The 122,909-nt window shown below is 51.4% G+C and overlaps 3 protein-coding genes across 6 annotated transcripts in view; 2 read left to right on the forward strand and 1 right to left on the reverse strand.

Moving 5' to 3' along the window:
* The window catches only part of SMIM44 (small integral membrane protein 44), a 12,378-nt gene extending 7,537 nt beyond the window's left edge, over positions 1-4,841 (forward strand). The window contains exons 2-3 of the mRNA XM_066276556.1: positions 4,192-4,402; positions 4,610-4,841. Of these exons, the coding sequence (XP_066132653.1) occupies positions 4,201-4,402; positions 4,610-4,839 (432 nt within the window). The 5' untranslated portion in view covers positions 4,192-4,200 and the 3' untranslated portion in view covers positions 4,840-4,841. The remainder of the gene's footprint in view (positions 1-4,191; positions 4,403-4,609) is intronic.
* A 1,425-nt stretch (positions 4,842-6,266) lies between these two features.
* SMIM24 (small integral membrane protein 24) lies at positions 6,267-8,849 on the forward strand. Its single transcript, XM_066276544.1, has 4 exons — positions 6,267-6,483; positions 6,757-6,868; positions 7,121-7,183; positions 7,816-8,849. Exons 1-4 carry the CDS (start codon positions 6,267-6,269, stop codon positions 7,940-7,942), a joined length of 519 nt encoding a protein of 172 aa, XP_066132641.1. The 3' UTR covers positions 7,943-8,849.
* A 3,346-nt stretch (positions 8,850-12,195) lies between these two features.
* On the reverse strand, positions 12,196-87,982 carry NFIC (nuclear factor I C). Of its 4 annotated transcripts, none has more exons than XM_066276727.1 (11): positions 87,595-87,982; positions 71,085-71,616; positions 42,284-42,355; positions 37,639-37,713; positions 36,349-36,472; positions 35,629-35,753; positions 29,328-29,453; positions 25,674-25,858; positions 24,904-25,051; positions 22,709-22,794; positions 12,196-18,370 (listed from the first exon to the last, which is right to left on the reverse strand). In XM_066276727.1, exons 1-11 carry the CDS (start codon positions 87,595-87,597, stop codon positions 18,353-18,355), a joined length of 1,494 nt encoding a protein of 497 aa, XP_066132824.1. In that variant the 5' UTR covers positions 87,598-87,982; the 3' UTR covers positions 12,196-18,352. The 4 variants fall into 4 exon arrangements, with proteins under 4 accessions (XP_066132824.1, XP_066132821.1, XP_066132826.1 ...); XM_066276724.1 differs by lacking the exon at positions 87,595-87,982 and adding an exon at positions 81,331-81,489; XM_066276729.1 differs by lacking the exons at positions 24,904-25,051; positions 87,595-87,982 and adding an exon at positions 81,331-81,489.
* Positions 87,983-122,909: the final 34,927 nt, after the last annotated feature.

Below are 122,909 nucleotides of genomic sequence, written 5' to 3' on the forward strand. Positions count from 1 at the left end.
GTTGGGACACATGCGGGAGTCTGTCTTTGCCCCTCAATAAAAAATAAAAATAAAAGGAAAGAAAAGAACTCAGGAAAGGACTTTACTTACCTACTTATTGTAAAGGACACAGATGAAGAGACAGGGCTAGGTCTAGAAGGGCCCCAAGAACAGGTCCCGTGGAACTGGGACATGCCATCTTCTTGGCACATGGAAGCTCCATGAGCCCCTTCATTTTGGGGTTTTATAGAGGGTCCATCACTTTGGCAACTTTTTAAAAAAATATTTTATTTATTGATTTTTTAGAGAGAGGGGAGAGAGAGAGAAAGGGGGGAGGAGCAGGAAGCATCAACTCCCATATGTGCCTTGACCAGGCAAGCCCAGGGTTTCGAACCGGCAACCTCAGTGTTTCAGGTTCACGCTTTATCCCACTGTGCCACCACAGGTCAGGCCACTTTGGCAACTTGATGAAATCACTGCTGGTGGGTGCAGTCAGGGTCGGGGATGGAGCTAAAAGTTCCTTATAGACCCTAGCTGATTTGCTCAGTGGATAGAGTATTGGCCCAGAGTATGGATGTCCTGGATTTGATCCCTGGCCAGGGCATACAGGAGAAGCAACCTTCTGCTTCTCTCCTCCCTCTTTTCCCTTCTCTCCCTCTTCCCCTCCCGCAACAGGGGCTGGATGGGTCAAGCATCTGTCTGGCACAGAGGATAACTCAGTTGGTCTGAGCATGTCAGCCTCAGGTGCTAAAAATAGCTCAGTGGGTTTGAGCATTGGCCCTAGACGGGACTTGTCAAATGGGTCCTGGTCAGGGCGCATGGGGTAATCTGTCTTTCTAGCTCCCCTCCTCCCACTTAAAAGTTCCCTTTCACATGTGGTTGGTTTTCCCAGCCCCAGCGCATACTCATTAGCCTTGCTCAGGCATAGTGGGAGGGGCGAATTAAGCACAAAGGGGTGGCCCTGGTCGATTGGCTCAGCAGTAGAGTGTCGGCCTGGTGTGTGGAAGTCCCGGGTTCAATTCCTGGCCAAGGCACACAGGAAAAGTGCCCATCTGCTTCTCCACCCTTCCCCCGTCTCCTTTCTGTTTCTCCCCCTCCCATAGCCAAGGCTCCATTGGAGCAAAGTTGGCCTGGGCACTAACTGAGGATGGCTCCATGGCCTCTGCCTCAGGGGCTAGAATGGCTCAGGTTGCAACAGAGCAACGCCCCAGATGGGCAGAGCATCGCCCCCTGGTGGGCATGCCGGGCGGATCCCGGTTGGGTACATGCGGGAGTCTGTCTGCCTCCCCCTGCTTCTCACTTCGGAAAAAATACAAAAAAAAAAAAAAAAAAAAAAAAGCACAAAGGGGCCTGTCCAGGTGGTGGCATAGTGGATAGGCCTTATTTGATAGGGTGTTGGACTGGGACATGGAAGACTCAGGTTTGACACCCTGAGGTCACCGGCTGAGTGTGGGCTTATCAGCTTGAGCACAGGGTCGCTGGCTTGAGCCCAAGGTCGCTGGCTTCAGCAAGGGGTCACTCGCTCTGCTGTAGCCCCCTGTCAAGGCACATATGAGAAATCAATCCATGAACAACTAAGGTGCCGCAATGAAGAATTGATGCTTCTCGTCTCTCTCCCTTCTTGTCTGTCCCTAGCTGACTATCTCTGTAAAAAAAAAAAGGAAGCACAAAGGGGTCTTCTCACTCTCATCCCTTTGAAAATGATAGTTTCAGGAGCTCAGTTCCAGGAAACCTTGACAAAAATTAAATATACATTTATTATCTCAGTGTCACGGGTATCCCCTCTTCTTGGGAACTCCTCAGGGATCCTGCATTTGCCCAGCTTCCCTCTGCCCTCCAGGATCCTCAGTTCACCTTACCGCTCCCTCATTGCTTAGGGCTGGGCCCAGGACATCTTCCCTCTGCAGGCCACACTCTCTAGGCGACCTGGTGCATAGTTTGTAGGGAATCTAACCTCATCTGTGCTGAGTCCTGTCTCTAGTTGGGGATCCCCTGAGCTCTATGCACTTTTATATTGGTGAGGCACTCCCAAACCCAGTATGTCCTTACATTTCCTTGTATTACCTCTGAAGTTTCTCCTTTTACAGGAAATGAAAGCTCCATCATTTTAGGTGCTCAGCCTAAAAACATTCTGGTGTGACCAGTTTAAAACCTATTTCCCGATCTGCCCACTTCTTTTCCTCTCTTCTACCTTCACCCAGGTCCAGCCCCATCATGGCCAACCTGGATGATGAGCTCAGTTCTCTCAGCCCTGATCCCCCTACAGTCCGCCCTCTCCTCAGCATCCACCAGAGGACGCCATTGAGCACCTGAGTCAGGTTCCTTTTCTGTCCACAGTCCTTGCAGGCCTCCCACCTCTCTCTGGGGAAAAACCCAAGTCCCCGTTGAGGCCCACAATGCCTTGCACAACATGCCCCATTCCCTCCCTACCTTCACCTCTTCTCTCTCTCCTTGTTCATTCTGCTCCAGCCACAGGGGCCTCTTCACTGTTTCTCCAACATGCCATGCACAGTCTGGCCTCAGGACTTTTGCACAGACTGTTCTCTGCCTGGAACCTCTTCCTCCTGGAACTCCCATGGCTAGTTCCCTTCCTCCTTTATAGGCCTCTGCTCAAATGTTATAGTATAGCTTCGGCTACCTTCTTTATTTTCTTCTTCTTCTTCTTCTTCTTTTTTTTTTTTTTTTTAGTATTACTCAGTAATGAGCTCTTTATTTTTAATTTTTTTAATTTTATTTATTTTAATTTTTTATTTTTTTTGTATTTTTCTGAAGCTGGAAACGGGGAGAGACAGTCAGACAGACTCCCGCATGCGCCCGACCGGGATCCACCCGGCACGCCCACCAGGGGCGACGCTCTGCCCACCAGGGGGGGTCGCTCTGCTGTGACCAGAGCCACTCTAGCGCCTGGGGCAGAGGCCAAGGAGCCATCCCCAGTGCCCGGACTATCTTTGCTCCAATGGAGCCTTGGCTGCGGGAGGGGAAGAGAGAGACAGAGAGGAAGGAGGGGGAGGGGTGGAGAAGCAGATGGGCGCTTCTCCTATGTGCCCTGGCCGGGAATCGAACCCAGGTCCCTCGCACGGCAGGCCGATGCTCTACTGCTGAGCCAACCGGCCAGGGCAATTTTTTTTAAAAATTTTATTTATTCATTTTTATTTATTTATTTATTTATTTATTTATTTATTCATTTTAGAAAGGAGAGAGAGAGGGAGAGAGAGGAGAGAGACAGAGAGAGAAGAGGGGGAGGAGCAGGAAGCATCAACTCCCATATGTACCTTGACCAGGCAAGCCCAGGGTTTCGAACCGGCGACCTCAGCATTTCCAGGTCCATGCTTTATCCACTGCACCACCACAGGTCAGGCTATTTATTCATTTTTAGAGAGGAGAGAGAGAGGGAGAGAGACAGAGAGAGAGAAGAGGGAGGAGCCGGAAGCATCAACTCCTATATGTGCCTTGACCAGGCAAGCCCAGGGTTTCGAACCGGCAACCTCAGCATTTCCAGGTCGACGCTTTATCCACTGTGCCACCACAGGTCTCTTCCTTTTTTCTTTTAAGTGAGAGGAGAGGGCATAGAGAGACAGACTCCTGCATGCACCCTGACCAGGATCCACCTGGCAACCCCTGTCTGGGATGATGCCCTGCCCATCTGGGGCCATGATCACAACTGAGCTATTTTTAGCACCTGAGGTAGAGGCTCCACAAAGCCATCCTCTGCCCGGGGCTGATGTGCTCAAACCAATTGAGCCATGGTTGCGGGAGGGGAAGACAGAGAAACGGGAGGGGTGGAGAAGCAGATGGGCACCTCTCCTGTGTGCCCTGGCTGGGAATCGAACCCAGGACCTCCACACACCAGGCCAACAGTCTACCGCTGAGCTAACCGGCCAGGGCTCATTTTCTAACACAATACATCATTTACTCTAAGGTTATGTTTTTCTCAGTCCATTTCTCCACTTTGAATGTCAGCTGCATGAGGGCAGGGGTTGTCCCAGGAGATGGAACAGCCCATGCAAAGGCCCTGAGGTGGAGATGTCAGGGTAGCAGCAGTCGTGGCTGAAGCCAAGCAAGGGCGGGGGTGGGGGGGAGGCAGTGGGCGGAAGTGATTTGCAATGTGATTCATCTAGGCAGATGGTGGCTGTAGCAAAGCCCCAATCTTCTTACCCAAAGCCCCTTAATAGTTCCGCTGCACGGGTCACCTCTGGGCCTCTTCTGCTCCAGGTGGCCACCATGCCGGGACTGGTAGATGAGGAGAGGGCTGAGAGCTGGAGCCAGACTCCGCAACTGTTTGAAGAGTACCGACCACCACCTCTGGACGCCATCCTCTTGCCCAGGTACGTGTTGTACCTGCTGCTGGCTGTGTTCCTGGTGGTGGCCGTGGCCTATGCCATTGTTGGGCATCTCATCAAGGACCTCGCCCACGACTTGGCTGGTGAGCTCAAACCCACCATGAGCCTGGCTTAGGCTAGTGCTGGGTCACTGGGGGGAGGGGGTCCAAAGACCTCTCCCAGTGAGGGAGTGTAGGAGGGTAGGAGGGTGGGTAGGGGACTTAGGGATGCTTAGGGCCTCCATGGGTTCCATGCAGGGAGTGGAGGGTGGGAAGGGCCTGGGGAGGCTACTTACCAGCTTCCTGCCACAGACTGGGCCTTTGGCCCAAAGCCAGACCAGGAGGACACCCCCCGGCCGCTGCGCCCAAGCCTGGAGGGTGAGGATCTGGAGGAGCTAGACCTGCAGCTTGCCCTGGCCTGGCGAGGTGATGAGGACACTGGTGGGAGTGGCGAAGGGGCAGCCCCCACCCAGGTCCCCCACCGCCCCTCCATCGCCTTCAAGGAACCACCCATCCGAAGTTCCTTCTGGAGGCTGGACTGAGCCCGGCGCTGCCCTCGGACCCAAGGCCTGGATGCCAACCCCTTTCGTGTTGTACAGACTGAACTTGTGCTCACCAAAGCCCTTTCTCCACTGCTCTGCCCTATGTTGGCAAAGAACATGCTCTTTCTTGGCTGCCAGGTTCTGGTGGTTGGACACTGAGTATTTTTCTACACTCCTGCTCCCTCAAACTTCCAGAATCTAACCCCGCCCAGCCTCTGCCAAGTGGTCGGCAATCTGTAAACCAAGAACGCCAAGACTTTAAAAAAAATAATAATAATAGTAGCCAGCCCTTAGCTAGTACTTAGTATGTGCTGTTGTGCTAAACAAGCCCTTTTTGTGTATTATCTCATTTAATCTTTTGAGTGGGACTCAGTGCCCCCATTTAACAAATGGGGAAATGGAGGCATACAGCCCAGAAATGACTTGGTTGGGGTTTGGCCCCCACTGGCTCTGCTGGGCACCCCCATCTCCTAATCTTCTCCACCCCCACCACCCACTCCCCACCTCATTCCCAGCTCTGCTGCTCTGCCACTGGACCGGTCTCTGGGTGTCCTGGCCCCCCAATTAGCCTGAGAACCCCTAGAGGACAGTGCCTGTAGCTTCCTTCCCTTCCGAGCTTCATGGGACAGGGCATACAGTAGGAGCTTCATAGATGCCTGCTGGCTGGTGAAGTGGACCTGTCCTAGGGCTGGGTTTCCTCAGTAATGTCACGTGAGTGGTCCATCTGTGAAGTGGTTATAGTCAGACTTCACGAGAGGAAGAGACTCTGGGTATAGAGTGGCAGTCCATAAATGCATGTGCAAGAGACCCTGTGGCAATCTCACTGGCCTGGAGAAGTGCCAGTCCCCCACACCCCTAGCCTTTCTGCCTAGGCTGTGGCTGTCCCGTGGCAGCTGGGGTGAGGTCCTCCTTCACCCAGGCAGGGCCCCTTATCTAATCAACCCGGGGACCAAGAGAACCTGGGGCCTGAGTCATCAGCTGCCCAGTGTGCTCCGTTTTTTGACCACATAGGAGCAGCTGGTTTGGTGGTGGCTGGTGGGCACATTGCCCATCCCTTCCAGTTTAGGTGCTCAGTCTATCAGTGACTGTGGGTCCCAGGGGTTAGGGAGCCAGGATGATGCAGCATAAACAGGTGGTGTAGTCAAATCCCAGCTCTGGCTATTTCTACACAAACTCAGAACTCCTGGTTTCACTGAGCTTCTGTAAAATGGAGGCAGCAAATGTTGCGGGGTGTTTAGAGAAGGAAACAACATGACACATAAAAGTGCAGGAAAGAAGATCAGGGCCATCTTGGCCTCTCCTCTGTGGTCGGGAGCCTGGGGGACCTCAGGGCTGGCGGTCCGGGGAGGGCACAGGGCGCAGGTACCAGACGTCCCGGGTTAATTGTTACACCAGGTCCAGAGTCTGCCCTCCTGGGGGAGGTGGCGATGCCAACCAGGTGGGGTGAAGGGAGGGCCTGTCCCTGCCCCAGGCCCTCCTTATCAAGGGCTTATCAAGGGCTGGGCAGGGCCTCGCCCCGCCAAAGAGGACTGTGCTCGCCTGAACTGCGCACTCCAGCTGCTGGCTCCCCCGCGGCCATGGAGACCCTGGAGACCCTTCTCGTGCTCAGTGCTCTGCTTCTCTCGCCTGCTGAAGCTCAGCAGGGTAGGGGTCCCACTTCTGGGGTGGGGAGGGGTTGCGGGGATGAGCTCACCATATCCCCTGAGGAGAGGGGTCCAAGCAGAAGACGAAAGGGACCAGGCCCCTCCCTAGGCTGGGTCCCTCGTCCCCTTCCCTAAAACCCTTCTCTGACACCCAGCCCCTGTCCAAGACTCCATTCCATCTGTCAAGAAACCCTGGGTCCCTTCTCCCTCTCACTTTGGTGGGGGCCCTAACATCCTCCATCTCTGAGTCCCATCTCCCCCCACCTTCCAACAGCCACAGAACGTCGCCTGAAGCCGTGGCTGAGGGGCCTGGCTGCCGTTGTGGGATTCCTGTTCATAGTCTTCCTCCTCTTGCTGGCCAACCGCATCTGGTGTTCTAAAGGGAGGTGGGAGACCATCACCCCCACCCCCACAGTGCTGGGCACCCCCTCCCACTTTCTGACTTACTCTGGTCCCATTCCCCTTCTCCCATTTCCCTGCTGTTAGATCCCCATCCCACAGACCAGGATAGCCATGCATCCCACCCCTCCTTGCTTCCTGGAGTTCACAATCCCCAACCCTGGGAAGACTTGAATGAGGCTATCCCCACTTCCTGTCTTTAACCCACCCTCACACCCCCATCTCCATCTCTCCTACAGGGCTGAGGACGAGGAATCTATGTTCAGAATGGAGACCAACCTATACCAGGACATGGACCTGAGGTACTGCCTGTGTGAGTGTGTATAGGTGTGTGTAGATGTGTGTGTGTGTGGAGGAAGGTCAGGATGTCTGTGTGAGTCCCAACCTGGGGAAAATGGGTGTGCACAAATGACCTCTTTATGTTCTTGAATACCTCAAGCACTTTCCTGCCCCAGGGCCTTTGCACTTATTGTGGGCTCTGGTTGGAACCCTGTTCCCCATATCTTTCTGGCTGGCTCCTTCTCCTTCAGTACCTGCTTAGATCTTTTCTCCTCACAGAAGCCCATTCTGACCACCAGACTTCCTGATACTGTGTCCCACAGCCATGAGGTCAGGACTTAGGGGGCAAAGGCTTGGGGACAGGAGTACAGGAGTCTGGCTGAAAGATTCTCAGCTGAGCCCAAGATGTGCCATCCATCCATCTATCCATCCATCCATCCTCTATTCATTCACCTGTTCCTCCATGGGACAACTGGGATTTAGTTTCTGCCTTTGTAAACTGGGAACGAGAAAGTTGCCTCATTAGGGTTGTTTTGAGGATTCAATGAAGACAGTTTCTGTAAAATACTCATCACAAGGCTTGGCACAGGTAAATGTCCACTAAATGGGAGGACTCTGTTTCTTACTGTGGTCTGGGGCCTTTGTGTCTCTATAGTAAAGAAGGCAAGAGGGAGAAGAAGGAGAAAAAGGCCAAGAAGGAAGGAGAGAGCAACCTGGGACTGGAACTGGAGGAGAAAGAGGAGCTCAGAGACCAGGAGAAAACCAAAATCACAGCCATGTGAAGATTGTTTGCTCACTTACTCCAGGCAGACCCCCAGAGATACCCCTTCCACACCCTATAACCAATGACCTGGACCTGAAACCACCAAAATAGCTCCACCTGAAGTGGGACTACAGTGCCCAAAAAAGGGGCTTGGGACCCGCCTCACCCCCTTCAGGAGGGCTCTTTGCACCTTCCATGGGCTCTGTGCACCTCCTTCTGGATTTGTCCTGCCTGGTGATTCTTTTTGCACTTGGTTATGAAGAACCCTCAATTCTCCTGAATCTCATGGCTCCTGCTGCCTCTACCCACTGATTTCTTTTCCATCTGTCTGATGTCTTTTGGTCAGAACCTCCTCCTTTAAGTCCAATACGGGCCAGGAGCTGCTTCTTAGGGACCTGTATTAAAGAATTGATCAGAGCCCTTCAGAAAGGTTCCTGTTGTTTCATGGGACTAGTTCCCCCCTGGGAGAGGAAGCTTTTGGTTTTACAGGCAGTGCCCGGCAGGTATGGAAGATCATGCTGTGCAGACGCCCTGGGCTGAGTAAATGCTGCCCTGAGCCCTGTACTTTGAGCCCCCAGGGCTGTTTCCTGGGAGATTCTTGCTCCCTCCTCCCCCATGTTTTGGGTAACTGTAACTAGGTTTTTGAGAACTGGACCTTGCATTTTCTTGGGGTGACACTAGTATTTTCTCCTCTGGGTTTCCAGCCTTCCCCTTCTCACTTTCTCTGGGCTATGGGCATTAACTATTTCTTCATAGTTAAATATTCTTCAGTGAGGACTTTGACAATGCATGGCATTTGGAGCTCCACTCTGAGGCCTATTCCTGGGGTGGTAAAATCCAGCCCAGACGGCTTCTAAGAACATTTCCAGTATCACCCACCAAGTAGGAAGGAAAACCATAAATAAATGAATGAAATAAACTCCCTACTAGACGCCTGACATCGTCTTCCTTTCTAAGTCTCTGTCACTACCTAATGAGCCCCATTTTCCAGTTGAAATTCTGAGGCTTAGAAAGAGGGAAGACACTGGGGCACGTCTCCATGGCTGTTGTTGGCAGAGCCAGGACAGAAGCTCAGGCTGCCCAAAATGTGGGCGCATTTGCAGGCTGTGGCTAAGGTCAAATTTGGAGGAGGGTGGTGGTGGGGATTGGATGGGGGGCTATTCTTTCCTCACTGTGGCTCCTACCTGGAAGAACTGTGTTCCTCTGCAGTGCTGTGTGGCCCCAGGGGAGGTGGCTTGACCTCTCTGAGCCTCAAGTCAGCTCTTCTGCAACATGACGACAAGAATTCTGACCATCAGACCCTAAGGCTTGTTGGAGATACTGGGGCTTATAGGCCACTGCAAGGCCTAGCACATAGTAGGTTCCCAGGAAATGAATTTCCTGAGCTCCCCCCTTCTATGGCTCTGGCTGTGGGGAGTGAACGGGTCAGGGTGAACTCCAGGGTGCCACTGGGATGGTTGGGACCCTGGACCTCTCCCCAGGGAGCCCAGAACCAAGGGGAGGGAGCCCCATCTCTTACTCCCTGCAGCACCAGCCACACCCTGCACTTTCTCCTTTGGCCAGGGCTGCACTCCAGAACCTGCTGGACAGGGGTAAGAACAGACAGACCAGGATGGACAGATTCTAGACGACCCCCAGCAACTCTCCCTTAGGGTAGCTCTGATCCCACAGCAGGTTTAGGCCCAACTCTGTAAGGCCTTGGAGGACAGGTAGGGGGAGGGAGAGGGGGAGAGCTCCAACCCTGGCAGCCAGGCAACTGACCCTGTGCTGCTTCTGCCCTCAGTGGCCCAGAGGAAGCCATGGCTGATGGGGCTGGGGGACGCACTAGCCTTTTCTTCCCCATCTTTGTCCTCATCGTGGTCTATGTGATTTGGTGCAGCCACTTTCAGGACAGGTGGGCACGATCCGCTGAGCCCCACCTCTTTCACCCTCTCCCCTCTGAGCCCCAGCCCTTTCAGTTTCCTCAGAGGAGGCAGAACAGGGCCCCGGGGGTAATTAGTTCTTTGATTCAGAATCTATGCGAGCCTCACATTACCTTGCTGACTTCCCTCCTGACTACCTACCTGCCAAACAAGGTGGCTTCCGCATGGTGAACCCTGTCCCTGATGTGCTTCTGTGAGGATCTGTGATGACTTTATAACCTCCCCTCTTACCCCCATTCACTTATGCATCAACCTGTTCACATCCTTATCCATCTATTTATCATCCACTCATCCAATCCTCCCTCCTTCCAGCCATCCATTATCCCTCCCTCCTTCCTTCTTCCCTTTCATATGATACATTCCTCTGTCTGTCCATCCATCTGACCATCCATCCATCATCCATCCACTCACCATTCACCTGTCTTCCTACCACCTGTCCACACATCCATCTGTTCATCCATCTACTCACCCACTCATCTACTCATTTACCTATGCATCCATCAATTGGTCCATCCCTTCATGTCTTTGCCCATCCACTCGCACACAGTTTTGAAATCCAGGAAGCCAGAGGGACCAGATTTAGGTTCACGTAGCAGCTGGGGTGTGGGGATGCACATCATCATCACCCCACTCTTCTTGTCTTGTACTCCTGGTGGAGGCTCCATGGAGAAAGAGTTGGAGTCCCAGCTTCCTTATTATGTAGTCCCAGGTAAGTAACTTAATCTCTCTGTGCCTAAGTGTCCTGCCCCATAAAAGGGGAGGGAAATGACGAGATCCTTCCCAAGTCTTCATGAGAATTAAATGAAACAATGTCTACAAAACTGAGCACAGAACCCAGAACCCAAAACCCAAAAGGCAGCTAATAAAGGTTAGCTTGTCATTATATCAGAATAGTGATGATGGGGCAGGGCGAATGAGGCTTCCCCTTCAGACTAGGGGAATTCTGAAGGTCAGAGGCTGTTTTCTGATTGCAGCTCTGGGAGTGCAGGAATTTTCTGCCTCCTCTCTGCGCACAGTTTAGCAGGGGTAGTCAACCTCTTTATACCTACAGCCCACTTTTGTATCTCTGTTAGTAGTAAAATTTTCTAACCGCCCACCGGTTCCACACTAATGGTGATTTATAAAGTAGGGAAGTAACTTTATAAAATTTATAAAGCAGAGTTACAGCAAGTTAAAGCATATAATAATAATTACTTACCAAGTACTTTATGTCGGATTTTCACTAAGTTTGGCAGAATAAATCTTTATAAAACAACTTACTATAGTTAAATCTTTTTATTTATACTTTGGTTGCTCCACTACCGCCCACCATGAAAGCTGGAACGCCCACTAGTGGGCGGTAGGGACCATGTTGACTACCACTGGTTTAGAGGTTCCCAGTGGGTGGGGTGCTGGGGAAGGAGGGGAGAAGGGAGGAATTGTCTGGACTCCTCCCCTTCCATAGGAGGCAGGACTTCCCATGAGTGGTCATTTTTTGTGTTGTCACAAGTTTGCCTCCCTTCTATGGAACTTAGTGAGGACCTAGACATGGTAAACAGCCTGCAGAGCAAGGACAGCCCCCTGACGCCAATAACTGCTTCATTGTTGGGGTCAATGGCTGAAAAACAGTGAGGCTATCCTTGAGATTCAAGGCCAGATTGAGTCCCTAGCCTAGTTCAACCCTTCTGAGGCCCCCAACCCAAATGAGCTCCCTCAGGCTGAGCCCCCTACCCCAGTTGAGGTCTTCACCCAAGCTGACTCCCCACCCTTAGCTCAGCTCGCCCCAGATAAGCCCCCCAAAAGAAGCTCCTGCTACTGCCCCCATTTTCAGATGCGGGGAGGGACCAGATAGTGGGGATGGGGTGGGAGGTGTTTGGGAGCTGCCTGTTGACTCCTCCGCCTAGAACTTGGTTTCTGGTCAGGTCCTCGATCAGTCCACAAGGTGGCACCAGAACCTTGCTTCTGAGAGCAGGAGCACCTTTGCATCCCATCACAGAAGACAACCGGAGCCATCAGGGGCACAGCTGGCAAGGCCTGGACCCAGAGCTCACCCAAACCCACTGTCTAAAACAGGTCTCTCCCCCCTTTCAGGTTGGATCTTCCTCTGTGGGAGGCTGTCCTGGGCACTATGGGATGTTGATCAGAAGCCTGGCCTCCACTCATTCAATGCCAGTAACTTCCCCCAGTTAAAACCAGACATGTTCCCAGATACTGTGAAATGTCCCTTGGGGACATTTGATCTAAAGGAAACCTGCTGGCTCACCCACAGTGTTGGGGTCCCTGTTTCCTGTGGCCATGCACCCCTCCAGCCTCTTCCCTTCACTTTGGCACAGGACAGGTCACAACACAGAAAGCACCCAAGGCAGCCAGAAAGAGTCGAAGCATAGCTTGTTTAATTTTTATACATTTTTCTTTTTTGCCTTTTATTAAATCTTTTATGGAACCCCCCCCTTTTTCTTTTCTTTTTTTCTTTTTTCTTTTTTTTTCATAGGGAAACAAAATAATAACAGCCAGAGTAATTTTCTGTAAATGGTACTTAGGCGCATCTGCAAAAACCAAAATGACTGCATAATATACAAGGTTATGATCAGAGTATGATGTGAGGGAGCAGGGTAGGTGAGTCAGGAAAGGGAGAAGACTGGGCTCAGGTCTGCCCAGATGTCCCCTTGTCCCCCATCTGGTCCCCACACTGGGGAGGAGGAGGAGCAGACCCAGCCAGAGCCACTCCTGACTTAGGTTCATGAGCACAGGGTGTGTGTGTGTGTTGTTACCTGGTGTGGCGGCAAGCGGAAAGCGAGAAACGGAGTAAACTATCCTGTAATATCAGTAAAATACAAAACGAGGGGAAAATAACCTCAAAAAATATCTTGGAGGAAAAAGAAAATGAACAACACCACCAAAAGTGTTGGAAGGAAGGGAGGGAGGGAGGGAGGAAGTAAGTTCAGAGGAAAATGGGTCTTTCTCCCTTCTCCCTGTAGCCCCCCCCCCCCACTGTGTTCTGTCCCTCACTCAGAGACTCTGCTTATCCTTCCCCCATGGAGGGTTCTAGGGGGTGAGAGGGCAGGAAGCTTGGGGCAGGGGCCAGGACCCCTTGACTTGAAGAAGCTTTGGTTTCAGGGAGCCTGGCTGGGACCCAAGATAGGAGGATCAACAGATAAAAGTGTTGATGCATCCTGGGAGCGGGCTTTGGGGTTCCTAATTGGAGGAAGCGCCTGTCCCCTTTCCAGTGGCTCTCCTTCTATCCAGGAGTTGTGAATGAAGGGCTGTGGAAAGGGTGGTAGCTTGGGGGTGTGTGACTTCCTTCCCCTCCTGAAGCCCTTATTCCTGTAATATCCTGCCTCCTCTTTCCTGAGGCCTGCCCCCACCTCCGGGAGCTGGGGAGAACCCCAAAGCCACACCAGCAGACATGTGAGGCACTGCTTGGAAAAAGTCTGTTTTGGTATCACTGGCAACAAGTCCTGCTGGTATGGCTTTGGGTCTGTCTCCCTGCCTTGCTGGGCGTGGGGGTGGGCCTCTGGAGCCAGTTTGATCCCACACTCTCTGAAATGCTTAGGATGGGTGGATGGGGGGAGGCTGTGTCAGCTTGGAAGTGGGACTCTTAAGGAAGTGTCCAAAGGTGTAGAAATGGGGCAAGATGGGAGAAGGTGGTAGAGGCTGGATCTCTGGAACCTCTCTCCCAACACTGTCCAAAAAGTAAAAATCAGGGTCTCAGAGAGAGAATCCAGGCCAAAATAAAAAGTAGCCACTGTATAATAAGAAAAAAAATTCATATATATATATATCCCTATACTGAAGGTCAAAGTACCATTGAAGAAGCTGGAGTGGGGAAGGGGTCCTGTGTGCTGCCTCTTCTAGGGGGGGCTGGACGGTTGCTTATTGCCCCAGGGTCCTCCTGCCTAAATGGCTTTTGTCCAGTCAAATCTGCCTGTCCCTTGAACACTGCTGTCTGCGGGGACAGAAGGTTCTGGAGCAGGGAGAGGTATCTGTGGGGCTGAGGCTGAAATTGTCTGCTGCCTGGGGCAGCTGCAGTAGCCCCTCTGAGTCTCCTTTGGGGTCCCTTTCAGGTCTGATTGTCTAGCTCAGGGTGGGGCTCAGAACTCAGCCAGAACCTGAGTTCCAGACCTGGGCTCCGTGACCCTGCTCACTGTTCCCAGTCAGATAGGGCCGGGATGACTCACACCTCCCTGTCCACCCTGGCTGGTATCTGGTGCCCTTACCCAAGAGGGGGATGGGGGAATCTGCATATGTTTGGAAGGTGTTCCTATTCTTTCTCACAGCATGAGCTGACCCGAATGGTCAGGCTGGGGGGCTTCGCATGGATGGGGGTGGATGATGAGTGGTGGGTGACATGGGCTTGGGGGTATGGGGTTTGAGATGTCAGTTTCATACATGTAAAAGAAAATACACAAAAAAAGAACCCAACAAAGTCTCCCATTGCTACCTCAGGGCATAAACCCAAACTGCATAGGTGTGTCAGGGGTCTGGTTCCTGGTGTTTCTGCCTTATTCTGCCTAAAGTGAAGGGCCTGGGGGTTTTCTCCAATGAGGATCCTGCAGCTTTTCCAAAAAATGGGAACAAACAACCCCAGGATAACAACAGGCTTGGAAGGACTGCTGACAGTACAGAACAACATGCTGAAGGGCGAGATCGCACAACAAGGGGCAAGGGAGGGTGACGCTGTGGGGTGCAGTCCACCAAGGGACAAAATGGTCCCAGCAAAGCTCTTGCGGGAGGAAGGACGGGTGGAGAGAATAAAAACCAGAAATCAGACACATGAAAACTAACACATGGCCTTGGTCTCACTGCCCAAGTGATAGTTAAGGGCACTGTCTTGATCAGCTGAGGCCAAGGTCTGGGCTCTCCCTCTGATCCTTGGGGCTTGCTGAAGTATCTTTTAGGAAGAAAACATGGATGAGCATATATGATAGCTAATGAAAGCCGGGACCTTTCTGCTAAGTCCCACTCTGCTCTGGAGACAATTCTCAAGAACAAGGGGGCAGCCAAATAAATGGAGACCATCGTCCAACTGGTGTGTCCCCACAGGAGATGCTTGTGGGGGGGTCCAGTTAAGGTCCTGAGGGGGTGGGCTGAGGTTGGAGAGCCCAGCCCTTTAGGCCTCCCCGCCAGGACACCCTGCTAAGTGTCTGCCACTGTGTCATCTTTGATTGAGTTAAAAGTAGAGGAAACTGAAACTTATAAAAAAGGAAAAGGAAAAACAAAACGAGGAAACATGTAAAAGACACCAGCCACCCAGACAGAGGCTTATAAGGGGGTGTCCCTCTGACTGTCCCTGACCCCACTGGCCTCCCTAACTGGGCCTCGGATGGCTGGGCTAGACCTACAGGTACAGACAGACAGATATTGCATATATCAAGTTTGGTTTTTGTTTTTTTGTTTGTTTCATACCAGATACCCTCCACAGTCACAGCTGGAAGACTTAGAACTGGGTGTTGGGGCACAAGGAGAGGGCAGGAGGGAACTGACACCCAAGGCCAATCTCCAGGGATGGGGGACAAGTGGGTGCTTTGGCAAGAAGGACGGGGACACGGGAAGACAGGGGGCCTCTTTGGGGATGGGTGAGCAATTTGACCCTGAGCCAGAGGGATGCCAGCCTGCATGAGCAGTAGGATGGGGAGTGTGGTTGTCAGCAGGGTGGCCACCCCATGGGGATATTGCCTGGGGTCATGCGTGTGCATGCTTGGCATTTGGAGGACTAGCCAGTGGCCCAAGGGCCAGGGCACACTCCTGAGGTCTGTCTGCTGCTGTGGGTGGGGGCTTCAGAAATGACCCCTTGGAGCCCAGGGGTGGGGCCGGGGTTGGTGGAGCACCAGGGAGCACCCCAATGCAGCAGGAGCCATGGAGACAGAGCCCAGGGCATGTGGGGAGTGAGTGGTGGGGCAGATCATGGGGCAATTGCTCTGTGGATTGCTTTTTCAGTGTGTAATTTATAAAGTTCTTATTTTTTTACAAATAGAAATACATCCCTTTTCCATTTTTACTTTTTATTTCATGTCATTGTTTTGTCTTTTTAACTACACGAGCAGGGCATGCAGCTACCTTTGCGCTGATATTGTTTAAAGGTAATACTTATTTTCGGAAGGCAAGGCACATCATGTGGTAGAAAATTTCGTGCAAATTAGGAAACATGGGACTTTTTTAAAGGTATTTTTTTGTATCTTTTTTTTTTAAGAGGAGGGGGAGCAGTGGGGCTGGGGCGGGAGACAGAGCCAGGTATAGTTTGCCATGCAATGTCAGCTGTCGCGAGCTGACAGCAGGAGCCAGGTCACAGGAGTCCTCGACTAAGCACCATGCAAAGTTAGGTCGCTGGGGGCTGCCAGGCGCCCCCTCCCCTACCACGCCAACCTGCACCCTAAGGTTACCAGCTGAGAAGCTTCTGGATACCCTAGCTGCATGACCCACCCTTCCTGCCCTCCCGAAGACCGGCCCATGCTTTGGTCCCCAGTGGCCACCTGGAAGGGCCCTGGGGATCCATGGATGGGCCAAGGGTTTTGAACCCCTCTGGATAATGGGAGGGGGCGTCGGTGGAGTAGGGTCTTGGGTCTTTCTCTTTATGATCAAGTGGGTTCACCAAGCCCCTCGGGATGGTTTGGGAGGAAAGTCCGGTTTCTGGAGATTGGGGGAAGCTGGCCAGGCCAGGGGGTACCAAGAGAAGGAGCAGGGGGCCAGGCTGGGAGATGAGGTGGAGGCCTTGCCCAGGGCAACAGCTTTGGCCTAGGCCCAGGGTGGGGGTTCTGGTGGGGTAGATATTCCTCAGCGCCAGGCATGGAGGCTGGAGGCGGCCAGTGGGGGCTTAGGTGAATGGGCTGGGAAGAGTCCCTGTGTTTGGGCCTGGTGACCCTAGAACACCTAACACTCCCTCCCAGGCCCCCCACCCAAGGTGGCCATCCTAGGGTGAGGGCAGGATGGGGCTGGGGAGCCGGGGTGGGGGGCACCCAGTGTCCCCAGCTTAGTGTTTTTGGAGCGGCTCAACGGAAAATGCTTAGCAGATGGGAGGTCCCCTATGCAGCCACAGGGGCCCAGAGGCACTGGCACCCCCCTCCACCAGAACCCCCACCCCATCCAAGATCACATGGATTGCAGTCCTTCCGAAGGCCCAGCTACAATGCACCTCCCCGGCTGCGCCCATTTTGGGGGGAGATAAAAGTGCAAACCGTAGTCCCCCTTTGGGCTGAGAGGCACCAGGGAGGGGGTGTCGTTCCAGGATGTAAGGCACTGGCAGAGGAGGCGTGTGGGGGGGCACACTGGTTTCCCCAGATCCCACCCCCACGCCCCAGCATGGCAGGATGCTTGGGGGACACCCAGCTCTGCCCCTCGGGCCCACTGTGGGAGTCCCCATCTCTCTGAGGGGAGCATAGCAATGAGGGGTCAGGGGCTGGAGGTGGCTGGGTTGTGGGGGAGGGGTGGGGATGCCCACGGCCACTCTCACGTCTCAGCTGGACAAAGAGGGGTGGGTGGTGGGAATCAGGCACTTAATCCACTCGCTCTCACCTCCTGCCTCCTCTGGGTAAGTGGATGGAAACTCCAGATGACCCCCTTTCTTGAGGAGTTCTGGGTCTTTCCATTCTGCCCCCCAGCCCCTTCCTTAGAAAGTGCATTTCTTACAGTGTGTGCAACGTGGATCCCTCCCCTGGGGGTATGCAGCCGCAGGCGTTTGGGTGCCGGTGGGGGGTGGCCTTCTATGCCGCTGGGTGGGGCTGGGGGGCAATTGCATAGAGACTTTTCCTCCCAAACAGACAGGCGTGGGGCTGAAAGACCAAGTCCGGAGCCAGCCCAGCATGTGCACGCTTTGGGGCAGGTAGAGAACCCATGAAGGATCGCAGGACACTCCTGAGAAAGAATCTGCCACGTGTCTTTGTCCCCTGGTGATGCCTGGGGTCTCCCACAACCCTCTTCTGCCCTTGTCACTTCCCTGCCCACCCCAGCCTCATGGCACCTGCCTTCCTGCTTGGAAACACCAATAGCAGTGCGGGAAGCCTGGTTGACATCTTGGTGGTGGTGACGATGGGGGTGTGGAGGAGAGGTCGCCTTGCTGGGTGTCCTGCCCCATGGGGCCTGGGCACAGGCATGAGGCTGCGCTCACCTGGTCCTGGCGGAGGCAGAGGCGGGCGTCTGCCCTTCCAGAGCAGCAGGGAGAGATGAGTAACTTAGAGAGACCCCTGTGGCACTGTCATGTCCTTGTGCCCTCTGCCAAGGGGTGGCAGGTCCAGCCGAGGGTGATAGGTCTAAACGTGGCGTCCCGAGAGTCTGAAGCGTTGTCATCTTTACCTTTTGTCTTCTTGCTTGGGTGGGTTTATTTTTATGATTTTTTTTCCCGTTTGTCTTTTTTTTTGGCCTTTTTCTCTTTTTTTTTTCTCCTGTGTATATGTGTCTATATGTTTTGTCTTTTCGGCTGGGCTGGGAGTCGGCGAGATGTTCTTGCTTGCTCTAACTTTCCACCGAAAACGTGGGCGGGGGGCCAGCTGTGCAGCAACCCCGGGATGAAGGAGCAGGGCATGGGAAGAACTCTTCTATCCCAGATACCAGGACTAGCCGGCCCCAGAGAGAGAGAGAGAGAGAAAGAAACGGGTCAGGCTCTGCCACTCGTCACACCCACCAACCTGGGACCTCTGTCTCCCCCCAGCTCAGAGCTGTCATCACTCGCTACGTGACCACGGGTAAAGGACCCTTGTGAGCAGGGCTGCTAGACAAAACACAGTAACTGAGTATAAGTATACACTGTGTAGCTTTTGGAATATACTTACATACCAAAAAAAATTTTTTTAATCCTTCATTTATCTGAAACTTAAATCTACCTGAGCATCCTGTAAGTTTTGTTCACTCAGCTGGCAACAGGAACTCAATCCTGTTTACTGCCATCCTATTCAGGCACTGTGACCAGGGTTGCTTCCTATTTTTTTTTAAACAAACATTCTTCCATTTAATGATCCCCCCCAAACCCTTGTGAAGGAGGAGCAACCCTGTTTCGCAGTGGAGAAAACTGAGGATCACAGAAGTCAAGTAATTTGCCCAAGGCCATCAGCGTGGACAATGGAAAACTGGAATTTGCCCTCAGGCCTGAGAAGCTCCAGTGCTTGATTTGTGCTCTGCCAAGAACTGACCCCTTAGTCTGGCCCTCCAGGAAGTTAAGACTCCCATTTTGCAAAGTGGGAGACGGAGGCTCCCGAAGGGGAGGCCAGGCTTGCACTGGACAGCTCTGGTATCCGTCTCCACAGGGAAGCGGCTGTACAGAGCACCCCCCTGGAAACGCAACCTGCCAGTGTAAGGTGGGCCAGGGACCACTACCCCCTCCCTGAGGGCAGGGCAGTGTGGTCTCCCACCCCTTCTGTAAATCAACTGCAATCCCTCCAGCCAGGCCTTCAACCAAACTGTCCTGCAGTGGCTGGGCCATCCCATCAAACTGGCGCTGTGGTTCCCAGCCCCCCACCTCCAACCAAGTTCAAGTTCATCTTGGCCATTACCTCATGTCTGGTTTCCCCTGGCAACCAGACAGACTCTGGGTGTGGCCCTCTCCAGTGGTGGCTGGCCTCCCTTTGGCCCTTCCTCCCTCCTTCCTTCCTCCCCTTCTAGGCCAGCTGCCCTTCTCTGGCCCCAGTAATGGGGGCGGCACCCTCAATTCAACATCCTCCCCCTCAGCTGAGAGGGAGACTGAGGCAGTGTAGTGCCAGGGGTGAGGTCTGGGCTCTGGCAAGCCCCTGGGTCAGCAGGAGCCACCAATGTGGTTTTGAGATGTGGTGGCTTAACCCCTCTGACCCTTTGTTTACTCATCTGCTGAAGGGGTCTCATGGGTTCCTGAACAGAAAGGTCTGGTGTAAAATGCTTGGCCTGGGGATATTCCATCACACAGTGGAGGGGGTGTGGTGTCAGAGGCCTTGGAACCTCCTCAGGGGGCCAAAGTGATAAAAGGCTAAGGACTTGGGGATTGATGGTGAAGGATGGGGAATGGGAGGTATAGAGAAGGTGGGTAATTGGCCAGGCGGAGATCAATGGACATTGTTCAGGAGGAGGCACCGATGGAGGGAGGGGATATTGATCAAAAGGAGGGGGCACTCTTGGGGGAGGAAATATTGATCAGGGGGAGGGGACCAATAGAGGGAGGGTATATTGATCAGAGGAAGGGGACCAATGGAGGGAGTATTAATCAAGGGGAGGGGGCCCTGATGGGGGAGGAAATATTGATTAGGGGGACAGGGCACTGCTTGGGGGAGGAGATATTGATCAGGGGGAGGGATACTGTGAAGAGAGGAAATATTGATCAAGGGGAGGGGGCATTGCTGGGGGAGGGAAGGAGGTGGAAGTAGAAGACAGAAGGGAGGTTCGTGGGGAGGGAGAGAGGCCACAGCAGGCTGGGGTGGTGGGGCAGAGGAAAGCAAACCCGCCAGGAATAATGAAGGCGGAGGCAGAAATGCTGACTGGGCCAGAAACCAGAGGCCTCTAAGCTCTGAGGCCATTGTGCGGGGGCTCTGAGAGGAGGGAGTCGGGTCTTACAGCTTCCTCCTCCCCCCTTCCTTCCCTTCTGTGGGGGAAGGGGAGGATATGACCCCACCTGGGGGTTGGGGTACCCTTAGTCCAGTGACCCAGGGTTTAGCCAGCTTGGTGCCGGTGGGGAGCCCTCCAGGACTGCCCTTCCTGTTCACCCAGATTGGGGTCTTGCCTCCCCCACGACCCAGGCTTTCTTGGGAGTCTCTCATCAATCTGTCATCTCACTTCCATGCCTCCCTGTTCCCCACAACACCAGTCCCAGAAAATTCTTTCCAATTTCCAGACCTGACTGTACGTGCCCCTCCCTCACTCTAAACCCTTCCTTGGCTCCCCCCAGCCCCCAGCCAAAGTGCGCAAAGTTTTCCACATTCCGGCTATTTCTGCATCACCTCCCACCTTTGTTAGTGATGAGTCCTGGTCTAGACACCCTTATCCTTCTCTGCCTCGCCAGCCTTTGCTACTGGGATCCAAACCCTCCCCACCCAGGCAGCACCCTGAAGGCCTCCTCCTTGGAGCTTCACCAACCCTGTCCCACCCTCTCTGGCTCCTCATCATCCCCCTGACCAAGAAAGGACAACGAGAAGCATGTAGAAGCAAAGGTGCCTGTCCTTGCCTGCCTCGGTTTCCCTCCCCTTCAGGCTGTCCATTTGCGGTGGCCCTCTCATGTAGAGATTGGTAATGGAGGAGGTGAGGTGGAGGGTGGCTGGGGAAGGGTTAGGCAGACAGGGCCCCTTCCCTGTTGTTTTTATTTGGTTTCTGAAGCAATCAGGACGTTCCCAGCCTCCCGTGGGGAGGGATGTGGGGTGGGGTGGAAGAGAGGAGACGCCTGGCTCCCTGAGCACTGGAGGGGCGGGGCATCCACACTGCTGGAACATAGAGAAGGTGGCTATGGGGGGCCCAACCCAAAGTGCAAGTCCTGGGGTTGCCTCAGCTTTCTGGGTGACCCTTACCAAGTGAGTCCTCTGTCTGGACTCCGGCTAGGGTTCTGCAAAGCTGAAAGCTTAATAGGAGGGTTTGGGTTGCTTTGGCCTTTCGGTGCCCTTTCTGGATGAAACTGGTCCCCTAACACTCCATGCCCTTCAGAGGCTCCCCTGGAGGTGCCCACGGTCAAGAGAGACAGAGGTTCAGAGTGGGCAAAGTAGGGCTGGGTGTGAGGACCTGAGCAGTGGGGAGGGGGACGGTCAGGCCCTTCCCACACATTCTACCCCTTGAGCTGTGACCAGGCCAGCCCTGGACGGTCCCCAGGACGCTAGGCTGCATGGCAGGCAGCTCCTTAGGCCTGGGCATCATGGCTGACTCTGACCTCAGCTGAGAATGGGAGATGTGGCTACCTCTCCCTCTCCTCCCCATCCCTGCCTGTGGACTCTGTTGCAAGGGGCTCTCTCACAGTGGCTGGAGGGTCTATCTCCATGCTCTGTGGCTCTGGTGATTCAGAGCTGTTGGGGAGCCCTGGGTGGGGTGCTCTGTGCATCTGGGCCACAGGGGCCCTGTGGAAGTTGCTGCTGTCCTTGGTCTATTTTACAGTCTGTAATCTTCCCAACATGCACTGGGAATTTGGATTCTGGGGTCTAGCCACCAGCCTCGGACAACATCTGCTAACACACTTCTGGCCTGCACACAGCACAGACTTGAACCCTAACCCGAGGGCTGGGGTCAGGACACATGGGTGGGGGGCTAAGGCCACTTCCCATTCCACCAGATGCCGGGAGCCAGTCCTAGCTCTGGGTCCATCGAGGCTCCGTCCTCCACCACTGTGCAGTCTCGGGCAACTTGCTCCTCCTCGCTGAGCCTCCTGGTGTGCTCAGCTTGTCTTCCTCCCACACCCTGGTGCACACTCAGCTGCTGACTCTGCCCCTGCTGCCAACTTCCCTGCCTCACAGGCTGTAGCCTGAGGTGGGGGTGTGCACGCTTTCCTGGGAGGCCCCAGCACTTAGCACAGGCTACCTCAGTTTTCCCACCTGTCCCTGGCGTCCTGGAGTCCTCCACCCCCGTGGTCCCTCTGGCTGATACATGGAAGAGATGAGGGGGGGGGGGTTGAAAGCCTGGGCTGCTGTGCTGTGTGATCCTGGGCAAATCCCCTCACCTCTGTGGGCCTCAGTCTCCCCATCTGTACAAATGGGCCTGCGGTTGCAATAGCCCTTGAGGGTCTCCCAGAAGCAAGCTGCAAGCAGGGTCTGGCGCTACAGCCATACTTAAGGCCCTGAAAGGGTATGGGAGGTTGGTCCCTCTGCCATGCTTAATGGCCACTATGCCATGGGTATGACAGGGAGGGGGGCTGGGTGTGTGGCATGGGACCCAGCAGGCTGGCCTCTCCCTTTACACCCAGGCTGGCCCCTTTGCCCTGGCCCTCCCTCCCCGCCACCAGCCGGCCTCTTGGCCCCTACCTGTGCCTGATAAATGCCCGCTGGATCCCTTGGTCCTAATCCCACAAAGGAACGGTTTGCAGGGGACGTGCCGGGCGTAGAGTAGGCTGCAGGGAGGAGAGAGACCGAGAGCCCATTAGCGAAAGGGGCCACACGGGAGCACCCAGAGAGGGTGGCTGCTGCCCAGGGTCACAGAGTACCCAGTGCCCTCCCTTGGCCAATCCGGGAACCCAGAAAAGCCCACAGTTGCAGGACCCCAGGGTCACTCGGGAGGGGTGTCTGCTGGGAGTGAAGGCGCAGGATGAAAGATTCATAATTCAGAAAATGCCTATGAATTATTCAGGGTGTTCCACTGCCTGGTCCATCCTGCAACGGCAGACTGCATCCCGCGCGGGGTGCCATCAATTATTGAGGCTATTTTATTTATTAATTTTCCTCCTGCAGAGGCATGGGGAAGACTGGGTATATGCAGCCACATATATGTATGTATTTGTATTTTAATTTCGCCCATCACATTTTGTGGGCAAGTGAATAATTCATGGCTGGGTGCCGCCATGGGTCAGGGGCCTCAGACAGGCTGGGATTGGGGTGGTGGAGGGTCCCTGTGTGATCTTGGTTGGGGTGAAGGTAAATGGTAAGCAGTGAGGCTCAGGGGGCTATGGGAGAAAGCAGGCTAAACTTGTAGTTAAGAATCTGGTGCTGGGAAGACGAGGGAATCCATATTTATTCTGCATCCTTAAGTGTCTATTGTATGCCAGGCACTGGGCATAATTCAATTTAACCCTCAGTGGCCTTAATGAAACCAACATAATTATTTTCCCCATTTCACAGATAAGAAAGCGGGTAGCTGGTATCACATGACCTACTCTGTGCCTGTCACAATAAATGTGCTCCCCGATCTATTTCACTGACTCATTCTCTACTGTCCTACAAGTCTGGTATTGTGACTGTCCCATTTTGCAGCTGAGAAAACTGAGGCTCAGAGAGGGGAGGACATTTGCCCAAGGTCACACAGGGAGTGAGTTGCAGAGGCAGAATTCGAACCCAGCGTCCCGCACTGCATGTGGTGTTCAGACAAAGCCCATCTGTACCTGAGGCTCCCCTGGGTCTTGGCAGGCAGTGAATGCTGGGGTCAGGGGGTGTTGCATGCAAGGAAGGAGGCCCACAGGGTCCAGATCAAACTGCTGGCCCCTCTGGCTTGGGTGGGGAGAGAAATCTCATTTAGGGAGCAATGAAGAGAGAGAGAGAGTGACACTCAAAAAGGAGGTGAGGGGTGGAATGAGACGTTGAGAAGAAGCCTGGGGGCTCTGAGCCTGCCCAGCTGGGACTGTTCAGCCAGAGGGGGAAGGACAGATGTTCTGGGCACTGGGAGGATGGTGGGATCGGTGACCCCAAGCAAGGCAGCCTGGAAAAATGTGGACGGCCCACCCAAGCCAACTCTGGGGTCCAGGGAGAGTCTGGGCTCAGAATCCATTGATGGGCAGACCCCAGAACAGTGAACCTGGAAGTGGCTTCCAAGCCTAACTCTGACCCAGATGGGGGGAGAGCATATAGGGCCAGTGAACTGTAATCTGCAGCCATATCCAGAGACAGAAAAGTTCTAGAAGGTGAAGAGACCAATCTAGGGGTTTCTGCCAGGCTACCACCTGGACCCCTTCAAGAATAGAAAGTTCTAGAAGGCAAGGCTCACTCAGGGCATTCTGGGTGGTCAAGTGGGAACTGTCCCATCTACAGGTATGGCTCAGCCCTGGTCACTGGCAGGCACAGGGCCTGTTGTAGTCGCTTTCCCCCAAGAATTTAAAACTCTGGAGTTCTTACGTAAAATGTCCTGATTTCAACACAACAACAGTCTCATTTTCATAAAGGGCAGCTGGGAGCCAGGTCTGGCCCTCGGGCTACCAGTTAGGGATCTTCTCTTGTAAGCTGCTTGCTGCATAGAGGAGGGCTTAGGGGTCTGGAGTGAGCACATGGGACCCCAGGCCACTTGACCAATTGGGGAAGACTACAAACTTGCCCCTGCTGCCCCCTAAGGCTGTCCTGGCCCCATGTGGGCCTGCCCCTGTGGCCTCCCCTAGGCCTCTATCTGGGACCCACGGAACTTGCCAGTGCCTGCCAGAATGGGCCTGAGACCCCAACGCCAGCAGTCGGGGAGGGGAGTGGAGGGGGCCCCTTGGGGATGCCCGCCCTGCCACAGGCACCGCTTCCCGAGTGCTTACAGGGCGAGGTCGGTGACGTGCTTCCTCCCTCGGAGGTGGGTTTGGTGGCAAGGGGAAGCGCCAGCCTCGGCAGCCCAGGGGGTGGGGGTGCCAGCATCTGAGCAGAAAGGCAGTGACTGGACATTTTGAGCTGACCACTTCCATTTAACTGAGGGGAACAGAGAGACAGGTGGTTAAGGTGGCCGCACCCCCTCTGCCTTGGGCTGCTGTCCACGGTCCTGCTGGGGGATGAGGTTGGCATGGCTGGATGAATTTGGTGGGTACCACAGGCCCAGTGGGCCTCCAGCATCCTGAGACTGCACTCCCTTTGTCTCCTCCTTAAGCCACTTTATACCCACTTGGTTTCCTTCCACAAGATGCAGCCGGGTCCTAAACAACATGGGTCGACCTTATGGGTGGTCCATATGCTTCCTCATTCACTACCACGACTGAGCCATCCACCGCCTTGCCAGCAGTTTCAAAGTCCGGAAAGCTCTGAACACCAAAAGCTTTCGGTGGAAGTTTGGCAAAAGTGGGCCTAAGCTGCAACCACAGGACCATGTTTGATTTCAAAGCATTTCATAAAATACATGCTGTCAATCCTAACATCTGAAAAGCCCAAATTCTGCACCAGCCCCGTTCCAAGTGCTCCAGACGAAAACCGTTGACCTCCGCCTTCATAAACCCATTCCAAATAGAGGATGCATGCCAGAAGGTCCTGAGAAGCCCAGGCCCCAGGAGGCCACCTGGAGCCCCGTGCAGGAGCGGAACTCTGTACCCCTCAAACTCACCGGTCCAGGTTGCTGGCTGGCCGGGTCACAGGCCAGTGAGACGAGATCTTTGAGTGGGTCCTGGGGGTTGAGGTGAGGTGGGTAGCGGATGGCTGTGTGAGGGAAGTAGGTGGAGGCCGTCTGGGGCAGGATGGAGGTGGTGGGGAAGTGCAGGGCGGAGGATGGGTGAGGGCTCCGGGCTATCCCTGCAGAGATAGAAAGGAGTAGTTACTGGAGGGCTCTGGGCAGTCTGTTTTCTCCCTGTGAATGCACTTGCAGGTTGCAACTGTATCTCGGTGCATTTGACAATAATGACAGCAGCAGGACCCAGCAGTGCCTGTTATAGCCAGGCCCTGTTGTCACTCACATGCTCAAACTTATTGACTTTCATGAAAAACCCTCAGGGCTCTGATATCATCCCTGTTTTTGCTTTTTTTTTAAGTGAGAGGAGGGGAAATAGAGAGACAGATTCCCACATGCACCCCAATCAGGATCCACCTGGCAACCCTGTCTAAGGTTGCTACTTGGACCAACCAAGCTATCCTCAGTGCTAGGCTGAGGCCAACCAGCCAGGCTGTTTGTTTCTTTTAATATACATTTTTTATTTAGTGAGAGGAAGGGTGGCAGAGGCAGGCTCCCGCATGTGCCTCAATCGGGACCCACCCGGCCTGCCTACTATGGGACGATGCTCTGTCCATCTGGGGCGTTGCTCTATTGCTCAACAACCAAGCTCTAAGCTCCTGAGGCAGAGGCTATGGAGTCATCCTCAGCACCTGGGGGCAACTTGCTCTAATCAAGCCACGGCTGCAGGAAGGGAGAAGAAGAGAGAGAGAGAGAGAGAGAGAGAGAGAGAGAGGAGAGAGAAAAGAGGGGGGGGAGAGGGGGAGAAGCAGATGGGCGTTTCTCCTGTGTGCCCTGAGCAGCAATCAAATCTGGGACTTCCACATGCCCCTGGCTGATGCTCTACAACTGAGCTAACCAGCCAGGACCAGGTCTGTTTTTTTTTTCTTTTTCCTGAAGAGAGAAGCAGGGAGGTAGAGAGACAGACTCCCACATGTGCCCGACCAGGATCCACCCAGAAAGCCCACCAGGGGGTGATGCTCTGACCATCTGGGGCATTGCTCTGTTGCAACTGGAGCCATTCTAGTGCCTAAGGCAGAGGCCATGGAGCCATCCTCAGCGCCTGGGCCAATTTTTGCTCAAATGAAGCCTTGTCTGTGGGAGAGGAAGAGAGTGATAGAGAGAAAGGAGAGGGGAAAGGGTAAAGAAGCAGATGGGCGCCTCTACTGTGTGCCCTGGCCGGGAATTGAACCTGGGACTTTCACTCACTGGGCCGATGCTCTACCACTGAGCCAAACAGCTAGAGCCAGGGCTTTTTTAAAACAGAGAATGACATGGTTGCTCTCAAAGATTTTGTCACCTGCTCCACACCACATAGCAAGCAGATGGCAGACCCAGGGTTGGAACCTAGGTCTTCTGGCCCCATGGCCCACACCCTAACCTTGGACTTGGCTAGCATTTTCTGTAAAGAGCTGGGTGGTCAATTTTTTTTTTTTAATTATTTATTTATTTATTTTATTTATTCATTTTAGAGAGAAGAGAGGGAGGGGGAGAGAGAGAGGAGAGAGAGACAGGGGGGAGGAGCTGGAAGCATCAGCTCCCATATGTGCCTTGACCAGGCAAGCCCAGGGTTTTGAACCGGCGACCCCAGCATTTCCAGGTCGACGCTTTATCCACTGCGCCACCACAGGTCAGGCTGGTCAATATTTTTAAAAATTGAGATATAATTTACATAGTATACAGGGGTGGGCAAAAGTAGGTTTGAATTCAACCACCTTAGGAGGCAGTGGGGCTAACCCGAGCAGGTGACTAAAATTCAGGTTTGTTTACTGATTTTTAAATACTACAAGAATGTGTAAATTATGAAGGCCAGCAATCTGAGTACTTACGAGGTTGTACTTAGTACACTGTGCCATTGTGACATTCTTTTGAGTTAATAAAGCCACTGTTATAATCATAACCTATTTTTTTCCACATGAACTGTAAGCCTACGTTTGCCCACCTCCGTACATAAAATATACCCCTGTATATAATTTAATGGTTTTTAGCACATTCACAGAGCTGTGCAACCATCACAACAATCTCTCTTGGAAAATTTTCACCATCATCAAAAGAAGCCCCATTCCATCAGCAGCCACCCCCACCCCTGGCAACCACGTCCTGTTTCTGTGCATCTATCCGCCTGTTCTGGACATCTTGCATATGGAATCACACTGTGGACTTTGTGTCTGGTTCTCTCACTCAGCGGCATGGTTTCAAGGTTCATCCATGTTGTAGCGAATATCAGTGCTTCACTCCTTTTTATAACCAAATATTTCATTGTGGTATCTGCTTTTTTTCTTTTTCTAAATAATTGACTTTTAGTATATTTATTCTCTAATTCCAGAACATTCTTACCATCCCCTGTGGGTATGGTAAGAAGCCCTGTGCCCGTTGACTGTCACTCGCCCTTCCTCTCCTCCATCGTCTGGCCAGATAGTACATACTTTTGGCTCTTTGGGCCACACGTTCTCTGTTATAGATACTGAACTCTGCCACAGCCTGAAAGCCACCACTTGACCTAAAAGCTATGGCCATGGGTCAATAAAACTTTCTTTATAAGAAGAGGCTCTGAGGGCCATGGTTTGCCAGCCGCTGATCTAAACTACTGTGCTGTGTTAACTTCTGCCTGTCTCCCCGTATGTATGTCTGCCCTTGTATGGAAACCAAGTCATTATCAACAGAATAATGGGGTAACAGGTGATATTACCACAATTTAAGTCATTCAGTCCTAAGGACAGCCCTGGGAGGGGGAGCCCCAATTAACAGGTAACATTAGTGAGGGCCTAAGTGCAGAGTGCCTGGCTCAACTTACACTCTGTGGTTGCTGGAGTTTTGTCTCCCTCTTAGTGTGGCAATTACTGTCTGTGTGGCCGGGAGTGCCCATTTCACCCGCGTGCCCTATGTATGTCTGGCTATGTGCCAGGTGTATCTACCTCCTTCTGCAACCACCCAACACTGTCATCTGTCTGTAGGTTCGTTGTTTTTTTTTGTTTTTGTTTTTAGTGAGAAAGAGAGACACACACATACACATAAAGAGACAGACAGACAGGGAGAGATGAGAAGCATCAACTTGTAGTTGGATCACTTTAGTTACTCATTGATTGCTTCTCATATGTGCCTTGACTAGGGGGGCTCCAATGGAGCCAATGACCCCTTGCTCAATCCAGCAACCTTTGGGCTCAAATCAGGGCCATGGGATCATGTTGATGATCCCATGCTCAAGCCAGTGACCTCGGGGTTTCGAACCTGAGACCTCAAGTGTCCCAGGTCAATGCTCTATCCACTGAGCCACCACCGGTCAGGCTGTGGCTTGTTTATTTGAATGAGACATAAGGGAAGCAGATTTAGGGGCACACCACAGGCTGTGCCTCCTCATGCAAAAGGGAAAACTGAAGTCCAAAGAAAAAGTCAGGCCCAGGTGCTCTCCACCATGGCACCGCCAGAGTTTCTTGCCTGGCAGAGAGACTATGCAATAGGACTCATGCTCAGACAGCCGGTGGGACTACTTTGGCCTCAAAGGAACAGAAAAGAGTACCCAGGCACACCTCCCCACTTGTGGCCCATGGTGCTCACCACTGTGCACGGCTATGACGGGCCGGTGGTGCTGGGTAAAGCTGGAGAGGCGCGGCGAGTCCTGGGGAGATGGGCTGTTGAAAGGTGACTTGTCCATCTCTGTTTTCTTCACCGGGGACGAGATGCCTGTGTGGGAAAAGGCCAGAGGGTCAAAGGACTACAGGCAGGGTGGGTCCATGCCCAGGATCCCATCCTCCTGACCCGAGCCCCTGCCCCTTTCCCCTGGCAGCCTGTGGGTCTATTTTACAGGTGGAGCAAACTGAGGCTTAGACCTGAGAAGGGAGCTGCCCAGGGTCCACGACCTTGATGCCAACACAGGCTCCTGATGGCCCAACCTGGTCCCCCATCTTTCTCTCTCCAGAGCTAGGTCCTCCCAGGGGATGCCAGAGCCTTGGAGAAGGCAGCAGGGTGTGCATACAGGAGGGTCAGACCCTAGCGAGCTAAAACATAGACAAGCACCTGAGCCACTGTGCTTGCACTACCTCATCCTTACAGGGGAAGGAAGAGAACCCTCTTTGCAGGGTCATTGCAAGAATTAAATGAAATACAACACATGAAGCCATTAGACCAGGGCCTGGTGCACGCCCACCTGCTAGAATTACTTGCTGTCATTCCTCTGAAGATGGGGCCTCACTACCTCCCCTGCCCTGGCCCTCAGGAACCCTGATAGCTCAGCCCCTCCCACCTTCTCAATAAATGAACAAACTAATGGTATAAAACAGACACATGTAGAACCCATGGAGACCCTGGCACAGACCAAACACTGCCTCAGGAAGGAGCTGCTGTCATCATGATACAGAGGATGTACCACAGCAGGGCTAGGCACACATTAGCCCTGAAGGACTGTAAATGCCCCTTGCCTTCTTCCCTGAACACCCACCTCTGCCATCCTTCGAATGTGAGCGCTAAGGATGATGGTGTGCCTGAAAAAATACAAAGTCCTGGGCCTGGCCCCATTCCTGGAATTAGGATCTCAAAGAAGTGGGGCCCAGAAATATGTGTTTAGAAATTATTTTTAAAACTTATTTTAGAGTGAAATACATCTGTTGAGACCATGATGAGGTTTGACTTTCCTGCCACCTAGCACAAGGACCCCTGCTTCAGGAACTTCTCAGCACTGCTGATATCAGGACTGTCCTGGGCACTGTGGGGTGCTTACTCAATGTCAGCAGTCCTCCTCCAACCCCATATGTCTCTAGCCATGGCCATTGTCCCCTGTGGGTAGAGTCACCTCAGTTAGAACCTCTGTTCTCCTCCGAAGCACAACGTCACTGTTTCTGGGAACTCCTTCCCATGGTTCTATGGGTGGGCATCTGTTCATGTTCCCCAGCCCTGTCCCACCCACCATGCTGTTGTACCATTTACCTTGTGGTTTCCTGGGAACCAGGCCCCCGATGGCTACTGCTTTTGCTGTTACAAACCCTGCTGCCTGTGGGACAGCAGGGCCTTGGGAGCCAGGCCAGGGTTTTTCCAGGGGACAGGAGGAGCTGGTTTTATAGAGGGCTGTCGGCAGGAGAGGAGGCTGGCCCTGAAGACTGTGTGTGTGTGTGTGTGTGTGTGTGTGTGTGTGTGTGAATGTGCAGGAGCGGTGGCAGGTTTTCTGCTGGTTCAGGGCTGCAGCAGAACCAGGCGCTCACTTAGGAGGTTTTCCTAGAACAGCCTGTCCTGGATGGAAATAGCCTGTTGTGGACCTGCCTCCTGCCCCCCCGCCCCCCCCAGCTTCCTGAGATGGGGCCTTTGGGAGCAGGGCAGAGCATGGGGGGGGGGCTGGCAGGTGCCGCAAGGCCGCAAAACTAATCCTTCGTGCTCCTGAGCAGGCTCTGGAGGGCCCTGAGCCTGCACCCCTGCACTGGGACATCCCCCATTTGTTCAGCAAACAGGCCTGCAATACCCCATTTGAGCCACTGCTGCCAGTTAACACATGCTATGTGTCCTCTATCTAAGCTCCTGCCTCTCCATTTAGCCTGTAATATCCCCCATCTGAGCAGCCATCTTTCTCTCAACACACACATCTACAAGTCCCCATCTGAGCATCCTTTATACCCTCATCGAAGATATACACATGCCTGTCTGTTCCCACTGAAACACATACTTGTCAATGAATAGGCAGGCCTGTGTGTTGCCCATCTGAGCATCCATCTGTAGAACAAACAAGGCCAAGCCCCACTGGAATGCCAGCTCCACTGTGGGTTATCCAAGTGTGATATAAGAGAAGCAGGTTGAGGGGCAAGCCAAAGGCTGTGGAGGAATCCTACTCTAGCTGACTGCTGGATCTCCAGGGACCCAGAATAGGGTGGTCAATGAGAGTATGTGGTGAACAGAGTGCTTAGTTCTGCTGAGACCAGCCATCATTCAGTGAGTATTTATTACACAGGAAGGCCTCCACCTTGGCACTGTGGACACCAGAGACAACCACAGATGTCCCCAGTCACTGTCTAATATCTCCTGGGAGCAGAGTCACCCTGGCTGAGGACCCTTTACAAGGTCTTGGGCAGAGCACTCTGAACCTGCCCTCACGTCATCCTCACAATGATCCCATTCAGAGCTTAGATGAGTCACCCCCATTTCACAGATGTAGTGACTGAGGCTTGATGGCACAAGTCACTTTCCCAAGACCACAGAGTCAACAAGTGGTAAAGCTGGGATTCAAATCTAACTCGAACTCCACAGGCCACTCTCTGCCACCCAGGGGGTAGAGGAGAGAGCTGGGAAGGGGGAGAGTTTGCTTGTTTCACCATGATAATAACTGCCTATTTGAAGGGCCTATGTCTCCAGAAGGGCCACAGAAGCAGCAAAAACAAAGCACCCTGGGAGCTGAGCAGAGGGTGTGCTCTTTCTGCCCCACTTGGATGGGTAATCATGGAAGGCCTCAGGAAGAGGTGGCCAGGAGGAAAAAGGGCACTCCTGGTCCAGATGTGGACAGAGCAATGGTTTGCAGGGGTCTCAAACTCACGGCCCGCCGAACAATTTTGTGCGGCCCGCAGACTAATCCATGGGCTTACTTAATTTTATCCAAAATATTTTGAACTTTGTGGATTAGTCTGCGGGCCGCACAAAATTGTTCGGCGGACCGCGAGTTTGAGACCCCTGGTTTAGAGGCTGGCTAGTGGGCCTCAAAGATGTGACTGCAGGATGTCTTGCCTGAGTAGGGGTGGCATGATCCCCCTAGACCTCTAACTCTCCCAAGCAACAGGGTATGGCTGCCAGGGGTTGGAGGTTAGCTGAGCACAGCCTTAGGCAGCCAGAACAGAAGAAGGGAGAGAGCGCTTCAATCAGCTTAATCCCCTAAATGAGCAGCTAATTGGGGCTGTCTAAACAGGAAGCTGGAAGAAGCCAGGAGAAGGAGAAAGTGGAGCAGAGGGTGGAGGACATATGGGCTGTGGGCACCTGCAGGGCAGCAGTTGGCATAAGTAGGTGTTTTTACTGAGGTTCCCATAGAAGGGAGTGAGTTTGCCATCACTGGAGGCAACCAATGGGAGCTAGACGGGGACAGACCCCCTGTGACCTTCCCTTCTAGCTCCATAATTCTCTATCACACACCAGAAGCTGGTTTCCTCCTTGTTCCTCCATGGGTGCCACTCCATTCTCAGGGCTGGAAAGTTAGATTAAGCCACTCCTCTAACATTTACCTGCTTTTAAAACGTCTTTTTTTTTAAGCGAGCACAAGAGAGATAGAAAGGGAGAGAGAGACAGACGGACAGACAGACAGGAAGGCAGAGAGATGAGAAGTATTAATTCAATTCTTTGTTCTGGCATCTTAGTTGTTCATTGATTGCTTTCTCATATGTGCCTTGACCACGGGGCTCCAGCAGAGCAAATGACCTCTTGCTCAAGTCAGTGACCTTTGGGCTTCAAACCTGGGTCCTCAACATCCCAAGCTGACACTCTATCCACTGCACCACGGCCTGGTCAGGCTAAAACTTTTTCTTTTTTGAACTTCCTGAATTGAAAGCTAGGTTCTTTATTACTGACCTTGCTTGTTTCCTAATCAATAAATTTAAAGCTATAATTTTCTCTCTCAGGGCTGCTGTGGCTACACTACAGGCTGTCTTTCAGCTCTAAATAGCATATACTTATATGCAGACAGTCTCTTCAATCACAGCACTAATGAGAAGTGCTTTTGAGTTCTCAATCAGTAAATGACAGGGCCGAAGTCTCCCAATATCTGCTCTGCCCTTCTTCCCTAGTAACAGAACCCTTAAATTTGAGATGAGCACATAATTGCCCCAAATAAGACTACAGTTCCCAGTGCACCTTGTAGCAGAGTATGGCCACATGACTAACTAGGGGTTATAGAGAAACAGAAGAGATAAGTGCATCTTCTGAGAATTATTCTTAAAGGTAGAGGACATACCCAGTCTTGACCCTCATTCCTTCCTGCTGGCTGGAATACAGACATGATGGCTGGAGCTCCAGCAGTTGTCTCGGACCATGAGGTAGAAATGAAAATCTCTTTCAGCGGAGTATAAGGCAGGAGCCTAAGTCCCTCACATCACATTTTCCAGGGCTGCTGATAGCTGAACATTTACTTGTAAGAGAAATACACTGTCTTTTCTGTTTTGTGCAAACTTAAAGCCTGTTGAATACAGGGTCTTCATGGAGACAAATCTGACAGAGACAGGGAACCCAGAGATACAGAACCATAGAGATTACTTGGCCCATAAATTAGAGCCTAACAGATACAGAGACAGGTTCTCCCAGAGTTAGGTACCTGCTCTTGGAGCCCACACCATGGAAGAGGGAGGACCCTTAGGACTTTACAAGTCACAACCAGATGTGTAAGAGACTTCAAAGAGATAGGAATTTTATAAAGACATGAGTAACAATAAATTTTCCTATTTCCTGGGCATTTATCTGTGCTTGACAATTGCTCTATGTACATTCTACCATTCTTTCCTTCCAACTTTCTAAAAGAAGAGTTATCTCATCACTTCCATTTTAGGAAATGAGAAAACTGAAGCTCAGATAAGTTGTTACCTGCCTAAGGTTACACAGCCCACAGTGTGTCAAAGGCAGAGCTGGGATTCAAACCCAGTTCTCTTTGATGCCTGAACCTACAGTCTTTATTGTAATGTTGCTTTTCAAGAATTCTGCAGGTATGACACTTTGTGCAGACAGATCTTTATAAGAAAGCAGGCTCTCCAGGGATAGGTAGGAGGAAGAGAGAAGGAGGGGAGGAGAAAACAAATTCTAAGGTTTAATGGGTGCTTATTACGTACCAGGCCTGTTCTAGGGACATCAGATGTATTAATTCACTTAATCCCCAAAACAACCCTAAAGGTTGGGTACTGCAGGTATTAATATCCCAATTTCACAGATGAGGAAACTGAAACTCAGATGGGGTTATCAGAGAGCTGTAAAGACTGGCGGACTTCAGAGTCCATGTTCATAACTCCTGGCTATCCCGTGGGGAGAACCTTTGAAAAGTGGTAAGAGACTGGATAGAGTGAAGCTTCTAAAACCGGGGGTCACAAGCCTGCTGAGAATCTGAGGAATAACAGGGACAACTGCCCCAGTGTAACACAAGCCTGTGGGACACTTTCCTCACCATTTCCTGAGTCACAGATGCTGACTCACTGGAGAGAACCTTTAGGCGAAAGGGATTCTTTAGATCAGAACCGAGGTGGAAACGGGGACCCAAAAGAACTCTTTGGAGAAAGCACTTGGGGAGACCATATGTAAACAAAACCCCCCCAAAAGATTAGCGCTCAATAGAAAAGAAACTCTATGGGACTGCTGACACTATACACTAGGAACCCCATGAAAAAGAATCTGGGTCTGAAGATAGAAGAGCAACAGAACAAAATCCCGCTGCAAGAGGCACTATGAAAAAAGAGACGGGGCTCCTACAGAACTGGAATCAAACGGGAAAAATCCCAAGAAGATGGGAATCTTGTAACTACAGGAACTTCACAGAGGAATCCGGTGGGAAGGGATCCTACATCTCAGGACTCTCGATGAATCTGTGGCAAACCCTGGGAAGAAACACCCTGTTGATTAGAATCGCTATTTAGTCAGTCTATAATCGGAAACCCCACACACTGGCTCCTGACCGGCAGAGGGCAGGAAAGTCGGGCCAGACTCCGCCCTTCCCCGCCTGAGCGGAACCAAAAAGCTCCGGGAACTTGAGTCCGGACTTTTACTTCAGCCCGCGCAGCCGACTGACTACAATTCCCAGGAGGTCTCATGGATCCAGGCCCGCTTCCTGCTCCTTAGTGCGCACGCAATGCCTGCCGGAATACGTAGTCTTTCCGCGACACATCGACCGGTAAACCTACTCTACTCCCACTGTCAGCCCCACCTCCTTCCATGTCCTCCGTCCAGTTTCGACTACTACTCGTGGGAGAGTTAGGCGAGGTGTAGTAATCGCCGCCGGGGCTCGTGTCCACGTCTTCCTCCATTGAACCCGATTTGTGCCGCTTGCTCCTAAGAGGGGAGGGAAGAAGAGGGCAGGCCGGTTACCACGGAGACGCAGGCGGAGGCTTTGCCAACTTTCGGTTTTTAGGAGGCGGGGCGAGAAGGGTGCTCTCGCGAGACGTCATGGAAGCCGCAGTCTTTCAGCCAGTTCTGTTAACACCTGTTTCAACCTGCCTATTGCTTGAACGGGGGACATCTAGGTCCAGAAGCAGGGGTCACACAGCAAACTAGCATAGTGCTGACTAAAGCCCCGAGGTCTGGCTGGTCACTTGGCCTACTGTAATCCTCAAACAGTAAGATTATGATCCCATTTGCCAGATAAGCACAAGGTGACCAGCAGCTCATAGACCCAAAACATGTCAGCAAGAATCGGTGTCTTCATTCTCATGGAGTTTCAAGGGCTGAGCCTATAGGACACAAGCCCAGAGTGGGGTGTCAGAGCTGGGAAAGAGGCACTTGGGGCTGGGTTTTGAAGGATGACTAGGCATTTCCCAAAGTGGACCACGAAAAGAGGCATTCCAGGAAGAAGAATGAATCAGCTGGGGCCGGGTGATGGAGGGCAGGGGGTCGTGAAATGCCCAGAGATGGGGACCCAGGCACGTACCCACTGGAGGAAGTGCTGGGTAGCGTTCTTCTCATGCCAGTACTGGCTGGATTCAGGTCGTATGCCAAGTGCCCCTGCAGCTCCCCCAAGGAGAAGTTGGGTCCTGTTCCAGTCACCACAGGTGCTGCAGAGAGTGACAAGATAATGAGGGAAGGAGCAAAGTCCAGGGTTGCAATTTGCCCTGGAGGGGTGGGGAGACCCCCTTCCCAAATTGGCCCAGTTCTTTATTTCACTGAAACTGGCTTTATTCAATGGATCAAAAGACCAAGGCCAGCCCTGGCCGGTTGGCTCAGCGATAGAGCGTCGGCCTAGCGTGTGGAGGACCCGGGTTCGATTCCCGGCCAGGACACACAGGAGAAGCGCCCATTTGCTTCTCCACCCCTCCGCCGCGCTTTCCTCTCTGTCTCTCTCTTCCCCTCCCGCAGCCAAGGCTCCATTGGAGCAAAGATGGCCCGGGCGCTGGGGATGGCTCTGTGGCCTCTGCCTCAGGCGCTAGAGTGGCTCTGGTTGCAACATGGCGACGCCCAGGATGGGCAGAGCATCGCCCCCTGGTGGGCGTGCCGGGTGGATCCGGGTCGGGCGCATGCGGGAGTCTGTCTGACTGTCTCTCCCTGTTTCCAGCTTCAGAAAAATGAAAACAAACAAACAAACAAACAAACAAAAAAAACCAAGGCCATCAAGAAAGACCAAGGTAGTGCTGTAAAGCAGAGGCATAGCCAGAGCTGGAACCCAAGCTTTCCAGCACTCCCAGAGGCTGATCTGGATGGGAAGATGATGGTCAGGGTTAAGCAGAACTCCCTGGGATGGGATTCAAATGGGTGTGCCTGAGGGAGTGGGGTGAGTCCCCAGTAGGTTCAAAAGGAAGACGGGGGGGGGGGGCAGGAAGCAAAACGGGGAGATTGGGGCCCAATAGGGCCCCCTCCTGGGACAGGGTGGGGTAGGCTCCAGGAAGGAGGGTTACTGGGAATAAGGTTCTTTAGCCTCTCCACTCAGTATTTGGGGTCTATTTCTTGGGGAGGAGCATGCCACCTTCACTTTGGACTCTGGGAAGGGCCTCGATATTGCCCTTCCTAGGAACCTTGGCTTGGTGACGGGGTGTCTGGAGAACATAAGGGGGAAAGAGGGTGATGATGAGTTCCTGCCTCCCCCCTAAGCCCTTCCCCTCACCCTGAGATCCTTTCCCTCTAGGAGTGTCCATCCTGAAGCCAGTTCTACTTTTCAATGCCCCTTCCCCTGTACAAGCCCCTCCCTTCTCCCCGCTTCCCGCCCAGGGTGGGTGGGGACACTCACTCCGGGACACTTGGATGAGCTCAGTGACACTGAACACACCGGAGGTGACGAAGCTCTCCTGGAAGTCGGTTGTATCTGGAACAGAAAGAGAATGGGTGTCCGCGGGTGTTTCCCTCGTTGACACCCCCGCGCTTCCCAGACAACAGGGGCTGGACCCAGCCTGGGGAGTCACCCCCTCCACCCCTGCAGTGGTGGGGCTATCCAGCTAAGCCCTTCCAGTGGGATGGGGGATTGCCTCTGCTCTTACACAGCGGGAATGGACATTCTTTTCTTACTATCTGCAGCCAGTCTCCCCTTCACCTGGTGGGCCCCGGATCCAACCTCACCTTCATGCGGGGCTCCCCAAACTGCAGCAGGCTGCAAGCAGAGGCTGGACGTGGGTTCAAATCCTGACTCAGTTGCCCATTTGGTGGTGATCTTAGGCAAATCCCTTCCCCTCCATGCTCCCTAATCTTGAAAATGGGAACCATTATACCCTGTTGTCTGGGCAGTTGTGAGATAGGATTCAAACTACCTAGGAGGGACAGGCTTTCTCTCTCCCTTCCTCCCTTCCCTCCCTTCCTTCCTTCCCTCCCTTCTTCCTCCTCTCTCTCTTTCTCCTTTTCCTTTCTTTCTTTAGTGAGAGGAGGGGAGATAGTGAGACAGACTCCCACATGCTCCTCAACCAGGATCCACCTGGCAACCCCTATCTTGGGCCCATGCTTGAGTCAGCTGAGCTATCCTTAGTGCCTGGGGTGGATGCTTGAACCAATCAAGCCACTAGCTGCCAGAGGGGAAGGGAAAGAGAAGGGGAGAGGGAGGGGAAGAGAGGAAGATGGTCGCCTTTCATGTGCCCTGACCGGGAATCAAACCCTGGATGGATGCCAGGCCAACACTCTATCCACTGAGCCAACCTGCCAGGGCCAGGCTTGCTTTCTTTGCATCAATCATCACTCCAGGCAATGCTGTTGTTTAGTATTCTTCTTCTTCCAGACTGGGAGCTTCACGAAGGCAGGGATTTCTCTGCCCAGGCTCTGATTTGTCCCCAGTGCCTAGACCATAGCCCAGTAAAAACGCTCAGAATCACAGGCTGAGTGGAGAGTCTATAGGCAGCAGTTAAAATTCTGTGTCCCCAGAACCACTCCCACGCAATGTTAAAGGAAGATGGATTTTCCTCTCCAGGATGGGGTGGTTTGTACACAAATGTTCAGAACAGCATGATTCATGACAGCCCAAACTGGAGACAACCCTGTGTCCACTGATGGATAAATGGATAAACACAATATGGTTCATCCAGACAATGGGATATTTTTCAATCCTAAAAAAGGATGAAGCCACCAACACTCGCTACAACATGGATGGACCTTGAAAACATGATGCTCAGTGAGAGAAGCCAGACACAAAAGACCACACTGTGTGTGATTCCATTTATGTGAAATGTCCGGAACAGGCAAGTCCACAGAGACAAGAGTTAGTCTGTGGTTGCCAGGGGCTGGGGAAGCGGTATGGGGAGTGACTACTAAGGGGGAATGAGGTTTCTTTTGGAGTGATGGAATGTTCTGGAACTAGATAGTGGTGATGGTTACACAACATTGTGAATGTACTTAATGTCACTGAATTTTACATTTTAATATGGTTAGAATGATAAAATTTATCTTAGTATATTTTTATCACAATACAAAATATTTTTTAATATCACAAAGTCCAATGTGAGGTGTGGCAGGCAGGGGTAAAGCAGGCAAGGTTGGGGGAGCTTACTGGGACCTATCTTACACAAAGAGCTCAGAGAAAGTCTCTCTGAGAGGGTTACATTTTATCAAGACCTCAGGGTACCTACCAGTGAATAATAGGTATACAGGAGTTAAAATTTGTGAAGTGCCAAGAACAGCATGTGGCATAGGGTATCCACCTTGTAAGTGTTGGTTACTCTGATTAGGATGATCATAAAGGTGATGTTTCACCATTTCCCTGGGGGCCACAAAGTTCCTGGCAGCAAGAACAGCCTGTGCAAAGGCCCTATGGTTAGAACACACTTGGTAAGTTGGAGGCCAACAGGGCTGGAGCTGGACTTTCCAAATCCTTTCCATTCTTCAAGGTTCTGCTCCCAGCCCTGCCTCAGGGAGAGTGGTCAGAGAGGACAATGGACTGGCAGGCCTGAATCTCTAGGCTTTAGGGTAGGGGTCTCAAACTCGTGGCCCGCGGGCCGCATGCGGCCCACTGAACAATTTTGTGCGGCCCGCAGACTAATCCACGAAGTTCAAAATATTTTGGATAAAATTAAGTAAGCCTAGGGGCCTACTTGTATTTTTCATTTCTCTAGCATCCTAGCTAGATATTAGCTTAGTTAACAGCAGTTGTGATGCGAACTACAGTTTCTGGTCGTTTTGTGACACTGAGTAAACTGCATGTACGATTGTGCTTGTTGTACTGATTTTTTTTTGTTTTCAACTGCAGTGAGAAAAGTGTTGCGTAACAGTTGCCTTTTGTAGACCTAGTGCGGCCCGCCAAACGGCTGTGATCTTACTCTGCGGCCCACATGCTGAGTTGAGTTTGAGACCCCTGCTTTAGGGGGTGTACTGTATGTGCTGGGAATAGTTCTCTTGGCCCCCAGGGGGCAGCACCAGCCGCAGGCAGCTCACCTTGGTGCTCTAACTGTCTAATACCCTGGATAGGCCAGGAACCCCAGTCTTCCGGGTTGTAAGTTTTGTGCCCACCATTTATTGAGCACTTACTATCTTCCAGGCTCATGCTGGGAAGCACAGGGTCACAATATCCCAGAGAATACAGGGCAGTGGACCCCCAGTGTTAAGGACAAATGGCCGAGGCTGCTTCCTGCCAACCAAACTGGCCAGCTGGTGTCAGCACGCCCTTCTGCCCTCCCCCACCGGGGTTTCCTGTTTGTGCAGCACTCGCCCAGCTCCATCTCCAGGGGACTCCCTAGCGGGTGGGGAGGAAGTGATTTCCTCCACTAGACGCTGGAGCTCCTCTGAGGACCAGGCCAACCAAGTACAGCTGCCCCGGTCTGCCTTGAACATCTGGCTTAGAGGGAGGCTCCGGGGATCTCAGGAAGCCAAGGAGGACTCCTCACAGATGGCCAGTAAGGAGCAGCCTGGGGGCCTGTGAACCTCCTGGAGCCAGCCAGCCTCCCTGGGTATGGCTGTGCCGGTCCATCCAACAGAATGCCCTCACACACTGGCTGTTCCTTCCTTTTCATCTCTCCTCCTTATCCCTGATGTACCATTCTCTAGTTTCTATTCTCTCTGCTTCTTGCCTCCTTTTTCTCTCTCTACAAATATTTATTCAGCACCCTCTGTGTACCAGGTTCTATTCTAGGCACTGAGGATACAACAATAATCAAGACAGACAAAAACCTCTGCCCTCGAGGAGGTGATGTTCCAGTAGGGGAGATAAGCAAACATATGCAATCACCAACTTTCTCTGAAGGAGATACAACAGAGGGAGGTGATCAATCCAGAGTGGCTGAGGCTGCTTGAGCTGAGGAGCTCAGGGAAGGTCTCTCTGAGGAGTGGGCATTTGAGCTGAGACCTAGGAGATCTGGAGAGAGAAAGCAGATAGCTATCCAGGCAGAGATCAGAGCACATGCAAAGGCCCTGAATCAGGACCATGCCTGGCATGTTGGAGGAACAAAGAGGAGCCCCATGTAGCTGGAACAGAGGGAGTGAGCAGAGTGAGAGAGTGGGGAAGAGGGGAGAGCAGGGAGGGGAAGGGTGGGCAGGTTGTTCAAGATCTTATGGGACAGACTTCGATACCCCCCCCACACACACACACACATACCCTGGAGGGCTTAGGGCAGAGGAAGGATGGAACCTGACTCAGGTGCTCCCAGGCACCTTTTGGCTACTTTTGGAAGGACAGACTGAGGGTGTCTGGATGGGGAGAGGGCAGGGCAGAAGCAGCTTCCAAATCCTTTCCATTCTTTAGGGCTCTGCTCCTAGTCCTGCTTCAGATAAATTCTCACTTCCCACCTCCCAACATAGAACTGACTTGTCCTACTTATTGTTAAATGTCCCATGGGGCTGCAAGGCCCTTTAGGGCCTCTCTTGTGGGATGAGAATCTTGGAGTCCGAATGCTCCCTGGGTGGCTACTTAACCTGTCTGAGCCTCAGTTTCCTCATCTGAAAAATGAAGCAATGACCCTGGCCAATTGGCTCAGTGGATAGGGCACTGGCCCAGAGTGTGGCCATCCCAGGTTTGATCCCCAGTCAGGGAACACATGAGAAGTGGCTATCTGCTTCTCTTCCCCTCCCTCTCCCCCTTTTTCTTTTCCCCTCCTGCAGCCAATGGCTTGATTGGTTTGACTGTTGACCCCATGGGCTGAGGATAGCTCAATTGGTCCAAGTGTTGGCCTCAGGCGCTGAGGATAGTTCGGTTGATTCGAGCACTGGCCCCAAATGGGGGTTGCTGGATGGATCCTGGTCAGGGTGCATGCAGGAGTCTATTTCCTCTCCTATCACTTAAAAAAAAAAATAAAACAACACAGCAGCTACCCCATAGCATAGCTATGAGGAATGAACCATTCATATATGTGAAGCACACACACAGAGCCACCAGAGCACACAACGGGTAGAGGTGGTCAGAAAATGACTCCCATATAAAAGATGGGGACAGGGCCATGCACTCTACCCCTCGCCTTCCCCAGACTCACCCAGAGTGATGGGCTTGCTATCCTCCTGATCAGAGCCTATCCCAGTCCGGGGACTGCCACTCTGTTCCGCATCTGCAAAGAAAGGCAAGAGTTGGTAACACAGGATGGCCCCTGAACATGCAAGGCCTAGGGGTCTCTGCTTGGCCCTTCCCCTGGCTGCTGCCCCAGAAAGTCATGGATGTCTAGTCAGTCACCTGCAGATACCAGGTGCAGGTCCCTGGGGCTCACGTGTACCCACAGGCTGAAATGTGGCCTCACACACAGGGCGAGAAGCCATGTGCAAGGGCTAGCTCAGTTGTGGGTTAGAGCTCTTCCCCTCTGAGCCTCAGTCCCCTCATCCATGAAACAGGGTAGCTCATTTAATCCTGCCTCAGTCCCAGGAGGTAGAAGCTATCTTCCCATCTTACAGATGGGGAAACTGAGGGCCAGGAAGATGAGTCCTTGAGCCCTTGGGCCCCTTCCCCTAGGCCTCTGCCTTTGAAGTCCTGAGGGCTCAGCCCTTGGCCTTGGGGTGCTAATCAGGGCCCCCAAGGAGGGGGCGGAAGGGTGTTCCTCTGTAACTGCAATGCCCCCACCCACCTGCCTGGCTTGGGGGCTCCCTCCTGCCCCAGCACCCACCTATCCATCTTATCTAAAAATAATCAGGCTCGCCTGACCAGGTGGTGGTGCAGTAGACAGAGCATTGGACTGGGATACTGAGGACCCAGGTTTGAAACCCCAAGGTCACCAGGTTGAGCATGGGCTCATCACCTTGAGTGCAGGGTCGCTGGCTTGAGTGTGTGATCATAGACATGACCCCATGGTTGCTGGCTTGAAGTCCAAGGCCACTGGCTTGAGCCCAAGGTCTCTGTCTGAGCAAGGGGTCACTCTGCTGTAGCCCCCCAGTCAAAGCACATATGAGAAAACAATCCATGAACAACTAAGGAGCCACAATGAAGAATTGATGCTTTTCATCTCTCTCCTTTCCTGGTTGTCTGTCCCTATCTGTCCCTCTCTCAGTCTCACTCTGTCTCTGTCACACACACACACAAAAATAAATAAATATAAAAATAAAAATAGAAATAATCAGGCTCCTTGGAAGACGGTGAGCTCAGCTTTTATTGGTTCCAGTGGCCTGGGTGTTGGGTGATCATGCAAGCTTCCCCTGCAGCCTCCACATCCACCCAGGACCAGGCTGATGGGGCACAGGGCCAGGCCTGACCAGACAGAAGCCAGGACCTACCTGTTTATCAGAAAGGTAGTGGTCACCATCAAATGCCAGAGAGAGAGAGAGAAAGAAAATCTGCCTCTCTCCCCTGCACCTGCCATGCCCCAGAGCTGAGAGTTATTGCTGTGTGACCTCAAATAAGTCATTTAACTGTTATGAGCTGCAGTATTCTCCTTCAAATGGGTATGAGCATCACCCAAGCCTGACTGGATTGCCAGAAGTTGACAAGGAGATAATAAATATGAGTCACTTGGGCTTACATGGTAATGTCCATCACATTGTTAGTATTATCACTAAAGTCCCTAAGATGACCACAGATATGACACCTTATTGTTCCTAGTTTATATGTTCCCTTAAATCTTTAAGCTATTCACAAAGCTGGCATTGTTATTGTACCCATTTTATAGGGAAGGCAAGCAGGGTTAGAATGATGAAAAGGTTCCTACCCCATGCTACTTGTGCTCTGTTATGAGAGTCACAGTTAAACCCTGAATAACACGAAGATTAGGAGCTCTGTTAGAAATCCTTATATAATTTGGCCCAGACGGGCACAGCATTGGCCTCATGGGGGTTGCCAGGTAGATCCCGGTCAGGGGGCATGCGGGAATCTGTCTCTTTATCTCCCCTCCTCTCACTTAAAAAAAATACCCTATATAATTTGACTTCCTCAAAACTTAATAGCCTACTGTTGACCAGAAGATTTACTGATAATGTAAATAGTTGATAACACACAATTTTATATGTTATATGTATTATATACTGTATTCTTACAATAAAGTAAGCTAAAGAAAAAAAAGTTATTCAAAAAAGCATAAGGAAAAGAAAATACATTTACAATATTTATTTTTTAAAAATCTGCGTATAAGTGGATCCACAGAGTTCAAACCCATGTTTTTCAAGGGTCAACTGTATTTCGTTCATTCTCCTGGGCAGGCAGCCAGACATCCAACACTCTGCGCGTGCGTGAGCCATCTGGCTTCTGGGATCAGATGTTTGCATTCCCATCCGTCTGGGATCCTCAAAGGAGGTGTGGTCGTGGGGAGGTCACTTCCCCTCTGGGAACCTCAGTTCCCTTGGTGTTGTCATGGAGATAATAATAATGATTATACTTCCTAAAACAGTCACAAGCCTTTGCTGTTTGCTTGGCACTACATTGGTGGCTTTGCACACATTGTGTGTTGTACACCTACTGGCTGCCAAGATTAAGGGTGCCATAAACAGCACAGGAGCAGGACCCATACAAGGTCCTGTGCCTCAGTTTCCTATCCAGGAGCAGATGGGGGAAGCCACTTCCTGATTTGACTTTGCAGCCTCAGCCGTGGCTGACTGGGCTAGGCATGGCTGGGCAGCAGCCGAGGGAGTGTGCCCGGCTCGGCCCTGAGCCCTTTGGCCACTCCAAGGTTGGGCAGCCAGCAGCCCCTCGGAGTCAGCCAGTCCCTCTTGGATGGCCCTACAGCTGGGCACGGGTGGCCACTCTGTTGGGAAGTGCCCAGCCTGGGCAATCATCCGTTCGGCTCCAGGCCCCAGCCACAGGACCCTCTTCTGGAACCAGTGCCCACATGGACTCAGCAGGCAGCAGTGCCCAGCTGGCACTCAGGAAGGGGGTATGTTTCTTGAGCACTGTCTCTGCGCTTGTGGCTTTGGAACTAGGCAGACAAGGCTGTGGGCCTCAGATGCAATGCCTCATTTCTCTCTTGTGCCTCATTCTCTTGATCTGTGAGATGGGCACAAACACAGCACCTCCCTCAAAGGCTGCTTATCAGGGAAAAGCTGATAATGCATGCAATAAAGTACCTGAAACAAGGGCTGGGCTGTAATAAGTATTTTACCAATTGGAGGAGGGGCCTTATTACTATTTTTACGAGCTCTGCTGTTTGTGCCTCAGTTGCTTGGTATCCATTAAAAGCAATTATTACACTAGTAGGCTATGGCTGGCTCTAGGAACCCTTGTCTCATTGTTCACTCTGTGACTTCAGGCCAGCCAAACCACCTTCCTAAGCCTTAGTTTCCTCATCTGTAAAATTGGGAAGATAATAAATCCCACCTCCCAGGATTTGTTGAGTTGCCAAAGTCAGCCAATATTAAGTGGAAAAGGGTTGCCACCAACTTGACAATCAATATATGGTAAGTTTGGGGACAGGCTATACACAATACTGGGTTTTTTTGTTTGTTTTTTTAAATTTTATTTATTTATTTTTTACAGAGACAGAGAGTGAGTCAGAGAGAGGGATAGACAGGGACAGACAGACAGGAACGGAGAGAGATGAGAAGTATCAATCATTAGTATTCTTTTTTGTTTTTTTGTTTTTTTACTTTTCTGAAGTTAAAAACGGGGAGGCAGTCAGACAGACTCCCGCATGCGCCCGAACGGGATCCACCCGGCACGCCCACTAGGGGGCGATGCTCTGCCCATCTGGGGCGTCGCTCTATTGCAACCAGGGCCATTCTAGCGCCTGAGGCAGAGGCCATGGAGCCATCCTCAGTGCCCGGGCCAACTTTGCTCCAATGGAGCCTTGGCTGCGGGAGGGGAAGAGAGAGACAGAGAGGAAGGAGAGGGGGAGGGGTGGAGAAGCAGATGGGTGCTTCTCCTGTGTGCCCTGGCCGGAAATCGAACCTGGGACTCCCACACACCAGGCCAACGCTCTACCACTGAGCAAACCGGCCAGGGCAATTATTAGTTTTTCATTGCGTGGTGCAACACCTTAGTTGTTCACTGATTGCTTTCTCATATGTGCCTTGACTGCGGGCCTTCAACAGACGAAGTAACCCCTTGCTGGAGCCAGTGACCTTGGGTTCAAGCTGGTGGGCTTTTTGCTCAAACCAGATGAGCCCGTGCTCAAGCTGGTGACCTTGGGGTCTCCAACCTGGGTCTTTCGCATTCCAGTCTGATGCTCTATCTACTGCGCCACTGCCTGGTCAGGCCACAATACTGTTTTTTAATTTAATTTTTGTTTCTATTGTTCATTGCTAGCATTTAGAAATGTGATTGGTTTTTTGTGTGTTAATCTTGTATTTTCCAACCTTTGCTGAACTTATTTCTTAGTTCTAAGAGCTTTTTTCTTTCTGAATTCCTCAGGATTTTCTATGTAGACCATGGTTTTTGCAAATAAAATAGGAAGTTTGCCAGACCTGTGGTAATGCAGTGGATAAAAACATCAATCTGTAATGCTGAAGTCGTTGGTTTGAAACCTAGCCTGGTCAAGGCACATATGAGAAGCAACTACTATGAGTTGATGCTTCCCACTCCTCCCCTTTATTTCTCTCTCTCTCTCATCCCTCTTTCTAAAAATATTAATAAATAAAATCTTTTTTTAAAAAAGAAGAGTTTTATTTCTTTCTTTCCAATCTGTATGCCTTTGATTTCCTTTTCTTGCCTTACTGCACTGGCTAGGATTTTCAGGGCAATGTTAAATAGAAGTGTCCTTGCCTTGCTTCTGATCTTAGGGAACGGATTCAATCTCTCACCAGGAAGTATGACATTAGCTGTGAGATTCTGTATCCCTTTATTGGATTGAAAAGGATCTCTTCCACCCTGGCCAGTTAGCTCAGTCAGTTAGGGCATGGTCTGAAAACACCAAGGCTATGGCTTTGATCCCCGGTCAGGGCACATACAGGAAGCGACCAATGAATGCACAACTAAATGGAACAACAAATGAATGTTTCTCTCTCTCTCTCTCTCTCTTTCTCTCTTTTGTCTCTCCCTTCTTCTCTCTAAAAAATCCATCAAGCCCTGGCCGGTTGGCTCAGCGGTAGAGCATCGGCCTAGCGTGCGGAGGACCCGGGTTTGATTCCTGGCCAGGGCACACAGGAGAAGCGCCCATTTGCTTCTCCACCCCTCCGCCGCGCCTTCCTCTCTGTCTCTCTCTTCCCCTCCCGCAGCCAAGGCTCCATTGGAGCAAAGATGGCCCGGGCACTGGGGATGGCTCTGTGGCCTCTGCCTCAGGCGCTAGAGTGGCTCTGGTCGCAACATGGCGACGCCCAGGATGGGCAGAGCATCGCCCCCTGGTGGGCAGAGCGTCGCCCCTGGTGGGCGTGCCGGGTGGATCCCGGTCGGGCGCATGCGGGAGTCTGTCTGACTGTCTCTCCCTGTTTCCAGCTTCAGAAAAATGAAAAAAAATAAATAAATAAAATAAAAAATCCATCAATAATAATAAAAAAGATCTCTTCCTTTTCCATAGTCCTAGGAAGTACCTTTTCTTTTTTAAATTTTTGCTAAGTTAGAAGCAGCAAGGCAGTCAGACTCCCGCATGTGCCCGACTGGAATAAACCCGGCATGCCCACCAGGGGGCGATGCTCTGCCTATCTGGGGTGTTGCTCCGTTGTGGCCGGAGCCATTCTAGCACCTGAGGTGGAGGCCATGGAGCCGTCCTCAGTGCCTGGGCCAACTTTTTCCAATGGAGCCTTTAGTTGTGGGAGGGGAAGAGAAAAATAGAGAGGAAGGAGAGGGGGAAGGATGGAGAAGCAGATGGGTGCTTCTCCTGTGTGCCCTGACTGGGAATTGAATCCAGGACTTCCACACACCGGGCTGACGCTCTACTGCTGAGCCGTCCGGCCAGGGCCGGGAAATACTTTGTAATTTGAATAAGTATAGTTTTTAAGTAATATGATACTGTACTTATATGCCATCTCATTAAATTTTTTTAATTTAATTTTTAGATTGTGGTTAAATATATAACATAAAATTGACCATTTAACCATTTCTAAGTGCATAGCTCAGTGGCATTAAATACATTCACATTTTTGTGCAACCATGCCCACTGTCCATCTCCAGAACTTTCTCATTTTCCCAAACTAGAACTCTGTCCCCATTAAAGACTAACTGCCACCTCTCCCCCAGCCCCTGGCACCCACCATCTACTTTCTGTTTCTATGAATCTAACTCCTCTAAGGACCACATATGAGTAGAGTCACACAGTATTGTCCTTTTGTGACTGGCTTATGCCACTGAGCATAATGTCCTTCAAAGTCTCTCCATGTTGTAACCTGTGTCAGAATTTCCTTCCTTTTTACTATGCCATCTTATTTTTAATCATCTCTAAAACCTCAAGATATTTCTCATTCACTTGCTGACCACCTGCCTGTCATTTGGCTCCTGAAAACTCCCAGCTTCTAGAGCTGTCTAGTGTGGGAGCCACTAGTCACACATGACTTGGCATTAAAATAAACTGAATTGAAATTAAATTAACTTTCAAGACATTAGCCACACTGGTCACCTTTCAATACTCAATAGCCCTACATGGCTGGTGGCGCCCTAACTGGACAGTGTTGAATGCTGCCATCATCACCGAACATTCCACTGGGCTGAGCTGCTCTGGATGTTCCATGCAAAATCGGGGTAGGGTAGGGTGGGGTGGGGAACAGATAATTCCTCCTCCTCCATGTACTCATACATCCAGCCCTAAAACGGATCTTCCTTTATTCTGAATAGATGTGGCCACAGTAGATGATGTCAAAAGGCCGGCTAATGTCCAATGCCCCAAATGCCCCAGCCTCCAAGTGGGCAGCTTTCAGTTGCTGAGTTCTTACTGTGTTAAGAGCTCCAAGGCACCATCTGATTAAATCCGCCCACTTGATGAGGTTGGTTAACTGTGGCCCAGCTCAGAGAGTCTATTTCCCAAAGCTGATGTCAATTAAAAGTTGCCTGCTTAGCACAGAGGCATCCTGTCCCCAGGATGATGTCTGGGAATATCTGTGCTTGTCACACTGGGGATATTCAGCACCCCTCAGGGTCCAGGATGACCCCCCATGGAGAATGACCTAGCCCAAATTTCAGCAGTGCCATGGGGAGAGACCTGATCTAAATCTATCCATTCTTAGAGGGGACAAAAATTGGTTCTTGGTGGTGAAAGAACCAAACTTGGTTTATTCCCAAGTTCAGATGGTCCCAAACTCATCTGAACTTGGGAATAAACGGACTAAAGAATTTTGCTTTTTTATATATAAAACATACACACACACACACACACTACACAAATAGTTATATAATATACCCATGACATTAAAATTTCATGGGTAAAGGGATTAGGGAATAAATGTCTAAAAAGGCTCTTTAGGGGCAGGCAATAAAGAAAAAAAGGGTCATGTACATTTTTAAAGGGTTGTAAAACAAGGACAGAAACCATATGTGACCTTACAGGTCTAAAACATTCTCTATCTGGCCCTTTACTGTGTGTTCTTGGGCAAGTACTTCTACATCGATGAGCCTCCGTTTCCTCATCCATAAACTGTAGTGGACTTACACTACCATTTACCTCTCTCCTTTGATCACTCTGTGCCTCCTGGGTGCCAAATGCTTAGGGGATACAGCAGTGACTAAGATGGTCAAAAATCTCTGCCCTTGTGGCACTGACATCCTAATGGAGGGAGCAACAGTCAATGAACAAGTAATCATATAAACCGGGAGGATAATTTTAGGCCTTGCCAAGTGCAAGGGAGGTCTCACAACCCTGAGATGCAAACGGCAGCTCCTGGTGTGTGAGGGGTTGAGACTGGCTTCCAAGAAGGTTGACAAGTTCACTCCTTTTCAGATGGCAAATCCAATAGTTAACACTTAGTGAGTTATTCCTTTGACTATGTAAGGCTGCAAGTTTCACCTCCATTGACTCATTAATTTTCAAAACTTCCCCTAGGAGAGACATGTGATTATCATGCCCATTTTCCAGATTGGGAACCTGACACACCCAACTCCCTTGTAGTAGTCCTGACTGAGGCTGACAACCTTGTTGTACCAGAGAGAGTAAGTAAGTTACCCAAGGCCACACAGCAAAGAAAATAAATAAGCCGAGCTGGTTTTATTTGCTTCTCTCTTAAAAACATAAAAATGACACCTATGGAACTTAACCATTGCTTGTTCATGAGCTTTCTCCTGAATTGGTCAACCTTATCCCCCACTCTGAATCCATTTTGCAGACCAGCTTGCTCATTTTGGCCCTTGGTGCTGCTCAGAACATATTCTCAATAGCATGAGGAAAACGTGGATGGACATACTGTAAAAACTAAAGCAGGACCGCAAAAGCCAGTGAACCGAAGTTTATGCTGTCAGCAGTCGAGCTGGGGAATTCCTAAAAGGTGCCCAGAGATGCGAATACATATTACATGAGCATGGGGTTCCATGGTTGAAAGGAATCGCTGTGGAGTTCCCAGGGCAAGTGTGGGACTTTCAGAGTCTGTAAAACGCATAGGGTTTTGAAGAAGAGGCAGCAGGTCCCAAACTCATCTGAACTTGGGGCATCTTCTGGAAACTACAGCCATACCCCAAAACCTGGGTCTGAGTCCCAGCTCTGGCACAGCCTGGCGCTGAATCTTGGACTACTCATGTCTCTCTGCCCTCGGAGCCTTGGTTTTCCCTATCTGTAAAATGGGCATTCTTAATTGTTCCCTATTTATGGGTTTGAGATTTTTAGAACTCAGAGAGGGGAGGGGCTGATCACAGATAAGGGGATAAAAACTGTTTTGGTAGAGCATTTTGCCAAACTCAGAAGTTAAATAAACTTTGTCCATCCTCTGCTCACAGCCTTCCAGAGCTCCCACCTCCCTCAGAGAAAGAGCCCAACCCCTCCCTGTGGCCCATAAGGCCCTGCATGACTTTGCCCCATCCCCACCCAGCCCTCACCTCCTTCCTCACTCACTCTGCTCCAGTCGCATGGGCCTCCTCACTATTTCTCCAACACACCCGGTACGGCCCTGCATGAGGACATTTGCACAGGCTGTTCCCTCTGCACGGAACACTGTTTCCTCAACACCTACATGGCTCAGATTCTCCCCTCATCCCAGGACCCTCCCCAAAGATCTCCTTGGAAAGATACACAAGGTTCTTTAGCACCATGCATGAAGCATAGCTAACCACACTCACGCTAGTATAAGAAAGAGCCTGGCCCTCAACAGCTGCTGCATTTCAAGTGACACCCTCATTTGGCTGGGGACCAGTTCTCTCTACTTCCCAGGTCCGTGGGGTGTTCATGTGCAGCTAGAATGTCACCACCCCCTGTAGCCTTTTGCTCAAACAAACACATGATCATGGTGACAATAGAAATGGAACCTGGATCCTGTTGACAGAGTGTACAAACTGTTCTTTCCTGTCCATGGCCATGAGCCCAAATTTGGTCTGTCTCAGCCCATGACAAAGGTGCTGTCATGGCCTCCAGTGCTGCCTTCCTGTCCTGGAGCACCCACCCCCTTCGCACCTGACAACTCCTTTCACCCTGGTGGCTAAAACTTCCACTGTTTGTAACAGGGAGCTCAATATGCCACCCAGAATTCATGTAACAAATGTTTGTTGACCACCTACTACTTGCCAGGCATTGGGTAAATGGCAGAGAGCCAAGGGAGGAGAGACAGACAGGAAAAGAACAAACAGAAGAAGGCTGAGATAATTTCATATGGTTCTAAGTTCCACAGAGGCAATAAAACTTGGTGAGGGGACAGAGAAAGGCTCTGGGGGTGACTTTCAAAATAGAAGTCAGGCAGAACCTCTCTGAGTAGGTGAAATTAACACTGAGGATTTAGAAATGGAAAGAAGTCAGCCATGGGGAGAGCTGCAGCAGGTGGCACAGTAAGTGCAAAGGTCCTGGGGCAGGAATAAACATGGGATGTTTGAAGAACAGACAGACCATGTGGCTCAAACATGGTGAGCAAAGGGGATCAAAGGGTGAAGAAGCTGGACTACTCAGGGCCATGTGGACTGCAGGGAGAAGCTTGGTTGTTATTCTCAAGCACAATGAGGAGTAATATGACTTGATCTATGTTGTATTTTTAAATGTCTGTTTACAAGGATGTAGAGAAAGTGGAACCCTCATATGCCATCAATGAGAATGTAAAATGGTGCAGCCACTGTGGAAAACAGCTTGGAAGTTGCTCAAAAGTTAAACATAGGATTTCCCTATGATCCAATTATCCCACTCCTATATACATACGCCGAAGAATTGAAAGCAAGGACTCAAACAGATATTTGACACCTGTGTTCATAGCATGCATTATTCACAACAGCCAAAAGGTAGAAACAACTCAGGTATCCATTGATAGATGAGTGGATAAACACAATGTGGTCAATTCAAACTATGGAATATTATTCAGCCTTAAAAAGTACAAAAATTCTGACACCGGCTACAAGGTGGATGAACCTCAGTGACATAAACAAGACAAGGACAAATACTGTGTGATTACACTCATAGGAGGTCCTTAGAGTCAGATCCATAGAGACAGAAAGTAGATGGTAGTTGCCAAGAGTTGGGGGAGGGGATGGGGATCGGGAGGGGAAAGGGGAAGGGGAAGGGAGGAGTATGGGGAGGATATGGGGATTGGGAGGGGATGGGGGAAGGGGAGAGGATGGGGAGGGGAGGAGGAGAATAGGGAGGGGAGGGGGAAGGGGAAGGGAGGAGGATGGGGATGGGGAAGAGATGGGGATGGGGGTGAGGAGGGGATGGGGGAGGGGGAGAGGATGGGGAGGGGAGGAGGAGGATAGGGAGGGGAGGGGGAGGATGGGGAGGGGAGGGGGAAGGGGAAGGGAGGAGGATGGGGATGGGGAGGAGATGGGGATGGGGAGGGGATGGGGAGGGGGAGAGGATGGAGAGGGGAGGAGGATGGGGAGGGGAGGGGGAGGGGAGGGGGGAGGGGGAGAGGATGGAGAGGGGAGGAGGATGGGGAGGGGAGGGGGAGGATGGGGAGGGGAGGGGGAAGGGGAAGGGAGGAGGATGGGGATGGGGAGGAGATGGGGATGGGGAGGGGATGGGGGAGGGGGAGAGGATGGGGAGGGGAGGAGGATGGGGAGCGGAGGAGGAGGATAGGGAGGGGAGGGGGAGGATGGGGAGGGGAGGGGGAAGGGGAAGGGAAGAGGATGGGGATGGGGATGGGGATGGGGATGGGGATGGGGATGGGGATGGGGATGGGGATGGGGAGCTAGTGTTTAATGGGGACAGAGTTTCAGTTTGGGAAGATGAGAAAGTTTTAAGGATGTATGGTGGTGATTCCTGCACAACAATGTGAGTGTGCTGACCTGTACACATACACAAACACACACAGTCTCTGGCTGTTGAATAAATTCTGGATTTTGGGGTGCTAGGAGAGCAGGGAGGAGGTATGGGCATGCATCCCAGTTGGCATAATAGCCTGGCTAAGGGTGATGGCCTGGGGATGGACAGGGGTCATATTTATTTAATCTTTGGGATGTAGAAAGGACAGAACTTGCTGAAACCATAATTACACTTATTTAAAACCTGGCAGGATATGGGAGAACCTAGCATTCCCACTAGGGCCCAGCAGCTTGTCTGCTGGACCAGCATTGGCTGCCATGGTGAGCTCACCTGGTTTATTTTCCAACCTTAGCAGCCTTCCAAATGTAGCTGACTTTGCTGGGCTGCCACGTCTGCCTCCCAACACCAGCCAGCTAGAGAGAGAACCAAAGCCAGGCCCAGGAATTTCCAGCTCCTGGTGTCACCAGCCATTTTTAAACATTAGCCAGCTAAGGTTCAACTTTCTTTGTCCTGGAAGGCCATACTTTACACGCGACCCTGGCCTCATTCCCCCCCCACCCCACGTTCCTCCCAGGCACCTTCCCTGCCCCTCTCCCAAGAGTTGAGGCAAATTCTAGCCACCTTTCCCAGCCTACTTTAACATCTTTTCTGGAACATCCTCCCCCGGCCCCTTGTCTAAATCTTTGTCCTGGCCCCTATCACACTGGACTGAGTCTGGGTCTATAATTATGTGAAAGTCCAAACCCCTCTCCATGGCCCACATGGCCTGCATGACCCGCCCCTGTACCCTCCCTGCCCTTACTTCCTCCCTCTCTCCCTCTCAACTCACTCTGTTCCAACCATAGGAGCCTTCTCACTGTTTCTCCAACACACCAGGCATAGTTCTGCCCCAAGGCCTTTGCATGTGCTATTCCCTCTAACTGGAATAACTTTCTTGAAAATGCCTGCCTAGATCACTCCCTCATTTACTCACGTGTCTGCTCAAACGTGGTTTGTGTCCACAGGACCCAGCTCTGGATATGAGCTTGCCATTGGGGAAGTTCAGTAATTTACTATCTCATATCCCTTCCAAGAAATATGGCAACAGATTCTGTGTACGTCCAGTTATGTTACAAACTGCTTTGTGTCCCTGAGCCTCCACCCCAATCTGATCGTAGTGTCTGTGCAAACCCAAGCATAAGGGGAAACTGAGATTCTTTCAGCTAACATGTTTTGTGTGCCTATTGTATACCAGGCCCTGTCCTAGGCTCCAGGGACACAGCAATGAACAAAACAGACACAAAGTCCTGCCCTATGAAGTTCACAGTCATAGGTTGTCTCCCAAACCCCGGGGAGGGCCAGGGGTTGATCCATGGAATAAAGACTTTGGGCTAGACTGAACTTGGAGTTCCCTGGTAGTGTGGTAGGTAGACCAGAACCAAATGCCCTGGGCTTCAAGGAATTCCCTGGAGACACCTCATCTTGCCCCCACAGGCTAAACAGCATGAGCCCCCAGGGCCAGCAACAATGAGAACTGGCTGCAAGTATCCCCAGTGGTGTATAACCTCAGCAAAAGTCCTCTCCCTCTCTGAGTCTGAATATCTCAGTACAGAGGATCTCAATCTCCCGCCCAGCCCTTCTCCAGGAGCTGTTTGGACAAATCAAAGGGAAAAAGGCCAGATGCTAGACATTCATGGCACCAATCTGCCCCTAGGGAACAGTCTGGGAAATCTGGACAAGAAGTGGTGAACCCAAGAGGCAAAAGGGCATGGCTGGGGTGACCTCCTGGACACCAGCCTCTACCAGGGCCTCCCCCGCCTTGTCCTTCCTGACCTGCTACGTTCCTTGAGTCTGGACCACACTTTCCACCCCCCCCCACCCCCCCCCACCCCCCCCCCACCCCCGCCTCTGGCCGCCTGGGCCAGAGCCAACCTGCTTTGGAATCACTTTCAAAGAAGTTTCTTTTTTCTTCCCACCCAGCCAGCTCTCGCCCCCCCACCCCCCCACCCCAGCCTGCTCCGTGGCCTGGCTACGGTCCCCATGGCCTGACTACAGTCCCCACAGTGTGCTCGTGGACAGTGCTGACCAGTGGGTCAGGGCAACAGCTCTCCACAGCCCCCAGAGTCCCCAAACTCTGGGCTTGGGCTGTGCCAACTGGTGGCTTTGGGCTGGACCTGGGTGTCTGGGAGGCTCCAAGGGGAGCGTGGCTATAGTTCTTTCGGGATGTCCGGCCTGAGAATCCGGTGGGTAGGCCCCTGTAGACCGCAGGGCCCACTTTGAGGCCTGCAGGCACAGACTCGTCCCATCCCACGACGCTTTTGGCGGCCACACCACCTTATGACATCATCGCTCTGGCGGCCATTTTCTCAACTCTCCTTCCCCTGGGTTCCAGATGCTTCTCCTAGCCTTGGCGGCCATTTTGTGCACGCAGGAGGAGCGGGCTGGCAGAGCCTGGAGCGCCAGTCCCACCCCTCCTGGGTGGGGTGAAGGGGGGCTCCCTGCATACTGCTCGACTGTCCTGCCTTCCCTTCCTCCAGCTTCCTCTGCAGTCTTGAAGGGGTTAAACACGTTTGTGCCAACAGGGCGGTGGCCGTGCCAAGCAGCCTGGTGGTGCATGCCCGCTGCCAGCCCGGGCCTCCCGGCGCCCCTGCATAAGTCTCCACACCACCACAGCCCCCTTCACTGCCACTCGGTGCAAACCAAACTCCGGGTGGCACCAAGGATGTGAAAAACAAGGTTAAAAATATCCACACGAGCACCCTCACCCCCCCCCCCAATGTCAAATGTGTCAACACCCCCCGGGAAGGGGGGGCTGACTTAAAATAACTCGCTGTTTACATTTGGAGCAAATTCTTGGCTTCTCCAGCAGCTAAGCCAAGGCCTCCTCCTGCTTCCCTGGCAGCCCCGCCTGGTTCAGCTGCTGCTGAGGGGGAGACGGGGCAAGCCTGGGGGAACTCCAGGAGCCACATGTGCCCATGGGCTGAACACATATGTGCAGGCCCACAGGAGGGGGACAGGCCAGTCCCGGAAGCCATTTGTGGCCACATGGTGGACAAACCAGGCGGAAGCGCCAGAGAACAACCTCTGCCAAGTACGGCACAGGGTGGGGGGGCCTGGAGGGGGGTGAGGCGGCCCCTCCCGGCTTCCCCTTCCTTCTGATGTTTCTGGGGCTTTGTCACTGACCCAGCAGCCCCAGGGCAGCTGGGAGGTTGGAGCCTGGCAGCCTGGTCAAGGGAGGCAGGCAACCAAGAGGAGGCTCCAGGGACAGGGCAGAGTCGGCCCCCTACTCTGTGGCTTTAGGCAAACCTTGCCCCTCTCTGGGCCTGGTTTTGGAGTGGGGTCAGTAGAAGGGATCCTATGCCAGTTTTGATTGTAAAGGTAGGGGGAACAGATTCATTGTGGCCCCTCTCTGTGCCTCAGTTTCCCTTTCTGCAGAAAGTAGATGTTGAACTGCACACACATAAGATTGCTGGATGCTTTATTCTACAAAAGGAGAAATTAAGGGTCAGGTATGGAGGGGCTTACCCCAGGTCTCGGGGGCAGTATATGGACAAGTGGACTGGAGTCCTGAGGCTGTGGTTCTAGCGCCCACATTTTTAACTTGCTACCTCAAATGCAGCAGGAGGTTGGACACTAGAAGGGACCAAACCTGAAGGAAGGGGAGTAGTGGGAGATCCTTTCCACCCCACTACCCCATGGCCTCTTTTCCTGGAGCCTGGCATAGAGTTAGTGCTCCATAAATGCTTGCACATAGCTGGTGCTTCAAGCACCTGGATGCTTGAAGACAAATGAGTGTGATTATTTCAGCAGAGCCTGGTAACAGTAGGCACCGAATATATGCTCACTGAATGAATAATTGGGATATCCTGATATGGCCTGGCATATAACATGAAAAATAAATGCCTGTCAAAGGAATCTGAGGAACGGTGGAAAAATCAGGGGCTATTCAGCGGGAAAGACCAGGTTTAGAGGGATGTAGACGCTAACCAATGGTGACACAAGGGATTTCTGACAACAGCCCAAGGCAAGGTGTGAAGTGTAACCCAAGTATTTCCCATCTCTGTTCCTTGGTCCTTTAAGGATCAGCAGAAATACTCTTTTGAGAAGCTCAACCAACTGCTCCAGGTCCTGGATATTAGAGGGCCGGGCCTATGGTAAGAGGAGCCCAAGGAAGTAACAGGAACCTGGCCTGGGGAACCAGGAGGACTTCCTAGAGGAGAGGACATTTGAGTTGGGGCACTGATGTATAAATAAGAGTTTTCCAGGCACAGAATGGGCTTGTGGGTAAAGAGAATAGTGTATGAAAATAATAATAATAATTACAATTTCCATTTACTGAATGATTACATGCCAGGACCTACACACAATCCCAGAAGCTATATACAGACTTAGAGAAGGGCAGATTAAGCCCTGGGAAAGTTAGGATATTAGTCTGAGTGCACGCAGAGAGCTGCACTGCCTGCTGCCTGGCTAAATGTGTCTGAGTTTAACAGGGGTTGGGCAGTGCACAATGACTGTGCAGCAAAGGTGTGAGGTGGGACAGACTGTCCACTCCAGCTCATCTACTGGGCAGGTGAAGCCAGGCCTGCTTCCCCAGAGCCAGACACGGGCTGCAGTTCCTGGGCTGAGGGGCTTGGCTACAGAAGGGGCCCAGCTAACCCAGGATCCCCCAGGAATCTGCTTTCATCTCCTCCGCCAATGCCAAAGGGAAACTGGGGGTGGCCTCCCCAAATGTCTCCCCAGTACTCCAGGAGTATGGCATCCAGGCAGGATGGCAGGCTGTCCAAATAAACCCTTGCAACTTCTTTCTGGGTGTCTAGTGATTCATAACAACCCCAGCCATATGCCCATTTCAAGGATTTGGAAACTGAGGCACAGTGAACAGCATAAAACCAGGCCATCTGTTTCAGGGGTTTCTTATTCCTGGGGCAAAAGAACCATGTGGTGAGACTGCTCATGGCTTCCCTTCGTCTGTGATTGGCTGTGCGACTCCAGGACAATCTTCAGCTCTCTCTGGGTTTCAGTCTCCTCAGCTGTCACATGGGGCTGAGACGGCAATATATCTGCTTAGACACCTTTCTAAACAGGAATTTAATCTGGTACCACAAGAGTTCTGTAGCTGTGATCCTCATTTTACAGAAACAAAAGAGGGGCTCAGAGAGGGGAAGCCAGTCACCCAGTGGCCCATTTCAGTGAATATTGTGGGTTCCTACTTGCATGCCTCCCATGACAGGGACTCTCTCCTCCAGCCTCCTACTTTATTGCTGCTAATCACTGAATTGGCACTTACTGTTTCTAGATGCTCATTGTACAAACTGAACAGTTACAGACTATCACTCCCATTTCACAGATGGGGAAACAGAGGGGCAGGGTGGAGGCAGGAGCTGGCCCAAGCTCACCTGACAAGGTTGGGAATAATAGTGCCTGTGCAGGTGGAACACCCAGCTTAGGGCTGGGCAGCTGGCAGCTGCCTGGTTGGCCCGCCCAGAGCCCTGCAGGCCGCCTGGGCACCAGAGCCACATCCCAACTTGCCCGCTAACAATGTTCTAATTCCAGGAGTGGTCCTGGGTGTGTCTGGGGTGCCATGCCCTCACCTTGCCCCTTCCTTGCATATTCCCAAGCAGGTGCTGCTACAGCAAGAAGCAAAGGGGCCAATGCCAGCTTCAGAAGGAGTTGTGTGATTTGGATAACTTGCACTCTCCCACTAGAACCAGGCTGACAATTGCCACCAAATTCTCACACCTCTGGAATCTGCCTCTGCCTGGCAGGCCCCATTATTGCTGGCCTGAATCAGTGCAGGGAACTCTGCCTGGTTCTCTCAACTCCCATCCTCACCCCCCAGAGTCTGTCCTTTCTGCTGTGGCCAGAGGGCGCCTGTGAGCCCCTAAGTCAGGTCCAGTCCCTCATGGGCCACAGCCCTCCTCCCTCCATGTTAGAGCCCAAGTTATCCCTGGCCCCATCACTTCTCGGCCCTAAACTAACTCCTTCTTTTCTTCTCGCTCACTCTCCTCCAGCTACACAGGCTTCCTTGCTGTTCCTCCGATATGTCACACTGGGTCCTTCCTGCCTTAGGGCCTTTGCACTGGCTATACCCTTTGCCTGGAGTGAACTTCCCCTAGATCTTCACATAACTGGTTTCTCCTCAACCCTCGAGTCTCAGCTCAAATGTCAAGTGCGCAGACAGACCTCCCCCAAATAACCCATCACTCTATTCCCTTGCCTATCTTTATATTTCTCCACAGCCCTTATTCTGAATTGATGTTAGTTTCTTATTCTTTATTTCTTGCTCTTTATCCAGTTTCCCCAGTAGACTGTGAGCCCCATGAAGGCTGGACCTAGAAATGTGCTTGGCACACAGTAAGTGCATAATAAATGTTTGACAACAAAGTAGATCTGCTGGTTGAGCACTGAGCATGTGTGTGCAATGCTGTCCTAATCCCTAATCACATCTCCTTCAGCAGCTCCATGAGGCAGGCATATGTTACAGATGAGGAAACTGAGGCCCAGAGAGGGATGCCACTTGCCTGAGGTCACATTGTGAGCAGGTGGCAGGGGCAAACCCCCATTATGCCCCACTGCTTTTCTTCACTCACATCCTATGTTGTCCAAATGGGGAAACTGAGGCTTAGGGAGAGAAGGGATTAACTGAGCTTCAGAAGCAGAGTGGGCCAAGCTAGGACTTTGTGCCCCACTCTACTGATACACTGCCATTGGGAAAAAACAGTGTGACAATAAACAACATCAATGATGATAATAGTAACAATGACAGTGATGGCATCGACAAGTGCAGAATTGGCCAAGGTTTACAGGCTTCATTCTGTGGGTTCATGCAGGGCCCTAGTGGGACACTGTGGGTTCATGCAGGGCCCTTTAAGAGCCTCCCCTTCCCCAGCTGGGCTCTGGCCCGCCTCCCTTTATGTAAGCAGGCCAGCTGCCCTTGCATAACCTGATTACATAAGAAAGCAGGGAACAGGCTTGTCCATCCAGCAGCAACCTGTCCTGGGCTGTCTGTGGGGCTGGCCGGGGGGTGCTGGAGATCCAAGGCCACCCAGAGTCACCACTAGGTGCAGGTCCAGCCTGGGAGACACCCTGACACCCAGACACAGCATCCTCTGGGTGGGAGAAAGTGCAAAGAAAGTGAAAGGTTTCTAGTATGCAAGTGCACAGGGGCTATTCCCATTGCTTTGAAGGTGAAACTGAGGTCCCGAGAGGGAAAGTGAGCAACCTAGAGCTGCACAGCCTGGAGTGGAGGCTGGAGGTGTCACAGCTGGGGTGAAATCTGGGCTGTGTATGTAGCTTTAGCCCAAGGCTTAATCTCTCAGTTCTTCCCTCTAAAACAGGGCTGCAAATAGGACTTTTTTCAGTGTTTTCCAGCTGCCGACACAACATCAGAGTGGTTAACCCTTTTGCGGGTCAGCACGAAATTTCCAGCGGACTGGCAGTGGTCTGCGGACCAGCAGTTGAAAGATACTGCAACAGGCTCTTAATGAATGAAGCCTCAAACTTGGTGCTGGGCCCTGCTCTCAAACCTTTTTCATTCTATTAACTGGCTTAATCCTTGCTAGTTGAATTCATTTTACACTTGAGGAAACTGAGGCACGAGAAAGGTGAAGTAATTGCCCTGTCCACAGGGCAGGTGAATGCGTGCTCATGAGACACCCAGGCAGCAGGTGCTGTCTAGCTGCACAGGGGGCACGGGAAGAATGCGGACTGTGTACTAAATCCTGGCCCAGATACTACTCCATCTGCCCCAATCCCTGGGGGTGGGCACAAGGAGCCCTAGTCATAGACAGGGAAACCAAGGCACAGAGTGGAGAAGGGATATGTCCAAGGTCAAACCTAAGCCCTACCTTGTGTGTACTGTCTTCTCCCATAGGTAGGCCTCTCCAGCCTGGGGGTATCTCTCTGGCCACATGGGGTTGGGGGTTATCTGGGTATGGTGCCCTCCCATCCCACCATGCATATCAGTTCTTCTGTCTTTGGAAGGGGTGGAGCTTGGGAGTAGAGGTGGTCCCTCTTCTCCCCCTTCTCTCTGGATGCTGGCCCTTTAAGGCAGCAGGCTGCTAGGGCTTGTCCCGGGGTGACCCTGAGGGGCGGGTGTGGTCAGGAACAAGAGGCCCATTCAGCTGCTGCTGCTGCCTCCGGGCAGCCCACAGGCTGGCCTGGGGTGGGAGGCTGGGAGGAGAGTGACAAAGGCAGAAAGAGACTAGGAGTGATCATAGCAGAGACAGGGACTAGAAGGAAAACAGAGACAGAGAGACTCAGAAACAGAGAGATAGAAAGGGAGACAGATGGCCTAGGCTGCACCTTCGCCTCCCTGGTTTCCCCAGTTTGAGAGTTTGAGCCTCACCCAACCCCTTAGCCAGGCTGCAGCCCCCTAAGGTGTTCCTTGATCCAACTGAGCTCTAGTCTCGAAGGGGGACTTCTATGACATTCTGAGGAGGTCCCTGGTGCACCCCAAAAAGCCCCTTTCTGGAGGAATGTTGTAGAACCTCAGAGATACCAGATCTGGGTTCGAATCCTGACTCTGTCTCTTGGCTGTGCAATCTGGGCTAGTGGCTTTGTCTCTCTGGGCCTCAATTTCCCCATCTGATAAATGCAGTTAATGATAGTCCCTGCATTGGTAGAATTAAGGTAAAATAAAATGATGCTAATAATTCCTGATATTTACTAAGTGTTTAATTAGGTAAGCCTTCAATATACCTGCAGTTCCCTATAAGCACTCCTGGCAGCCCAAATGCACAGGCACACAACCGGTCTCCCACCAGATGTCACCACCACTTATTACAGCTACTTCCTTTGAATGAGGACCTACTAAGCACCCATGGATGGCCTCATGACAGTCTATGGAAACACAGCTAGGATTTCATGTCCCACATCCAATAAACAACAGACAGTTACCAGGAATTAAATAAAGTCTTAACTTATTCCAGGTTCTCACAGCCACATATCCCCACCACCTGCTCCCAACACCTCATCCCACAGGGCAGCCCTATCCATCTGGCTGCCCCCATGAGGGCAGCACTTACCTCAGCCAGTTGATGCAGAGCCTCAGAGAAACTAAGATCTACCTCCTTCCCCCTGTGAAAGCATCTTTTCTGGAATATTCTGTTCAGTCACAAATGTCTGAGGACAGGTTTGTTCGACTCTGACCTGAACTTTCTGCATCCCTGACTCTGAAAAATCTAGAACCTGTCCCTGGATGTTCTAAAAATCAGCTGAAGAAAATTCCAGAGCCTGTCCTCAGGCATGTAAAAACCCAGCATGAGGAAGTCTGCAACTAGCCATCAGTAAAGCAGAGACACCTAAGGGTTTCTTGGGTATTGGTAAAACCAATACTGGATTAGATCACTGATGACAGACTAGGGAGTTTTACAATTTATCCTCACATTCTCGAGAACCCTGTGTGGGAGATGTGAGAGCTGTTCCCAGATACTGTCAAAACTCACCTTGAAGAATGCTAGAAACCAACCAGTATGTTCTAGAACCCAGCTCATGAAAATCTGGAGCTTGTCCACAGGTAAGCAAAAAAACAATGTGTGTGGCCAGTATGCACGGCCATCATCACAGCCGACTGACCCATGCAGGTTCGCATTGGATTCGGACAGTCGGTAATGAAACAATGGAGCCAAAAACTGGTGGGCCATCATCTTTAATCCTAGCTTGCACCCGGCGGGCAAGTAAAAACACACACTGGGCTCCAAAACCCACTCATTCAGTGCTCACAAAGCTACTGACTTACCCGAGTTTCCTAGAATCAAAGGTTTTTACCTCACCAGCTTTATTCACCTCTGTTCCCCATCTCCTTCTCTCTGCACAAACTCTACATAAACTGGCTTCTCCTTCAGCACTCCACCATCTTGGCTGCTTCTCCTGGCCTTCTCCACATGGCCTCTTTCTGCTCTCCTCTCTGCTCTCTCCTCTAATGCTAATCTCAGGAACCGAGAGAGAGCAAGCTCCCGGTCTGCCCCACTTTATAGTGCAGAAATCAAAACCTTTAATCCAATATACAAAATAGGGAAGTCTCTGATACAAAGTCCATCCCACATCAAAAAGGGCTGGAAAGGTTTAGTCCTAAAACCAGGTCCCAGGCTACAAGGATCCTGCCTGCCCACAGCCCGCCCCCAACACACATTAATATCACCTGGGCGACTGGCCTCCACGTGGGTAGCGCCATCTTTAACAAAGTGAGCATAATATATTTTATCTGCCCAACACAATGTAAAAATTCTGGACTTTGCTTCTGGACACCAAGAAACCCAATTTTAGGAAGTTCAAGATCTTGCTCCTGGATGGTCAAGAATACACTTGAGGAGTTCCAGCTTGCAGGATTCGAGGACCATTTCTTGAGTGGCAAAATAACCGAACTTCAGAGCTTTCTAAGGTTTCCCTTAGTACAGTGGTTCTCACTGGAGTGATGCTGCTCACGAAGGAAGCTGGGGGATGCTCCTGACATTGAGCCAAGAACACTGCTTAATACCACACTGTGCCTAAGACATCCCCAGCAGCGACGACCCCACCCACTGTCAGCAGTGCTGAGGGGGAGACTCTGTCCTTCTGTACTCAAAAGCCCCAAAGTGAGACCTAGAACCCACTCCTTGCATTCTCATAACCCAATTTAGGAGATTAGAACTCTGTCTAAGAATACTCTAGAACTCAGATGTTCTAGAGCTGAGCTGCCTAGCAGGCAGTTGCTGGCCACACGTGGAGCTGAATGCCTGAAATGTGTGGTCGGGATGGAGATGTGACTGTGAAGCACATGCTGAGTTCCACAGACTCAAGACAAAAAAGGAATGTACAACATCTCAATAGCTGTTTCATTCTGATACATCATCAAAATGAACATTATTTGATTATGTATCAAAATGACACTATTTTGGATGTCCTGGGTTAAATAGAATAGGTTGCTAAAATTAATTTCCCCTGTAGATTCACACTTTTAAGTATAGATATCAGAAAAATTGTAAGTTATGTGGCTCTCATTGTAATTCAGTTTGGTTTTTTTTTTCTCATTGTATTTCTATTGGACCATGCTGTTCTGAAACTCATCTAAGCAAATCATTTGAAGGGTAAAGACCCCAGCACTGGAAACTCTAGAACTCAGACCTTGGGAATTACAAAACTCTCCCCCTGGAGGGTCTAGAAGCCACCTCAGCTCTGGTATCCTATAGTCTCCCCCACGCCAGCCTTGAAATCGCTTCTGACTTGCAAGTCATTTACTCTGAGTTATGAGGGGCCCCTTTCCCTGCCCTGGTACCCTAGAAGTTGGCCTGAAACAGAAGATGGGTCAGAATGAACCAGAGGAAAGGCCCTTATTGGGTAACCCTGGGCAATGCCCCACCCCTCTCTGGGCCTCAGTTTCCCCATGTGGACAAGACATCCATGTCCCTAAGTGCCCCCTCCCTAATCCTCACCAACTCTGACCATCTGTGACTTCCTGCCCACACCCAGCTGAAGGGAGAGGGGCTGGCCTGGCAGCTGGCTGGGGAGGGGTAGCCCGGAGATGTCCCTAGCTGCCCTCAGCCACCCCTTAGCTCCCTGGGCATAGGGCCAGGGTGCCAACTGTAGCCCTGCCATGCCAGGATGGCCGCCACAGGTGCAATGTGATGCCTTCCGCTTCTGCTGGCTCCTCGGAGGGCTGGGCCCTGCCTGGGTGGTCAAGGCACCCTCGTGGGCTGCCCGGCACCCTTGGACAGGCGTGTGTGCACGTGTATCCCAGGCACATGTGCAGGGGTGTCCACAGTGGGTAGGACCTATTCACCAAGAGCTCCCACGTCTGAGCATAGTCAACACATGTTAAGAGGTTTCTTTCTCTTAGGTGTTATCTGGATTGCCTTTGCTGGCTATGGATATCCCCTGTGCTGACTGTGTAAAAGTAAAAGCCCAGAGATGGGCATTAACTTGTCCAAGGCTGCCCAGTGGGCAAGAAGGCAGAGCTAGGCCTAGAACCACAGTATGATGATGACAGTGGTAGTGATAATAGTAACTATTATTATATTACCATTACTGATATTACATTTATGAATTATTTTGCTACATAATACATATATAAGGCATCACTACTTATTATTTTTATTAATAATAAATAACTTTAAAAATTGTGGCACAATAATGATAACATAAAATTTACCACTTTAACCATTTTTAAGTGCACAGTTCAGTGGCGTTAAGTACACTTATATGCCCTTAATTTCCCAACATTGTGTGCTCTGATTGTTAGCCTGCTGCGTTAGCAGTATCCTCACCTGTTAGACCCTCTTGGCCACTAACCATGAGCCCAGAGGCCTTCCGCCATTACTATAAATACACCGTCAGCTGGTGTCTGGGCCTCACACTCATGCAGCCACCTTCCCCGCATAGACAGATGGCTGGCCCACCTGGCTGCCCAGTCCTGGGAAAATCTAGGCTGCCAGGAGCCCCTCACCCCTCCGCCACCCAGAGACCTGGAGAAGCGACAAGGTGCCCATCTTGAGTCATAGGTGCTTCTGTGAGTTTTCTGTGGGCAGAATGAGGCTCAGGGTCTCAGAGGAGAACTGGGGTCTCCCCACTGCCTCCCGCGGCTGGGGAGAGGATCCGGGAATGGACTGCGCATTTATTCTGGACCTCCTGTGTGCTGTTCTGGAATCACTGACTCCCAGCCCTCAATTCAGTGGACATAGTTCATAGTCACCCCATTTTGCATATGAAAAAACTGAGACTCAGAAGGGGGATGGAGCTCACAGACTGGAGCAAGCATGGACATGAACTGTGTCCATTACATAACTGTGTCCATGTACCCTCCTGTCCACTCTGTTTCCTCAGTAGAGCACCCAGTGCTGGAATGAAGATTAAAAGGGACCAGAAGACAGGGGGATCCTCAGTCAGGGCCCATTTCGCTTCCCTCTGTGGCCTACAGGCCCTACTTTCCTACCTTTGGCTCCGCCCCCACCAACCCTAGACCAGAGGGGGCAAGGCTTTGCCTTAAGTCACACAGCAGGCTAGGAGCAGAGCTGTGGCTGACATTTCCCCTCACCCCAGGCTGAGGGTCTTTCTCCTGCCATCCCAGCTCAAGGTACCCTTTATGGATAACCTTGGCCACCAGATTCAGGCAAAGCAGGCACTTTAATATGGTTTACCCCTCTTCATTCATTTAGTCACTGTACTCAGGGCCTGCTCTTTTTATTATCTGTACAACTGGGAGGGTGTAGATCCCACCTGATAACTTCAAAAGTCTTTAGTTTTTTTCTTTTAGGGGTTTTGAGAACTCAAAATCCCTGGGTTCTAATTTTGCTCTGCCTCTTTTGAATTGTGTGACTTTGGGCAAGTGCCTGACCATCCCTGGACCTCTGTTTCCTTATGGGAAATATGGTAAAAGGTCCGTCCTCCCAGGGCGGTAGAGAGAATTCAACCAGTTAAGATGTGGAATGGGCTCAGAACTGGGCACACACTGGGCATTCCATATGTGTTCACAGTTACTATTAACTTTGTTATTATTGCTTCCTGGTTCCATCCAGAAGGAGCTGGGCAGAAGAACCCCCCAGTTTCTTCTGCCCCCTCCTGGGTGCGCCCTGGGAAGCCCCTCTCCTCTACAAGCTTCCCAAACTGGCCTCTGCCCACAGCGCCATTCAGGGTGGTTGGCACAGCACAAGGCAAGAGCAGGAGGCCGGCCCATGGCAGCATCAGCAAATGGGCACCAGCTGGGCTGGTGGCTGGGGCGAGCTGGCAGCTGCCTGAAGCAAGCAGGCCTGGCAGCCCTTCCCCCGCCCACCCCTGGCACTGTGCCCACCAGCCTCAGGTTTCTCAGGCGGCCAGAGGGGGCAGGGAGGTCTGGCTGGGCTTCAGGGTTGGGCAGGCAGCTTTCATCTCTGGGCCCTGTTCCTTCCAGGTGCCTTCCCAAATGCAAGGCAGGTTGAAGAGCGCCAGGCTCACCCGCTCCTGGCCTCCCATGTAGCCTCTTCACCTCCCTCTCCAACACTCCCTGCAGCCTCTAGGCCATTCCAGCCCCAGGGCCTTTGCACTAGCTGTGCCCCTGCCTGGTACACTCTCACTCAATCCCTCCATGCCTCCTTCATCTCCTTTACGCCTCGTCTCAAAAGTCACCTCCTCCAAGAGTTCCTTCCTGTCTAGAGTACACCCCATTGGCCCCCTCCATTCCCTGCTTTGTTTCCCCGACAACACATTCTTATTAATTTAACTGTGACTTGTTTTCTCTTTTGTTTTTTTTTTTTTTTTTTTTTTTTTATGGGGGTTTTTTCTTCATTTTTAAACTGTGACTTGTTATTCTTCATCTTTTGCTCACGATAGCCCCCTATCTAAAGTACACTCATTTATTAGGCAGTCCCCAACATACCAAGAGTAAGCTCACATCACCTCCTCCTCCTCAGTCTCCCAGCTGTCCCCTAGGCTGGCCCTGGAGTACACACTGCATCCAGTCCCTGGAACCAGGCTCCTATGGCCATGGTGGCACCAGATGGATGCCCTGAGTAGCCAAATTCAGCTCCATGAGATGCCCTAGGCTCTGACAGCCCCAGTACATAAGGGAACTTCTCATGGCTAGTTCCCACCTCTACATCTCCCCAAATAAACCCAAGGGTGGAGGCCTGGGATTCCCCTTTGGGGTGTGGCCCCATCAGTCTACCTGACACCCCCTGGGAGAGATGGGAAGGCTGCGGGAGGGGGAGAGCCAGGCTTTGTCCAAAGACAGGGAAGGGCCAAGGGTGAGAGGGCAGGTATATGTGCTGCCTCTGATTCTCTCTGTGTCTCTCCATGTCTCTGGGTTCCTCTGTCTGCATCTCTGTTTGTGTGTGTCTGTCCTCTGTCAGTTCTGAGGCCCCACTCCTGATGTTGGAGGTGGTACCTCCTTTCAGCTGTACGGTGGGTGTTCTCCTCAACATCTACCCTGAACCCCTCCAGAGGTCAACTGAGGCCAGTCCTTACCTCTTCATCAATTCTACACCTCCCAGTAAGGCTGAGTGAAGTAGACACCTTGCTCTGGCCTAGGCTGGGACTCCCTCCAGCCCTAGAACTCACAGGGTGGGTACGGGGAGGTGATGGCCAGTTCTCTCTGCCATTGGACTGACATCTGCCTGGCCAAGAACAGACTTAACTTTAACCCAGAATAAGGACAAGGGTCCTGGGATAAATATCAGGAAGCTGGGGCTCAGCAGGGGGTCCTGGAGGGCAGTCTTGGCCTACGGACCCTGGATGAGGCTTTGGCTGCCGGAAGCTTAGAACACAGACTCAGCCTGGAGGTGGCTAAGCCATGCTGACTGCCTGTCCATACTGCAAACCACAATTTCCCCTCATCCCTTTTGGCCACTGAGTGTGAAGACTGGAGGAGGCGATGTCAGCTCAGAAGCTGCCTACATCCAAATCCCACTTCTCCTCTCTCTTGGCTGTGTGACCTTGGGAGTCCCTTCTTTGGGCTTCTGCTTCCTTTTCTGTGAAATAGATACAACAACAATTCCTGACTCATAGGGCTGCTGTGAGAAGGGAATAGAATTGCTAAGCCCTCAGAAAACAATGTCTGATACAGAAAGTGGAGCTAGGAACTGGAGTTTTGAAGCATAAATAGGAGTTTTCCACATGGGAAAAGCATTCCAGGCAGAAGGAACAGCATGGGCAAAGGCCTGGAGGTGGGAAATTGTAATCATAACAAAGATCTACAACAACCATCCAAGAAGCCCGAGCCCTGTGCCTGGTACTTGTCTTCAACAACCATGAGTATCCAATGTTCCTACAAGCAGCTATTTTTGAGCTCCATTTTATAGACAAGAAAATGAGGCACAGAGAGGGTAAGTGACTTGTCCCAGATCACCCAGCAGTAGGCAGCTGAGTCAGGGCTGGAATCCAGGTCCAGCTCTCACACACTACCCTCACTCTAGGCCAGCTGGGGCTGGGTCAGCTGGGCCCAGTATGAGCAGCGATTCCCCTGGGATGATGGAGTCGGCTGGAAGCAGGGGAGGGTGCAGCCATGACCTTTACTGGCACTCATTCAAGGAGGTTGACCAGACTGGCCAGCAAAGGCTAGCAGTGGGGCTTGATGGTGTCTGGGGAGGCTTGGAGGCCTAGCTTGCCTGCTGAACTGATGGGGGAGGGGGTCAAATGGGGGAGGGAAGACGCCCAGAGATTGTGCTGATGCTGGCAGAAAACTCTGCTTCAAAATTTTATCAGCTCAGCTCAGAGGAGGTGGGGGTGGGGCTGGGTGCAGAAGACGAATGTGGAGGGGGAAACCTGGCCCTGCATTGTAATGAGCCAAGGCAGCCCCTGCCCCCTGCCTAAGACAGGCACCTCCTCCATTTCTCTGCCTCCATGACCTGCCTCCAACATTGCTTCACTGTTGGCCCCAGTGGGCTTGTTGCTAATTGGTAGGGGTGGGTGGGGGTGGAGGTAGGGGGGGTAAATGGGGTCAAGGTCAATGAATCAAGGTCAAGACAGGGAAACTCTCCTGGCTCTCCTATCTACACACCCTGGAGACCTGGAGCTCCATGGCCTCATCTAATGCTTAAACCATTCCTATTAGTCAGCATGGCCCATTATGCCCATTGTACAGAGGGAGAAACTGAGGCGCAGAACAGTGATATGTCCAAAGTCACACAGGGGCTGCATTTGGAATATAGACACACAGATAGGAAGCAGTGGCCCTGGCTTTGGCTACCAGCACCCTATGACCTTGAGAGTCTGGACCACACATCTGGACTCCATATCTCAGCCTAGGCGGCTGACCACCTGGGATACTCTATGCCCATCACTGCTCAGCCATCCTACAGCGCTCAGCTCAGTCATACCTCCTCTTCCAGCAAGTTGCCATGGATTTTCCCCACTCTCAAAAACCCTGCCAGTCTCAACCTCAGGCATTTGACCACAGAACCAGTAAACACCCAGCTGGAAGGGCCAGAGCTAGGGACACTGACAACCAGAGAGGGTGGTGACCTAGCCAAAGTCACATAGCACCCCAGCTTCCCACTCATAGCACAAATGTGTGCCCCATCAGGCCTTTGCTGGAGATCTGAGAGTCAATCAACCGGTGTTCACAGTGCACACACCAGCATTCTTATCCCTGTTCCCAACAAGGCCATATCTTGCCCTTCAGACCTTCTGGGACAGGGTCTCATCTGAGACCCCAAGGGTCTGCCACCTCCTCAGACATCAAAGCCAAGCTTGTCTCTGCCTTTAGGTCTTCAGGATGCACCGGACCCTCCTCTCAGACTCTCTTTGCACCATATCTCCTTCCTTTAGACCTTCACATCGCATGAGCCTAACCCCTCTGACCCCAGTGTAGGCCACTTCCCCCCTTAGCCCTCCCATTTGCACCCACCTCCCCCTTATAGTGTATGGGCGCCTTTTCCCTCTGACCTTGGAAAGGTCAGCCTCCCCATTCCGACCTAGTATAGGTTGCCTCTTCCTTTGGACCTTGCTTGGGTCTGCCTACTCCATCTTCCGCCTCCTCCCATGGACCTTGCCACAACCCACCAACCCCCCAGAACCTCCCATAAATTCATCTTCCCCTTCAGACCTCTTGTTGGTCTGCCTCCTCCCTTCGACTATGCCTGGACCCACCTACCACATCAGACCTTACATATGCCGCCTCCTCCTTTGGACCTTGCAGCCTTGTGAGAGCCCACCTTCCCCCTTGGACACTGGAGCACTCCATCTCCTCCCAGCTCACCTCTCTCCCGCACGAAGTAGGCCAGGTAGAGGTCAAGCTCCTTGACTGCCACTCCGATGTGGTGCGGCTGCACACAGAGCACTGGGTGGCCGCACTGCGCCGCCTTGACCAGGCGTTCGCCATCGGTGCTCTCCAAGGGGATGCCCTTGAAGAGGATGACCATGACCAAGTCCAGCCGCCACACTTTGTCAGCCTGGCGCAGGCAGTCGATGCGACGCATCTTGCCCTTCTGGTCAGGGTTGGAGAGCACGCAGCCCGGCGCTTTCTTGCCAGTGATGGCCAACACAAAGTCCTCGCGGCACTCAGGCCGGATGTCCTTGCGCAGCTTGGCCAGCAGACGCGAAGCCCACTTCTGCTTCACCTCAGCCTTCTCACCCAGCAGCTCATCCTTCACTGCACGCTCTTCATCCTTGGACATCCGCTTCTCGTGCTTCTTAAAGTACTTGCGCTTCCGCGCCTGCAGGTTGAACCAGGTGTAGGCAAAGGCGCGTACATGAGGCAGCAGCGCCTCAATGAACGGGTGGAACTCATCCTGTGGGTGAGAGAGGAGGAAAATCAGGAGGCGATGGGGACCAGGGACCCATTACCTGGACCAGAAGCCTAGGGCTCAGACCCCCAGGCAAACTCAGTGAGCAGGGCAGTGATGTGGGCAGGGGGCCACTGTAGACCCCTCCACTTCCTGGAGAGAGCTGAAGGAACCCAGCAGGAGTTTGTGGAAGACAGGTGAGAACCCACTGCCCATATGGAGAAACTGAGGTTTGCACTAGGTGGAAAGCCCAGGCCAACGAAGACATTTATGGAAGACTGTCTTGAACCGCAAAACAGGACTAGCTGAGGGTCCCAGGAGGAAACCGGTGGGGAGCCATTGTACAGATGGGAAAACTGAGGTCAAGAGAATGAGGATGTCCTAGATCCATTCTCTGCCTTCTAGCACTGAGGTTTGAAAGTATGATAAAGAGAGCTCTGGCTGCCTGACCTCTGGTGGCACAGTGGATAAAGCATCGACCTGGGAACACTAAAGTCGCTGGTTCGAAACCCTGCACTTGTCTGGTCAAGGCATATATGGGAGTTGATGCTTCCTGCTCCTCCCCCCTTTCTCTCTTCCTCTCTCTCCCCCTCCCTCCTCTCTAAAATGAATAAATAAATTTAAAATTAAAAAGAGAGCTCTGGCTGGGTGGCTTAACCGATTAGAGCACTGTCCTGGTACACCAAGGTTGGGGGTTCAATCCCTGGTCAGGGCACATACAAGAATCAACCAGTGAATGCATAAATAAGTAGAACAATAAAATCTCTTTCTCTAAAATCAATAAGTAAAAAATTTAAATTAAAAACAGTACCATAAAAAACAAGACAGTGAATATTTTAGTTGCCACTACTCTACTCTGCACTGTAAATGCAACAAAGGTGAGATATAAATGATGAGTATAGCACTATTCTAATAAAACTTTATTGACAAGAACAGATGGTTGGCATCATGTCCCTAGGCTATAGTGTGAGCTCTAATGTCGAGAGCAGGGCCAAGCATAGAGTGGTGCCCAATGACTGCAGTCAACCAGGCTTGGAAGATAGTGTTTGGGCTCCTTTCTCAGACTCACTGCTCAGCAGAGAAAGTTGACAGCAGATGGGGGTCCATGGCTGTTTCTATTGGCCCTTGGCACTGATGGAAAAAATGAGAACAAGGGGCTGTTTCTAAAGACCACATGTACAGACAAGACTCTCTGAGGCCCACAGGCCAAGACTATGACCTCTGGATGTCAGGGGCTGATAGAAGGGTGGGGCTCCTACATAGGCCCATTGATGTGACCAGGAAAGCTGAGGCCTGAGACACCAGGTCAGAATACATTAGAGACAGGGGAGCTCAGCCATGGAGGTTCAGAGCTAGAGAGAGGGAAACCTGGGGGCCAGTTCACCTTACCCTGTCCCCCACAGAGCCATTCCACTGAGGCCTGAAATGGCTGAGAAAAAATGAAAAAACTGAGGCCTGGGGAGGCTGAGACTACCCAAACCTGTGACTACAATACCTCCCTCCCATTGCGCCTAATTGGTGCTGCTGGACCCACAATGAGAAAACAGAGGCCCCAAGAGGGGACCCAGTCATGAGGGTCTGGGACTGGACCCACACCCATCTGACTTTCCCCACAAAAGCAGCAGCCCCAGTAGCACCCCTTCGAGAGCCACATGGGAAGCATCTTCCCCTTCTAAGGGGATAGGAGGACTGCATCATTCTCTCCATTTCTTAGCAAGGGAACAGTCTGCAGAACACCCAGGACCTGGTTTCTCAGCCTCAAGGAGTGAGACATTCAAGGAGAAAGGAAGACAAGAAAGACATTGGTCCCACCTCCCCACTCTTGCCTGGACGAGGCTTCTTAAATGGAATGATAGCTCTTCCTGGCTTATGAACTTCACTATCTGCCCAGCTCTCAAAAGGCTGAATTAGCTATTACTATTATTATTGACATAGTTGTTATGATTATTTTGGTTGCTTGCAATCTTTCAGGGGGCAGGAAAAGGCCTAAGGCTTTGCTATACATTTCGTGATGGCAAAACAGGCTCAGAGAGGGGTGGAGACCTGGCCTAGGTCCCATACTCAGGGTCTGTGTGATGCTAAGAACCCAGGACGCCCAGCGCCTGCAAAGGCCATCAGGCCCCTTTCTCAGAACAGCCTGCTCTCCACCAGGATGGGGTCTCAGAGAGAGAGAGAAACAGCTGCTCTGGGCTCTTGGTTTGCTTTCTAGATGGGCACTGCTGGGCTCAGTCCCACCTCTAGACCTGGAGGCTCTTGGCATCCCCCTGACCAGCACACCCTCCCTGCTCTGTTTCATCTCCCTGTGAGCCATCTCTGGCCATGGGGTGCTTGGGGGAGGAGGATGACCTCAGATTTCACCTATTACTGAGGCTCTGAAAATAGCCTCCCGCCCTCACCAGGGGCTTGTGCGCCCAGCTCCCCACTCCAATGTGCCCCGAAGCGTGAGTCACTGGAACAACTGTTGTAGAGACTGGACTTGAGCCCTTTTCTGCTGCCCCCACTGCACTGGCCTGCTGAGGCAAAGGGAAGATTGAGGGGCCCATCTCCTGCCAGTCTCTGTCCAGCCTGAGTTGCCGGTCCTGTGCCTGAATACCACCCAGCCTGCCAGCTCCGGAGATGGGGAGCCACTGGCGCAGAGTCACACAGCCGCCGGTCAGCAGAGCTGGGACCAGAGCCCAGGCCATCTGGCTCGAGAAATGGGTGGTGGGGGTGGGGAATCAATAGAGGCACAGGTCGCTGTCCTGTGGAGGGGATGCCAAGGCAATGGTGTGGATGTTGGGCTGTGGCTGCTACCCAAGTTCTGGTGACTACTGGGGCCCTGATAAGAGGGAGCTGGGAACAGGCAGCTGGAGTGTCAGCTAGCAGGGGCAAGCCACAGTCCCCAGACTCCTCTCCTCTCCTTGACCACCTTCCTCTCAGCACCTCCCCACTTCTGAGCCCCTCTTCCTCAATCCCTTTCTTGGTCTGGGCTCCTCCTTCTGAGCCCCCACACCTTTTCCAGCTCCTTTCTTCTCCTCCCCCACCCCTTCTCTAACCTCTCCACCCCCCAGGGGAAATGTGCCAGGTAGGCAAGCAGGGGTGGGAGCCCACGTCACCAGTGACCCTAACTGGTCCTGGAGGAAGGAAGACAAACAGTCTGTAACTGGGTCATGGACCTGCTGCCCCATCCTCCCTTGTCCTCTCTGGGAGGTCAGGCCAGAGGTAAGGCAGGCCTGTCACTGTCTTTGTCCAACAAGACTTGCAACAACTAAGGCCTCTTCCACAGGCACCTCCCAATGCCCTCACTGGCTGACAGGGCAAAGGAGACAGCCAAGGCAAGCTAGATGCTGAAAATCCTCCCAAACTCCTACACATCCCTCAAAGCCCCATCTCTAGTGTTCTTTACTTCAGGCAACCTTTCCTGCGCTCTTCAGGGTTCCCTCAGACCTAGCTTGGACCACACAAACCGTGGGGTCTGAGTCCAGCTCTTGCTCCTCCTACACCCTAAGTCCCAGAGCTGAGGCCCTCATTGCCAGGCAGACCCCGTGAGGGAATGAGGCTGGGTGTTATCAGCCTCCATTTCACCTTCTGTATGACCCAGGAACAAATAACTGCTCCATTTTGGGCCTCAGTTTCTCATGTTGTACAATGGGCAAAAAGGGACATTGTGATCTGTAGGGGATTAGAGGGTACTTGTCTATTGCCCTGGTAACCAGGGAGGGGAGGGGGTAGAGTAGGATTAGGCATTTCTCAGAAATCCCGCTGGGACTTCAAGGCCAAGGAGGTTAGCAGCTTTGAGACAGGCATCGGGGTCCCAGCCCTTGCTGGGCCCTATGGATTGGACAACTATACACTGGCCTGTGCCCCTCCCTGTGCCTCTCTATATCCCTCCCACCCTGACAGTTCAGGGCAGCAAACCAGCACAAGCACATGGAACTCCAATTCCCACCCCAAAAGTGTTCCAGGAAGGATTCTCTTTTCTTTATTCACTCAATGAACAACAAACATTATTGAGAATCTATCTTATTCACCTCCTAAGTGCTTATCCCAAATTCCTTAGCATCCTTCAAAGCCCTGATTCCAATGTCCCCTTCTCCAGGTTAAGCCCAGGTGTGAAATGGCAAACAGCAGAGCCCATATGCAAACACAGACCCATCTGGCAGTAGTTAGAGTTCCTAACCTAGGGTTGCTCCTGCCTCCAACTCCAGAGCATCATCGCTTATGAACAGCTCTTATCTAATGAGGGAGAGAGTCATTCAGTTGTTCAACAAACATTTACTGAGTACCTACTATGTGCCAGCTCCATGCACAGTGCTGGGGAGCTGCAGTGACTTGGCCTCAGCCCCCACCCAGATCCTGATCTGGGGCAGTGATGTACATTAAACAAGCCAACAAGAATGTAATAAAACACCAGATTGAATAAGTGGTTTGAAGAAATTTAAAGAAGTTTGAGGGGGTCAGAGAATCCCTTGGGTGTTTTTTTTAACTGGAGGTGGTCAGGGAGAGCCTCTCATAGGAGAAGACACTTGAACAAAGACCTGAAAGATGACAATCCAGGGTAGGAGCTTTCCAGGTGGAGAAAACAGCACCAGCACATGCAAAGGTCTGAAGAAAGGACCATGCCTAATGTTTTATGGTAACAGCGAGGAAGTGGGTGAACAAGAGAGAGAGAGTGGAGGGGTGAAGGCAGAGAAGAAATTGAGATTTGCTGTGAAGGGCCTTTTGGGCCACAGGGTAAACAGACTAGACAGTGAAAACTCCCCACCAAATTGACAAGTGAGTATGAGCCCTGGATGTCTGAATTCCCTCTCTGGGAAGAGGGTGGGGACTGAGCAAGAGGGCCATGGTGTTCAAGAGAGACAAAAGGGGCAAGGTTGTGCCTTTTGGAGGCTGAGCATTTATTGTGCTCACTGTCCGGAAGAAAGACTGAGGCACTGAGAATTAAAGCCACTGGCCCAAAGTCACAGAACCAGGAAGGAGTATAGCTAGGACTTCAACCCAAGTCTGTGACTGTGGACCTCATCAGCCCCACTGCTGGGCCCCTTGAGCATGGGGCCTGACACCATCCTTGGGGCCCCCAACAATGTCCACTCTGTGCTCTGTATGTTCTCTCTGAATTCTGTGTGGTTCCTATCCCTCCCTCCATCCTGGGCCACATGTTGACACCAGCTCCTTTTTGGGGAAGCCCATCCCAGCCAAAGTGGCAGCCTGGTCCTGCCTGGTACCTTGTTTCCTGCCCATCCCCTTGCCTAAACTGTAGCCCCTCTAGGGGATGGACTTGAACTTTTTTGTTCATTGCTGTGTCTCCAGGATCCAGATCAGTGATGGGACAATCTCATTCTTTATCTGTTGACCCCATTCACACACCTGTGACAAAGGCTGCTGGTACCCACTTGGTCCAGCCAAACTTGGGAAGACCCTGGACAGGGATGGGCCGGGAGGAAAGGTCAACAGAAAAACCCTCGTGGGGTATCTGCTTTTGTGGGGCAACTGCTATCCACAATTATTTGGTGCCTACTGTATACCAGGCACTGTGTGAAGGGGGAAGAATTGGAGGAAAGCATGATTGTGTTCCCCATTGGGGGACACAGAAGGAGACTCAGTGTCTTCTCTCAACTGGCAGAGTCATCCATCCATTTACTCATCCATCTATCCATTCATGCAATAAATATTTATGAGCACTAACTGTGTGCCAGGCTCTGTGCCTCAGAGGTGTCCTGCTTCCCTGAATCCTTGGGCAGTCTGAGTAGGTGAGGGTTACCAGTCACTTCATGGCACTGGGAGGACACAGAAGCATGGGAGGGCTAGATCACCTGCCCAGAGTCACACAGTTGGAAAAAACTCCATTCTGAGGCTCCTGAACCAGATTTGAATGCAGATCTGAGGCTACCCTCAGTTTCTGCTACCCACTCCCCACCCTTAGGGTACATCTGAGGTGGATGGAGCCAACTCATAGATGAGGTCTCATGAGTGTGCATGGGAGTGTGGGGGTGCCCCTGCACTACTGACGGCAAGTCAACATGGACCCAAGTGCCTGAATGCGGGTAGGGGCTGCATGTGGCAGGAGGCCCCAGGGCTTAGTATTTCACATTTATTGTCATGAGACAGGAAGGGAGGAAAGCTCAGGCAGAGAGACAAAAGAGAGACATAGAGATAGAGGGAGAAAGAGGGAGAAGAGAGACAGACAGAGGGAGGAGGTAGAGAGAGAGATAGAGGGAGAGAAAGACAAAGAGTGACAGAGACACAGACAAGATAGGAGGGAGGGAGAAAGAGGAAGAGGAAGAAGGAGAGAGAGAGAGAGAAGGAGGAAGAGAGAGAGAGAGAGAGAGGGAGGAGGAGCTGAGAGAGGGAGGAAGGGAGTGAAGGAGGGAAGGAGGGAGAGAGAGAGAGAGAGAACGCTGACTAGGCCAGAATTCCAGCTTTGAGATTTACAAGGCTACAAGGCACTGGGCCCTGTGCTGAGGCACCTCTGCCCGGAGGGAAGGAAGGGGGAGAGATACAGAGACAGACATGGAGCAAGGCTGTACCTTTTACAGGATCTAATCAGAGGCCATCAGACCCTGGGTGGGGCACACAGGGAGTGCCCACCTGCCCAGGTATGGCCAACCAACCCGGTGTGAAGTGGCCCAAACCCCCAGTCTCATCAGCCATGCTGTGCTGCAGTGGGCAGGCCTCGGCTGTCTCTGGTCTTGGCCCCTTTCCCAGCCCAAATGTGCTGAGGAAGCCTGACCCCAGCATAGCCCACACCAGGCCTAAAACTCATTGCCTTCTACCTCTCCCCAACCCCCATGAGAAGTGCTTAATGAAGATCAACTGAAATCAAACAAACGTTGGGGTCCTCTCCCAGCCTCAGTCTCCCTGCTGAAGAAATGGCATTGAAAAGAGTACCTCCCTGAGAAGGACTGAGGTGAAGGAATGAAGGAAAAAATGAATGAATGAGGGAGGGGGCCCTGGTGACTGCACTGGCTGTGGCCCTGGGGAATCCTGGGCACTGCAGCCAAGAGGGATTTGGCCCCAAACCCGGAATAACTAACGTGGCGGTGGCCGCATGCAGGAGGGAGGCAGGGAGGGAGGCCCAGAGCGGGGCAAGCGCAGGGAGGCCGGCCTTCCTGCCGGCAGGATTTATGGAAGTAACGGCTGCTCCACACAGTTCCTCTTAAGAGTAAAAGTGAAAAAGTGCTTGAGTCACCACCATTGAAACAAGGACAGGGCTCCCAGAATCCTTCAGGGCCAACCCCCCTCAGGTGGGCAGGGCCAGGGGGCACAGGGTGGTTGGCACCAGAGCTGCCCCCACCCCCACCCTAGGCAAATCTCAGCTCCTAGGAGGATCCGGGTCGGATCAGCTAAAAGGGAGCTATTTTAGGCTGAACTCAGGTTGTAAAATTAGTCAAGTCAAGGGGGGTGATGGAGGCCCAGAGACAGCAATACAGGGAGAGACAGATGAGATGAGAGAGAGACACAAAGAGGGGAAAGAGATGATGAGAAACAGAAATGGAGAGAGAGACAACAGAGACAAAGACAGAGATAGACAGATGGAATGACAAGGAGAATCAGAGAAAGACAGGGAGAAACAGAGGAGAGACAGAGACAGGGAGAGGAGAGATAAAGAGAGAGAAATGGGATGGGTCAGAGAGGGAGACTGAGCCAGAGAGTCAGAGGTCCTGCAAGGGCAGTCAGGGTCCTCCCAGGTCCCCTAGCTGGAGACTTCAGACCCTGCTGAGCCTGCAAAGAGCTGAAGGGATTAAACTGAGGCTGGAGGGGCATGACCTGGAGGGCGGTTAGGGCAACTCCCCTCCAGAGTAGAAGCACGTGGGAGAATAAATAGAGGCAGGGGAGCTCCCTGTGTTTGGGCTACTCCCTCCCCACTCCAGTGGGGAGCGCTCTAGTTCCCTCTGCCTGTTTCAGTCTCATTGTCTCCCTGTTTGCACCCACCAACCTCTGATTTTTGTGATTTCACATTTCTACCCGCCTGGCTAATCCTTGCCCTGCTCCTGGGGAAAGCCAGGCCCAGTGAGTGCCCAAGTTTACGAATACTCTAATGCCAGGGCTCTGGTTCTCCCCGCCACCCCCTCTCTGCAACGTGGATGGAGGCCTGTCTCCCGAGGCTTCGTGATGGGGGAATTCCAGGGCGCAGTGACAACAGGCGGCCTTCCAACCTCCTAGCCTGGAATAGCCTTGCTCTGCCTGCACCCCCCTTCCATTGCTCTAGAGAGTATGCAGGAAGGGCAGAGGGGGCAGAGGCACCCAGCGCCACTCAGGCCACCCACCCGCTAAGGCTGGAGAGAGGGAGGCCCAAGGTCATGCAGCAACTGGACTAGAACCCTGGTTTTTATTGGGGAACTTCAGGATAACTGGGAGACTGGGGTGGGTCAGCGATGACTACTTTGAGAGACTCCCCCCAAAGTTGCTCAGAGTGGGAAACTGAGGCCTAGAGAGGGGCAAGGACTTGCCCAAGGTCGCTCAGGTGATCATGGGTAGGACAAACTTGAGACCCCTTCAGCAGCAGCCCTCACTGTCTGTGCCTGTAGACAGGAGCCCCTCAGTGTGTGCTGAAGGGGGCCAGTAATAAAGATCCTACTGTGAATGAGGGGGACCCCTGGCAGAAACTGACCGTCTCTGGGGGCCCAAGCTGGGCATCAGTGTACTTCCACACAGTGCTCCTCAGGACATGCAGGACCACACTTCAGTTTGGAGGCCATGTTCTCCCTCTCTCCAGAACCTGCCTTAGCCCCATGTCAACTCAGGGGAAACTGAGGCCAGAATGTCAACGGCCTACAGACACACAAGGACACGGTGGGGGAGGGGGCAAAGCTGGAAGGTAAAACCAGCAGAAGCGGGGGTGTTGTCCAAGAGGGAGCTGGGACGTCCCCGGGTGCAGCGTGGGGAAGGGCAGCTCCCTCACCCGGTCATTGCACCAGGGCTCAGCCTGGGAGCGCGGCCAGGGGTGAGAGGCTACGAAGGGGCAGGTGCCGGCGGGCGAGGGCGTGAGCAGCGCCGCAGTGCCCGCCAGACCCCAAAGCGCCGGCCTCCCGGCTACTCCCGACTCCTCCCGGCAGCGGCGGCTCAATAATCCCTAAATCGATGCGGCGAGAACATCGGGATGGTGTGGGGGGCCGGGCTCGGGATTGGAAGGGTAGCGGGAGACCGAGCCGGGACGTCGAACACCCCTCCCCCTACCGTTGGTGCCTCCAAGTTCGCGCGCCCCCTCCCCCTCCACGCACACGTGGGCCAATAATGGGGGAAAAGGCGGCCCAGGCTAGAGTGACGGGGCGCAACCTTGGTTGCGGGGAATACATCAAGAGTGCTGAGGAGCCCAGGGGCTAGCCAGAACCCCCTCAAATCCTCTTAGAGGCAGACCCCTGTCCAGGCACGGGGTTCACGCAGAGCCCAGTATTTGGGGGTGCCCCTCAGACCTTCCCGAGTGGGTGGGGGAGCTCGTCCTGCATCGGGGGCGAACCTGCAGCCAGAGCCTCAAGCCCGGGAGGGGGGAGGTCCTAGGCATCGGAGGGGACTGAAGGAGCCGCGGAGCAGAAGTCCCAGGTGAGTGTCGGGTCTAGGAGGGGGTCCCGAACCAGCCCATCCCCCACTGGCCCCTGGTCCTTGTTCTGGGCATTCCGGCCGGGACGGCCAGAGGGACGCGTGCCTTTTTCGTCCCGCCTCCTCAGGCTTCCAAACTCCGGGGCTGGCATGCGGGGGACGCGGGGCCGAGGCGCGGGCGGCGCGGGCGGCAGGGGGGCGTACCTGGGTCAGGCAGAGCGGGGACGAATACATCCCGGGCGCGGCGGGAGGCGCAGGGCCGGCCGGAGCGGGCGCGCTGAACTTACTGAGTCATTTTTCCAACCCCCCCCCCCCCCCACCGCGGCCGCTGCCGGCGCGCGCTCCTCGCCGCCTCCTCCCTCGGTCTCCCTCCCTCTTCCCTCCCGCTCTCTCCCTCCCTCTCTCCTGCGTCTTTCTCTCCCTTTCTCTTCTTTTCCTGCCCCCCACCTTCTCTCCCTGTCCCCTCCTCCGTCTCTGTATCTCTGTCTCTCCTCCCTCTGGCACTGGCAACCTCCCCCCTCTCCCCCAATTTCTCTCTCCTCCCACTGCTCAACATCCAACTTTGAAAGAAACGAGGGAAAAAAAGAGCGCGAACAAGGAAGGAGAGCCTCTCCCCTTATGCCTCATGAACCCCATTATTGCTATTATTACGAATTTCTAGCGGCTTGGCTCCGGACACAGGACGGGGGACGGGGACCCGTGGCCGTACTCAATGAGACCGCAGAGGGTCCCCCAGGACCGCCTGCCCAAGTCAAGTGGGGTGGGGGAGCTGGGCTGTTGCTGGACATTTGGGGACCGAACGTGAATTTTTAAGATCCCCCCTCAACCCGCCTGGAGCTGGCCGGGAAGTTGGAGAAACGAGCCGGGGGTGGGGGTGGGGGGTGGAGAATGAAGCAGTGACGTGTGCAGAGGCCTCGCTTTCCTCTTAAAGATGTACTTCCCGGGGTGTATAGACGGGGTCCCCTGCACCACCTCCCCCTGGTCCCTGTGTAGACAGACAGGGGCTTCAGTGCAGCTCCTCCCCCCCGACAGAAGGGCTTAGCTACCACTGAGACCCCACTGGCAAGAGGAGCGGTGGCTAACCCAGGAGCCTCCAGGAATCTATTCTTTCCACCTTCGCCAGAACCAAAGGGGAACTGGGGAGGAGGGAGGCCAAAGCCACCCCCCTATTCTCCCCAGTACCCCAGAAGTAAGATGTACAAACAGAACTTCAGGCTGGCCACATAAATCCTTACAGCCTCTTCTGGGGTATGCACTGATTTCCACATACCCCAACCATGTGCCCATTTCACAGATCTGGAAACTGAGGCACAGTGAATGGCTTGGAGCCAGGCCATCTGGCCCAGTAGCCCACATTCTTCAAGGTCCATTGTTCTCTAAGCACAGAACTGCCCTCCCCCATCTTGAGCTCCCAGGGTGTCTGGTGACCTTGGCCCCAACTCCTGACCTCAACTCTCCCACTCCTGGATTCACTCCCTGCATCCTCCCAATCTGTCTCAGAGGCTGCCTAAACTCTCCTTCCCACCTTGAAGACTAGGGTGGCTTGGATCCTCGCTTGTATCCCTTGGTGTCTTGCTCTATAAAGTGGCCCACCCTATAAGGTTAGTTGACATAAGGATGTTACTTAGTAGAGCCTTGACTTCCTATCAAATGTGCAAGGAGACATTGTTTAAAAGTTTGGCCATTTTGACTAGTCTCTCTGAACATCTTGAGGCCAATGACACACTGTTACCAATTTGGGGCAGCTATCCCATGCCCAGGGGCATGAAGTATGTCAACAACCCTGATATTTCCCTGTATTACTGGAGAGAAAACCGAGTCCCACAGAAGAGAGGCCACTTGTCCAGGTCCCCACTGCTGGATGAAGAGGAAGCAGGATTCATACGAAGCACATATTCCCTGGTCACCCTGTGCTCCTCACTGCGTGTGGCTGACAGTTATTCAAACAGTGCTTAGCACATCCTGAGCACTTCACAAATGTTAAAAAAGAAACCCATTGTGCAGCTGTGGTGGGCATTTCAAACTCCAAGAGGAAATAGGGAAAGCAGGTGTCTAGGAGCCCAAACATCAACATAACACAAAACAATATTTTATTATTTTTAAAACTCTAGGAACACGTAGATGACCAAATCCCCAATTCACAGACATCTAAAAATTAAAGTGGATTTCTCCTCAGACTGCCACCCCATCTCTGCCCTGCCTGCAACCTTCACATAGCAGTTGAGGTTCCTTTCCAAGGAAAAGTTTCAGGAGCACAGACTGCTCTCTTGGAACCTCAATTTCCATATCTATGAAATGGCAACATTAGGATGCATCTTGGAAGGTTGGGAAGATTGGAGTCTTTGAGATAATGTGTGTGAGAACTGTGTTAATATTAGTTGTGGTAGACAGTAGAACCTTCTGCAAATTCACTAATAGCAACTACCAGCATATATGTGTGTATATGTTGGCCAAAGTAGGTTTACAGTTATAATACAGGAATACATACATAAGAATAAAGTGTTTCACTACTCACAAGTGTAAACCTACTCTTGCCACCCTTTTTTTATATATATATCCCACAGTTCAGGAAGGAGAGGCCCCTTCAGTGCACTTAGCAGGTCCACAGCAGGCCAGTTATGTTGCATGTTGCAGGGTTACAGCCTGAATCTGCATCTCCAGCCAGCAGCTGTGCCTCAGTTTCCCCCTCTGTGAAATGAGGTGATCAATGATAGTTCCTAACCCCTGGGTTGTGGTTAAATCAGTGAGAGCTTGGACTGGAGTTAGCGCAGTGCCTTCACATAGTGGTTTCTTAACAAAGCAACTGGTGGATTTGGATCTGTGTGTGGATTGGGGGGAATGCATGATTTAGTTCCTGGCATTTTAGAGGACAATTTAGCTCACTTGTTAAAAAATTAAAATGCGCTCTCTCTAGAAATTGCTCTTAGGCTTCTCTGTAACTGTTCCAGATACAGGTGCACAGTAGTGTTGATAGCAACCATATAATACTAATGCCAATAATTTGGAGCCAGCCACATGTGAATGTCCGTGGGAGGCTAGTTCAACACTGCCAATGTGGGCACAGGCTGGAATATTATACAGCTCCATAGAAGAACAGGGGCTTCCACATAGAGACCTCTCCAAGAGACATGCTGGGGAAAGTAATGTCTGGACCAGATTCCTCCTCCCACTACATGCCAGGAATACCCCCAGTCATGACAACCACAAATGTCCCCAAACATTGCCCAGTGACCCTGAGGGCAGAACCACCCCTCATTGAGAATCTCTGCTATAATAGACTCAGCCAAAAGACTCAAGATCTCATTTGAGATTTTTTTAAAAAGAATATACATGTATCCTTTATAAGAATATACATGTGTCGTTTACAAAAATGTATATCTGTTTCACCTGAAATTGCTAAAACAAAGCTGGATGAAGACAGGGCCTCCCTGGATAGAAGTCTCACTGGGATAAGGAAAATGAGAGAGGCTCCATTTTTTACTTTGTACTCTCCTTAGATATTTATGAATGACTTGTGTAATTAAAAAGTAAACTTTGATAAAGTGAGTGGCATTCACAAAGTATCTCATAGTTGCCACACCCGCAAAACAGAAGACACAGCATGGGGTCAGGCCTCTTGAATGGTTTGTCCTGACCTGCCAATCCTCCCTGGCCTTCAAGGGGGAAGTGCTGTGCATTTCCATTTTACAGATGAGAAACTGAGGCTCTAAAAGGGGACATTCAGATCCTCAGCCAGGAGCAGTGAAGATGTAGTATGACAGTAGGGCTGACACAATCACAAAGACACACAATATACCACAAAGGGTCACAGATTCACACAGACACACAAACATGCCACACAGACATAGATTTTCAGACTCAGATACAGGCATACAGATCCAATAAGATACACAGACACAGTCACACATGGACACATAAACAGTAACACAGCTCAGACATTCACATGAAGACAGACCCACAAAGGTATACACACAGACCCATATATAATATATGCACACACATACAGACCAACACATACACAGACCCATACAAGTGCACACACAACCCCAAGCATAACACACTTACACTTACCCATAATTATACACTCACACTCAAATATGATACATGTTACAAGTACACACAGCCACAACAGTATCCTGTATTCATAGCCAGGCACATGCATGCACTTGCATGCAATGACACATAGCACACCACATCCCTGTTCCTCCCTCCTGGTGGTCCCCACCAACTCCCCCACATCTGAGACCTTCCCTCTCCCACAAATGCAGGTGCCTGTCTGTGAGTGTATGTGCATTTGTAACTGTGTGTCAGTGTGGGTCCCAGTGGTTATGTGTGTACCTCTGTGGGTGCACAAACTTATGTACACGTGTAACTGTGACGGGGCGCCTCTTGAGGGTGTGTCATGGGTGTATGCTTGTGAAGGTGATAATGAATGTGTCCCCCTGGGCACCTGAAGACAAGTGGGGATGTTGAGTGTGATGTAGGGCAGACCAGGTATGTGTCACTTCACAGGAGTGTGCTGGGAGAAGGCTGTGTCCTAGTGCGAGCAGCTGGTGTAGGGAAGGGCGAGTATGCAGTAGAAGAGCCTGAGTGTGGAGAGCTGATGGGAGCATGTGACCCTGAGTGCTGTGTGTATGCATCCCTGTGTCAAGCAAGGTACACTCCTTTTCATTCTCATTCCCAAACAGCCCTTCCAAAATGGGATGCAGGTTTAAAGTAAAAAGCAGAAACTTGGCCTGGCCTTTGGGCTTTGATATTTAGAAAATTATATTGAGGACCTGGGGACTCCCCTGGAAGGTAGAAAACAACACTTTGGACCCCCAACCCAGGGCCTGGTCTGGGGGAAGTGCTGGGAAATGGGACTGGGGGGATGCCCCCAGCCTGAGGGGTGAGGGGGTCGCACTGGCCACACCCTTGGGGCCCCGCACTAACCCCTGTGCTACTATAACCAACCCTGTTTCAGGACCTCCACCGCAGTAGAGGTGGTAACCCCCACCACAGTCCCCCTCGCAGTCCCTGGTGGGAAACATCATTGCCACCCAGTAATTGCATCCCAGCACCATCTCAAGCTTGAACCCGAAGCTGGGACCACTTGGGTCCAAGCCCACTGGAGACCTCGAAGGAAGGGGGAATTAGAGGGGATAGAGTGGAGGTGAGATGAGGGGACAGGGTTTTGACCAGGTATAGAAAGCACCCGCCCTCCACTGAACAGCCCCATGGCAGGGAAAAGAGAACTGGAAGGGCAGGAAGGAGAGTGTAGACCCATCCCCAAGGTAGACACTCAGCAGCAGTCACCTGCACACAGAGACACCCAACTGTCCCCTACAATACAGGCACACGACACTGTTCCCAACTCACTGCTAACCTCCTGTCACACACACAGGGAGACCCCACACAGTCCACCAGGGACATCACACTCCCGAAGACACACTGGCACCCACACAGCTTCACAGCACCATTCCACAGGGACACACGGCAGTCTCCCAGTTACCCAAACATACGCACACTGTCCCAGAGCTGCACAATGTTCAACACACGCAAGCAACACAACACACCCAGCCACGTGGATGCGCAGACACATAAAGAAGAGGACCCGACGCATCGGGACCAATGGACTTATGGACAGGGACGCACCACCTAACTACACAGACCCGTGAACGCATCCCCGGATTCCCGTGCTGCCTCGTTTGGAAGCACTGGAGCCCCCAAACGCACCACTCGAATGCGGATGCCACCAACACCCGCGGACCAGACACCAGAAACCTCAAGTGCAGGCACCGACGCTCGCCGGCCTGAGGCGCTCGGGACCGAAACCTGGTGACCCCTCCCGATTGAGACTCGGAGTGCGCTGCGGCGGGGCCGGGGTCGGCCTGTGGGCGGGGCTCAGGCGGCGTGAGGGCAGGCCCCGGGGCTGCCCCTGCGTGGCGCCAAGCGCGGTCGCCCGCCCGGCTCCAAGTTCAAGGCGCCCGGCGGCGACCGTGGCGCGCTCTCCGCCCCTCTCCGCAGCGGCCATTTTCCGCTAGCTGGCTCGCAGCGCTCGCCCTAGCCCAGGAACCCCTGGGGGCCGCCGCGACCCCCGCCCCGCCTGGCGACCCCTACCCGGCCGCGCTTCCCTAAGAGCTGCGCACTCTGGGGTCGTGCGCCCCGAGCCGCACCCTCTTGCCTTGCCGGACAGGGGGCGGGGGCTTGGCTTGATTGGGGGGGACCTTTTCTTGGGAGCCCCGCCCTCCCCGCCAATTTCACGGCGCCCGCGAGGGGCCCCCCACTTAGGATCCCCTGCTGCGCCCTGTGCGCCAGCTCCGCCCCCAGCCGCGAGGGGGGGCATCGGCGGGCGGGGGTCCTGCGGCGGTGGGCGGGATGGGGTCCTTTCTGGGGCGGCACCCCCCAGACCTGGCAACTTTCTCCCGGAGCCCACGCACCACCCCAAAAACTCCCCGAGCGAAAACGAAAGTGGGGGTGGCGACGTACCATGGCGCTGCTGCGAGGAGGCGAGGCCCGCGCCGGAGCGAGCGCGCTCGGTCCCCGGCGAGGGGGGGCCGGAGGCGGGGGGAGGAGGCGGCGAGGGAGGGCGCGCGGGGGAGGGAGCGAGCGAGGGAGGGGGTGCGCCGTGCCCGCCCCCCGGGTCCGCAGGACCCTCCCCTCGGCCCGCCTCCCCCGTCTCCGCGCGCCGCCGGCTCCTCAGGCTGCTGGGCTCCCGGGCCCCGGCTGCGGCAGCTCCATCCCTGGCCCGGCCCGCGCCAAGGGAGGCCGGGCGAGGGGCCGCGATCACGGCTCGTGGAGCCCGGGACGAGCTCGCGGCGGACCGAGTGGATCCACCTTCTCCGCGGCGCGCGCGCGCTCACACACGCGCACACACACACACACACACCACACACCCGCAGACGACTGGGGACACTTGCGGCCTGGGCCTCCTCGGCTCCGACTCGGTCACTACTCACACCGACGCGCGCAGACCTGTACACTGGGCGCTTGCAACGTGTTACAGACAGCCTACGGGTGTCACCTAGGCACACGGGGACCCACGCACACAGTCGATAAGGTATCTAGGATGCACACCTCTTACAGGATGCCACCAACACAGACTCACACTGACAGGCTGCGACTGTCACCCAGACAGACACACGGGGGCCCACATGCTCACAGCCTTTGGGGTGTCACCTAGATACCCAGAACCTAACACGGACTCAGCCTGCAGGGTGTCACATCAACACAGAGGTTGACAATCATAGAAAGACACTCCATACCTGTGGGCCCACACACGGGTCCCCAAGACCCCTCCTCTAGGCCACCGCGCCAGCCACCCTGCCCCGTGAGTGCAGGTGTCCTGGATACACAGTCACAAACGCGTAGCGGGGAGAAGGGACAGATGGGGACACAGAGACTTGGACACCGAGGGCGACAGACCTGAGGGGGTGGGGGTCCCCTGGCTGTCATGCAGGGGCTTCAGGCGGGGCGGTAGACGGGGAGCGCTCACGGGGGCTCCATAGGTGGAGGGGGGATACCGCGCCCCTTCCCTGGGGTTAGGATTAATGGCGAAGTTCCAGCAGCGGGAGGAAGGGACGGGCGGAGGAGGGTCAGTGCCCCGCCCCTGCCGCTTAGGCTGCTGCGGGCTGGGACGCAGTGCCGCAGTGTACCCCCCCAAGCGCTCTCCCGCAGTCCCCCCTCCTCAGGCAGCCGCAGAGTAGGCGCCGCCCCTTTCCCCCCTCCCGACTCTGCGTCTAGCGCTGCTGGGGGAAAATGGGAGGTGGGCTTTACTGAGCCTAGTGGGGTGGAGAAGATTCTGTATAGTACTTATGTCTGGGTTTCCCTCTCCTGCGACCACAGTTCCCTCCAGGAATTCAGGGACCCCTTTGGGGAAGTGGTTCCCAGCTCCCCCATGGAGGACGTCAGGATTCACGGTGGGGGTAGGTAGCACTCTAAGAGAAGAAAATCTGACCCTGGACCGCCCTTCTGGAGCCATGGCTGACTCTGGGGGCTTCTGGAAGTTGATTCTGTGGTTCTGTGTGCGATGCTGGCTCCCCTCAGGGACTGGGAAATCTCAGACAAATAGTGCTGACAACAGCCCTACCAACATAGTAGATGCTCAATTAAGTATTGGCTCTGGGTAACCAATCTCAACAATCCAGGGGCATTCACTCTAGGACGCAGAGGTTTTCTGTTTCATCTGCACATTCTTCTGCCCATTTTTCAGAAGAGAATAGTGAGGCACAGAGAGGGAAACTCATTTAAGTCCAGGTCTAGCAGCATGTCAGAAGCCCAAGACACCTAATCATAACGCCTTCTTTAGGGTCCTCCGCTGGTGGGAGTGGAGGAGGTTCTGGAGGCGGCCTCCCCCCTCCCAAACTCAAAGTCAAAGGAAGCAGTGTGGGTATTTTACTCTAGCTCTGGCGAAGGAAGGGTTAGGGAGATAGAGACCCCTTCTCTCAATGCACCTCTAATCTGCCTCTGTTCATCTCCAGCAGGAATCATCTGTCCCACCCCTGCCTCAGGGAATTAGGTACCAAGGAAGAGAGGAGGGGAGGGGAGGGGAGGGAAAGTTTGATAGCAGCTAGACAGGGATTGAGGTCCAAAGGGCACTAAGTGGAGATGCAGAAGCAGTCCTGCACCCATCATTTTCCCTAGGAGGCCACCTCTAGGCCTGCAGGCATCCTGTTAAGCACTTTACACAAGTCTACTAATTCACCTCTTACATCCCTATGTGGTGGGTGCTGTTATCTCTGTCCCCATTTCACAAATGAGGAAAGTATGTTCAGAGAGGTTAGACACTTGACCAAGGTCACCTCGTAAGCGACGATGGACTGGAAGATGCTTTCCTGACAGTGGATCTCCTAATTTTAGCTTCATTTGTGATCTGAATAGACTGAGCATTTCCCAAATCATCAAATCCTGCTTTCTTTTTGCTTAACAGTCCCTCCTGCCATTTTAGTACGAGCAGCAAGAAGAAACCAGGAAATCCTCCTCTGCTAAATATCCAAGTTCATCACTTACTTATAAGTTTTGCTTCCCATATAACTGTGGAACACAACTCAGTTAAATTTCTGCCCCTCTAGAATAAGGATCCCATTTCCTCCAGATGTGTTGGCCTGCAGTCATTCCATTCTAGGAAATTCCCCAAAGACAAACTGATTAGCAGACATATAAAAAAATCTCCGGCTTTACAGAGACCAAAGAAATGATAACAAAAAATAAGAACATTAAAATCGGCAGCGATTTTTAAAATTAATAAAATCCAGTGCTGGTGAGATGTAGTGAAACAAGCATTTTCATAAATTGCTTGGAGTGAATGTACATATGGATTAGAAAAGCAGTTTGGCAAGTATGGCAGAGGCCTAAGACAAGTTCAGATCAAATGGTCCAACTTCTAGGAGTCTATCCTGAACTTGGGAAAAGGTATATATGCTCTTATTTTAATTAATTAATTAATTTTGTTTTTTTCTGAAGCTGGAAACGGGGAGAGACAGTCAGACTCCCGCATGCGCCCGACCGGGATCCACCCGGCACGCCCACCAGGGGGCGATGCTCTGCCCCTCCGGGGCGTCGCTCTGCCACGACCAGAGCCACTCTAGCGCCTGGGGCAGAGGCCAAGGAGCCATCCCCAGCGCCCGGGCCATCTTTGCTCCAATGGAGCCTTGGCTGCGGGAGGGGAAGAGAGAGAGAGGAAGGAGGGGGTGGGGGTGGAGAAGCAAATGGGCACTTCTCCTATGTGCCCTGGCCGGGAATCGAACCCGGGTCCCCCGCACGCCAGGCCGATGCTCTGCCGCTGAGCCAACCGGCCAGGGCCAGTATATACACTCTTAAATACCTCCATTGCCATATACTTGTGAAAATTGCTATAAATCAAAGTTTCTCACCTTTTTTTTATTATCACTCCCCCAGAGCAGTTTTAGATACTTTTCCACCACTCATGAACATTTAATGCTATAAAAGTATTGCATATTAGTTTACATACTGTATGTATATCTGTGTTTCATACATTAAAAGAGCAAGATTTTTTTCACTCCGCAAGAACAAATGTTTGCCCAGTTAAAATTCATGCAATGAATTATAGCCTTCTGATGGAATATGATAGAATTCTTTAAAAAGAGTAAAGTTCTGCCTGACCAGGTGGTGGCGCAGTGGATAGAGCATTGGACTGGGATGTGGAGGACCCAGGTTCGAGACCCCGAGGTTGCCAGCTTGAGCGCGGGCTCATCTGGCTTGAGCAAAAGGCTCACCAGCTTGGACCCAAGGTCGCTGGCTTGAACAAGGGGTTACTCGGTCTGCTGAAGGCCCACGGTCAAGGCACATATGAGAAAGCAATCAATTAACAACTAAGGTGTTGCAACGGGAAACTGATGATTGATGCTTCTCATCTCTCTCCATTCCTTTCTGTCTGTCCCTATCTGTCCCTCTCTCTGACTCTCTCTGTCCCTGTAAAAAAAAGAAAATAAAGAAAAAAAATAGAAAGAGTAAAGTTCCAATAAGAAAAAGACAATTACTTAAGAAGAAAACGTGCAAAAAGCATGAACAGGCATATTGAGAACAATGAAACATGGGTGGCCAACAAGTACATGGAGAAATGTCCATCTCTTTAGGGGTCATGCAAATGCATGACAAGGCCACAATGAGGCCCCATCTTACACCTGTATCACCTGTATCATTGCCCCAAATATAAAATGTCCAACATTACCAAATGTCGGAGAGGCGGTAAATACACAGAATGCTTTCACATTGCAACCACTTTGAAAGACAGACTAACATTAATCACAACACTGAACATTCCTGTGTCACATAACATAGCCTTTCCTTTCCCAGATACATAGTCACAAGAAACCCTTGCTTATCAACCAGTGTCAGCCCAATAAATTCAATAAAAATAAAAAAAGAGAAATCCTTGCTTGTTGCCTTATGAAACATCCGAGAATGTCCATCACTGTACTGTGAAGAAGACCCCAAACCTAGAAACAACCCAAATGCCCATCCTTGAGAGAATGGAGAAGTGCTTTGTGGGAAACTCGCCCAAGGGTTTATTAACCAGCAGCCACAGTGGTGTTCTCAGCTACAGGCAAACAGTATTGATGGATTTAGCAACATAACATGGAGTGGAACAAGAAGCTATAAATATTTCACACAGCATGATGCCCTCTTTATGAAGTTACAGTAACTAAAGTGAAACAACATTTTTGGGGAAATACAAATTGGACATACAATTATTTTCAAGAAAGGAAAAGATAAATTTCAGTTTCAGAAGTATGGTTAACTTTGGGAAGAGAATCCCAGAGAGCAGGATGGAGGAAAAGTATTTTAGGGTGTGGGCTATTGCTAAAGTTCAGTTTTCCTGGTGATGTTGAGTTTTGGGGTATTTATTTTATTAGCAAACTTTTACATTTACTAATAAGTGAAACAATGATGAAAGTAAGTTGTGAATCAGACAAGAGATTACACTCATTCCAACATCTAAAGCCTAAATACATAACTAAATCATTAACTCAAAATTAGAATGTGCCAAGAATAGAGTGTCAGTTCCATTAGGGGTATGGTGGGGAGAATCTTTCTTGTTCACAGCTCTCCTGGACACTGAAAACAATGTGTGGTACATAGTAGATTAGATGCTCAATAAATATTTGTGGAATCAATAAAAGTCTCAGAGGAACCAAAGGCTTTGTAAATCTGATTTTAAAAGAATCATATATGTGTGTATATCTATATATTAAATATACATATAAAATGTATTATATAAAATGTATATCTATTAAATATGTATTGTGATACATATAATATGTACACATAGAAAATGTATTATGAATTATTAAATATATATTATGTTATACATGATATATAAAATGTATGTATGTCAGATATGCCACATGTATATTTTATATACATATATAATTATATAGTATATAGTATAATATATGTGCTATATAATATATGTATACATTAAGTATATAAAATATGTAAATATACATATTTAATTTTTTTTAATTTTTCTAATTTTTTTTTTCTTTCTGAAGTTGGAAACAGGGAGGCAGTCAGACTCCTGCATGCGTCCGACCGGGATCCATCCGGCATGCCCACCAGGGGGCGATGCTCTGCCCATCTGGGGCATCGTTCTGTTGCAACTAGAGCCATTCTAGCACCTCAGGCAGAGGCTATGGAGCCATCCTCAGCGCCCGGGCCAACTTTGCTCCAATGGAGCCTGGGCTGCAGGAGGGGAAGAGAGAGACAGAGAGGAAGGAAAGGGGCAGGGGTGGAGAAGCAGATGGGCACTTCTCCTGTGTGCCCTGACCGGGAATCGAACCTGCACGCCAGGCCGACGCTCTACCACTGAGCCAACCGGCCAGGGTAAATATACATATTTAAAAGAATCATACATACATACACACACACACACACACACGCACGCGCGTGCACACACAAACACTCCAGGCTTCCTTAAACATAGCATTGATATGAATCGATCTCTAAGATACTTTGTTTTGGAGGGGAAAAAAAAAGAAAACCCAAATCACTGAATGATAACGCTTCCAGCATTTATGTAAGAAAACACATAGCCACACAGGACAAAGTAGCAGACATCTAGCCCCATTTTGAATATGGGGGACTGAGGCCCAGAGTTACCTATTAACTACCCAAAGTACTCACTACTATGCTTTGCCTTGGTAGCACACAAGTGGACATAGTAAGTAAAGGAACGGGTGTGGCTGTGTCTCCATCACATTCTTTCTATCTGGTTTCTTCCAGTCGGCATACTTACTTTGCGGTTCATCCATGTTGTGGCAGTGTGTACCAATAATTCACGTCTTTTTATGGCTGTGTAATATGGCAGCCATACTGTTACAACTAAAGCGGCTCTGAGCCTCCTTGCACAACCTTTGTAGGAACAGTTGCTTTTATTCCTCTTGGGTGAATTTCCAGCATGGGAATAGCTAAATGCCTTTATGTAAAAGTCTTTGAGTGGCCATAGCCTTTAATTCCTCTTGGGTAAAGACCTAGGAGTAAAAGGTTGGATCCCATGTGATGGGTGTGTGTTTAACTTTTTAAGAACCTGTCAGACTGTTTTCCAAGGTGGTTGCACCATTTGACACGCCCACCAGCAGAGACTGGGAGTTCCAGCTGCACCACATCAGTGGCCCAAACTGAACAAATGGAGAAACAGACACATCGCATCGTTAGAGTGAGTGATGGAAAGAGTGCCAATCAAATGGCAGCGAGGGTGAGGGAGTGGGTCAAGTGAGGGACCTGCAGCAGCTGGATTATGCAGAGACTTGCTGGCCACGCTCCCCAGGCCCAGGGAAAAGGAATGACTACAGATTTGGGGCAGAGCTACTACACCTAAATTCTAACCAGGGTTTGCCACTTAACAATCTTGGCAGGGATGTTCAATTCTAATGGTGACTGAGTCCAGGGCTTGCCCTTGGGAGGCTGTAGTTGAGTCTCGAGTATCAAACTTCAAGTTGGCCCTAAATGATCTTTATATATTATGTCCAGTGGGGGCAGTTTCCTAGTGATTGAATCCTTGAATCTTTCTCATTTGATATAAGGATTCAGCTTTCAGGTCTTTACCTCAAGGAATGAGGAGAGTGGCCCAAAATGAAGACAGAAGCCATCCAGCCTGGGTTCAAATCCCAGTGGTGTGACCCTGGGAAAATCTCCTTAACTCTCTAGGCCTCAGTTTGCCCATCTGTAAAATAGGGGGTTCATGGTAGTTATGGGGAGGATCAAATAACTTATTTGCAAAATTCCTAGAACAGGACCATTACCCAGTGAGTGACAGAGAAGTGTTTGTTACATTAAAAAAAAGAAAAAGAAAAAAAAATGCCTGAACAGGTGGTGGTGCAGTGGGTAGAACACTGGACTGGGACGTGAAGGACCCAGGTTTGAGACCCTGAGGTCACCAGCTTGAGCACAGGCTCATCTGGTTTGAGCAAGGCCTGCCAGCTTGAGCCCAAGGTCGCTGGCTCGAGCAAGGGGTCACTTGGTCTGCTGTAGCCCCCTGGTCAAGGCACATATGAGAAAGCAATCAATGAACAACTAAGATGCAGCAACAAAGAACTGATGCTTCTCATCTCTCTCCTTTCCTGTCTGTCTGTCCCTATCTGTCTCTCTCTCTCTCTGACTCTCTCTGTGTCTGTCACAAAAAACCCCAAAACAGAAAAAAAAACCCAGCTGGAGAAGTTGAAGCTGTTCACCACACTTCTGCCACTAGGAACAACCTAAGTACCCAACACGGTGGGACTGGAGATTTCACATTTGAGGAGTAAGGTAGGCTTCTAAGAATCATTAACCCTGTGGAAGAAATTCTAGTGATGCGATGGTTACAGGGGAAAAATAGCATGTGACTTTTGTACGAACTATACATTTAACAATAATAGCAAGCACACTTACACCAAGCTCATCTGGTGCCCAGCTCTGTTCAAAGTAACTCAGGAATTGCAGTTTTTCAGTAAAAAGCCACAGAGTACATATTTTAGCTTTGCCAGCCAGATAATCTCTACCCCACCTATTCAACTCTGCCCTTGTAGTTCGAAAGCCAAAAACTTCCAAAAATGGCATGTTAACCAACAAGTGGGCCCTGGGCCAATAAAACTTTATTTGGGCCTGACCAGGTGGTGGCGCAGTGGATAGAGCGTCGGACTGGGATGCAGAGGACCCAGGTTCGAGACCCCGAGGTCGCCAGCTTGAGCGCAGGCTCATCTGGTATGAGCTAGGCTCACCAGCTTGAACCCAAGGTCACTGGCTCCAGCAAGGGGTTACTCGGTCTGCTGAAGGCCCGCGGTCAAGGCACATATAAGAAAGCAATCAGCCTGACCAGGCGGTGGCGCAGTGGATAGAGCATTGGACTGGGATGCAGAGGACCCAGGTTCAAGACCCTGAGGTCACCAGATTGAGCGTGGGCTCGTCTGGTTTGAGCAAAAAGCTCACCAGCTTGAACCCAAGGTTGCTGGCTCCAGCAAGGGGTTACTCGGTCTGCTGAAGGCCCGCAGTCAAGGCACATATGAGAAAGCAATCAATGAACAACTAAGGTGTTGCAACGCGCAATGAAAAACTAATGATTGATGCTTCTCATCTCTCTCCGTTCCTGTCTGTCTGTCCCTGTCTATCCCTCTCTCTCTCTGAAAAATAAAAAATAAAAAAAATTAAAAATTAAAAATTAAAAAAAAAGAAAAAAAAAGAAAGCAATCAATGAACAACTAAGGTGTTGCAACGTGCAATGAAAAACTAATGATTGATGCTTCTCATCTCTCTCTGTTCCTGTCTGTCTGTCCCTGTCTATCCCTATCTCTGACTCACTCTCTGTCTCTGTAAAAAATAAAAAAAAATTAAAAACCCCAAAACTTTATTTGACTTCACACAATTTTTTCAGGTCACAAAATATTCTTTTGATTTTCTCCAACCATTAAAAAATATAAAAACAATTCTTAGCTCACATGCTGAACAAAAGAAATCCAGCTCCTGTAACATAGTTTGCTGATCCCTAAGTTAACTGATTACCACAGCTCTTGTGAAAGTTACTGTCATCATTCCCATTTACAGAGGAGGAAGCTGAGGCACAGAGAGTTTGAGGGAGTTGCCCAAGGTCACCTGGGCAGCCTGGGTCACAGGGCCAATCTTTCTAACCCCAGACAGTCTCACCTTCTAGTTCTTAGCTGTACAAAAGGGCAGGAAAAATAGGGGTGTGGGGAGGGATGGACAAGGAGGAAAGAGGTCAAAATTGCAACATGGTGTTGGCCATTTTTCCTTTTTTTCAATGTTTCTGCAGGAGGTATTATTGTAATTGGAATGCGGTGAGGAGGGTCTGAACTTTCTTAGCCTTCAGATCTCCCCTCTGCAAAGCATCATTACCCCTTGAATTCTCCAGAGCCCTGGGAGGTTAGCAGCAGCAGGTATCATTATGCCCATTTTATAGATGAGGAAATTGAGGCCCATGGGTGGCCCTGAAGCCCTAATAACAGCTTACATTGTATAAGCAGCCATTTAGAGCTGTTATCCCATTTGATGGACACACTGCCCTCAGGACAGGCAGGAAGATGAAACCTTATTAGCTTGTTTGATAGACAAGGCATCAGCTCAGGTCCAGAGAAGGAAATGACTGACCTAAGGTCACATAGTGGGTAAGTTGGTGTGATCAGGTCTGCTGGGTCATAGCCCCAAGAGTCTGTCTCCAGGAGTGGGGCCAGACCTTTCCATCTTCCTATTTCTTACCTTGTATCCCTCCCCTCATTCCAGCTTTGGATTGACCCTGACACTAACTAGTTCCCCAGTGCTGAAATGAAGGGGTGCAAATGAGGCACTCACTGTGGAGGGTGCAACATTTAAGGGAGTGCCAAAACCTCAGTTATCAAGATAATGAGTCTTTTAATGCATATATTAAAGAATCCAAATGAATGCAGAAAATCCATGAAGAACACAATATCATGTTTAAATAAAGACATGATTGGTATTACTAATTCTTTTTTTTTTTTTTTACCTTAGGCTCCACCCTGGCACCCATTGGCTCTGTAGGTTCACGGGGATGGAAGATCAGATCCAAGGTGGCCTGGGGGATGTTGAGATAAATGGGACAAGCATCCCAGGCAGAAGGGAACAGACTACGAAAAGATCTGCAGGCAGTTAAGACTGTGGGAGAGAGGATGCAGCCACCGCCAGAGGGCCTTGAAGGCTGTGCCTGGTGTCCTTCAAGGAGGCCACCCCTTTTCTGCAAAATGCGGGGATGCTGATGGAAGATGAGCCTCTCCATCCTCTTTTCCTGCCACCCCTCTCCCAGCCACTGAGCTCTGAGGGAGAGGCCAGGAGAGAGCCCCCCTAGGCTTGGCTCAATACCTTCTTCCTGCCAACAGTTCTCTCTCTCTCTTTCTCTCTCCCGCTCTCTTTTTGATTCTGTTGGGGAAAACAAAACAAAACAAAACAAAAACCCTCTCCCTCTACCTCCGCTGCTGCTGGGAGGAATTTGACATGGCAGCAGGCCCAGGTCTCCGCCCTCCCCCACGCTGTGGTCTGCCAAGTGCTACGTGGCCAAACCTTGGGACCCTGAGAGAGTGGCACCTTCCCCCCGACCTGGGCACAGTGGCACAGGGATGCTCCCTGCCTTGATTTCTACTCTGGAAGGGCAGCAGACTTGCTACAGGGACCTCTGGTCCTCTCCAGGGCTCAGCTCAACACCCCACCCCCCTCGGCCTGAGGCCATCTGTTTGTTCATCATGGAAAACCTCAGCACTGGGGTTTTGTTGGCAGAGAGATTCTGGAGCTAATGGCAGGGCCTCTGGGTCTGAAATGGAGGAGGAGAGGGCTGGCCTAGACCTCAGTGGCCCCTGATGATCCAAGGTGGGCGTCTGGCCTGGGTGGAAGGTTGAGACCCCTACACACATCTGTGCACATCCACATGGGTCTGTCTCCTCAGTTCCCCTGAGAACCAGGCAACACCTTCTAATATGGCCAGAACTGAGGCCCAGCCAACTGCTTAGCAAGGCCTGGCCAGGCCATAGAAACTTCCCACAAACACAAACATGGTCACTACCTCTTTTACTCCCCTTTTAATTCAGAAAGAGAATCATGTGGACATATAAGTGGCTGTCAGCGTGACAGAGCAATTGAGGGCTGCTAGAGGTGAGTATAACTGAGAAAAATAAAGCTAGGGAGAGAAGGGGAGGGGAGGTGTGGATCAGTGTTGGGGGTACAATTTTAAGGAGTTGAGACCTAAAGAAGGAGAAGGAGGAGCCATGTGGGTCTTTGGGGGGAGAATGTCCCAGAGGAAGCTAGCCTATGCAAAGGCCCTGGGGCAGGAACAGGCTTGTCATGTTGGAAGAAGAGTAAGAAGGCCCATGTGGCTGGAGCAGAGTAAGTGAGGAAGAGAGAGGGAGGAAATGAGGGCAAGGAGGGGATGGACACAGGTTGTGCAGTGCAAGACTTCGTGGATGACAAGGGGTTGAGTTTTTATCCAGAGGAAGGTGAGAGCCCTGGAGGTCTGTGGACAGAGGGAGGGGTGGGACCTGACTTTGGTGCTCACAGTTGTCCTTTGGCTAGTGTGGAGAGGATAGACTACGAGGGGTGAGGACGTGAACGGGGGGGACCAAGACTGGGAGGACTATACTGGTCCAGGAGGACGATGATAAGGGCTGAATCAGATGAAGATAGTACATCTACTACTATGTCCAACCACCTTGCTGGACTTTTTTTTTTTTTTTTAACTTTTGTAAACCTTTATTCATTTTTAGGGAGGGGAGAGCGAGAAGGGGGGAGGAGCAGAAAGCATCAACTCCTACATGTGCCTTGACCAGGCAAGCCTAGGGTTTTGAACCGGCAACCTCAGCGTTTCCAGGTTGACACTTTATCCACTGCGCCACCACAGGTCAGGCTGGACCTTTTCTTTATATCAGTTTCCCCATTTGATGGATGAGGAAATTATGGCTCAGAGAAGGAAAGGACCTTGCCCCAAATCCCACAGTGTTTAGGAGACACATCACATCACATCTCCCCACTAAAACCCTCCAAGGCTCCCCATTGGCCCCGATAACATTCATTCTCCTCCAAGCTGCCTACAAAACTCTGCCCAAACTGCCCCCATCTCCACCCTGCCCCTCACTTCCTCCCTTTCTCTCCCTTGCTCACTCTGCTCCAGCCACACGGGCCTCCTCACCATTTCTTTAACATACTAGGGCCTGGTCTTCCCCCAGGCCTTTGCATAGACCAGGGGTCCCCAAACTTTTTACACAGGGGGCCAGTTCACTGTCCCTCAGACCGTTGGAGGGCCGGACTATAAAAAAACTATGAGCCCTGGCCGGTTGGCTCAGCGGTAGAGCGTCGGCCTAGCGTGCGGAGGACCCGGGTTCGATTCCCGGCCAGGGCACACAGGAGAAGCGCCCATTTGCTTCTCCACCCCTCCGCCGCGCTTTCCTCTCTGTCTCTCTCTTCCCCTCCCGCAGCCAAGGCTCCATTGGAGCAGAGATGGCCCGGGCGCTGGGCATGGCTCTGTGGCCTCTGCCTCAGGCGCTAGAGTGGCTCTGGTCGCAATATGGCGACGCCCAGGATGGGCAGAGCATCGCCTTCTGGGGGGCAGAGCACCGCCCCTGGTGGGCGGGCCGGGTGGATCCCGGTCGGGCGCATGCGGGAGTCTGTCTGACTGTCTCTCCCTGTTTCCAGCTTCAGAAAAATGAAAAAACAAAACAAAACAAAAAAAAACTATGAACAAATCCCTAATGCACACTGCACATATCTTATTTTAAAGTAAAAAAATATAACGGGAACAAATACAATATTTAAAATAAAGAACAAATAAATTTAAATCAACAAACTGACCAGTATTTCAATAGGAACTATGCTCCTCTCACTGACCACCAATGAAAGAGGTGCCCCTTCCGGAAGTGCGGCGGGGGCCGGATAAATGGCCTCAGGGGGCCATATGCAGCCTTCAGGCAGTAGTTTGAGGACCCCTGGCATAGACTGTGCCCTCTGCCTGGAAATCTTTCCCTCCAATCAGCTTCACATCTTTAATGAATGTTTAGTGAATGACTTACTGACCTTTTAAGCATAATATTGCTCTGATAAGATAATAACAGCTCAAGGGCACATATCTGAGCTGGGAGCTCTCAAACCAGTCTTTTAAGCACTAGCAGAGAATCCTAGTAAGGGACCAAGAGGGCTAGATTTGGGGTACCTAAGGGACCTATCCTCAACCCTATCATTGGGCCAATGGGTTTCACCTGGAGGTGTGGCCTGACTGGCTGGGGCTGTCTCATTGGCCAGGACATAACTCAGCTATGTCCTACTAGACCACGAAACAAGGCGTAGTCTCTAACTAGGCACTTCTCCAGCGGCCACCCGCAGGTCTGGGGTTCCACCATTTGTCCTGGTGCCCAATTTTGAGTTGCTTTCTCTTTCCTGGCAGTGCCTACAAGGCCGAGGTGGTGGCACTGCCCAGGCATGCCAGCATGCCGCCCTCGGATGTTGCAACTGTGGCATGCCCTGAGTTCCTTCTGCCAGTTCCTGGAACCCTGGCATGGCTGGGGGTGTGGACTGCCCACCCCATCCCACGTGGCTCAAAGTCATGCGCAGTGAGGGAGCCTGGGGCAGGGGCGGGATCCACACTATGGGCTGTGTGCCCCAGCAAGTCCTGCTCCTCTCTGAGCCTTAATTCTATCCTCTGCTAGAGAACTTCGACCTGTTGCAGTAGATGTTAATGAGGCCATAAAGCAGGAATTCTAGGGAGGGCAGTTCTGCCCCCCAGGGTACATTGGATGACATCTGTGGTTTTCCCAATGGGGGTGCTCCTGGCCTCCAGTGGGTGGGGCCAGAGATGCTCATCCACACTGCACAGTATCCAGGACAGCCCCACAGAGAGTGACCCAGGCCCCAATGTCAGTGCAGAGGGGGAGAAACTCTGCAGTTTGGAAATTAGAGAACATTGTGTGTAAGAAAGGGGCTGGCTGCCTGATCCGGCAGTGGCACAGTGGATAGAGCATGGCTCTGGGACACAGAGGACCCAGGTTCGAAACCCTGAGGTCCCGTGCTTGAGTGCAAGGTCGCTGGCTTGAGCAAAGGGTCACTAGATGCTTCTCATCTCTCTTCCTTCCTGTATGTCTGTCCCTATCTGTCCCTCTCTCTGTCTCTGTCACAAAAAAGGGGGGTGGGGCTTCCTGGTTATTTTGTTATTTACTCAGCAAGGATTTATCAGCCTGCTGTCATGGGCCAGGTCCTTCAAGGGCAAGCTTCATTTATCCTCATGGCAGCTTTGGGAGGTGAGGACAGTGAAAGTATGGCAGGTTTATTGTGCACCTACTGTGTGCCAGGCACCACCTGTGCCTTTTTTACATATGAATCTCTCACAACCCAGATGTGGCCATTGCTTCTCACTCCATTTCACAGATGTGCAAACTGAGGCATGTGCCCCTGGTCACACACTGAGCCTGAGATCAACTCAGGCTCCCTTCACCCCAATGCCTGACCCTACACAGAGCTCTCTGTCCTCTCCGCCTCTGCAGGCTGCCCTGGTTTGACAAGAGCGCACAGTAGGTGGTGTTCCTGTGGCCCAGGCTTCCAATGCTTGCCTGGGACAAAGAGATGAGAATTGAGACTTGCTCATGCACCCAGAGGCTGTTCTCAGGGTCCACAATCAGCATCTATTCTCAGTCTAGGTTTTGGTTGTTAAATGCTTTGGTGGCACATCTGCATATGGTGTAGAGAGACTCTCTCATATCATAATAGGAATAGATAATAGCAAGGAGAGCTTGCTGGATGCCATACCCTGTGCTAATCCTAGCACACTCAATGCATGGATCCTCAAAGCTGACTGTGAGGGGGGAGCACTACTGTCCTCATTTTACAGATGGGGAAACTGAGGCTCAGAGAGGTACATGTCTCTTCCAGGGCTCCATGGCCTCATGCAACATGTAGGTTCACAGATCACCTCAGACTTGCACCCAGGTATCTTGATGTGACCCAGTCCCAGGCTTAGAGGCTGCTGGGGGGGGGGGGATGTACTGCTGTTGACATACTCAGGGGTCCTCTGGGCTCCTCCTTGCAGCCCTTTAAACAGCTGGGAGGAAAGCAAAGCAGCAAGAGACCTGTTAGCACTTCCCAGGATTGGAGATCTGTGGAGCAGGAAACTTACCCACTCTTTCTCCCCCCTATGGATAAATTTCATGTCCTTGAAGTGAACCTGAGCCAAGAGCAGGTGAGTGATTACCCTTTTAGAGGAAACAGAGCAATTGCAGCTTGGGAAGCTTCAGCCACTTGCTCGTGGGCAGCAGGACCCTTGGCTCTCAGGGGACCTGGTGCCCTTGAATCCTTTAAAAGTCTCCAGATGTCATGGGTTTGGAGCTGGGCTGAGCTGGGATGGAATCCTGGTCTTGGCACTTGCTGTGTGACTTTCGGCAGAGGTCTGGAGGTGGGATTAAGCTTGGCATGTTCGAGGACAGCAAGACCATGGAGTGTGGTGGCCAGAACCAAATCCAGTCTCCACAGGAGTGATGAGGAGGCCTCCTCCCAGCCCCTTGCCCACGGGCCTGGCGCGAGCACCTGGGTGTGGGCTTGGTCCCCGCCTGGAACTCAGGAGCCTGCCCACACATGCTAGTCCCCAGGGCTGGCCTCCCAAATCCTGTTCCCATCTCTCTGAAGTCTTTCTCTTCAGATGGAGAAACTGAGGCCCAAGGGTGCCAGAATCTCACAGCAGCCCACAAACCAATCCAGGAGGATGTGCTACTGCCACGGGGTGGGGAAAGTGGGAGCCTCAGGGTGAGAGGTTGCAACCCTCTGCCCCTGTGGGACCAGGGTAGAGGGGTGGGGAGTGGGTGGCTGGTACCCAAGGTAGGTGGGTAACGGCAGGAAGTCAGTTGGAGAGGGAGGGAGTTGTTGGCACTGCGATTTCCGGCTGTGCTGCTGCTGGGTTATGCAAAGAGGCAGAGTGGCAAGGTGGGGAGGGTTGCACCCTGACATTGCTGCCCACCTCAGTTGTCTGACCGAGGTGGGAAATGGAGGTTCAGAGAAGGGTGGCCACTAGTTTGAGGCAACTAGGTGGGGATTTGAATCCAGGCTCACTGGGACTGGACACCCTCCCCCCATTTCCCCATCTGCCCTAGACACCCCTCCACTGGGCACCATGGGGGTGCAGTGGTGGTGGGGCTTTCCACTTGGTTTCTTGACTCACAGCCTTGTCCTTGATACACCATGTGAAAACCCCAGCCTAGATTTGTTCATTTGTGCAATGGGCCTGGATTATTTATTTACCTCTTTTTTTAGTTCTAGTTTTTTCTTATTTAGTAGACGTATCTTCCCCTGTGCCAACACTCATTCTAAATGCTTTATACAGAGGAATGAGCTTAATCTTCTCAGAGACCCAGGAGGAAGAGGGGACACTAGTATGATCCCCACTTTACAGATAGGGAAACTGAGGCACAGAGCATCAAAGTGACTGTGATGGCACAGCTAGCAGAGGAGGAGCTGGGATGTGAACCAGGCCTCTCTGTGGGGGCTTCCTTGAGGTTTAGATGAGGGAGAAGGTGCTCTCAAATCTTGGTGAGGGTCACCAGGATCATAGTGTCCCAAGGCCAAACTTGGGGATTATCTGTGCTTGGGTGCCCCATGTGCGCGGGGGGGGGGGTACGCAGAAGCACCTCTGGGAGTTCATCTTAACAGCAAATAATCCACGATAACTGAACACTTACTATACACTGCCCTCTTTTTTGTGTGGCCTTCTCAATGACCTGGAGGCTGGGACCACCAGGGCCCACTTTCTGGAGGAGGAAACTGAGGTGCAGAGCAAGGAGGTGACATGCCTGAGGTGAGAGCGGGCCAGAGCCTGACTGGTGCTCTCGGTCTTGGCCCACACCCCATCAGACATGCCAGCTTCCTGCTCCTTCCCCCAGCTGGACCCACTGGATCTTCATGGATTTGGAAGGGGTTAGCTGAGGCACAGGGGATAGGGACAACTGAGCTGAAGATGCCCCTTCTTGAGAATGCCTGGCCCTAAGCGCCCCACCCCCAGCCCCGTTAACAGGGAGATTAAGGAGTGACAGATGAGGGGAAGCCTGCAAGAATTAAACAAACATAGGGAGAGGTTGGTTTATATAATCTCTAGTACAACGTGTCCTCCTGAGCCAGGATTAGGCACTTGCATTTCCCAGGCAGCCCTGGGGGTGGGTGGCAGGCATCCTGCTCACACCTGCCCTGCCCAAGTGCCTGCCTTAGCTACATCCCTCCTGAGGCCCAGCCCTCCTGGACCCCTGTTTGGGGAAGATTGGAGTGAGGGGGTGGTGGTAGGTGCAGCTGAGAGGGTGCCAGCACTGCCGGGGGGGGGGGGTCCAAAACCATAGCATCTGGCAGATCCACTCCCAGGCTCTGCCTGCACAGCAGGCTTGTGACCTTAGACAAACCAAAGACCTTGCTTTCTTCTCTGGGAAATGGGCTAGTGGGTTGTGGTTTTGAAGCATGGTATACAATTGGCACTAAATACTTATGCACCTTGGAAAGCTTTGGAAGCTGGAGTGTGGGCTATTCATATTGTTGATGGGGTGTTGACAACAGTAATCACAATAAAAAATTCTCATAATCATTTCAATTTTCTTTATGGTGCTCAGCACTCCTTGACATGACACGCTGTTTTTTCGTTTGTTGTCTGTCTGTTTCCCTGGAAGGCCAGCTCTGCAGGAAGGGTATCTTTGTTTTGTTCACCATTGTATCACCGGCATCTAGGACAGGACCTGGCCCTGGAAGACACCCTGCATGTGTTTTGGGAATGGGCAGCTGAGCCATTTATGTGTATTGCATAGCCACTCAGGACCCTGCTCGGTGCTCAGAAAGTCAGTATCACATTTGAGTCTCAAAACCAGGAAGGGGGAAGGTTTCATCGCTCCTATTTTACAAAGGAGGAAACTGAGGCTCAGAAAGGAGGATCACCGTCTTAAGGTAACCCTGAAAGAAAGCAACAGAGCTGAGGTTCAAACTCAGCCCTGCTCCCAACCAAGTTGCTAACTTGTTCCTTCTGGCCACACTTGGTCCTCTGGGACCAGCATGCAAGGGAAAACATGAGATAGCCAAGGAGGGACTTCAGCCCTGTCACACATCAGTGGCCATGGCACCGTTGTCTCTAGCGGTCAGGCTGGGGACCAAGCCTGAGGGCCTAAAACACACACATATAGGAGGATGTGCTGCAGCCACTAGGCTGGCTGTTATTTTTCCGGTAACAATTACTCAGCTCTGGGATCTGAGAGAAAGGTCACAGCCTTGGCCAAGTAGCAGCAGTGGGACTAGACAAGGGAGCTGCTGGAAAAACCACTCCCCCCAACCCCTGGCCTAGCTGCCCACTTTCCCTTTCAGGTGTCTGGTCTGCAGAGGTGAGAGAGAAGCAATAGAGGTGTCCTGACCCCAGATATGCCCCAGACTGTCCCACAGGGTGGCCCATGTGTGTTACACCTCACAATCCATTCAGTCCCGTCTTAGCCACCTGTCCCCAGCCTTCAGAGTCCACATTCTCTGATAGTGATTGAATCCACCCAGCAACTTCTCTTGGGGAGCCCGCTCCATGACCGGTACGGAACAGGGAGAGTGGGCAGGAGGGGTTTCTGCCCCCATGGTCTTGCCAAGCAGGGCACAGCTTTCCTGGCCCTTTCAACTGTCAGTCTTCTGCCCTCTCACTAGTCTATTCCTCCATCTTCTCTGACAGGCACCAACCAGGCACTTGACATATGTTAACACCCCCCATCCACCTATCAAATGGAGACTGTAAGAATCCTAATCTCGCAAACAGCATCTGGTGGGGCAACATGTTTATAATAATCAAATGGACCAACTAGATCAATAATAAAATTTGAGAGCCCAGTTAAAAAAATTTTTTTGAGAGATGCATCTTTGAATAGCTATATGTAAAGACAGTGGTTTGGTCAGTGGCATCAGCGAAAACTGGCTCTCATGAGAAACTCAAACTGGTTCCCTGGCTGAATCACCTGTACAGGTGGATGCCACCTGAATTAGAGACCTTAATGTGAAAGATCAAACGGGAATGTTAATAGAAGAAAGTATAGAAGAGTTTTATGACCTGGGGGGCGAGAAAGAACTTCTCAAACAAAACTTCTGAAGCACAGCCAGAAGGCAAAAGATGTGTGAAAGTGCTGACATTAAAATTAAAGATTTCTGTTCAATGGAAGAACAGACTGATGGTTGCCAGAGGGGAGAGGGTTGGGCGACTGGATGGAAAAGGTGAAGGGATTACGAACTACAAATGCGCTGTTACAAAGCAGTTACAAGGATGTAAAGAACAGCATAGGAAATATAGTCAGTCAATAATGTTGTAATAACTATGCATGGTAAGGGGCAAGTACTGGAAATATCAGGGGGGGAACTTTATAAAGTATATGATTGTCTAACCACTGTGCTGTATACCCAAAACTAATACAAAATAATATCGACTAAAAATTGTAATTAAAAAATAAAATTTAGGCCTGACCTGTGATGGCGCAGTGGGATAAGCGTCGACCTGGAACACTGAGGTCGCTAGTTCGAAACCCTGGGCTTGCCTGGTCAAGGCACATATGGGAGTTGATGCTTCCTGCTCCTCTCCCCTCCTCTCTCCTCTCTCTCCCCTTCTCTCTCCCTTTCTCTCTCTCTCTCCTCTCTGAAAATTGAATAAAGTCTTAAAAAAATAAAATAAAATAAAATTTAAATTAAAAAAAAGAATGTGTATGAGACTATATTACATAACTAGGCTTCTGCACTTACCTTTACCAGATTAATACCTTGGTGATTGTGCCTCGTTACCTACTTTTACTATTTATTTATTCATATAGCCAAATCTAGTATGGTCAGGTCAGACAGAGTTATTGTTAGGATGTTTGAAATATGTATTTTAATTGGCTTATACTGGGTGGGGGGGTTATTTCTGTTTACAAATCATTTCATCGACATGCCCAAGTTTAATATGTGTGTTTGTTTCTAAAATGTGTATATTTATGCTGTTTTTCTTTTCCTGTTTAATGATCCCAACTTTCATGTCAAAACGGTAACTTGAAGGGTATTTATCTTTACTTGTAAGTTGTACAATTAAAGTTCATTCTTATCTATTTTCAACAACTAAGAAAAAGATTTCTGTCCAATAAAGGACACTATGAACAGAGTGAATAGAGAGATGACAGGGTAGAAGCAATGGCAGGGCTGATAGCTGGAGTATACAAGAAACTCTTACCCAGGGCTGCTGTATTGCATATTGCAGGGGGAGTCATTCTCACTCTAGTCTAATTGAGTTTCAAGATGTCCCAATGGGAATGATTACCCTGGAGGTATGCTGTATGGTGACCCTGCTTCGCAAAACTGCAAAAACGATAGCACCACTAGAGCAAAGCAGACAACATGTATGAACATGCAATTTTCAGAGGACAGAAGCCTAAAGACCACCAGGCTGGAAAAGAAATGCAGGGCTCCCTGAGTAATGCAAATTAGCACAGCAGTCAGGCATAACTTTACATCTACAAGAAAGACAAAACTGAGAAAGATAGATGGTTGTGGGGATGCGAGGATCTGGAGCGTGTGTGTGTGTGTGTGTGTGTGTGCGCGCGCGCGCACGCGCGAGTTTGAACTGTGGCATCCTTTCTGGGGAGCTGTCTGTCGCAGAAAGGTCGCATCTGTCCACCAGAAGGCAAGCACCAGAATGTTCACAGAAGCTTCATTCCTAAAAACCTCAAACGAGAGACTACATAAATGCCCATACATACTAGAACAGATGGAAAAATAAGGTATAGTCATAAGATAGAGTATTATACAGCAATGAGAACCATCCACATTTATAACAGTGTATTATGAGTTAAATTGCGTCCCCCAAAATCCATGATGAAGCCCTAAGCCACAGGACCTTTGTATTTGGAGATAGGGGTCTTTACAGAGGTGATTAAGCTAAAAGTGAAGTCATTAGAGTGTGCCCTAATGATCAATATGACTGGTGTTTCTGTATAAAGGAGGTATTTGAACAGGGATGTGCACACGTGGAGAATGCCACGTAAACATGTAGATGGCCATCTACAAGCCAAGTAGAGAGGCCTGAGTCAGGTTTTCCCTCATGGCTCTCAGAAGGAACTAGTGTTGTGGACCTTGATTTTACACTTCTAGCCACTAGAACAGTGTTACAGTCCACTTCTATTTTTTAAGCCACAGTTTGTGGTCTTTGCTATAGCAGCTCCGGTAAACTAATACGTCAGGTATGACAAGTTATGGCCTGTGGATCAAATCCAGCCTGTGATGGTTAAATTTTGTGTCCACTTAGCCAGGCCATGGTGTCCAGCTATTTGGTCCAACACTCATCTAGATGTTGCTTTGCAGGTGTTTTACAGGTGCAATTCACATTTACAATCAGTTGACTTCAAGTGAAGCAGACAGCCTTCTTTTATGTGGGTGGCCTCATCCAATCAGTCAGAGGACTTAAGAGCAAAATGGAGATTTCCTGGTGAAGAAGAAATTAAGCCTCAAGATCGTGATATAGAAATATTGCTTGAGTTTCCAGCCTGTTTGTCTGCCCTACAGATGTCAAGACTTAAAACTACAACATCGACTCTTACCTGAATTTTCAGCATACTGACCTGTCTTAAAAATTTGGAGCTTACCAAAAGTTTTGGCTCATCTTTATCTATTTATATCCATATTTCTTAAACATTTTAGAGACTTTATTCATTTTAGAGAGGAGAGAGAGAGAGAGAGAGAGAGAGAGAGAGAGAGAGAGAGATGGGGGAGGACTCCTGTATGTGCCTTGACCAGGCAAGTGCCCCAGGTTTCTAACCTGCAACCTCAGCATTTCAGGTTGACACTTTATCCACTGTGCCACCACAGGTCAGGCCTATATCTATATTTCAATATCTATTTATCCACCCACATACACATTATATGTATATGCACACATACATCCCTATTAGTTCCATTTCTCTGAGGAACCCTGACCCATACTCAGCCCATCAACTGCTTTTATAAATAAAATGTTATTGGCACACAGACATACCCATTTACCTATGTATCACCTTTTCAGGAATATTAGGAGCATGTGCAACCTGCAACAATAAAATACATTTTTCGAAGATACATGGAAACTAAAAGGACACACACGGAGCCACTGAAACGTTCGTCTATGGAGGGAAGGTAATGGGAAAAAATGGTAGAACTACTTAGGTAAATAGCCGCCCCCCCCAAAAAAAAAGCGGGGTTGGGGGTAGGAACCGGAGAAAAAAACCTTCGATTACGGGCAAAAGGAAGATCAAAGCTTGAAGGCGGGTCTCCCGCTCGTGTGCTTCCCTCTAGCGGCACTGATAAGTATCGCAGCTCTTTCCTTTGATTTATTTTACAGGTGGTTTGTTTGCCCATCAGAACAGGTAAAACTCAAGCCCGTTAATGGCTGCAGTGGCCTACGGCATGGATACACCACAGCATTTTTAAAAATTGTGACTAAATATATGTAACCTAAAGTTTACCACCGTAGCCATTTTAAATTGTACAATTCAGTGGTATGAAGTACATTCTCATTGTTGTGCAGCCATCACACCATCCGTTTGCAGATCTTTTTATCTTCCCTAACTGAAACTCTGTCCCCATTAACGCTAATTCCCCATCCTCCACACCCAGCTTCTGGCATCCACCATTCTGTGTTCAGTCTCTGAATTTGACTCCTCTAGGGACCTCAGATGAGTGGGGAAGATCGTGCAGAGCCTTAGGGGCTGGGGAGCTTTGACCCCACTGAGGTGGGAGCCCTGGAGGGCTGTGGGCAGAAGAGGGGCAGGACCTGACTTAGGTACTTGCAGGTGCCTTCTGGTAACTTCAGGGAGGACAGACTGGGGGGCTCAGGGTGGGAGTGAGGGACCAGGGCAGAAGGAATTGCACGAGTCCAGGCACACAACGATGCTATCAGATCAATTTTTCTAAATTCTGGGAGTCTCAGTGACCCCATTTCTAAAGTGGAATTGCAAGGGTTTGGTAACTAGACAGTCCTAAACCAGGCACATCACAAATGCTCAGCAAATAGCAGTTTGTCCTGAATAGCTCACTTATTTCCTCCAAAAGCCCTATGAGGAAGGGATTATTATTATCCATCTTTTAGAACAAGAAAAACAAGGCACAGGGAGGGAAAGTGACTTGCCCAAGGACACACAACTGGTGAGTGGCAAAGTGGGGTTCTTGCTCATAATCCCTGTGTATCTAGGAGGTTGATACTGTAGGTGGGCAGGGCAAATGCCTCTGAGAGTAAATGATTGGAGAATTTGACCTAGTCTGGAGGGTGCTTCCTGGAGGTGGTGACATTGGAGATGAGACCAAAAAGATGACTCATGTAAATTAGGGAAGAAAGAGCACCTCCAGCAGGAGGAATTGCATGAGCAAAAGACCTGAGGGAGGACCCACAGAAATGCAGGGGCACAAGTGGGTCCATCCCCAGAGCCCAGGGTCATCTTTTTGACTGACCCTCCTCACCAGTCAGGACCACCTTTAGGATCTCCCCAGCAGCACTGTTTTCCTCCCTCTCCCTGCAGATTGGGTGGCTTGGCGCTGACCCCCTCCCCCAACTACCTCCAGCTGGTAACAATCCCCAGAAAGGGGTCATTAAGTGGCCCAGCTGAAGCCGCCGATCACCAGCACACAGGGACTATTTTAATTTTCCACTGATTTGTCTGCGGTGAGCCCCCCACAGCTGAGCCATGTGTGTGTGCAGAGGAACATCAAGTTCCAATGCCGTTTATGAGGAGTGAGGGCAGAGGAAAGGACTTGGGTGAAGAGAACTCACTGAGGGGCAGTTATGGGGGGGGGGCAACCGGCATGGATTCTGGGGCTCCCAAATCTCCCCTGCCTGGCCCTGAAGTGGGGGATTCCTGGGACTGTGCTGGACCCTGTGCCCTTTACACTCAGAGCTAGCACTCCTATCTTCATCACCCACCTACCCATCTACCCACCCATCCATCCATCCACCCACCTTCCCACCAATCCATCCATTATTCATCTGTTCACCTGTCCATCTATCCATTCATCCATCTATCTGTCCATCTGTTTATCTGTCCATCTATCCATCCACTCATCCCTCTACTATCCACACATTCCTCCCTCCATTCCATTGACAAGCATTTATTGATCACATAGGCGGTATCAGGCACTGTTCTAAGCCCAGTGGTCTTCTCCATACTTACTCAGTATTCCCCCACCACATTCCCCAGGGGCCCTGAATTCAGAATCTTCCTCATGAAACCCACTCTTCCCTGTGTCCCCATCTCAGAGACAATTCTACCATCGCTCTCTATCCCTGAGGCAGGGCCCAAGCACTGGCCTCATTTCCTCCCTCCCCCTCACTCCCCACAGCCTGTCAGTTCCCATGTTCTGCCCACTCTCCCCCTGACCCACCCGGTCTCAGCTCATGTCTCTTCTCCTTCCATCTGGATCATAGCTTCTATCTCCTCCTGGCCCCCGTTCAAATTCCCACACCTGCCTTAGATCTGCCCATGCCACTTCCTGCTCAGGCACCTCCCATGACTCCCTATTTCCCTGGGGAGAAAGTCCCTGCTCTACAGTCTGGCATTCAAGGACCTCATGGTCTGGCTTGGCACGTCTCTTTCACCTCCTCCCTATTGTAGCTGTTACACCCAGGACATTCCTACTTTCCCACTTTAGAGCAGTTCCTTCTCCAGAAAGCCAGCAGCTCCCTGCTTGTGACTTTCTATCAAAAGATCAGGGCCCTGGCCGGTTGGCTCAGTGGTAGAGCGTCGGCCTGGCGTGCGGGAGTCCCGGGTTCGATTCCCGGCCAGGGCACACAGGAGAAGCGCCCATCTGCTTCTCCACCCCTCCCCCTCTCCTTCCTCTCTGTCTCTCTCTTCCCCTCCTGCAGCCAAGGCTCCATTGGAGCAAAGTTGGCCTGGGCACTGAGGATGGCTCTGTGGCCTCTGCCTCAGGCGCTAGAATGGCTCTGGTTGCAACAGAGCGACACCCCAGAGGGGCAGAGCATCGCCCCCTGGTGGGCGTGCCGGGTGGATCCTGGTCGGGTGCATGCGGGAGTCTGTCTGACTGCCTCCCCATTTCCAACTTCAGAAAAATACAAAAAAAAAAAAAAAATCAGGTGCCTCCACCCTGCCCATGGCTCTGCTCTTCAGGCTCTCAGAGGCTTGCAAGGCCACCAGGTGCAAAGTTGGACAAAAGCACTGTATCATGAAAATCATGAGTGCTTGGTATGAAACTAGGGTGTGACATACACTGCCTGTGTGATCCAATCTCCCAGAATATCATCCATTGGCAGATGGCAAAGCCAGATGCTAATACCTCTGTTCACTCTGATCCAGCAGGTGAACTCTGAACCATCATGTTACCCTGCAACCTAGCACAGGCCCATCGACTGCCCCCTATGGGCCTCAGTTTCCCTATCCATAAGATAATAACAGTTCCTTCTTCATAAGCTTGTTGTGAAGATGAAACAAAACATAAGGTAGGAGGCTCAGTTGGCTGTGACTACAACTGGTTATTATCTGAGGTCTCAGCTCAGAACTGTGAACTTACAGATATTTGCTGTTTGATCTTATAAAATGTGTTGTCATTCTCTATGCCTTGGCTTTCTCTTCTCTGATGACTTCTAGAATGAACAGCAGGGCCTTGACTGGGTTGCTCAATGGATAGAGCGTCATTCTGGCACACCAAAGTTGTAGGTTCAATCCCCAGTCAGAGCACATACGAGAAGCAACCAATGAGTGCACAATGAAATGGAACAACTAAGTAGAACAACGAATTGATGGCTCTCCCCCCCCTCCTCCCTCTCTCTCTCTCTCTCTCTCTCTCTCTCATCAATGGAAAAATTAGAATGAGCAGCAGAGCCCGTTTCTACCCTTCTTTTGGAGGAAGAACCTCAAGAGCCCCCGGGGAAGGTCTGAACAACCCACGTTTGTCTGCCCTGGAGAAAAACGAATCAAAAAGAGGCTGAGGTCGGATATGAGAAAGGACTTCCGAAGGTAGAAGTGCCAGGAACTGAAGAATTGAGGTCTGATGGGTGCCATCAGGATTTTAGTTTGTGTCAGGTTGAAGTGAGCGGCTGAGCTAGCTGGTGTTTTTTGCTTTCATTCACTTGCTTATATCATTCATTCACCCATTCATTCATTCATTCACTGAAATAACTACACTGACTCCTTTACTATAGGTTAGCAGTTAAGTCCCTAAGCTCTGCAGCCGAGTGGTCTGGGTTTGAATCCCAGTGCTGCCTCTCCCCATATCTGTGAACAAGTCCATTTGCCACTCCATGCCTCAGTTTCTTCAGCTTTAAAGAGGGAGCATCATGGTGACAATAACTGCATGTTGGCCCGTGGTACTGCCTGGGCCCACCCCCTGCCCTGTCCTGCTTTCTGTGTCTCCCCGACTCTCTTCTTGGGGCTCCCCACCCTTCCCCTCCTCACCACTGACATTCCCAGCCCAGGCGCTCCGGGAAACATTCCGTGGTTTGCAGCAGACTGTCCGGCTCCTCGGTGCCTCAGATGTGGGCAGAGTGGGCGGCGGCCAGGCGGGCGCAGGCCGGGGGCTGGGGAGACTGCGCACCCCCGACCCCCCACTCCAGCACCGGGCACCCGGTGGGGGAGGCGGTGGGTGGCACTCCTGGAGGGGCAGAGGGACCTGCTTGTGTAGATGGGGGAGAACTGCTCCTGCTTACAGCCCTCCCAGGGCTCCCTAGTACCCCTTGAATAAAACCCAAGTCCTCACTGCAGCCCACAAAGCCCTGCCCTGATGTATTCTCACCTCCTCCCTCTCCTCTTTTTGCTCACTCTGCTCCAGCCACATGGGCCTCCTCACTGTTCCTCCCACATGCCAAGCACATCCTATGCCAGGGCCTTTGCACGTGCTATTCTCTCTGCCCCCAGAACTTTTGGTCCATGGAGATGATGTAGGCTGCAATGTCACCTCCTCAGAGAGGCCTTCCCTGCCCACCTGGCTTCCATCACCCTCTTCTAAAGTTTCTGCAGCCTTTCTCTCAATTTGAAATTATCTCATGCACTTATTCATTTTCTCTTTTATTGTTCCCCACGCTGGGCTGTGAGCCCAGGAAGGGCAAGGCTGGGTTGGTCTCATTCACCACAGATACATAACAGGCACTCACTGAATAGATGGAGCAACCACGGAAGTCCTCCTGGAATCTGACCACAATCTCTTCTGCTTTAGCTCCGTGAATATCACACAGTTTCCGACTTGGGCACAGTCCTTAACAGTTTGCAAGATACCTCCACAGTTCATTGGATTCCCCCTAGCTGGGCAGGGGGAGGTTCTCTTATTAATGACCCCTTGTTTTAGAGATCAGGAAACTGAGGCACAGAGAGGTGGTGAGATAACTTGCTCTTTGAATGAATGAACAGAGATTAAATGAATTTAGAGCTGCACTATGACTTTTTAAGAAACATTTTTAAAATGTTTATTTCATTGATTTTAGAGGGAGAGGAAGAGAGGGAGAGAGGAACATCAATCTGTTTTTGTATGTGCCCTGACCAGGGATCAAACCAGCAACCTCTGTGCTTCAGGATGATGCTCTAATCAACCAAGCTATCCGGCCAGGGCTGCACTAGGACTTTTGAGGGCCTGATATGCTCTTGTCTTCCTTAGTGAAAATAAAATAGTTTACATTGTCTTTTCAGGCTGCATTGGTATACAGATGAATGTAATCTAGGCTGGATTCATTTCTATATATTCATTATATCATATTTACTGCTTTCCTCTGATTGCAAAACAAGTAAAAATTAAAATATTTACAAGGACCTTGAATGTCTTGCAGACCCCAGTCCCATGCCTCCCGTGGCTTGGGAAGCGTTAGTCTGTCTAGGATTCGGGAGCTGAGGCTGCAGTCTCTGACCCCCTACCTTCTCTCCCCCATTTTAAATGCTGCCTGGACCCTTCAACCCCCTGGGATCTTTGATGTTCTGAGCACTTTTCAGAATCACCTGGTTTATTCTACTTAAGAGAATGAAATTCCCAGCACCTGGGGCTTGGATGCCTCCTGTGATGAATACCTCATTACCTTTCAGCCAGTTAGGAAGTCCTCAGGGAATTTGAACTGACTCTGCAGAGTCTAAGCTCTGACCTCTGGTGTTGAACAGATTCCTCCCCCACCCACCTCATCAGCTTCCTCTGCCCACGGCAACCCTGCTGGGAAGATTTGAGACCTATCTTGTGTCTGGCTCTTTCAGTCCTTATGATTGGGGGCTCTTTGTGTGTGGTGCTAGAACTGATATGTGGAGAACCCAGATGACTCAACTCAGTCAGAGCTGAACCCAGAGAAAGGTCAGGGTCAGGAAGAACATGGTGAATTAAACCAAATTCCCCCAGGCATCTTTTTGGGGCCGAAGCTCAAGTCTCTCATTTTTTTCCCTGCAGGCTGTTGAACTCCATCCTCTTTCCTCTTCTTGATATGCCCCAGTTTGACATCTGCTCTTGAATGATTGATTAGTGGCTCCGTAACCTCCCTTGTATTGGCTTCTACCTCTATTGATAAGGCCTCAAGTTTGCTCTGAAACAATCTCCTTTTTTCAAATTGCCAATTCTGCTGGACTCTCCTGAGCCCCTGGAGATGGTAGGTGGGGAATTGCTACTCTCACCTCTAACCCCAGGCTTTTTCTCCCATTCCCAGCTCTACCCTTTGCTTGCTGTATGAGTTTGAGCAAGTCACTCTGTTATCTGAGCTTCCAATAGAAGCACCAAGTCCCCACCATTCCTCATCTGAAACCCATTCTCATCATTATCATTGGCCTGGGCACTGCCTCAGCCTTCTCCTGGTCTCTGGCTGCCACGTCAGCCCCAGACTATCCCTTCTACCCACAGAAGCCCAAAGGAGCTTTTAAAAATGTAAAACAGGTCTCATCCCTCCTTTGCTCATACCCCTCCTGGGCCCCCCTAGGGTAAAAGCCCATGTTCCTACAGTCTATACGGTCCTACAGAACCTGTCACCCCTTCCCTTCTTTCCCTTACCTCCTTCCTTTCGCCCTCACTCACACTGCTTCAGCTACATTGGCCTCCTCATTGCTCTTCCAACAGGCCAGGCATGGTCCTGCCTCAGGGCCTTTGCATATGCTGTTCATGGGTCCTAGAACACCTTACCCCTTCTCTTCTGGTAAATTATGCCAGAGATAGAGAGAGGGAGTGAGACAGGAACACCGATCTGCTCCTGTATGTGCCCTGATCGGGGATTGAACCAGCAACTTCCGTGCTTTGAGACAATGCTTAACCAACCAAGCTATCTGGCCAGGGCAGTGAAGCCCTTCTTGATTGCCCAGTCTCAAATCCCCCAGTTCCTTGTAACCTCTTACACAATCATAACTAACTTCTACTTTGTGCACCAATATTTTTATTTTCTATCTCCTCCACCGGAACATCAGCCCCAAGAGGACAGGGATCTTTGTCAGTCTGGGTCACTCTTGTGTCCCCAACATGAGAACAGGAGACACAATAGGTGTTCAATGAATGCTGGCTAAATAAAGAATGAAAAATAAACATAACTCATGATACTCCCTAGGAATGTTAGGAAAATCTCTGTCCTTGGGGACCCTGAGACCACAATACTCAGAGACTGGGGGGACAAGTCCCACTGTCCCCAGCATGCCGAGTCAGATGAATCCAAGAAGTGTCAGCTATTAGGGGTTGCAGAAGGTCATAAGGTGCTGTCTCCTACCCTGAGGCACAACTGTCCTCAGGGACTCATAGAGCAACTGGCCACATAGCCCAAGACATTCAGTCTCCACACTATTTCTTGATGGGGAAACCAAACACCAGAGAGAGTAAGCCCCTGGTTCAAGGTCACACAGCACACCCAGGTTCAAACCCGGCTATGTGTGATGGAGAACCATGTTGACAGAAGTTTCAGAGTTCCACTATGGGTGACCGGTCAATGCCTAGGTGGACGAATGGATAGCAGCAGGGCAGACACTAGTACATTGCTGGCCTGAGAGACAGAGCTTCCAGCCCAGGCTCCATGGCTTGCCCTGCTCTGGCTTCTCCCCTCATTGGCTGGGTCTGGGAAGCTTCGGAAAGAGTGCTGAGTCTTAGGGGTGGATGCTGCGGGGTGCCCACTCCCTCCTTGTAGTCAGAAGGCACAGAAATGGCTACGGTCCCACAACAGCTCGGACCCTGAGCCTCCTGCTTCCTAGCCAGTTAACCTGGGTGCTCCCCAGCACCCCTCAATCCCCAGACCTCACTGCACTCACAAGTTCCTATTGCAGACCCTGGGGCCACAGGAGTTGCAGTGACGCCATTGCAAGTTCTCCAGGTCCGGCTAACTCACTGCCAATCTTCCAAGAGAGAGGCTGCCCTTGGTGCCCTCCCTGGCCACACAGACACTGGCATACTTGGACCCTAAGTCACATCTGGGGAGTCTCGGCTATGCTTTCAAGTGCAAGATTCAGGAATTGCTTTTCTCTCTATTGTCTGGTCTCGGTTTCTCCACTTCGGACCACCTTTCCCATTTTCAAATGCCCAGGGCAGGGTCGCTGCCACAGCCAACGACGCCTGACACCCCACCACCAATGCTCAAGTGTCCACACATCTGAGAGGCCTCCTTGCTGCCCGCTCTCCCCTCCTGCCCCTAGGATGGCCGCCTGAGTCCCCGCTCGGGTGCTGGTGGGCACCTCCCCACTCACCATCCACCACATTTTGGCCGTCATATCGTAGCAGAGCTGCCATTTGATGGAGGTCTCTCCAGGTTTGCTGGACACCGGGGCCCCGGCAACTTCCATGCTTGGATGGAGGGGGAGGGCAGCCCCACGTCGCCTTATTCAGATAGAACTGAAGGCTGGGCCAGCTGCCTGGGGTGCAGGGATCCTGCTTCCATGGCCCTGGGCAAGGGGGCTTTCTTCGGGGAGTAGGAAAAGGGTGCCTGGGACGTTCAGAGCTGGAGATCATAGGAGAGAGAGAGAGAGAAAGAAAGAGAGAGGGAGAGAGAGAGGAAGGGAGGGAGAGGCGGAGGAATGGAGATACGTTAATCTGAGACACACCAGGCCACCAGTCTCATGCAAGTGGCCACCCACAGCCCAAGGAAGCTGTCAAAGGCCGTGTGTGTGTGTGTGTGTGTGTGTGTGTGTGTGTGTGTGTGTGCAGTCAGTATGATCATACCAAAACATGGATATGTGAATGAGACTCTGATTGGGAATACCCCCCTCCAGCTCTGGAAGGAGTGTTGTTTGTCCCATCTCCCCCTGACACCCCCACCAAGTTGCCTCCCATCAACTCCATCAGGGCAAGCCTGGGGCTGAAACTCACCCACCACCCTATGCTAGGTGCCAGCGGGGGAAAGCACCTCTGAACATTCCCCAGGGCCCTGACAGTTTCAGGTGGAGCCCTGAGCTAAACCAGTATGTTTTGAGAAGTAAAAAGGTGCTGTGAGTGTGCAAAGAGAGTTGGGGCAAGGGCCCTGGATTTGCAAAGAGATGGAGTGTTGGGTTCTGGCTGTGTAATCTAGGACAAGTTGCTGTGCCTCTCTGGGCTTCACTCTACCCACCCTAAAAGCGTGCAGATAATTGCCCTGACCAGGTAGTTCAGTTGGTTAGAGCATCATCTCGATAAACCAGGGTTGTGAGTTTGATCCCCTGTCAGGGCACATACAGGAATCAGATAATGAGTACATGAATAGGTGGAACAACAAATCAATGTTTCTCTCTCTCTTTCTCTTTCTTCCTCTCTCTCTAAAATAAAAAAAAAATTTTTTAATGACAGATAATCACCAAGAATGGTGTGGGGGTAGGGGATGAGACAGAATGCAAAGCCCATAGAAGGGGATGTAATTGTCATGATTTAATTTTCTTTCCTTCTTCCAACCTCTGAGCAGAGGCAAGCCAGGGGGATTCTTTTGTTTTCATGAACTAATCATGAAATCGTGAATTAATGGAGCGCTGAGTATGTGTCTAAGCTAGATGGGAAGGGGCTAGTCACTGTTCTTTGTGGGTTGGATGTCCTGGCCCCACACTGGCAGTAGGAAGGACTGAAGATAGACAGCAGGAAGAACTTCCCAGAGAGAGGTTGCCATGAACTCTGAAATGGCTGACAGGGTCTGGCTGTAAAGCATTTGGCCTCTGTTTTTGCACATGGCCCTACAGGCTATGAACTAGCAGTAGACAGAGGAAGTGGGAGATGTTGAGCAGCAGGTGCTGGACATAAATGGGGAAATCAGGGAGTGAAGACAGAGTGGCAGGTAGGCATGTGGCTGCTGCAGGCTTGCCTCCTCTTCTGTGTCCCAAAACAACCAGGAGAAATCTTTCTAAAACACAATTCTTACTAGTTCCCTCCCTTGCTTTATCCCCAATGTTGCCAGGGTAAAGGCCCCACTGGGATTAGGGCTGGCTTTTCTCTCATGCCCTCTGCCTAGTACACCCTTTCTCTTCCATCACCTGGAGACTCCTACGCATCCTTTAAAACCCAGCCCAACATTCCACACCCATCCCCAGAGTGAGAGAGTTAGATAGAGACAAAAGGAAACAGATACAGAGATGAAGAGACAGAGATGGAAAGACAGAGAAAGTGAGAGAGACAGTGAGAGAGTTAGAAACAGCCATGTCCATTGTCCAGGTCACACACTCCTAACCCACCCAAGAGGCCTTGATTATCAGCCATATTTTCCTTGAGAAAATATGTGTGTGTAGCACACACCCTCCCAGCCACAAGCCCCAGCCCTGAGCACACAAGGGCTCCTGGAAAACAGGCCCCAGGTCTGAGCCCTCTCTGGGACTCCCAGTCACCCAGTACAGGACTGGACTGTGCACACATTAGGCTCCAAAAATCACTGACAAAGGGCAAGCATGTGGATTAGACCCAGTCATTTGAATCATGGTATTAACAGCAACTGTTGATCAACCACCTACTATGTGCCAACTGTTGATCAAACCCAACCCTCCCAAGAGCCATGCGAGGTCAGTACTTCAATTGTTCCTCTTTTACAGATAGGGAAATAGGCTCAGAAATATTTAGTAAGAGGCCGAGGAACACATAGTAAGTAGAATTCACCCTTGTGATGCAGGAGAACCAAATATTCACCCAGCTCCCCCCTTACCTCCGAGAGGTCTCAGCCCAGGTGTAACTCTCTTATGGAAGCTTTCTCTGACCCCCATTTAAAATAGGTCTCTCTCCTCTCAGCATTTTCAGCTCCCCACCAGCTTTATTTTTCTTATCACTATTATTTATTTCTTGTCTGTGTACCCCAGTGGAGTGAAGCTTTTGTCTGTCTTATTTACTGCTTTGTCCTCAGTACCCAGAACAGCACCTGGCACAGAGTAGGTGCTCATTAATATATCTGTTGAATGAATGAACAAATGAATGAATAATGGGTTCAGGGTTTTGCAAACATTGGCATTTCCTGCTGACTTTTACAAAAGGCATTTACATCTTGGCAAAGATGCAGGTTTGGCAAAGGAGGTGGGGAGGGGCAAGAAGCCAGGCATTGCTCCTATGGCCAGAGTGGGGCCACGCCTTGGCCATCTCACCCAGCTGAGGCCAACAGAGCCCAGCCCAGCGGACGCGGTTCGCCCACATGGAGGCCCCCGCCCCATAACTATAATTTGCCTCAGTACCTTGTGGTCTAGGAGACAATTACCCCACAGATGTGCGGTTGGAGTGAGGCATTCAGATGGCGGGTCAGAGCCTGGGCCTTGGCAGAAGGCAGATGTGGGAGGCAGCCTTCAAACGTGAAGGAAGGGAGGGAAAGGGAGAAAAAAAGGGAGAAGGAGAAGGGGAGAGGGAGGAAGGGAGAGAGGGGGGGAAAACTATGAGAGAGATAGAGACAGGGAAGAAAGAAATGGAGAGACAGAGAGATTGGCAGGAGAGGGGAAAACAGAGAGGGAGGAGAGACAGATAAGAGACATACACAAAGAAACAGAGAAATTAAGAAATTATACACATAGAAGACAAGTAGAAACTAAGAGAAAGAGAAGGAGAATAAGAGAGAAGGAAGGAGGGAGAGAAAGTGAGAGACATACATTAAAATAGAGATAGAGACATGTACAAAGAGATAAAGACAGACACACAGAGGGACCAAGAGATGTAAAGAGGGTAAGAGGGAGACAGAGGAGGGAGATATACACAGAGTGAAATAGAGGCAAGGAAAGACAAAGAGACAAATCTAAACAGAGAAGACAGAGACACATAGAAAGACAGAACAAGAAAGGTCAAGAGACCCAGACATACTCCATCCCATGGTGCAGGTTGTGGGGTTTCTGGATCACACCCCCTATACTCCCACCATGAGAGGCCTGGTTTATCAGCTACATTTTCCACTCAAGTAAACTGAGACCCCTGAGGGGCAGCTCAACGCCCAAACCTCTAGCAGCAGCTGAGCTGGGCCAGGGCCTGGATCTCTGTGAGGGCTTCCCAGTTCCTCTCCCACTTTCCATCCCCCAGTACTAAGGGAAGAGGGCCCCATTCCATTCTGTGCCTCAGTTTCCTCAGCTTTAAAATGATGAAGCTACATAGAGAAGCCTCTCTCAACCTTCTGTCACTCGTAGACCATCATCCCCATTTTGTCCAGGTATTACTGAAAATTTTCTTTCAATTGAACCCTTTATATAAAAAGGCTTGGATGCATTCAAAGAGAAAAGTTCAACTACAGGTTGCCATGAATCAAGGTCAGCTGTAAAGATAAATGCAATAAGAACCTCCTCAATCTTATCCAATTCTACCCAGAGATCAAGCCTGAAGCTTTCTATCTTTGTTAAAAAGATACAAATTAGAGGCCCTGGCCGGTTGGCTCAGTGGTAGAGTGTAGGCCTGACGTGCAGGAGTCCCGGGTTCGATTCCCGGCCAGGGCACACAGGAGAAGTGCCCATCTGCTTCTCCACCCCTCCCCCTCTCCTTCCTCTCTGTCTCTCTCTTCCCCTCCCGCAGCCAAGGCTCCATTGGAGCAAAGTTGGCCCGGGCGCTGAGGATGGCTCTGTGGCCTCTGCCTCAGGTGCTAGAATGGCTCTGGATGCAACAGAGCGATGCCCCAGAAGGGCATCGCCCCCTGGTGGGCATGCTGGGCCGATCCCGGTCGGGCACATGTGGGAGTCTTTCTGACTGCCTCCCCATTTCCAACTTCAGAAAAATAAAAATAAATAAAAAATAAAAAAATTTAAAAAATGATACAAATTAGAGAGGTGTCACAGACAGGTTAGGAGAACCCAAGTGCTGTGGGACAAGATCAGATGGTCTAACATATGTGTAATCAGAATCCTAGAATGAGAAGAAAGAGACGAGAGCAGAATATTTTAAGAGAGAATGGCCAATAATTTTCCAAAATTAAAGACATCAAGTCACAGATCCAAGAAGTTCAGAAAATACCAACTGGAACAAATATCGCCACAAACACATACCCAGACATATAATATTCAAAATGC

The sequence above is a fragment of the Saccopteryx bilineata genome, chromosome 1 (assembly GCF_036850765.1).
Source record: "Saccopteryx bilineata isolate mSacBil1 chromosome 1, mSacBil1_pri_phased_curated, whole genome shotgun sequence".
NCBI lineage: Eukaryota > Metazoa > Chordata > Mammalia > Chiroptera > Emballonuridae > Saccopteryx > Saccopteryx bilineata.

Coding starts and splice junctions, on each gene's coding strand:
- SMIM24 (XM_066276544.1), top strand. CDS start 6,267: ATGCCAACCAGGTGGGGTGAAGGGAGGGCCTGTCCCTGCCCCAGGCCC. Junction 6,484..6,756: donor GCCTGCTGAAGCTCAGCAGG/GTAGGGGTCCCA, acceptor ACCTTCCAACAG/CCACAGAACGTCGCCTGAAG. Junction 7,184..7,815: donor TACCAGGACATGGACCTGAG/GTACTGCCTGTG, acceptor GTGTCTCTATAG/TAAAGAAGGCAAGAGGGAGA.
- NFIC (XM_066276724.1), bottom strand. CDS start 81,360: ATGTATTCGTCCCCGCTCTGCCTGACCCAG. Junction 42,356..71,084: donor CTACTTCGTGCGGGAGAGAG/GTGAGCTGGGAG, acceptor CTTTCTTTGCAG/ATGCGGAACAGAGTGGCAGT. Junction 22,795..24,903: donor CACGTCACCGACCTCGCCCT/GTAAGCACTCGG, acceptor TCCTCCCTGCAG/CCTACTCTACGCCCGGCACG.